The following is a 144,179-nucleotide window of genomic DNA, read 5'->3' as shown; positions in this document are numbered from 1 at the left end:
TTTGCCACCTTATCTAAAACAAATGCATTATGTGGCAGGTTACTGACTTACCGGGCCTAATACTTCACTTCTCTTTTCATTTTAGATGTCCCTGATAGGAAAAGCTATTAGGGAAACTCACTGGAAAACAATGTGTCACATTTTGTACTGAACCACTTTAGGAAAAGGTACTTACTGTACCTTCCTGAAGTACATGGTAATGATCTGAAAGAGTCCCTGAAAGATTGGTTTAGGCTTGGCCTTATCTCAAAGAAGACAAATAAGGAAGATCATTTATGCACTCTGTGTCATAAGGATGATTTTACTCTTTGATAGCTCATGAGAGCCCTCAAGAACCATCTGGAAGGATCTTTAATACATAAATCTCATCTAGTCATGTCTTGAAAACAGTGACCTTCAAAACAGTGAGTCAGCCAGTGATGGAAGCAATGAAGAAACACATTTAACAAAATTTCTGCCTTTGCTTTTGTGTCAGTGCTTCAAGAGGATGAAAAGCAATAGTGGTCACCCAAGACACAACTTCCAAGTAGCAAATGTGATTTGCAAAATACATCCACGTGGTTTTCAAGTGCAAAGCTTGGGACAGCTTCCCCACAAGATGGGGAAATGTGCATCTGTGTGTCTGTGTATGTTTAAAGGTGGCAATGTGCATGCCAGTCACCTTGGTGCTTTGTATCGAGTTGTCCTTTTGTGGTTTTTTTTTAAACAAAATTAACATTCTGCCATGTGGGCTGTGGTTTTCTTGTGCTGTATGTGCCTGAAGTTGGTCATCAGGGCTGCCTTGAGGAAAAGTTTATGGCTCACCTGAGATATTTGTGTATGTATCAATGTATAATAATGTAATCCACTACTAGTCCAGCTACTCAGACCTGCAAAAGTGTTGTCAAATAGAGGAAAGAGATGTCTCTGCTTGGCCAGACTTCTCAGATTTGAAGAGATCATTGTGCGAGGCCGTATGCCATACTGCCATGAGTCTGACTCACTGTAGGTTTGCGCTGGCTGGGCCAGTCCCTCAGAGAGCTCAGTTTGATGCCATGCTGGTCTCCTTCTCCTTTCTCCAGATGGGAAGTCTCTTCTGTGCTCTGTCTCCATGGATTTGGGCCTTTGCACTTTTACTTCCTACAGAAGCTCAGAGTAACCCACTCAGCCTGCAGCAGACTTCCTCAGCCACAAGAAGAATGTGCCATCCTCTAAGCAAAGCATAAAAATTACCACAGGGACAAGAGTGTAATTCATATGAAGTTAGTTTTCTCCTTTTCTGCCACAGTTAAAGCATTTATCTCAACTTTCCTTAATTTTCTGTTCTCTGGAGCTTACATGTGCTCCCACATGAAAAATAAATTAGATCCTCCAATTTTCTCACCTGAATAGCTTTGATGCATCTTCTTTGATGTACTGTCTCATGGGGAAGAGGTGTGGCCTACTGAGGTTCCAGGCATGAGTGTGGTATTTGGTTATTTCTAGGAGAAATGTGGATCAAATAGTGATACGGTATAAGACTTACTCTTCAGGGTGCAATGGTTCAGGAGGAACTTGTGCAGTCTGCCTTAGTCAGCGGGAAAAATCACTGATAGCAGATGTTTTGTGTAGGCAGCTGTTGCATCCCAGGTTTGGGTCCAGATTAGGGGTTCTGATATATGTTAGTTAGCCGGTGCTGTGTACCCCTGTGCACCCCCCATGTTCCCCCCCGCCGCGGTATTCCGCTCCGGGTTACTTACCATTGGAGCATCACCCTGCCAGTCCTGTAACCACTCCTCTGTCCACTCTGGAGAGTTTGGTGTCTGTTACTCTGCTCCTGCAACCCCATTCGCCCCGGAGCCCGGTGTCCACCCCTGTCGCGTCCCCCTTGGCTACCCCGGTCTACGTCACTCCCCCATAGCCTGCCCCCATTGGGCGAGGGGACCTTCCGCCTCCCTCAGCCCGCCCCCTATAAAACCCCATGCCTTCCTTTGTTCAGGGCCATTTTCGTCCACATGGTGCTGGGAATGAGTTGCGCTTCTCCGTTGCAGCTCTATGCAACAATAAAAGCTCTCCAGCCAACCACGTGGATGGAGTGGACATTCCTTCGACTCTTTGCCCCTCGTGCGTGGCAGCAGAAGCGGCCAGCCCACCCCGGTGCACGGAATGCAGAAGCGCCCAGGAATAGCGGCACCCCGGTCCTGCCGAGAAGCAACGCCTTTGCTGGGCCCTCCAGAGCTGCCTGGGACCAGGGGAAAACAAAGCAAAGCCGCAGGCAGCACAAGCTGGGAGCAAGATCTGATACCATTTACACTAGCCATTGCACAAACACTAATCTCCAGGTTTTAATACCAATTTATTTTATGCAAAAGCTGTTAAGATATTGTGTAGTGTTTTCAGGATGCTTATTTGCAGAGATTACTAGTGACCTAGGCAAATCTTCCCATTCTGTGCAATATAACCCCTGGTGATTAGGACTTTTAAAAATGAACAAGAAATCATGGTTAATATAATGAAAAATTACATTAAAATTAGAACAGGTTGCTGTAAAATGGGTTAGCTAGTCATACACATTTATAATCACTAAGAGGATTTATGTTAAATGACATGAGGATTTAATTCTGTAAATTTGAAATAATTCCATTCCTCTTTCCCAAAACAGAAACCCATTCTCTAGTCGAAGATGAATGATGCTACATGTTTTTTACAACGATGGCTCTTAAAAGCAATCTGAGGTCCTGTTTCCAGTGACTGTGTGGTAGTGAGGTTAAGTGACATGATGTGTGACCCACTAAATGGAAACTTAGATGACTAGTGACAGACAAAAGGCCAGAAAAGTACTACCTGGATAAGCTAATCATAACCCATTAACACAGGCCGATTAAAAGCCATCCAAATGATGGGAAATAAGGCTGAGTTTAACTAGTAACCAGAGAAATATGAAGAATTTGTAGGTGGGAGACAGGAGTGAGATGCACGCAAGTCCCTATCTCCAAAGAAATTAATGGAAGTTCAGAACACAGAAGACTTGTGCTGGAAGGACAGTCAGAAGTAGCAAAAGATAGGGAAACTGGCAAAAAGAATGGGTAGAGGTAGGATGAAACTGAAGAAAGAAGCAATGCTGCTCTGGGTTGCATGAACATGAGGAAATTGTCAGGGAACAATTGATGACTTTGTAGAAATTAAGTAATTTTAGAAATTGAGAAATTTTCCACTATAGAATTGAGTTAATTTGGATTTTTCAAAATGAATCGGTACCCAGCAGCCTGTGGTTTTGTGTCTTGCAAAGCCTGAGCAACTAGTCATATTTGTTGCTACCCAGAAACCTGAGGGTTTTGCTGGTAAGGATTTCCTCCTTTGTACTGAAGACCATTGTGTTTGCTTCTGAAAAGTAGAAGAGAAGATCATGTTTTAGTGGGCACTCATTCATTGTTCCCTGGTGAAAGGCTCTCAGTCTTTGCAAGTTGCCAGAGAACATCTTGAGACTAGAACTTCCACAGGCAAATCCTTGAAGGTTTGGCAGAAAGCCATCTTTCTCATGGGTGGCTGAAAAAATCCTATATATCATGTAGCAGACTGTTCCACTGTCCAAACTTACAGGCAGGTTTTCTCTAATATTCACAGAAAGGTACCATTGTCTGGACCAGGAGATTTACTCTGGGAAAAAATGGAGCTCAGTGTGTTTTTCTCAATGATCAAAATGTTTCCTTTTTTTGATGTGTTTTATAAGACCTTCATCTGACAAATTTGGCTCTAAACAGAGATAATGATCTGTAGACACCACAGCATGGAAGATAGGCAGAGTGGTGTTGACAGTAAGGATGCTGTCCTCTGAAAGGGGTGTGTCTACTTCTCATAATGGCTCCTGGAGCAAGTACCACTGTGGTGCTGCTCATCTGAGGACAATGGGAGGTGGCTTAGACACTGCAAGCCTGCAGAGTGACAGTGCTGCTTCTGCATACACTCCTATGAGACTTCAGGTTGTTCAGCTCTTCATTGTGTTGCTGATTTCTCACAGTTTTAAATACTGGACTCTCAATTCTTTAAATAGGTGAAGGGGCTCAGAAGCTCAGCAGAAGCAGCTGCAGTATTATAGGACGTGGCTGCTTGTGCTTGGCTGTTTGTGTGTCCTGGTATATGGGTGTGGGCTTTGCTTGAAGCTCACAGTTGAACTGTGTTTTACAGTATGAAGAATACTTTTTAAGACAGTAAAAAAATTAGAAGAGGCCATAAAAGAGTTTTGATTTGGTGTGTTAATTTTACTGCAGATATTTAAGTGTTATGTACATGAGAAGGTGATAAAAAAAACTTAGAGCTTGGGCAGTTAAATCAGCAAAGATCCTGAGCCTCTGTTGCTAGGAGTGCCCACTCCTCTCAGCTGTGCATAGCGCCACAGAGACTTTAGGATGGTGAAGACATGCTGTGTTTGTTTTGGAACCATGCTCAGGTGGGTGCATGTGACTGAAAACTGTATCCTTTGGGCTGTGAAGTCAATGGGGTTGCTCCTAACCTGTGAGTGACAGGGTCATAGACTGCATACTGAGAAATGGAAGGCTGCTTGGGTCTCTGGAGAAACCCCAAGGATGCTGCAAACTTAAAGGCTATAATCTAAAGAGAGAGACGAGGACAGGGCCTTGTGATGCAGTCTGAGGAGGAATAATTAATATAAAATAAGGTATTTTTACAAAGAAATTCCCAAATGGAAAAGTCCCTTGCATTGTCCTAAAAAAAAAAAAAAAAAAAAAAAAAAAAAAAAAAAAAAAAAAAAAAATTGAAATAGATAGCTTTTTGCAGTGTCAATTAAATGGAAGACCCATCTGATAAGCTCTGTGTGGAGAATAGTAGGGAGGTTGCAGGGATTGTGACAAGCTGCCTCTCCTATTTCCTTCTAGTGATAATTTAAAACAGTATTGCTTCTGTACTACTGAGAAAGCTCTTTGATGAAGCCTACTAGGAAGGCAGCTTTAAGAACTTTGGGGAAAACAAGAAACTCTCTTAGTGAGCAAGCTCTTTCACACGGCAGAAAGTTCTGCTACTTCCCGTGGTTTGGCAGGCTCTGTCACTTGGCAAGTTGTCACCAGCGTGCGGTGAGCAGGGCAGCAGAGGCTCCTCTGTGCCAGCTACTGTAAGGAGATACTTGGGTTTCTGCACCAGCTGACACAGGGTTCAATGCAAGTTATTTTTCTGAAGGAAGACTTTTTGCACCCGTTCACTCACTGGAGGCAGAATGTACAGTTCATGTCTTTCTCTTTGACCTCTGCTTAAGGACTTTCCTGCTGCTCTCTGTACTTAGGTAGGTGCTTTCATGAGTACAAAATGCATATTAATGACTTCTGGTCAATTTCTTCCCACTTTATTGGCATGGTTGTTAGAGCATTTTATGCTATTTTACTCAGATAAGAATGAACTCAACTTTTCAAACTTTTCCTTACATCTACTGTCTTTATTGTGACATTGCTTTGATTTAATTTTTAGAATCTCCCTTTGACACTTCCCATGGCCCTCCCTGGGAATTTTTGAAAGCATATTTTAAAAAGAGAAGAGTGAAGTCTTTTGTTTCAGTCACATTACCCTGACTGTAACAGCAGCATTTGGCCCAGTCACTAAGCAGAGCATACAATTCCATGTCCTTTTGAGTTGTCATGGTCCAGCACAGCCTGGTCCAGCAGGAAGAGCACAGGACTTTTGCTGCTCTGCCATCCATTCTTTCAGGATTCAAAAATGTCTCCATGCAGGTCTAGCACATGGATATAACATAGGCTGGATAAGACGTGGGGAGATTTTCTGGCAGATGGGAGATCAGCATTCGGGATCTGCTCCTTTGTGCTTTTGATAGTCCTGCATGATCTGCATCCAGAGTGCTTTGTTCCTGTTTGGTTTTGCTTTGCACTGCTCTAGGATGTCAGAACATTCAATTATTTCTTCCCCTTCTTTTTTCACACCAGCTTTCACTGTGTCCCACATAACAGAGACCTCCTTCCTTGTGTCTTGAAAAGAAAATTTTCTTTCCTGAAGTCCTGATCTTCTCTTCTGATGATAAAAGCAAATCTCCCACCACCTTCAAAAGGTTGTCATTACCTGGCATGATATCTGTAAGCTGTTGTTGCTGACTATATCCTCTATTCCTAGCAAGTGCTTTCCTGACACAGTGTTTGTTCCTGCCACTCATGCAATGATAGTTTAATGCAAAGTCTAGTAGGTTTTGCAGACATAAGCAGGCTTTATGGGTGAATTAGCTGAAGAGAAATTAATGATTTAGAATGTAAATTACAGCAAAAAATCTACAATGGCTTTTTCCACACTGTTGGATCTGCTGGTTTCATAGCACTGGAGGTAAGAACCAAAGGAGTCAATTATTCTGAAAATGTTCTGTGAAGCATAAAATGTGACCATTGGATTTTAAATCCATTGGTGCATAAATACCTAAAAAATACCTTGGACAATTCAACATCTCTTTATAAGTACCAGTAAGTGAAAAATCACAAAGCATCTTTTTCAGTGCTTTGAACAGATTTGTTGTTAGGAGTCTGCGTATGTGTGCATAAGGGTAGTATTAATACTATGAACTAAGCAGAATCAAGAAGAACTATCTGGTCATAATGATACTACATATGAGCAAATGAAGAAGGGTAAAATCAATATATTAGATTATCACTGAGGCATTTGTAGATCATGTCCTGTTAAAAGCCCAGGCCATTTGACAGAACATGAAACTTAAGCCTCAGAATGAATGTGAGCAGTTCTGCCTGTAGAGATGTAACTACACATTGCAATTGATCTGCTGTGAATAGAGAGGATAAATGATTTTCCAGGCAAATGTTTCACAGACCTGTGTGTGAATGCTGCATGAAAAAAAAATTTCCATAGTTGTCCTTGTTTTTCTACAAAATAGAATTATCAGTAATATCAAGGGTTTGGAGGCCTAATTTTGGAGCAGTCTTTACTGTTATAATTTGTGCCAGCTGTTTTCAAGGTCCAAGAAAGTACTGGAACAAAGTATGGAAATAAAAAAATTAGGATATAATAATTTTCAGCCTCCAGAACTTGCATATCTGTCTGATTTCAGAGTCATAAACTTCTAAAATGTATTTTGACTCTTTACAGGAAAAAAGTTCACTGTCATCTCATTCTTGGACAACTTCCAAGGGGGAAAATGCTAATTACTTGCAATACTTGAATATACTGAGTTTTTATTAAGGGCTGCAGTTGCAGCAACCTCCATGCTCAAATGAGTTCTGCATTTAGCAGCCTCCCTGAGGTGCTGTCTGACCTCTCCTGAAAGCTGCCATACTGACATTAGTTAGTGAAAGAACAATTACAACAAAATTTTCCTCATTCAATGACTATTCAGTGAGAGGCCATTCAACTGAGCTGCATGTGCCCCTTTGCTGGCTGACCTCTCCAGTTAGTATCACCTCGATTCATATTTATCATGGTTTTGTAGTGATCACACAGGAGGTGGAAATCAGACAGAGAGAGGAGAAAGGATTTCCCACACCTCAGCTTGTAGCTCAGGGCACATACAGGGATCGAAGCAGCACTGCAACTCTGGAACATGACAGGGTATAGCAGCACCTGTGTTGACAGGCCAGGCCTAGGAGAAAACATGACAAGTTGTAGCCAAATCAGAGAATGAAAGGAATCAGGCCAGAAAAATATCATGGGCTCCTTTTAGTCTGTTCCAGATAACTTGGGAAGCTCGGCTGGGCTGGGGGGCAGAATTATACCCAGGAAAGAGCTTTGCTGAGCTCGTGCTGTGCAAGTGGCAACACATCTCTTCTCAAAATCTCTCACAGCTTATGGTAAACGAACATGAAGACTAACACTCCACAATCCCTTCTTACTACTTCTTCCTTTCCAGGGTTCTCAACAACATGACCTTGGTCCAGCCCTGGCCCTTGTTTCTGATGCTGCCAGAGAAGCTTCAAGGCAGCTCTGCAGCAAAAAACACACAGCTGTACCTGCAGCACTGGTTCTCCCAGGTGTGGGATGGGGAACATTTGTGCTCTTGAAAGGGGAAAAAAAAAATGAAATATGTCTCTGGTGTTCAGAGACTCTCTATTCACATAACTGGTCAGAGGAGATGTGTTGGAGTCCAGGACATTCCTCTGGCTGCCCTGGCTGTCTCAAGACCCTGGCAGGGGGCTCGGAGACCTTGGCAAGAAGTCAAAAACACTTGTGGCTTTGCTTTTAGCCCGTGGGAGAGGTTGCCAACTCTACATGAGGAATTACAAGCCAAAAGCGTTTGAGTAGTGTAATAGGTGAATTAACACAGGGTGGAAAAGTAGAATTTTGAGATTTTTAGCATGGGGTTCAGGGGGTACAAGATGGAGGAATTTGGGCATGTCCTAGCCTTCTTCTCCTTCGTCTTGTCCTCCATGTCTTGGTGTGATGGTGACACTTTTCTATCAGTTTAAGGTAGAGACTCACTGTCTAACATAGATGATAGGTATTGGCACGGAATTGTAAACACACTACACATAGTTTTGAGTATATAATGTGGGAGCCACCCAAGGCAGAGGCAGACTGCTATGGCTTCTTTACAAGACGTACCTCAGCAGGTCAGAGAAAGAATGTTATAGATAAGGAAAAATAAACAACCTTGAAAACTCAATCTTAGGCATTCCAGGCCTCCTCTTTGGCTGCACAGACTACGATCTTGGGGTCAGCCCAGCATTGAGACCCCGAGAGAGATGGAGGTATCTTCACAGTTCCTAGGCCATTTAGTTAAAGAGAAAGCTTAAATGTGCCTATTATTGTAAGTATTTTGTGTTGCTGGAGTTTTTATATTGCCCTATTTTCTGCAATTCAGCCCCACTGGCATTAGGACAGCAGGTTCAATCAAAGTCTGTAGCTGAAGAGATGGCTGCATCCAGGAGAGCTGAACTCTATTTGCTTTCAAACTTTTTGGAAATACCCTGTATTGCACTGCGGTGTGAAACAGCTCTGCCACTGCCAACAAATACAACCCACCCACTAAACTGGGATAAAAATAAGCCAAATCAAAACAGCACTAAATAAGCTAAATCAGAACACTGGATCCTATTTAGGCAGTAGTCTCAGGCAGGCAGGTTTATTCCTGTTCTCACTCTTGGGAACATTGGCAGTAATTTTAGGAAGATGGCTTTCCAACTTACCTAGACTTAAGGTGTGACTTCATTGTTTCTGTCAGAGTAAAGCCTTCCCTGGAATCCAACAAAAAGTTGGTTCCTTCTGGCCAGTAGCCAGATTAAAGTGTATTTAATGGAGCTTCTGTACTGAATTGCAGATAAGACAATGCTCACTAATAACCAAGAAGAAAAGGAAATGAGAAAGAGACTGCAGTCTGGGTTGTTTGCTTTTTTTGACAGAAATGTCCTGGATACAAATTAGGTTCCTGCTTAAATAATTTACAAGTAACTTTCTTTTACTTGCCCTTGGGTGAGAATTGCATGCCCTGCGACACACTGTGGACTGGTATCATCACAACTCGCTTTGTCATCTACAAATATGTGTGGTCCCTTTTCATCAGATTATGTCCAAGCCTAATGCTCAGTAAGCCTCAGGAGGGTTTCTCTACCTCTGATGCTTTACCATCCTCTTTCTTTTCTACCTTTTTTTTACAGTAGTTCAAGATACAGAAATATCTGCCTTGGTCTGATTCTCAGTAGTTTCTGCACTGATACCAGTGAAACAATATAATTATATGACATATATATAAAAAATATATTATATATGTGATATATGTATATATGCATATATGAAATATATATAGTTATGTAGTAATATAGATATATAGGGATATAGATATATAGGTACATTGATATGTAGATATATGATGGTCTCCAGCAGCATCTCCTCTCGTGAGAATTATATTATGGTGACACCTCATTGTTTTTTTGTTTTTTTTTTTTTAATTTCCTGCTCACTGCTGAGCAGGATATGGTAATGTATAACTAGGATGTGGGCGAAGTGGTTCAGAAGAGGTGGAAAAAGAAAACAGATAGAACATCTGCAGGGCAGAAATTGCTGTTGTTAATTTTGAGGTTTTTTGGTAATTAGGGCATTACATTTCTTTGATTCTGGCTACAAAAGCCACAGAGTTAGATTACATTAAAAGGTTTCACACCATGTGAAAAGCTGAAACTCGGAAAGTTTCTGGGCATCAGGTCAACCATATGGCCACATGCTGGGAGAGAACAAAATGCTCTACATCTTTCCTACTTCTGAGTCTGTGGCAAACATTAGACAACATGTAATTTGATTAGGGAAGCAAGCTTCATGCTACTGCAGCACACAGACAAAACCATACCAAATCAAACCACTACCCATTTTCACACTCAGTTTTTGCCTCCTGAAAAAGCCAGCTGTGTATCCCTGAGGGCAGCAATGTTAAAAGGAAGGAATTTTCATCATTCATCAGGTTTCATCTCTTCAGAATCTAGTTGGTCAGGTCTATTTTTCCCCCAGGTCCTTCCCAGCCCTGGAGGAGAGGCTGGCCTATGAATGTGTGGGGTTTATATGGTGTGCTTTGGGATTGACAAAAAAAGCTCATTAACCCTGTTGTAATCTATAAATCCCATGCAGCTCCACAGAAAAGAACAAAGCTGTTGACCCTCCTGGACTGATGTCTTTGGCAGACAGGCAGGGCAGTCAACACCAAGCCTGCTTGGGGTTTTTGTCTCTTACTGTTGTCTCTAACAATCCAATCAGACAAACATTCTCATTAACTACTGCTAAAAGAAAAAACAGGAGTCAAGCCTGATATGGCGAGCAGCCAATGTAGTTTGTAAAGAAGCAGCTCATTTGGAAGATGAAAACTTTTCCAGCAGTATTTTTTTTTCCTCAGGGGGGAATACTTGAAGACATTCACACTTAATTGATGTTCACTTTTTCTAAAAAGGCAGCAGGACAAGATAAAACCATGTTTTATTAGTTATTTTCTTTTTCTCTCTGGTGTCTGTGTCCCTCATCATCAGGAGACTGGCGCAGAGGTTTCCAGGGCTGAGTATCTGTCTAAATCTTCCTTTTTTTTCCTCTTCACTCTGGGTAACGATCTGGGAAACAGATCTTGAACTTAAATTATTGTTATTTTATATATGTTACTTGGTCTCTGTGTGCATCTAATCTAAGTACCTCTATGACTAAGTTAAATGAAAAATAATTTTTCTCATAAAATACAACTCCTCACTTGCTTTTCTAACTAATTCCTTGCCTGCAGTAAAGTGCAGCAGCTGGGAAATAATCAGCTTCAAAAGGCAGACATCTATCACTTGTACTAAAAAGGGGACCCATTAGCTGTGAGCAGCAGGGCGCTATAGCTGTGGAGATCAGGCAAGACAGAGACACAAGATCAAACACAAAGCTGGAATACAACGCTCTGCAATCAGAAATGTGGTCGTGGTTGTGAGAGTTGTGAAGCAGACCTGTTGAGTTCAGTGAAGAGGCCTTTCCTGAACTTGATGGAAACAAGATCTAGACAACATGAACAAGAAGCAAGCACTAGTAGTACAATGGTTAAAATCAGCTTTAAAACTGATGAAATCAAATTTTCCTCTGAAATATTTGCTCCTTGATGACAGGATTGTGAGGTTTGGTGGCCTCACCATGGCAGAGGGGAGCAGCTGTGTGCTCTGCAGTAGCACCATTGGCCCTGCTCCTGCGCAGGCAGCACCCATGGATGCCTTGCCCTGGGGCACGGGCAGCACGGGCAACCACAGGGCTGGCACTGCACGACTGGCTGCATCACAACCCCAGCTTGAAAGGCACTCCAGACACCTGGCTGCACAGCTCCTCTACTCCTACCTCATTTCAAGTACCAATATTTATGAAGAGCAGATGGAGACAGAACTACGTCCATGGAGAAATTGCCTCTGAGTATGGATACAGACTTTTCCTTCATCTCATCACTGCAGGAGTTTGGGAAGGGGATGGTGCTGATGCCAGGCAAGCCAGGGCTTGAGGCAGAATGATAGGTTAAGCCTATGCTTCTCGTAGGGTGCAGTGCACAGTACAGGCGCACAAAGCCATAGGCATTTATTGTTTGTGCATAAGGACTCGCATCTGAATTGAAGAAATTATCCTCTGATTTCAATAGTATATTGCCAATATTGCCCTTCCAAAGAATGTTTATGTTCTACTGGGACTTTGCCAAGACATGCTTTAAGCTCCATTCCAGACCTCTGCTTTGTTAGGTTGGTGTCTATATGCACAAGTTATTTTAGTATTTAGAACTTAAATGTACTTCTCTTTGAAAGGCATATATGTACTGAGGTGCTGCAGCTCATCACTGTTGGTTGGGAGAGTCTCCCTAGTTTAGATGAAACACCTTTCTGCTTTTTTTCATTCATTTGGCGTTTCTCAGCTCCAGGCTGGGAAATTTTTTTTTCAAATCCAAATATGAAACCTCAACTTTGCAGTTAGAAGGTAAAAGTCAGCCAGCTGGATCATTTAACATTTAGTTTTGTTGGTGGAAGAGTAGTTGCTGGATAGCCCTCTGGGATGCATTGGGTATAGACAAAGGTGAAACCAGTATCTGGAAGATGGTATTAATGATAGGAGGTGCCTAGCAAAGGAAACTGGAGAAGGGCTGGTACAAAGTCATAATAGGAGATATGGACAAAACTTTGTGGTCTTTTGCTCTTAGAAATATGGATGGGAAATGTCATAATGTCTGGTTTGGAATGCAAATGAAAGTAGGCAAAGATAGTGCTTATGAGTCTGTAATTGCCTTACCTTATGGCTGTTAGGTTTTAATAAAACTCTAACCTTACAGGTGTTGTGGTTTAACCCCAGCCAAAATTCTTTTACTGTGAAAGACATTAACCTTACTCCAGCCAAAACCAGTACAAGTGCGCTGTGCTTCATATTACCAGACCTTATTTTTGTTGCTCCAGCTATGATCCTTTCAGTCTAGGACTCACTATTTTTCTATTTGCTGCAATGCCATTTTTCTTATTCACAAACTATGTGAATATTTTCTATGCTTTCTCTGTTTTCTTTGCTTACATATTTTAGGTTCTTCTGAAATGAAGAAAAGCTTGACATGCTTGAAAACTACTCCTGCTGCGGATGGCCATACAGACTAAGCATATAGTTGTGGCACTTTCTGCTCTGTGTCTCTTATATCACACAGGTCTCCTCCATCCCAAAGCACGCATGAGGCATTTGTCAGTGCTATTGGAACCTGCTGCATTCTACCCCAGAGGTGACTGCTTGTGACTGCCATTTTTCCTATAGGGGCAAAATTATGTGAGTTTATTCGACTGGATATTTTTTCCTGCATTCATTTCTATCTCCTGTGCCATGTGCCTGATGTGACTAGAAGTAGATGAGAGGAATTACTTTACAATTATACAGCATGTTGTAAAAGAAATGCATATATCATACTTTTGAGGAGCTTGCTCTCTTACGTTACACTGTGCTATGTATTGTAAATACATAACTTGGTTTTGACCTTATTAATAGCTTAGTTTTGGGTTCAGACAAATCAAATCCTTCTTAAAACAAAATCAAATCCTTATCTGCAAAAACAATGCATAAATTATTAAATATTTGGGTTTCCAACTGTCTTTCTAAATGCACTGAATATTTCAACTGTCTTGTCACATTATTGCAATTGCCTTTTGTTGGACTCAGCAGAATGTAGCTGGTCCAAACTTAGAGCAGCTTAATATTAAAACAACTTTGTGCCAACACTGTGATTTGCTGACTTTATGAATTATTAAGGCATCTAGGTGCAGGAATATATTTCAGAGACAGCTTTGCAAGCCTTTGCCATTAGCAATATTATGACAAAATAATCTGGGAGCCTTGGTACTTTGAGGAACATAACCTGCTTGGAGAACCCAAATGTGTCCACTAGCTGAACTGCAGTGAAGCCCTGAAAGACATACAGGAATGGGGTATGGAAATGATGTGAGATTTCCAGATTTGTGCACCAATACTTGCAGTGTGGTAATGGAGGGTAGTTCATGAGACCTGGAGGTGACAGGTTCACCCAAACCTTCTTCTCTGCCCAGCTGCTCCACAGGACTAAGGGGAGCTGAGAGCCTCCAGACCCTGACAAGATGAGAGGGTGCTCCCAAAGTGTGGAGATATGCAAGATAAGGAAGGAGACAAGAGCATCCAGGGAAAGGGACACAGAAAGCATCTCACCAGTTGGGGGTCACGGGGCTTCCAGCACTTCTGAGGTGGTACAAGGTCTTCTGATATTTAAACTGTGGTTTGCAGCAGAATGTGTGTGCAAGAACATGTCATTGGCAGCATCCAAGCAGGAGAAAGATTTCTCAACAGAGCACAGCTGTTCTGAGGAGATTTGGATTTAAATCAGCACAGAGCACCTCATGCCAGGCAGCAACCTGCTGCTGGCTTGGCAGCAGTTTTGCTTTGCAGTGTCTCCCAAGCCAATTTTCAGCCACCAGGGACCTGTGCCAGATGTTGTAAATGCCAAAAGAGACCCAGCAGCACATCTTCATCTGGGCTGTGGCCAAGCCTTCCTGTAGATTAAAACCGTTTTGTCTGTTAAGGTGTATGAAGGGAATTACAAACACCTAAGCAAAAACTGATACAGATCCTAAAAGACTCTGAGGTGGAAAATATTAAATGCTCTATTTTCTGTTTCATATTTTGAAACATGGTTCCATTAGTATACTGATTAAATACTATATTAGATATTCATGCCAATATTAAAATTTTCATTTTAGCTAGATTAGCTATGGAAGCTCTTTAATTTCTATATTTAGTATCTCTTCCCTGTCACACAGCCCAGAAGGGATTGTAGATGTGATGTGCAAGTTGAATTTCCATCCTGCTCTCTTACAATGGGCTATGTTTTGGAATGGTGCATGTAGTCAAGAAATAAATGCAATGTAAAGGAAATAGATTTTTTCCCTTTTATATTTAAAAAAAATGCAGTTAGATGAGATTTGAATAAAAGAGGCTGAATACCAGAAGCCTTGGAAAAGGATATGACAGTGAGAGTGTCAGTTCACTGCAGGGCTAGGAAAATGGAGGAGGGAGTGCAAGTGAGAGATGATATGCAATCAGACAAAAAGTCCCCCAGAAAACAGAAAGCCAGTCAGATCCAGAGACCATATTTTTTACTTTGGAGAGAAACATCTCAGTTTAAGTACTAGCAAGACAGTTATGAAAATGCCTCTGAATTTGTAGTGCAGCAGGTTTGCTCTTTGTGGTAAGAGATACTTGTGCCTTTTTGTAATAAGATTATTTAGTATATTCTTATTGTTTCTGTTTTCCTCAGAGGTAATACTGGAAAACACTTCACTACTCAGCTGTCCAAGCAAATGCTCTACTTGTACTGTGTCCAGAAGACAACTACTGGCTCAGTGTAGATCATCACTAATGTTAACAGGTATATTTGGTGGCTAACAGTAATAGGTAAGGTTTCTGGGTCTATTATAATTTTCTCTATGACTTGAACTAAAGCCTGTTGAAGTCACTGAGGTCCTATGATATCAGTAGAAGTAAAAACTACAGGTTGGTTAACCTCCCCTTGATTCCTGGGACGATGATAGAACAGATAGCTCTGGAAACCATTTTCAAGCGCATGAAGAACAAGAAAATCATCAGGAGTGTTCAGAATGGATTCAGCAAGGGAGTATTTACACATTGAAGCACAGGATTCACTATTCTTTCTGAATATATCTGAATAGGAAACAGATTTTTCCTGTGAAAGTGCCAGAGCACTACCAGAGGTTGCTCAGAAAGGTTGTGGAGTTTCTATTCTTGGAGATACTGGAGAGCCAACTGAATGTGATCCTGAGCTCCTGGCTATAGGTGGCCCTGTTTGAGCAGAGGCTCTGGGCAAGATGACCTCAAAAGGCCCCTCCCAGTCCTAACCATGCTGTCACTCTGTAAACCATGGTACAATCCATCATAGGCAAAAGCCAGCATGTCAGCATCTCAATGTATTTATTTTTAAAATAAACACATTACCCACTTTGTGAGTTGTTGTGAGATTAGGAGTACCAAGATGCTGACAATCTATTCTGTGAGCTATTAGCATTAAACCAAAATGTCAGTGTGAGATTAAGCCCTGTTGACTTTTACATGATTATGCTTCTGTTCCTTTTGGGTCATCTTTGACAAGTGTTAGGTAGTGTCTAGAACTTTCTGGGAATGGACATAGTGGTTGTCTGATAGGTGTAGTTCTTCTGAGTGAATTGCCTCATAAATGTGCTCATGTGTGGCTGGCTCTGACAGTCTCCTCTGATCTTACACTCTTCTGTGATCTCCCTGAAGAGGGGGAGGAGGGCTCTTGTACCCTTCTTTCCCAATGCATTCATATATCAGGTCAACATCCTCTACTGAAAAAGGTGACATGCCCCTTCTAGAAAACATATCCACAGATGTGATGGCCAGACAGAACGACCTAGGGGACAGATATCTTTGAGAATCCAGTATTTCGGCATTATTCCATAAGATAGGAGGAAGTGGTAGGTAGTCAGCCTTCAAAAATGAGTCAGAGATCAGGAAATGGCTATCAGGAACTGGACACTACATACATACTACACTACATACTACAATATGTCTGGGGACTCACTGCTGACCTGACATTTGCTGATGCTCTGATTCACTGGCCCATTATTTCAGACATAGAGAAACTGCATGCATGGAGACATCAGAAGCATTTGAGGGATTTATGGTCAGAACTTAAGGTTTTCTGTAAGTCAGTAGGGTCTCTGTCTCTAAATCTTTCATCTGGCTTTAAAATTCAATCATGAAAGCTGTAAATGACAAGGGTAAAAGGAATTAGACTCTTGGCAATTGTATTAGAAGGCCTGCAACTGTGCCACTAAGAGGGAAAAACTACATAGATTGTCTGGATGTTTCTCCTCTGTTTGTTTTTGGATTATTTTCATTAATTCAATTTCTCTTCAACCAAAGTATGTGCAGAAGTTGTTCTTGAACACAGATAACACAGCTATGCTTCCTGAGCATGGATACATCCAATGTGATCGCAATGACCTTTTAATCACAATTTAACTGAACAAGCTTCATAAAAAGATAAGTAATAATAAAACTTTAAGTCCATTTGAAATATAGGTAATACTGAATTATTGCAAAATGTTTAACAGAAGCCTTCCTTTTGTAGTCCTTGGAAATCAACAATTTTCACTATATTGCAAGAACTATTATTTAGACACTGGGAATAGACTAACCTCTATTGAATAATTACTCAAATCTTGAGTACATAAAAAAAAAAATTGAAACTGCAGAGAGGCAGAAAATGAGTCACATACCTTTAAGGATTCTATGTCAGGTTTCTAGGGAAATGAACTCTCTTCATAAGGAGATTTCATGTGTTGTTTAATAAAAAAATGCAATAAAGACCTGCAATGCAAGTCATGTGATAGAAAATAGATTGGTAATATCAAACTTGTCTAACAACTGGAGCAGGGTAAGGGTTTAATAGCCAACTTGTGACGAGGGCTGAAAGTGACCATCAAAGACATTCTAGGAAGCAGGGGAGGAAAGAGCAGGGAGGACTGATGGCTTACAGTTTGGTACAATTAACTGTTAAATGAACCTAATGTAATCCTTTTATCTCCCCATGGAATTTTTTATGCCCATCTGTGAGCTTCAAACTGAGATAGGAAATTATTTCAAAAATAAGCTATAATTTAGTGAGGAATTTTTGTGTTGTTAGCAATTTGTGGAACTTTGTATTGTAGAAGAGATCATATAATAATTTTTGAATCTGTGATTTTGATTGAAGTTTAGGATAAGAGTTTTAAAAATATAAATAAAGTCTCCTTTTTCTTGGATCCTGCAGAAAAGTTTTTCTGGTATGATCACCTGACATAAGTTTTGCCATGAAGGTAAAAGACAAAGATGAATTTTTTAAAAGAACTTTTCTATTGAGAGTTTGAATGGCTTTCAGATATTAGATGAGAAGATAGGAAATTTCAAGTAAAATTTTGGAAGCTGTGATAATGCCTGACTGTATCTCATATGTTAATGGGAGAGATCTTCTGTCAATTTTCTTCTGTATAAGAAAATCAAAGCCTAAAGGAAAACATTTCTGGGCTTTACACACTCCTTATAGGCTAAAATATCTTGAGATATTCCACTTAAAAATTTAAACATTTTTCTGACACTTCAAGACTTTTCTAGTACCATTCATACTATATTTACTATAAAGAAACAGTTGATAAATGAAATAGGTAACCCCAAAGTTAACTTGAAAGAAAGTTGAGTTAGGATGAATTTTGCTTGTAGAATCATTATATTTAGAATTGAGTCTTTTACCACAATGATGGTCATTCTCCTTATTGATTTTTTTAAGAGCAAGGCTTAATGGTTGACTCACATGTACAGTAAAATCTTCAGCACCATAACAAAGGAATGATGCTTCATTGATCATATGAGACTGGTTGCTAGGAACTTCTTAGACCATCTTAACTATAGATCATGATGTTCACAGTGAAGGTAAATTAATCTTGAGCAGTTCAAAATTCAGTAGTGTTCACATGTGGAAAATTATTCAAGCATTAGAGGTTTACTTTAGAGTCTGTCTTCCAGGAATTTGCTTATCTTAAGAGGAAAAGCTCTTGGCATAAATATCTTGAAAAAACAGGAAGAATGCTGCCAATGTCCCAGCATGTTCATCATTGCAGGAGAGCTTGAGGTCTTGTGTTCTGCAGGAGGAGCATAGCCAGAGTTTTCTAATGCCCTTGGTTTTATTTTCAAACCACAGCCTCTATTACACCTCCCACATTTATGCTCCTTGCCTCCCAATAGCCCATTCCATATATAATCCCCTCACTTCCTTTAGATGTCTCTCACACCCTCCTTGTATCCTTCTCCCATGGTTATGGTGTATCCAGTTACTGACTGTGTCTGTAGGGTTAGATTTTGTAGATCAGTAAGTTCTTGGTGTTCATGTTGCAGCCTTCACATCTGCCTCTTCCAAATATAATGAATTAGAGCTGCCTAATATCCTTGGATCTATGAAATCTCCCTATGCCTATTTTCTGCATGATGTAGAGGTTTTCAAAAGCACAAGGTAATTTAGGAACATTGTCTCTTTGTGGGAAACTATACACAAAAAGTCCAAACTTTTATGAGATGGAAATATTGGTTAGGAGGATTATTTTATTTCATCTTTATGCATGTTTATTGCACTGAAAGCAAGTTGTATGGATGCAATTAGAACAATAAAAACATTGCCCATACAATTTCTTTGAATGAGAAACAGTACTGACCCAAGGAATTTTTTGGCAATATTTTTTATTTAGTTGGAGAGCCTACCTATCTCTAAACTTGCAACGGTTACTTGCTTTCAGTATTTTTAGATAAATCTTTGTTCCTGATTTTGGTGTCACTTTGTGCCTCTGTGAAAACATCAAAGATTAGTAGCTGTGGCATCTATGTTTCATTTTCAAGATCAAACATTTCACTGAGATAAGCCTTATATTATATGTAATGATAAGTTTGCAGCAGCAGCACCTCTCACACAGGTGTGGGGGATTTATAAGTAACAAATTACTGGGGAGGTGCTGGGGCAGGAGAAAGGGAGATGGCCATGAAAATCACAGTCATAGAATGGTTTGGATTGGAAGACACCTTAAAGCTTATCTAATTCCAACCCCCTTGTCATGGACAGGTACACCTTTCACTTGACTGGGTTGCTCAGAGCTCCATCCAACCAAAACACTGCCAGGGACTGGGCCATCCACAGCTTCTCTGGGTAACCTGTGCCAGGGCCTCATCACCCTCAGAGTGAAGAATTTCTTTCCTAATATCTAATCTAAACCTTCTTCTCTTCAGTTTGAAGGCCATTTTCCCTTATCCAGAGCACTGGTTTCAGATAGCTGTCACTGCTATCACTGTGACATGCTGTCACTGCATGCTCTTGTAAAAAGTTCTGCTCCATCTTGCTTGTAGGTTACCCCTTCAGGTACTGGAAGGCAGCAATTAAGTCCCTCCAAACCATTCTTTTCTCCAGGCTGAATAATCCCAATGAGCCTTTCCTCATAGGAGAGATGGTCCATCACTCTAATCAGCTTGATGGCCTCCTCTGGACTCACTCCAACAGCCTGATGTCAAAAAAGCCAAGCTGCAGTTCTTGTACCTGTCAATTCCCTGCTTTCAAAAATGTCTTTAATATCAGCATTTTATCAAGATTTTGGCAGAGATTCCCTACTCATTACCATCTGTCTTGTAAGGTTAAGTTCATACTGTACAACTATGATTATAAGAAAAAGTGATCTTTTTTTAACATCTTCCATGAAAAACTTAAGATTTCATTTAGATTATGTATAAGTATGCACTCTGTATAAAATTTTTTAAAGAATTTTTGCAGTGTCAGTAATTTAAACTGATAGCAAAGGGGTTATTCACTGCTGTCCTGATTAAAGCCCCAGAGGTGTGGAACTTCGTCCCTTTTGTAGGAGGACTTGAAATACCAAAGGTCAAGGGCCCCCAAATCAGAAAGCAGGCCTAAATATTGCTTTTCTTGTTTTCTATCACAGTTTATTTAAGACATTCTTCTTGTGACTAGGAGGAACCACATATGCTTTTAGTCTTGAACCTGGTGGTGGGCAAAAATCCTTGTGTTTATTTACTCTCTTTGCTAACATGTTTGAACAATGCCTGGTGGGTGTCCTCCATTGCACTGTTCATCAAGAGCTACCGGCTCGACTGGGCAGCTAAGTTTCCTTGAAAAAAGAGAAACTGTCCAGACCAGACCATCCGTCTTCCTCCATTTTGCACAGTACCTCTTCACAGGGACTAAATGAATGGCTAAGAAGTCTAATGGAAAACTGTAAAAGCTATTAGATTGCAAGCCAATATCTGATAACAAGAGCAGCAATAGATTATTTATCGTCTGTCGGTTTCAGACTATGTTTGTGGTATTGTCTTGGCACTGATCTTAGCATGCAGTTGCAAAATGTATTATCAAAGACCCCACTGTTTAAACATTCATTACAGGAAAATGAAAGCTTTCATCAATTAATGTGAACCTTGGCCACTGCATATCTTTGGAAAGAGCCTTGAACAGCCCCAAACCAACTCCTTTCTGGAGAAAGGGGCCTGGACAGTAGCAGGCAAACAGATTTGCATTAGCTGGAGAATGAGAGTTCTGAGTATAACACAATCCTCTGACTGCACTTGTGCCATGTCTCTTGGACCTGTGTCCTTTCCAGGTTTTCTGCTCTGATGGATAAAAACACATCTCAATTCTGAACATAGAATCAGGTAACCTGCTGAAAATTTTTATCAGGAGATTATGACCTCTTGTGTATTTCTATAAAAACAGCATGAGACAACTGAATATTTTAGAGGTATGACTCTTCTAAAAACTCTTCAGTCCACAAACATTTTCCAATTATTCTATTTAAAGCCACTAAAAATTCTCACTCTCTCTGGATAACGTTGATTTATTTTCAGCAAATCCAACTCTAGCTCCCATATCTGAGAATTCACACACTAATTTAATTTACACTTATTAGTTTACACTAATTTGTCTCTTTCAGTAGAGGTGGTTAGTGAGAAAGAATTTTGTCTCTGATTAAATTAAGTACAGTGAGTTTTTCAAGTTATTTTCATAAAGGTTTGTAACATTCATTATTGCATATTTTTGCAGTATCTTAAACAATTTTTAGTTATCCCACCCAATAACTAAATTTGATGGGCAGCTCCCTGACAAAATGAGAGGTATCATAGTCCAAAGAGATACAACAGTGTATTTGGGTTTGATATCTCTTTGCTGTGTTACAGTAAATATTATTTATTGTAGGCCATAATAGTAGGATTTCTCCTGTCCCCTAGTCCCTGAGTTCAGTAGGCTCATTACCATTTCTGTCATCCTATCAGAAATTATGAGCTGCTTGTGGTTTAATTTTCATCAGAGAAAGCACACAAAAACAGAGTTAAAAATATTTTCCGCTATAAAACATGACCCCTAATAGGAGTCCTATGAAATTAAGAAAAATTGTAGCTGTTTAGCTCTAACTTTCTAGGAAGGTGCCAGAAGGTGCTTGTGTGGTGCCCTTTCACACAAGCTTGCAGTGAAAGATGGAAGCAGTGAAACACGAAAACAGCTAGAAAAGTAGCTTTCATTTTTATTTAAGTAAATACTTGATATTTTGACATATTGCTGAATTTGCTTAACTTGTCAATGTTCTGAGAGGGCAGGAGTGGCACAGAGACGCCCTTCCCCTGTATCCTGATGTCAGGCTGAGCTTGACAGCTTCTGCACTCAGACCCCACCACCTGCTGGCTTAAAGCCATTTCTGCAGCAGCAAAACTGGACAGATGGCAGCATTGCCTGACCAGCAGCCTGAATACAGTGATGACTTCATGAGGTGAGGTTAAAAGGAGCTTTATGAGTGAGTCTTGTATGATATTACTGGTCCTAATGAGAGAAAAGCTCTGCACAGCTTCAGTAGGCTAGAGATGGGGAAAATGTGTGACATTTGTAAAGTTACTGCAGAACAGAGATTGTTGTTGAAATGTAGTTCATATGTTAAAATTCAGTTCAACTGCTTGTGAAGAATGACCAAATCTTTCCATAAAACTCTACAGAATGAAAAAATCCAAGAAGAGCATTGTGTGATCCTTATGTCTCAGAGCGTTTTATCTCCATCGATTAACTACAAGGATAATGAATACTCCATTGCTTAAAGACTTTTTTGATACTTTTACCCTACATAAGCATGGTTTTAGAATCCTCAAACATGTATCAGGGATTCTGTCCTCCAGAGAGCATCCATAATGTTCTGCTACACTTTTTCCAGTCATGCAATAGTTTGCATGACTTGATATAAGCTGTATTGGAGCTTCAGCTGATATGAAGGATAGTCATACAGCAACTTTTTGTATTAAGCTTATGGAGCTTGGAGCCAGCTGTACAAGTCTTTTGGGAGCTCTGCTCTGGGAAGCTTCAAGTGCAGTCAGGGCTGCCAAGCCTCAGCATTTCACTGCAAGTTGACAATATCTATTGCTTTTCATGAAGCTTTTGTCTCCTTGCATAAAGATACATTCAGATGTTGACCATCACAGGAGAGTGCCGGCATCCATGCCTATGGAGCAAAGGGTTTAGGGGCAGGGGTGGCTCCAACTTGACAAGCACTGACAAGGCAGACTGACAGGACTTTGAGTGCCTTGGAAGAACACTTACTTCTAGGCCATGAAAAGACTGTTAGTTCAGATGCAGCACTAGTCAGAATGTCTGTGTTCAGTTTTGAGTCACTATGTGCAAACCTGACTTAAGGAGCTAATAAACAGGATCCTGTCAGGACTCAATGAAGTTTAATAATTAAAAATACAGACTTTTTTTTTTTTTTTTTTTTTAACAGCTTGGCTGGCTCTGATTTAATTCAGGTGCACAAGCATTTAATTTACCCTTGGGTTAGAGGAGTAGTGGATTTCTTGAATGGAGCTTTATTTTGTACCTATTTTCTTGTCTGCAAATCTGCAGTTTATCAAACTATTTCTGCTATCAGTGGAAAAATCTGAAATTTTCCAAGGAACTTAATTATATTGGAGTTCAATGGATGATGAACCTGAATCTCTATGAATCCTCTGTGAAAAGAGGGCCAGTTTTGCAAAGATATTCCAGCATAAAGGATACCTGGCATAAAAGGGAGATGTTTTGATACCTACCAATCAGTGTATACCCTTATTTTAATAAAAGTCCTATTTAACTATTAAACCAATATATAAATTGGCATAAACTGGCAGAAAATTCCTGGTTAGAAGGGAAGAGGTAGGGCCATAACTTGGGCAGGCCTTTCCTGTACCTCCACACTGTCCAGGTGCAGAGTGACCTGAGAAGTTTGTTCAGGTGCAGCTGTTCCCTTTAGTCTTGTGCTTTACAACACTGGAGTGGTAATGCTTGCATGTGAATATTTTATATATATTATTTAACAGATGTCTGCTGCAAATCTTATTTTTTTATACAATTCTCATTTTTGCAGAGGTACTGAGAGAAACAGTAGTTAATTTTTTTTTTTAATTACTTCTTAGTACCATAAATGGACTTCATGCTGTGGCTATAATGTTTTCCATCTGCTAACTACATCAATAATAAGCAACAAACTCCTCACAAACATGGGAAAAAAACCCCAAAACTCTGCTCATTTACCCACTTCTCTATTGTTGATACACAGCCAAATGCAGTCCTTATTTTTAAGTCAATGGAGCAACTACATGGATCAATTTATGCATGTTGAACAAATTACACAAACCAATCTTTTCGTTTGTTTCCACATGCATAAATGGTGTAAGGAGTCATGGAGCAACATAACATATGCTTCTGTATCCTCTTTTTTTTATTAAGTCCTTCAGCTGAGCGGGGAAACTATTCTTTTACAAGACTAAAATGTAATGTAGCTAATATATTCATAATGGATTCTTATGATCCACTCTTTTTCCCCAATGACTCATTTTCAGAGCTTAATTCAATAGTCCAAAAGCTGAAAAATGTAATTCAGAGCAGCTTCCTGGTCTAAAATATTGATTCACTAGTTCAGTTTATAGCTTTTTGTTGCAGACTTTCCTGGTAAGTAGAACAGAAACTAACTGAATATCCCAATTCTTTCACTGAAATCATCAGGGAAGGGTTTGATCACAACTCCAATAAGCCTCAAATATATTTTAAAACTGGAATGTATGCTTAAATATCTTCCCAGAGCAAAGAGGCTTTTCTAACCTTGTACCAAAACCAGAAGGGTTTGTCTAGAAACAAATTACGATTACACACCTTAACTAAAATGTATTTAAGTCTTTGATGTGGTTTTATAATTAGGCAAACAGAAGCCAAGAATTTGTCTTACACATTTAAAAGAAGCAGTAACAAGAAATGCAATGAATATAAGAAAAAAGTGACCATGAGAACACCAGACTTCCTGTTTGTTTATTTTCTCCAGAAATGCTCAGCCATGAGTGCCCATGAACTATATGTGCAAATTTCAGAATTTTGTTCTAATAATTGGGCCTTGTTAAATCTCAGCCAAAAAAAATTACAATTTAGTCTGTTTAAAATGCAATCATGAATTATATTTCCAGACTTTTGTTATAAAAAATTTGTTGGTGTTTGATAGTTGTGGATTTAAAATTTAGAGTTTCCTTTTAGCAAAACTAATGCTTGTGACTTTTCATCTCTAGGTGAAACTACATACTGTTCACCTTTCAGAACTTGAATGCTGCTGGCAAGTGAAACTCCTGGGGCTCTGTTTCTCACCAAACCCAGAATCCGGACCCAGTTCTGCCACCTCATTCACTTGAGCATTTCAGTGACTTTGGTAGAATTGGAACATATTCAAGCACGTCTTGCAACCCTAAGATAAACATTACTTTCCTTTTTATAGCCAAAAGACCAAGTCTCTGAGAGACCAGAAGATTCAGGCAGTAGTATCCAAAGTCTACCTGTCCCCTTCTCTGCTCAGCCTCCCAGTGTCTGAAATTTTGAAATTGAAATCCCTTCAATGCCTGAAGGACTTCTTCTGAGCACATTGGAAGTTCTTGGTTCCTGCTGCTGCATGGATCATCTTGCAGCTGAAGACTAAGCCTGTCAAGATTCACAAACCTCATTCTGATTCCTCACTTAGCCTTTTTAAAGGACCATTTATCACATGTGCCCAGAGACTTGCTGCATTGGCCTTCATGTAAAATGGAAGTTCTTCTGACCAGAGCAATGGATGAGGCAAGATCTTTGTGTTCTTCACGGCTTGAATCAGGAGGTTTGACCTCAATTTCCCCTTGAGCCTGGCAGATTTGCTCTAACCATCAGGACACAGGTTCCATTGATTTGAAGGAAAAGCTGGGGAAAATTACCTGGGTCTCCACATGAAGTCATGGTGCTAGCAAAAAAAAAAAATAAGATGTAGAGTGATGTAGGACTACAGCCAAATGTTTTGGGATCTTTGGGAATGGGCATCCAGACTCTAAATCCTACCTGTGCAATTTTGATAACTAAGTCTCTAATTTCCAGTTGATTTCCCTGAACTTTAGTTTTAGTTTCTCTCACAATTCTTGCTTGACATACAAAAACTTACTGTGATACAAGGTGGGCATGTCTGTGGAGAATATTCTCACTCCTCTCTTTGACTGCAGTTGCTTCCGTCCAGTAATATTTTCCCCCTTGTCAAATATGTTACACCAGAGGTGCTACCACCATTGCTGATGGGCTTGACCTTGGACAGTGGCAGATTTACCTTGGAGCTGTCTGGAACTGGCTCTGTCAGATACAGGGGAAGCTTTTCTCCTGAAAAGCAGACTACTAGGTGTCTAGAATACTTTCTGGAGCTATATGAGATTTAGCATTGTCAGGTAAAAATGAGAATAGGAGCTATCTCTTCTGTAGCCTGTAACTCATCTGAGCAGTAGTCATTTGGCATTGAAAGAGGGGTGCATCCTGATCCCAGGAGCTATGTTGGAGGCACAGAAAAGACCTATAGCACAGTGTGGTGGTGAAAGCTTAATGTGGGCAAGGTTTTAAGAGACATTCTTTTGCACTGGCATCACCTTTTCAGGCTATTTTCAGCAACTCGTTTTCTTTACTGTTCATTATGGTTTCTAGTTCCAAGCCATTTATTCCCACTGGCATTTGTTTGGGAACTGAACGGGGACCTGAGGAGGCAGCTCTCTGCAGAGGTGATGCTGTGAGACTGATGCCGACTCACATTACAGATCTTAAATTTCTTGTTTAGAATAAGACCTTGATTCTGGAAAAGAAAAGCTAAAAATACCCCGGAGGGTCTTTCCCTTAAGTCTCTCTTTCTAGTGGAGACTGATCCCTTCCTTCCATGTGGGTGCAGGAAGCCTCCTCCATCCCCTAGCTGATGGCACAGGGCATTTCTTGAGGGGATTTCAGCAGTGTAGACACTTCAAATGCAATTCAGAAATCATATAAATTTAATAATTGATATATTAATTGATAAATTCGTTATTTTAATTATAAAAGATACAAACCCGGAACTTAACAGGGGAAGGATGGTGATCCTCTGAGTTTTTTCCCTGAGAGGCAGAGGCTCAAGCAAAAGGCTTGAGAATAGCACCATCTCCTGGAAACACTTCATATGGCTTGGCTTTTCTAAGATGTCTGAATGCACTTTTTTCCTGAAACTACTATAATTTAACTGGTACTGTAGTTAAAGTATTCCCTATCACTACCAAAGTGTTGCTTCAGCAATAACTCAACATCACCCATGCACGTTTTTTCATGCATCCCATGTTAACTGTGAATGAAATATGTCCCAAGCATAGGGATGTTTTTTCAGTGTAAAAGTTGTGGGTACACCATGTTCACCACAGGACGTGTCACCATGCCTCTGAAGGCCAGCTGGAATAGTAGCCTGCAACCCAAACGAAACTAATTTTACATTTTCTCTGAAGCCTTCATCTGAAACCTGATTTTTCTTAGAGGTAACAAAGAAAATAAAAGAAAATCAAAAATCTATTATTTTTGCAAGGCAAGATTTTATAGCAGGGGGCTGTAAGGATGACTTACATGAGATGCTGCCAGAAGCTTCTCCTGTATCTGACAGAGCCAGTTCCAGACAGCTCCAAGGTAAATCTGCCACTGTCCAAGGTCAAGCCCATCAGCAATGGTGGTAGCACCTCTGGTGTAACATATTTGACAAGGGGGAAAATATTACTGGACGGAAGCAACTGCAGTCAAAGAGAGGAGTGAGAATATTCTCCACAAACATGCCCACCTTGTATCACAGTAAGTTTTTTCTTAAGAACAGCACTTGAACACTTATCTCTGTTGAACACATGCAAGTAGATAGCAACTTGATAGTCACATGATTTAGATTAAGCCTTTGACAAAATTTGCCACACCAGTGAGTTATCACATATAAATTATCAATTAAACACACACAAACCCCTTGAAAATTAGCTGAAAACCAGTTAATTATTAAACCTGAGTGGAAAATTGGATAATGAAATGAGAAAGGTTATATTTGGCATCATGTAGAATTTCAATATAAATATAAATATGTAGATATGCCTAAACTATTCTTGTCAAGTGTTGCATTTTGCCTTTTATATTTATACCACATTAATTGAGGGCTAGCTAAATGCACATTTTGGTCACTGCTAGAGTGATTTTCCTAGTCACAAAATGATTTTGCAGTATTATTTTGCAGTTACATTAATGTTTTAATTTAACGTTTTTTCCCATGCTCTAATTTAAACACCTGTCCTTATACTATCCACTAGTGTTTTTAATGCTTGAGACATGACTAATTTCTTTTCTCTCCAGATGAAACCTAGCCTGAAGATGAAGCATCTGACTACAGTGACAGGACAAGATGCTCTGCTTTCTTAGCTTTAACTTACCAACCAAGCTATGTTTCAAGAATTAAGTCACACAGATCTCCATGTGGGCTTTGCTTCACCTTAAAATAGTACCTTGAAAAAAACAGATTATCCTTCTGTATCTTAAGGTCTATCACAAAATACTGTCAGCTCTTTACTTCTTTTACAAGTGAGATTGTGCAATTCCCAGTGTAACTTCTTCTCCCCGTAAGTCATTATGGGAAACCATAGTTATTTTAAGTGTGTACCAACTCACTTATAATCTCAGCTGATACTCATACCTAGCTTTCAAGTCTGTTCTTTGATGCTGCATCTTCCTTTGTTTTTCATCTCAGTCTATGACTCTCAGCCTGACCTTTCACAGAAGACTTTTATGTGCGTTCCACTCCCTTGCATTTCTTCCACAAAATGTTACATTACTGAAGACAAACAAGGGACTAGCAACAAAACTTGCTTTCATTTTCATTCAGGGACAGAAGAAGCAGTTTGGTTTAACACTCCAATCAGTGTCACCTTTTTTTTTTTTTTTTCCCTCCCCATTTCCAGTCTAAACTATCTGTCTTTGTTAAATCTGGTAAAAACCAAACCCAGGGTCAATCTGATTTCAACTAATGCTTTATGCTTTTACTGCTGTCAGTGTGTTATGCTTGCTTCAGCTAATAAACCACGGCTTACAGAATTAAGAATAGATTGCCTAAAAAAGCAACACCCTTCATGTTCCACTGGTGATGGAATACAATCTTACATTTCACAATATACAAACACATAGAGAATTGAACATGGACTTCAGGCAGAATAAGAGAATAGAGCTCAGATTTGCTGTAGGTGAAGCAAAAACATTTTGAAGGAATCAGATCTAATTGCTATACCCAACCCCAAAATTTTCTAGAAATAATTGCCCTTTCTTAGGTGGCTAGATGTATAGTTACTAAGTAAATAAATATTTTTTTATTAAAAGCAAGAGAGTAATTGCAGTGGCTCACTGGCTGCAGAGCAGAGCAGAGCCATTTTTAAGTAGGAGAAAGTGACCGTGTGACTTTTGCCCTGCACCCAGATGACAAAATGGTCCCCCTGACAGTGTCGTTTTGCATGTCTTCCTGTGATGCATTTGTTATTCTCCTGCTCAAGCATCCTCATGGCAGTGTGTCCATGTCAATCTTAGAGAGACCTGAAATGGGGGCACTAATCCCATCAATATACATCAAGGTATTCAGAGAGATAACAAGCACTATAATGTGTTGCCTTTTATTGGTAACTTCTTCCATGATTTTCCATTAGCAACCACTCAGGCTGTCTTTTTACAGTTACAGGTCTTTCAATGTGAGTGATGGTGCTTGGAGTACAGTGCAGTACAGTAGAAATTCCTAGAAGACAAGCAAGCAGAAGAGTGTGATTAGCAATTATGTTAAGCTGTCTGGCTTCCGTTACAAGGTATGTATGACTGGCTTGCTCTGAAATAGGAGAAGCTGTTGGAAAAGCAGAACGAAGGTTGCAGCTACTTCCTTCTTGAATGCACTTAGCAAGTTTATCTAAGGAAACTGAGTAAGACATAGACAAGACCTTTCCATGAGCTCCCTCCTGCCTTGAGATAATGGAGTGAGGTGGAAGGTGATTGCTTTTCAGACCAGTGCAAAAAATTATCCCCTCTCCATCAAATGGCAAATAGTCCAGCTTGTCTCTTGGGTAGTGAAAGGCAGGCCCAGAGGAAAGCACTATAAAACACATATCCAGGTACAGTGGTGAAGCTGGTGGTGTAAATGCAGAACAGTGCTTTCTTCAGACTCTGAAGCCACAAGGCTGACAAGTGAGAAACATGAGTTCAACAGACCTCCACCCAGAACCTCTACTTGGGATATGAAGAAGCAATGAGTAGAAGAACTGTGAAAAAACAATTTCCTCCTTTCTGTGTCACTTTTAATTTCTCTCTCCCTCCCTACACAATTCTCTATATACAGTGTAAAGTGACCTATACAAACCTGGAGGGCTTTCACAATTCATTGTTGTTTTATTTTGGTATTGGTACTGATGACCATAATGGACCAGTGTTGCCTTTTCAAGACATTAACAATTTCAGCTGTCAGACTGGTCAGATTTACATTCCATGCTCCTTCCCCTCTGCCAGCCAAACTGCTTTAGTGAAGGTCATTGCAGGAGTCAGCTGGGAGGTGCAGAACTCAGTCTCTGGCTAGTGGGCACAGTGTGAGCTCCAGCACAAAGGTGAACAATGTTGGATTGGTTTGCTCTTCTTAAGATGAGAGGGACTAGTAAGCTGTGCCTCAGGAATTTCTCCTGCTGCCATATAACATTATCACACTACAGGCATTGCTGAATCCTGAAAATCTGGGAATTTCTTGGGAGCAGAGCTAAGGAGATGGAATGATCAGCAAAATACTGAAACCAACAAAATCTATATACAGGTATTATGTCAGATTTATTCATATGTATTTGAAAGCCTAGGTTTAGATCTCAATTTGTAGTGTTGAGAACACAGTACATTTAATCATAAATAAATGTGAATCATAAATAAAGTGTCAATATATATGATATGGACCTACTTAAAAAGATCATATTTGGTCATGGAATTAAGAAAGGGCAGTATTTTGTATTAATATTTACCTTTCACTTTTTGAGGATTAATTTTGGTCTACATTGAACTTTCCAAACTAAATTTAAGCTTATGACAAAATTTATCACTTATCAGGTTATAGAGATCTGATTTGTAATATACTTTAATTAATAAAATTGTGATTATCTTCTTGAATAAGTCTCTTTAGACAGCCGACCTTGACTTTAAGATGTGCTCTAGATGCAGCGTTAATAAAATTGTTACTTTATTACATGTGATTTTTGTGTTTTATGCCTGAATTAATAGTAAATTCTGCGCAGTACCTCAGAAAACTAAGATGTCCTAAGAAAAGCAGAAGTAAAGTTCAACTTTTTTTTGACAACCTTTACAAAAGCTTTTTAGATGTCTCTGGATCTTCCCTAGGAAGGAAGGAAAAAAAAAAAAAAAGCAAGCTGGGATTTTTTTTTTTTTCTTGTCCACTCCAATACCAATCTGGATGGCTGATTTTGCCTATTTAAATTCTGGCCCACAATTTCAGCAGGACAGGACAGGAGACACTTCTTGTCCTAAACAGCTGCTTGTGTTCTCAGTGGCTTAATCCTCCAACTCCAGCAGCACCAGGAGGATATTGGGCATCCCATTGTGTATCAGTGCCCATTAAACAGGAATACAATACCAGAGCACTCTGCAGTCTATTTATTATAGTACACAAGGGGTGTTGTAAGAGAAGATATTTTCACTGGGACTAATGAGCAGAGTTTTAATTGCAGTGGAACTAGGACAACAACTTTTCAATTGCAGCATAACTGATTGAGGTAAAATGAGGGTATTCTCCTCAGGTCATCCTGGGCCTTTTGAAATTATTGTCAATGTAGCTACCAGTACTTGGTAACTGTACCATGGAATTGTTTACTCAGTTCAACCTGTGGCAATTCTTTTTTTTATTTCAAATACAGCTTAACAAGTATATACTAATGCAAAATTTCTAGTAATTTGTTTATCCTTTCTGTAATTTCAGAAATGCATATAATGAGGAATTATTTTTCCCCATTAAATATTTTGTATTTGGCATATTGTTCTTTTAATTTGAAACAAGAAGCCAAAATATCTCTCTCCAATTTGAGCCTGAGGTGAGATTTTTTTTATTATAAACAAAATAAAAACTCTTTGCAATGCAATTATATTCATATGACATCAAAACCTAGTAATGGAGAGGGTGTATCAGGTAGTCCAACAGAGGGAGAGCCACTGCAGCTCCACACTGCCAGGCCCTTCCAGGACTACACACTCATATACATATGATACTCACATGCTCAGATATTCATATACAGTACACACACATATATAAACATATGCACATAGCTGGCCACGTTGATGGAGTCAGACACAAAAATGCACCACTCACACAAACTGCACCAATGGCCTTGTACTGCTGCCTTCGCTGGTTCATCAGGATGAAGGTCAATCTGTATGTTTAAAAAAATACAGATTGCTCCAGTAACTGAAACCCTCTCTAAACAGTAAACTGGATCCTTAGTTTACATGGTTACTGACACCTCTGCACACATGCTCCCAGTGCCTGCAGCCTTTCTCATGCGCATAGCCCACTATGGCTCCCCAAGTAATTGTCACCTGGATCCTCTTTTCTCCAGCTGTCTCAGACACACACACACAGAGATAGAAACAGGTCTTTCAGTTGACCCCAGCCTGTACTTTCTGGCCTGGCACCCCCAATGCCTCCAGTAGCCAGCTTGCACACCTGCACCCATGCCAGTCCCTGGTACTGTGAATTGAAAGCACTCCTGTGACATGTGGGTCCCTGCTCCATCCTGATGAGCTGGAGAAGGGAACAGTGCAAGGCCATTGGTGCAGCTGGCACTCAGACATCCATGCCCACATGTGCATGCAGGATAGACGGTCCTTCATACAGGAAATTGCTTAGGAATGGATTTTAGTGGGAAGACAGCACCACCTGAGTGTGGTGACCAGGCACATGGCATGGCCAGAGAAGCAAGCAGAGCAGCAATGAACATGTTTAAATGTTACAATCTCTTTTATGCTCTTATTCTTCTATTTCCCATACTTGTTCCTCCCCAAAATATCTTGATCTCTTGCTTTCTCCCCTAACCAACCTTAATTAAGTATTAAATAATCCCCAAATGCTCTTCCCAGTACCTTTATCATGGTTTATAATTTAACTACTGCAGGCAGATGATCCTGACATGACTGCTCACTCACATGCCACCCTTCTCCTCCACTCCTTCTGATGCAGGAGAATCAGAATGGTACAGGTGAGAAAACTTAGGGATATAAGTAAAGACAATTTAGTAGGAAAAGCAAGAGCTGTGTGTACAAAAAAAGCAAAACAAGAAACCGTTACTTTTCTACCTGGATAATGTAGCTGTCATTCTGTCATTTATATAAAGAGTATAAAATCAAAAATGAGAACAAATATAGCTCCTGGTCCTGCAGGAACATATACAAGTACTAAACTTCTTAACATGCAGAATGCTGAACAAGCAGAATGTTAAACACTACCTACAAGTATAGGTAGTAATCCTATACTTGCTTCTAGTAATCAAGAAAGAAGTTGGGTGTTTTGATTTGTTTTGTTTTGTTTTGTTATAAAGGTTGACTACACAACATGTATGACTAAAGATTATCTTTCTTTTAAGGAATAATCTTTAATTCCTTTGTCTGTAGAATTCCTTTGTCTGTAGACAAGGAATTAAAGATTATTATTATAAGGGCTCCTGATCACAATTGTTTCAAAGAAGAGCAGTTCTTGCAGATCACTCTTCTCAGAGATTTGAAATGTTTTCTTTGGCAGGTGTTGAGACCTGCCTTTTCCCAGGTGAGGAGGTTCAATTCAAACTCTTAAGTGTTTATCCTTTAAAAATAGAGACCTGAATTAAGGTTATGAGTACTGTAACATTTTAAGGTAATACATGGTCAGAGTCACTCAGTGAACAGTTTCATTTTATTCTACATTTACATTTGCTCATCCTCCTGATTTTGCAGATGAAAATCTCAGAAAATGTGTTTGGAAATGTTGAAGGATGTGCATAATTTGAAGAGAATGGAACATGAAAGTACATTTGAGAGTGGAGTTCAACTGTCGCCTTTAAGACTAGATCACTGAGCCCATAGCTCCTACCTATCTGTGAAGACTGCTTCTCAGGAAACTCCACAGGACACCTGACACTGAAGTATCCCTCTTCTCACAAAGAATGCTAGTTGATAGTGACTGCAAGAACCAAGACTTGAAATTTTTACATATTCCCTTCAGAAACACACAGCAGAAGCTGTGTCTTCTGACATGGACGTTACTTCTGGAGTGTGAGTATAGGCACAGCCACACAGCAGTGAGAGCCAATGTCACCATTGTCCAGTGCATCAGGATGAACAGGCACACCCTCTGCAGCAACGGGGAAATCAATGTATAGAAACATGGTGCACAGGGAGAGCTGCAAGAGTATTTTAAAAGCAATTTTTGCTGTGAATTTGGAGAATAAAACACTAGAATTTTTTTCCTGATAAAGTAGGTAAGGTCACTGAAGTGCTAAGAAGTAAGCAAATTTGTGTTTTGTAGTAATAAATATACATAGTTAACCTGAGGGTGAAACAAAGAGTTTGCTGTTTTCCATCTCTTATATTAAAAGTATGCTCAGTTAGAGCAATCATTTTTATTCTTTCCTGCATTGCAGACTTCTACATCACAATGCCTACTTCTGTATGATAAAATCAAGTAAAACAACAGCAACTTGCCTTTTATTTATTTATACTTCAATATTCTTTTAAAAATTTTCACAACCCACACACAGACTTATTCATGTTAAAAATCACCATATTAGATGAGTGAAAAGATGAGGTAGTGAGACATTTTTATCTTCAAAAACACAATGTAAGCCACATTCCTGTCACATGCACAACCATTTATGTTCTTCTGGTTCTGCTGAAGCTACAGGATAAATCCTGGATTCAGGGTTACCATTTGACTGCAGTAATCTGTGTGTGGTATTTTAGGGCAAAGGCCATCCTTCATTTTTTCTTCTCTACCATAAAATGTTAATCCTGTAATAAGCGAATCTTATCTATGACCAGAAGATAGTTTCTATTTAAAGAATTGACAATTCTGTTTAAAGTCTCATGATAGGGAAGGAAGTAATAGGGGTTTATGACAGAAGCATGAGGCAACAGGGATACAACAGTGACCAGTCTGACAAGGAGTGGCCAAGCCTATGAGTTGTCTGTCTCTACCCATCTTCTATCAGGTGTTTGCAGCTATCACAAACAAAAAATGCATTAAGAAAGGATTTGAAGAGAGTCATGGAGAACTGCTTTGGTATTTACGAAAAAATCACGTAAGTTTAAGGAAAGTGTGTGTATTTCTGCAGAAGTTAGGGTAACAGCACAGTGTTTCATGTTTTTGTTTTTTTTTTCTTTTTTTTTTTTTGATGAAAAGGGTAACTCCCTTACAATCACCTTATTCAAACCTGGGTAAAGGTAGTGTCCTGGGGTGACTTTATGATGCATCCCCATTTGTCTGTTTAGCCCAGAAATAAGTTTTGCACCTTTAAGACTGCTTCTGAGAGTGAAGAGGGGGAGAGAAGAAGCACAGAGTTTGTTATCAGAATCTGCACTTGCTCCTCTGCATCCTTCTCCTGGACTGTGTTGTCTGCAGACAGACGGGCAGTGGGACAGAGCTCTCCTCTGCTTTTTAGTTAGTTTTTAGCTAGCTGAAGCAGAGAAGTTCCCTAGACTGTGGTTTCTCTTTTTTCTTAAATGTGTTTAAACCTGCTTTGGACTGAACACCCAGAAGAGCAGCAGCAGCTCACACCTGTGGCCCTCTGGGCCCAGCCTGGGCTGTGGCATTTCCAGCACGAGACTGAGTGACTCGAGGTGCAGCCCATGAAAAAGTCTTTCTGAGTTTGTCATCTCTTCAGAGCAGCCAGAGGTTTTATTGTTTAATATTGTTCATTTTTTGTGATAGTGAATGCTTAGCCTGTTCTACATTGTAATGCCTACTTTTTCCACTTTTCTCCAAAGAAATATTTTCCCAAACCATCTGGGGAAAGGGTCACTTAAATTTGCTTTCCAGAATAGCCCCTTTAAAATTTGCCCTAAACGAAGACAGGTAGTTTTCGTCGTAGGCCCCCAGCCAGGTAATAATTAGCATTGACTCCATGATTACAGAAGGCTGATCAACTGCTTTATTATATCATCCTATACTATATTATACTATACTTATTAAGAAACTCAGTAACCCTTCCAGCCAGTCTGATACAGCTTTGACCTAATTGGTCAATTAATCCAAACACCATCCACTGTCCAATTAAGAAATCACCCTTTGATAAACAAATCTCCATGACACATTCCACATGTACACAACAGGAGGTGCAACAAGTGGAGATAAGAATTGTTTCTCATTCCTTTCTCTGATCCTCTCACAGCCTTCCCCAGGAAAATGCCTGGGAAAGTCTGTGCCTGCTCTCTGTAGCCAGAGAGCTGCTGCCACAGCTAGTTTCATAGGGAGTTACTATAGATTATTTAAGCCCACATGAAGAATTGTTTCAGACCAGCTTGGTCCTGTCTTGGTCACAGAATATTCTGAGTTGGAAGGTGCCCACAAGAATCATTGAGTCCAGGTCTTAAATGAATGGCCCATACAGGGATTGAACCTTGGTGTTATTAACACCCTGCTCTAACCTTCTGAGCTAATCTGAATTTGTCACTACATATTGAGAAAAGTTGACCTTGCTTACTTTAATGCTTTCTGCTCTTCACCATTTAAATAATGTATTGCAAATTAGATCCAAGTTTTTCAGCTTACTTTAATTTTTCCATTTTGTATCTTTTCCCTCATTCTTCCCATGTGTGCCCTGTTAAGGGCGTCTCTAACTCCCAAGGACTGTGACTACTGAACGACTTGTTGACTTTCTCCTGCACAGAGCAGATGGAACTGCTGCTGTATTTCACACTAGGAAAGCTGTGAGGGGCCCTAAGTCTTGCAGCCAGAAGGAACAGTAAGTCATGGGGCCAGCAAGAAGGCAGGGACCACAAGGCTAGGTTTCAAATTAGGTGCATAATAAGACCTTTGTACCGGGAGAGCGGGGGCGTAGGACATATAAATCCTGCAGAAGTCAGGCTGCTGATTGCAGGCAGTCCTAATTGGATAATGTGGAGGATGAAGAAAAAATACTGAACCTACATGTTTGAGTAAAGGAATTTGATCAGTCTTAGAATGATAAATATGTTTTCAAGGCTTTGTGAAGTGTCTTCTCTTGGATAACTCTATGATGGAGCTCCGCTAGAGACATGCTACACTGACAATTCCACGTGGCATCTTTCAAAACAGTCACACGTGTTTGCATTATTAATGCCTTCTTGCTATGAATAAAAGAGCTGACCTGATTAAAGGCCTGCACACCCTATGCACATTAATGTGTGGCAGCCACACCTCTGAATGCAACATCAACATGGTGCAAGAGGGAGTCTCTGTTGGTAATTTACAATGCAGTTCCACTTGTGTGAAGTCAGAAGACCACCAAATGTATGAAGTGACTCCTCAACACAAGGTAAGGAAGAGCTGTCCAGATTTTATTCTCATCTCCCCAGTTTTTTACAGGAGAAAGCTTTCTATTTGGCTCATTTAGAGAACCTTTCATTGACCTATAAATGCCCATTCTGTACTTGGGAAATAAGAAGCTTTTGTCAAAAAATGGAAGATGCAGACAAAAGTTTATGAAATAAATCAAAAATGCTCCAAAAATTTCACCTCCTGGTAAAACTTGTTATGATCACTCAAAAATGTTCTCATACTCGAAGGCAGAATATGGCGTCTTTGATAGAATAGGGGCTAGGCAAAATAAGGTCAGACTGGGAAAGCAAATCTCCTACAGTACATGGAGGGAAAAGGGATATTTCAGGCTATGAAACTGGTAAATGAAAAGTGTTAACTGAGGAACTATTATTTCTATTGCATGTGTTGGATAATGAAACTTCCAAAGAGACGTAAAAATCCTTTCATGTATGAAATAAGCTGACCAGAAAGGGATGTTTCTAGCCTTACTACGGCAATGTAAGAAGACAGAGACAAACTTTGTAGAGTGATAGTGATTCTATTGAGTTTGTGTGGCAAGGATTTGTTAGCAGGATGTTGCTCCTTTGAGAAGCTAACAAAAGCGTCCCTCATGTCCAGCTGAGGCAGTTCTAGCTGGCTCCAAGATGCACCTATCAATGGCCAAAGCTGAGCTAAACATCAGTGGTGTTTAGCTGTTATGACAGTGCCTCTGTGATAATGCTTCACATGCTGGAGGTGAGATTCCCCTATGATGAAGACAATAGTGAGGCAGTCCATGGAGGTCCCAGGCAGAGCACATGTAGACTAGCAGCCTGTGGAGAACCCTAGAACAGAACATGCTGAAGCAGTTCGTGAAGAACCGCAGTTCATGGGAAGGACTGACAGTGGAGAAATTTGTGGAGGACTGTGGATGCCAGCCTGGTCAGGGAGAGAGAAACAGCAATCGTTTCTCACAGTGGCTTGTGAGAATTTTTAGGGAGTTGTAGGAATGTGATAACTTGTTAGTCTAAACAATCTGCAGGTGGTGTTTTTCCACCTTGCTTTTCTGTTCCTCTCAAGGATGGTGTGTGAGAAAGATGTTTTTATTAACTAACCAGTCAAATAGAATGTGTTGTGTCAGTCTATCTAAGCCAAAGTTTCCCTTCCATTAAAGCCTTCTTTTCTTCCTTTTTTAAAATGTGTCCTCGTCTGTTCTTGTGTCATTCTTGGTGCAAGGGTGACAGAGGACTCTTCTCCCAAGTGTGGGACTCCACATTGGAGCAAAGGAAGAGTGGGAGAAGGAAGGAGCAGCAGAGACAATGCATGATTGACTGCAACTCTCATTCCACATTCCCCTGTGAGACTCTGGGAGAGAGGGTAGAGAAATTGGGAGTGAAGTTGAGCTTTGGAAGAAGGGATGGGAAGGGGAAAGGTGTTTTTAAGATTTATTTTTAAGTTTTAAGATTTATTCTTATTTCCTGTTATGACCTTTGATTTGCTTGGCAATCAACTAAATACCCCAATTTGAGCCTGTTTGTCCTTTGACAGTGATTGGTGAGTGATCCCTCCCTGTCCTTATCTCATCCCAGGAGTCTTTCATTATATTCTCTTTTCCCTGAACAGATAAGAAGGAGGAGTAGTAGAGAGGCTTGGTGAGAGTGTGACAGCAGCCAAGATCAATCCACCACAATGGAAGATACAGACTTTTGCTAATAGATCACATGGATGGAAATATATCACCAATAAAGATGAGGAGGGAACATCACTCCTTTTGGAATGAGCACATCTGTGCGGAGGATGCCAAGGCTGCATTTGCTCTTGCTGTGGAGGATGGTGGGTCAGGTTAAGGAAGAGAAAGGAGGGTAACTGGACCTGACATAGCTGCTTAATGTGCTCTCAAAGAACTTGTTAGTAGAAGGAAGTAGCAGATGCATGCTTCTTTCCTTAAATCTTTCTTTACACAAAATTTATTAATATCCCTAGGATTGCCATTTTCTGAGGATGAAAGGAAAGAAATACAAGTAGTCAGTAGCTATGATTTTGCATGCTTTCTATGCTTGTTTTGTTATGCTTAGGTCTGTTATGTAAATCTTGCCAAGAGCAGGATTGTCCTTTTCCTACATGGGTTAGGCACTCCTGAATCATTAGCAATAAATGACTTGGCTGCCAAATCCTGCTAGCCCTGCCTGTGCCCTTCAGAAGGAGTACAGACATCAGAGCCACCCAACAATATCTGCCAACAATTCTTGCCTGACCCAGTATTTTCCATGCTAAATTCTTGATTTTCTCTATTGAGAAGTCTCATTATGTTATGTCTATTAATTAATATATTTCTATGACTTTTTTTGTTGTTGTTTGTTTGTTTAGGGATTTTTTTTTTTTAGAGGGGGGTTGTTTGTTTGTTTGGCTTGGGTTTGGTTTTGGTTTTTGTGAGGGTAGTGAGACACTGGACCAGATTTCCTAGGGAAGTTATTGATGCCCCATCTTCAAAATGCTCAAGGTCAAGGCAGACAGCTCTGGTCAATCGGTGGAAGATGTCCCAGCTCAGAGCAGAGACAGTTGAACTAGATAATCTTTAAAGCTCTTTTCCAACCCAAAAATTTCTATGTTTCTGTGTTTCCAAGCAGCTGTAACACTTGAATGAATGTTTGGAGTACAAATGACAGGAGTTATGCTGAATGCATGTTAGATGCATGTCTTGTAGCTATATTGGCATGCTTGTATTGAGCATGCTGCACAGTGTGCTTGTCATTTAGCATACACTATTCATGACTATGGCATAATTAGAACTTGCTACCTTTCTTTGTAGTTGCTTTTACTGGAAAAACCTTAAATCTGGAAGTCTCCCTAGGCAAACTGCAGGTATGTTTGTCACTAGAGATTTAAAAAAAATTAGCCTAGAAAAAGCATCTGACAGTGAGATGTGCTAGACAATTTACTGGGGTTTCTTCCAGTCTGACATTTCTTGGAAGGTATCAATTGTGCTAAGATACCAAAGACAGAAGATGTGAAAATACAGGGTAAGATGTCAGACCTTCCATGTCTACATTTTCTCTTTAATGCAAAGGTTTGACAAACTATTTAGTTGTGGGAGCATAACCTTCTTCTATATACTACCGTGAATGTCATGGTGTATGGTCTTCTAGGTAAAAATTACTGTGGGAATCCAAAATGTTGAAAGAGATCCAATATCTCCTTGTGGCAGATGAGAATGCGTGTGTGCGTATGTGTGTGTGTGTGTGATCTACAGCACATATATTCAGAGGATCATCCTATCATCACGTACTGTAATCTATAAGGTCTCCCACTACACTTAATGTTACTGGTGTGGGTACTTGTACTAGTAAGGTTGAACATGCTTCTAAAAATTTACAGCATAAGCATGACAGAAGAGAATATACAAACCCACAGTCAGATTAATATGATTACGAGAAAAAGCATTAGTCTTAAACAAGAATCTTTTGTTAAGATCTCTGTAACTCTCACAACAGTAGAAAATAAATATTTATTTGTGGGGTCTTCATGGAGATTCTTACAGTTATAGGAGGTGGTATGATAGAAATGGTAATAGTTTAAAAACAAATTTACATGCAAAACTGTTTCTAAGCAATACTGGAGATGACCTGCAAAGGCAGCAATTTATTGGAGGATTTCTGCATGAATTAATTTTCTGCCTTTTATTTCCTCTCCTAAAAGATTTTATGAGAGGATTTTAATAGCATGTCCATATCCCAAACAAATTAGAAGGTAAATACTTTTATTAAATTACATTGTGTATGTCCAAGTCTCCTTATCTCCTTTAAAATGCCTAGTAAATGACCATGGCCAAAAAGTTTTTCACCAAAAAAGGCCAAAAGTTCTTGGTTCTTCCACAAAACTGTTAGCAACAATGTAGGTAGAAAATTACCACCAATTTTTAGGTCCTTCCATTAATTTGTTGTGAAAGCAAAAAATACAGGAAGCAGAGGTACTTATTTTAGGAATTCTCTGCTAGGTTTAGTTCATAATCTTACTCCTTTAAGATATCTTATTTTGCATACTATATATTGCAGAACAATTTTCACTACATAACACTGCACTAAAAAAAGTTTTCCTTTGAAATGCAAGTGTAAAATATAATCAGTATTACTCTAACTAGGAGAAAAAAATAGGATAGCATAAACATTGACCCTTTTTCTCTAGCCAAGAGAATTTTGTCAAAGCTTGTAATAAAAGGAGTTTTAAGATGACCACTCATTCAAAAAAATTTCTGTTGATGTTTCATCCCAGCCCCTGACTTGTAATCTGTTTTGGCAAAGTTACATTATTTTAGTGTGATGGGTTCACCATGCCTGGATGCCAGGTGCCCACCAAAGCTGCTCTGTGTCTCCCCTTCTCGTCTGGACAGGGGAGAAAAAGTATAACAAAAAGCCTTCTGAGTCAACATAAGGGTAGGGAGAGATCACTCACCTATTACTGCTATGGGCCAAACAGATTCAAGTTGGGGGAAATTAATTAAATTTATTACCAATCTGTCAGAGTAGGATAATGAGAAATAACCTTGAATCTTAGAAGCACTTTGGCCACAGCGCATTCCTTCTTTCCAGACTCAGCTTCACTCCTGATTTTCTCTACCTCCTCCACTGAAGCTGCACAGGGTGACAGGGAATGGGGGTTGTGGCCAGTTCACCATATGCTGTCTCTACTGCTGTGTCCTCAGGGGAAGGACTCCTCACATGTTTCCCTGCTCCAGCATGGGGTCCCTGTTAAGAAAAACACTCCTCCCTATTCTCCAATATAAGCTCTTCCCATGGAGCGCAGTCCTTCAGGAGCAGACTGCCCCAGGCTGTGTTGTCCCTAGGATCACAAGTCCTGGCAGAAAACTTGTTCCAGCATAAGCTAGTCTCTCCACAGGTCTTGGCAGAAGTCCACAGGTCATGGCAGAAGCTTCAACATGGGTTTCCCATGGGGTCACAGACCTTTGGGCATTCACCTGCTCCAGTGTGAGTGACATCCACCACAGGCTTAAAGTGGATCTCATGTTCCACCACAGGCTGCAGTGGCATGGCCCCTGTAGGTCTTCACCATGGGTGGCAGTGGAACATCTGCTCTGGTGCTGTGGCACTTCCTCCACCTCCTTCTTCATGGTCTTCAGTGTCTGCAGAATTGTTTCTCACAGAATCACAGAATATGCTGAGTTGGAAGGGGCACTCAAGGACTGTGGAGTCCAACTCCTGGCTCTGCACAGGACCATCCCCAAGAGTCACACCATGTACCTGAGAGCATTGTCCAAATGCTTCTTGAACTCTGTCAGTTTTATGCTATGATCACTACCCTGGGGAGCCTCTTCCAGTGACCAGCGAACCCTGGGTGAAGAACCTGTTTCTAATATCCAACCTAAACTTCCCCTGACACAACTCCAGGCCATTCCCTTGGGTCCTGCCACTCTTCACCACAGAGAAGAAAGCTGTGCCTGCCCCTCCTCTTCCCCTCATGAGGAAGTTGGTAACTGCAATGAGGTCTCACTTCAGTCTCTTCTTCTCCAGGCTGAAAAGACCAAGTGATGTCAGGTGTTACTTATAAGGCTTCCCCTAAAGGCCCTTCACCATCTTAGTTGTCCTCCTTTGGATGCCGTCTAATAGTTTTAGTCTTCTCTCACTTGTTTTCACTCCTCTTTTGGGCTGGAGGTGCGCAGGTTATTTTCTCCCTTCTCAAATATATGACCCCAGAGGTGCTACCGTAATTCCTGATGGATTCAGCATTGGCCAGTGGCAGGTCCAGTTTGAAGCCATCTGGCATGGGCTCTGTCAGACACAGGGGAAGTTTCTGTCAGCTTCTCAGAGAGCTCACTCCTGCAGTTTCCTCATGACCAAAACCTTGCTACACCAGCCCAATACATTTGGACATGCATGTAACCATTATAAATACTCTGAATACCTGCTCCTCTGGTCCCTGGCATTACAGAGCTGTCTTTGGCAAATAACACTGAGAAGCCCTTGAAATAACTGCTGCCATTGGGCAGTGACCCCAGTTTGTGCCAGCCTCCTTTGTCCAATGCATATTATCACAGATGTGCACCTGCTACTTCCCATTCTCAGAACAAAGCATCATAGCTATAAAACAAGGGTACATTTTACATCCAGAGTCAAGGGCAAGTGCTGTCTTCTCACAAACTCCTTTGTTTGATTTTGGTGTTCTTCAGCTTCCTGATATACAGGTCTTCCTGGGAATACTTAAGTATTGTGGCCAGTGGTGGTCAGAACTGGGGAACAGGGATTAATGTTTCTGTTTGGAAAACAGGCTTCTGCCAGTAACTGAATTCAATCAGCACCCCAATTTGGTAACAGGAGGAGTGGCAAGGCCTCGGGCTGGTCCATGGTGACAGTTGTTGGAAATGGGGAAGCAATCCCTACTGCCCAGGTCCATGAGGTCACCTTTCTTGCAAAGGGGGTATTTCACCCCTTTGTGGTGAGCTACCCAGCACTAGGAGACATTGCGTGGCCGTGCTCCTTCCTCCTTGCTAGTACCACAGATCTCTGAGGCTGCTCCAGACTCTCCCTGTATGCCAGGGCCACAGGACAGGTGCCGCTAACCCAAGGCTGGTGAGTGATAGCGTGGGTACCAGGTCTGCCCATAAGGCTGACCACGGCACAGGTAGCAGGGGCGCCTGCCGTGGTGGCGGAGCGGTGGCGCGGGTACCACACCCGCCGCGGACGGGGTGGGGGTGATGCGGGGTCCCCGCAGCCGTCATGGCGGGCGGCGCGGGGCGAGCGGCGGCGGCTCGAGGCGTATCAGCGGGACTGCGTCAGCGGCGAGGGGCGGGGAGGCCGCCGGGGGAGATGATATCAGGCGCCGGGCAGCAGGACCGGGCGAAGCCGGAGGTGAGCGGGGGTGTGCCGTGAACGCTGTTAGGGAGCCTGCCCGCCTCCTTCTCCATTTACCCCCGCGCCGCCGCGGCAGGCTGCCCGGCCGGCTGAGGTGAGGCGGGGCGGGGTGTCGCGGGTAACCTGCCGAGGCGTCCCGCATCTCCGGAGCCTAGCCTAGCCGGGCCCGGCCGGGCAGGACGCGGGGAGCGCTCGGCGGCCGCCCGGGGGCGCGGGGCGCGCAGCCCGGCGGGAGGCGAGTGGGCGGGCTGGGCTGGCCGGGCTGGCCGCTGCCCCGCGGCCCCTCGTCCGCCGCGGGCGCCAGGTGTCCGTCCGCATCCCCGCCCGCGTCGCAGCCGCCGCCCCCCGGGCACCGCTCTCCCGCCCCGGGGCAGTGCCCGACCCCGCCGCCCGCCGCTGCCACCGCGGTGCGGGCAGGGCCGCGCCGAGCTTGCGGGCGGTGGGCGGAGGCGGCTCGGCCGGGCGGTGGGAACGGCCCGGCTCCCCCGCGGCGGGGGCGGCCCGGCCGAGCTCGATCCCCCGAGCTTCCCCCGGCCTTGGAGGAGCTTGCGGCACGCCGAATTCCGTGTGAGTTCTGGCCCAGGCCACACTCCGTGTTGGCCAGGACCAGCCATCTTTTGTGGGGTCTTCTATTGTAGCGTTGAAATTTATGTGTTATAACCAAACGCACGTGTAAGAGCCATTTATACATCTATACACCTCTACGTATGTATGAAAACAGTAATTGCAATGCTACAGTTGCTATTTCCCACAAAGATGGCTGTGCGTACGTGTGCAAATACATGTGGACACACGCAGCTGCACACGCACACACACTCTTCTGTTTTCCTACGTGTGATGTGTAAGTCTTTTGCAATTTTATTTTGAGGTAGGGTTGGTTCATTCCCCTTAAAACACAGGGAAGCATCTTGCCTAAGATATCCATTAATCTAGCACTACTATTCTGCTTATGAGTGTTAAATGCAGCCTGAGAAAGTGGATTGCACTGAGAGCTAGAGCAAAAGGTTTTACTAGCATTAATGGAAAACAAAATCCATTAACTCACCAATTTAATACATGTATTAATGCTCTATTTAGAGGAAACGATGAAAGAATTATCTTTAAGCTTTTCTGAGCTGTGGTGTTTTCAGTTATTAATAATCAGAAATTTAGAAACTTAACCCTTGGTGTGGTGACACTGTTCAGCTGATACTTGCTTGTTTTTGTGTACATGCATGCAGGAGGAGGGAACTCTTTTCTTGTTCTGCATAACTGCATTTACTCATCTTATGCATTGGGCTGCACCCAATTGCAACCATTGGTCATAGCCTAGTATAGAGCCCACCAGTTTGTATGGGGAATAAGTATTGTGTCAGAGTGATCATTATATTAAAATCAGTGCTTCCTCACTGGAGGACCTATAAAAGATTGCTGCAGATTAGAGTGATGGTGTTTTTCTTCCTCCATCAGACTCTATAGGAACTGAGTGCATCTTCTCTCTGTTTCCTCAACCACACTGGTACCTCTCTTGTTTAATTGACCTCCGCTTGATTTAGGTACCAAAGAACTTCTTGCTTTTTCTCTTGGTGGCTAGTGAAAAAAACATGTCATCACCTGTTTCATAGTGGAAAAATGTTAGGGAAGAGAGTGGTTTATAAAATTAATGTTCAAATTCAAGTATAATTAATGTCAGCGAGCATCTCAATTTCAACACTGTTTTTTTTTAGCTGTTAATATAGGGAGGTTTTTAAGTCCTTTCCTTGTTTCTCCTTCTCCAGTCTGATGTTTGTTATCATTTTCTTTATGTGGAATCAAATGTTTTACAGTGTCTTTCTTTCCTGTTGTGCAAGATGAGTAATTAAGATGGGATTCTACTGTACTTTTACAGTATCTCTCTAGCAATGTGTGATCCAGAACTCTTTTTGGAGTGTTACATAACTAGACACTTTACAAAGGGGTATTACTCTGCAAAATGAAATGGAAAATATGCTTAATTTCTTCAGTATGCACATCAAGGTAGATAGTATCTCTTTGATTTAATAATCAAAAGTGTGGAGGTTTATGTGTGTGTGCAGGTTTTTTTCTTTTTTAATATCTGTTAGTGTTGTAAAGATAATACCATTCAAAATTATCTTCAAGCTCTTCTTATCCACACATCATATAAGCACAATTTGTTTTAAATAGTTGTACTTGCATATCTACTCCAGTGCAGAATCTTTGCCAGTGAAAGAGAGAGGAAGTTCACTTTTGTACTAAGGCTAACAATTATTAATGTTTGGTTTTTTTTCTCCATCTTTGATACAAAATCACTAAATGACAAACATGGAATTTGATGGTGCTGTAGAAATTCATCAGAGTAGAGGAGCCCATCAATTGCTTTACGTTCTTAGATATGATAAGACTTGATATCAATCTCTATTTTCTACCAATCAATGACTATCAAGTAGTGATGATCATTTAAAGCTGTTACCAATTATATTTCTAAACTGCAAGTACAAATGTAGCATTAGGGCTGAAGTAATATCTACTTAGGCTTATTTTCACATTGGCATTCCTTAAATATTTTTCCATCCAAGATACTAGCTTCTTGTTTTCTCTCAGATAAATACTTTACTCAATGCTAAATGCTCAAAGTTGTAACTTATTAATCACATTGTATCAACTATACATTCCAGAAAGCCGCAGTCATCCTTTTGTCTGTGAATGTTTGGGGCAGCAGTGGTAGAGGTGTGCACTTCCCTTTGAACTGCTTTTTTTGTCAATGAATGTCTCTCAGGTAATCATTTTGTAACCTGCTGAAAAACAAAAAACCCTTTTTCTCACAATAGAAATGGATTATAAAAAATAAATAATTTAATCAGAATTCAACCCTCCTCTGAAATTTACACTTCCAGGTGTTGCAGCATGGATTAAACAAGTCTGAGTGGAAAAGCCTGCTCTAATGTGTTTCTTCTACTACGTTGTTTTAAACATAACCAAAATGGCATATGCAGTGTAGCTATTCTCTCATACTCTTGCAGTTTTGTCTGCTGTGCTGAATTTTTTTTCCTGAACAATGGGATGTGACAGCATATATTTATTTAATCATTAAAAATTTAGTTGGTGTTCTCTAGTGAGTCTGATATTTTGGAGAAGCTTTTAAATACTTGCTAAAATATGTAAAAGAATCCTGTCCCAAAGAGTCATGAGCTTTCAAATCTTTACTAAAATCTCAATAAACTTAGTGAGAATTGTCAGGACTAACATATTTGTTGCTTTGCTTTTAAAGTAAACTGGAAAGCCTACTACTCTTTTAAATGATAAGTCTATAAGTTCTACATGATTCCTTGAATTGAAAATCTAGGAAAATCCATTTCTCTGAATTGTGTACTGAACTGAGTGTTGTACAGCTATTCAAAGTAATAGTTTTGATTTTTTTTTTTTCAAATCTGAGTTCTTTGTCTTGTACTTTTTTTTGGTGTACATTAACATTTTATGTCAGAATACTATAGAACAAGGCACCTCCATATTCACAGGGCCAGCATCTCTTGCTGCTGCTTATGATTAGAAATTGTTTATGGACCAGGATGAATTGAATTCACTGTTATCCTTTCTTCTAGGCCTCATCAAAACATGTAAAATAAAGGTGGTTAAATAGGTTTCTTTAAATCTGTGGATTATTGAAGAGAAAGAATAATCAGTAAAGGTGTGGTCTCTGTCGAATCAGTAGCCCCTGAGGCAGTGCTAGAAGAATACACCCAGTTCAGAAGTTCTGGTGTGGCAGTGGCTGTGAGCCTGCAGCTGCACCAGCCACTCCACAGCACGGAGAATTGGTGAACTTCGAATGGTATGAAATGCTGTCTTCACCCTAACTGGCTTCATGCTTCTAAAACACCTGGTGTAAAAATGTAAAGTGTGCTTAAGTTAGCAAGTGTGTTGCTGGAAGACCAGTCTTTTATCTAGCTCTTTTGCAGCTGGCAAATTCTACAAATAGAAATGTTTTCTAGGTTGAATAATACTTCTCACAGCTGTTGTAGAGTTAGCCAGCAATAACCATAACTGGGAAATTTGAATAAATTGTGAGTTGATAATGATAAAATTGTGGGGAATTTTAACAATAGCAATGTAAATGTTACCTACAGTGCAGAACAGGCAACTTTATAGGATTTTAAACTGTTGGAATAATTTATTTCTTTTGATACCTCAACACTGGGAGTTTATGTTGTCAACATTTAGTCTGAAGCTGCAGAAAGGAGTTTTTTTGAAGGAGCAGGAGGTAATGAGCTGATTCCTGGCAACTCAGTCTTAAGCTGAGCACTGATTTAAGGTTAGTATAATGAGTCAGCAGTGCTAATACTTTTTTATACTAATACTAGCACTTCTTGTTGTTGGGGGTTTTTTGTTTGTTGGTTTGGGGTTTTTGTTTGTTTGTTTGCTTTTTAACAAAGTACAGTGAGGTGGTATGTTCAGAAGTATGAGTAGCTTACTTATGTTGTCCAAACCCACCACTAACAATCAAGCAATGTCTGCATTTCCAAAGAAGACAAGTAATTGAAACTTTTAAAGCAGTTTGTTCATAAGTTTGTTTTTTCAAAAATTCAAGTACACCTGTAACAGGATAGCCTAAGTACTAGAAGATGTAGCTTAAAAGTTCAAATCTTACAAACATGTATTACAGTGAGAAGCAGGGGAAGTGCAGTGGTGCTGACAGAAGCTTGTGAGTTCTTGGAATGTCAGGATGATTGCTGATGGAGACGACGACAGATGACACCAGGGAGGAGGTGGTGTATGAATTCCTTTCTGCTATTAGAGACATTCTTGCTAAAATTTGCAGACATAGTTCTTGAGTCCCGTAGTAACATGTTTAGTGATACTTTGTGGATTCACATTAATGGATGGGGTTTTATAATGTGGCTGTCATGGGCTGAACAAAACTAGCAGTGGCTATACCCAGACAATTGTGGGAAACAAAAATTAACCATCCACAAGTATAAGACTACTGAAATAAAAGGCAAACACAGAGCTGCTCAGGAATCAATCTGCTAAGGATTTTGTTAAATATTTGTTTGGATGACAAGGAAGTATGAACACTGGGGAGAAGAAGTTCATTTTGGGAAAGAGAGACATGTCAGTTGATTCAGTCAGTCAGAACAGATTCTTGATTCTGATTCTGGGCAATGAAATATTCTTTTTGATGTTTTATTCTTCCTTTGTTATGGAAGCAGGGTTTCTACACAAACAAATACCAGAACTTCCTAATTTTTTTTTCCTACTAGCTGGAGCAGCTTACAAGATGCCTGTCTCTTTCCTAGCTTTTTAATTGCATTGATATGAGGCTTGTATATTATTTTGTTGTTTGCTTATTTTTCAGAGGATAGGGTTTACTTCTAGTTTTCTAGTTTTAGTCCATATGTGCCTTTTTTCCATTCTTCTGAAGATGGGATGAGGAAGATAAACATAGTTGCTGCTGACCACAATTGACAGAGCTAGAGACAAACAGAGGTAGTCAGTTTTTGTGGCCTTTATAAAGCTGAGGAAGTAATGGCACTGTTTTGCGTGGACATATGGGGCTGCTTATTACTGTTTTTGTGAGAATGATCTCTGTCACCTGGGATGGTAACTTGTAATATCTCTTCCTAACATGACTGGGCTCAGTCTGGGACTCAGTAATGACTCCTTATACCGTCTATGGCCCAAGCATGTTGTCTAAAATCCTGTGAGTAATGTTTTTGATGTGTGTAATAATCTTCACATACGACTTTCACCTTACCTTTCCTTTGAGAAAGGCAAGGTAAAATTCTTTCTAATTATCTGTGTCTCTAATTCTTTTGGAGTGTTCCCACACTATTTTGGTAGGTCCACGAACTATTTTGTGAGTGTGCCTGTGAAGTTAATAATCTTGTTGTAGTTCATCATTTGTTTGCAAAGAAGCTGAAAGAACTTGCTACAGTCAGACACTGAGCATGAGTAGAACGTAAAATTCAGAATTTGCTCATATTAAACACTGTTTTTTTAGCCATCTGACATCTTCTGAAGATAATTGTAGTATCTTCAAGATACTGGAGCTGGATCAAGAATTTGGAGATAGCTGCCTATTCCTTTCTGGGAAAAATAACTATTTTTAATCTATGATGAGGTTTAAATTCTCACTGCTGCAAATGTATTATATTTACTGTCTTACTGCCTTCAGAATTCTGATCCTCAGGTAGTTGTAAAAGGCCCATAGGGCTGTACAATGAGAGTCTGAACTTCTCAATTCTGTGTGCTTGTTGGTTTGCAAGGAAGTTTTATGGTTGACTGACAGAGATCTCTTGTTGCAGCCTTGTTTATTTGCAGTCCTGTGTCCAGGAATATCTCATGTTAATTCCTATTCCCCTTTTTGCATTTTCATTTGAATCACCCACAAAACCAAGGCAGTTGCTGCTTTCTTAGTTGTATGCTGTTTTCTTAGTTGTAAGTCTCCTGCTGCAAATGACATTAAAAAGCAGGCAAAACCAGCAAAACCACCCACAGATAACTTAAACAAGAAAAAAAAGATTTCTTACTGCTTAACTGTTGAATTTTCCTACAGCTTGTCTGCTGAAAGCCAGACTTCATGTGGCATAATTTCAGACAACTGTTTTAGTAATTCCTTGGGTATGGAGACTCTGATTGCAAAGATGAATCACCTGCTCCTCATTGTTAGTAGCCGTAGACACCATCACTTGCATTTCCATGTGGAATATTCTCAAAACAGCCAGAGTTGCTGTTCTTTGGCTGATGAGAAGTAACTCATTAGACTTTGCTAACACATATCTGTGATTGCTAATCTAATCTGTGCAGCTTTGACGTCCGCCCCAGTTGTGGGGACAGGGGATAGGACAGTGCAGCCAAGTATTTTAAAAATAGATGCAAATGCGTACATAGGGTTACTGCAACTCCAATCCCACTGTGGTGTTAGATTAGTTATGTTAGGCTTGATAGTCTGCCAGCTGTCTACCCAGATTTGGTGGGTTTTGCTGTACGTTTCATTTATTTTCTAAGTGCGGTAAAAAAAGAGCCTTCTTTTTTGTCCTTATCCTTATCCGAAATCACTAGATGTGTTTATGAAATGACCCTTGCAAACCAATGGAGTAATGTTAGAGGAGGATATGAAGGTTTGAAAAAGGAAGAAGTTGCCAAGAACTGTGGGTGCCAAGTGGGAGTAAGAGATGATCTACTGATATTAAGCTGAAATTAAGCTTCAGAATATTGCCTTGGTAGATGCCTGGAGTAGCAGGAGGAAAACCTATGGAAGTTATAGGAGACCATCAATGACGAGGGTAGTGTGGCTGTGTATGTTTCAGGTGGCCCATCAGCCACCTGTGAAGAGAGGCTGTGGGGGCTCTAAGTGCTGAGTGCTCTAAGAAGGTCATTAAGGTCTTTAGGAGCAGATGGTGTAAGGCCTAAATTGAAGAAGCAAAATTGGAGGGTATTGAGAGTGGAGCTGGAGAACTGCACAGGAACAGCTTCAAACTACTAAGGCATGGAAAGGAGAAAGAGTAGTGACTAGAGATAAAAGGTGGGTCATTGAGGGTATCTCTATGGAGTTTGGTGTTATTTTCCTAGCCCTTAAACAGTTTTGTCATGTAGTGAAGGGAAGTTAGAGGAAAGTGAGAAATTAGAAAGAAGAGTGAGTGCTGAGCAGTGGAAAGATCAGATATATGTCAGAGAGAGGCAGATTCATGAAGTAATAATACCTAGTTATATCTTTCCATCTTATACATGTTAATTATTTTCAAAACTAGGTATTTCAAACAATACCTAGCTGTATCTTTCCATCTTATACATGTTAATTATTTTCAAACACAACTAGAATGGTTTTCATTTTATGTATGGATAATCACCTTGAATTGGAGTAGTTGAAAGGGGAGACATGAAAGGTTTCTTTAAGAAAAACTAGTTTTCCAAATTTATTAATTGTGTTTATTTTGATCAGTCTCAAACACAGAATTTTAATTTAGCATATGTCTGACACATTTTCATTGTAGGAAACACTTGTGCACATTAACTTCCAAAATTCCCTACTGAAGGAAGTATTCTTCAAAAAACCAGACGATAATCTCATTAAAATGTGAGACTGTAGAAAAATGTAAATAACAGGTTAGTAGTTTGTATACACAAGAACTTAGTTGTTGATTAAATAAGCTATCTAATATAATATCTAATTTAAATCACTTGAGTAAAATGCCATTGGTGTTACACAGGTGGCTAATTAGGCATATGAGTAAGAATCTTACCTGCCTAAGGTGGGTTTGAGAGAGAAGTTGCATGTCTTCTTGTAATACTATGCTGTCACCTTTAATTAAAGAAATCAGATGCAAGATTTTTTTTTATTTTTTTTTTTTTTTTTTTTTTTTTTTTTAATTAATGTGGAGGACTCTTTCTGTCTTTGTTCGTGTTTCGTCTGATAAGAGAGTGCTCAAACCCAGCATTTAGAACTTCTGACTGTAATTCTTGCTGGGGAATTGAATCCTCTGCATAGATTTCATAATTCTGTGCTATATATGTAAGTTACATTGTGTGGCTAATTGATGAATGGAAAGGATTTGCTGGATTTGTTTGTATATTTGCATTCAAACCAACAGCTTTGATTTGTGTGTCTGATAGAAAACCAGAGTTGCATAAGCTACTTCAAGGAGATTATGGGTAATGTGGCTGGCATATTAATCCAGAGATCTTGGTTGATGTTGACAGCAATTTCTAGACACTGCCATGTGTTTCCTTATGAACTTTCAATTTGTGATTTTGCAGGGTATGAATAGATATTTTTTGGGGTTTGTTACTATAAACAAAACCAAACCAACCAACCAAAAAAATCTTTTTTTGCCTTTTAAGGATTCAAAAAAAAAAAAAAAGAAAAAAAAGAAACCAGTGCAAATCTATCTGAGCTGTCAAGAACTTGTATTTATTAGCCTATATTCTCAAAAAATGTGAACAAAAGCTATACTGCAGGGAAATATGCCTTAGTGCTAATATGCCTTAGTGGATCAGGGTTTGAAGACTTGTTGTCCAACCCCCAAATTTGTGATTTAAACCCCAAGAAAACCTACCTCTAAATAAGTAGATATTTGAGTGAGAAAGACTTGAGTTGTCTATTCAATGTGGCAGATCAGTGTGTTATTGTTGCTGCTTCAAGCTGGTACAGTTTTCAAGAAATCCTAATATACACTTTATTGTTTAAAATTTTAACACCTCTTTCCTAAAATGTGTTCCTCTTCCTACAGCCAATGTATGTAAAATTACAGATTAAAATTAATGGAGTTTTAAGAGATGGGGATGTTTATAAAGCTCAAAAGCTTTGTTGCAATAGTGGTTTAAATAGGTAATTATGGGACAGGTTTTCTCTATGTATTTCAATTATGTTGACTCATGATAAAGCAAATATGTACTCTCTTAAACATATTTAAATGACTAATTATCTTTGCACAGATTTAAAATTTACTTATTTTTATAATAGAATATTATGAACTTTTAAACTTAAGTATTTCAGACTCTATAGAAATAAAAAAATTACTTTGAAAACAACTTATCTCTGTTTAAGGTATTTGCTGTTGAATAAAGAGGAAACAAAATGAAAATGCTGTGTGTCTGTAACAGCTGGTAGTAAAAGCAAAGAAACATGTAATTTTTCTGTTAATAGAATAATTGGTAAGAGAGTTTAACAATTCTAGTGACAGATGTGATGATTCTGTTTTGTAGTTGAAACCAGAAGACTGAAAAGACTACTTTTTAAAAATTTTAAGTTTTCTTACAACCTTTATGTAGTTTCAGAGCTTTCACCAGACCAGCAACTGGATGCTGCAAGGTGGGAAACAAGCACAGCAAAATTGAAATTATGCTCCTGCTGCTCTGATCAAGGTCGTTGCTGCTTTGGTGCATCATCAGTCTGGGCCTGGAGCCTTGCCTGGGACTTCTGCAGTCCTGGCTTGACTTTCACTGGAACTGGTGTATGTGTGGACATATATGTTTAGTTGTTTTTTATATCTCTTCTCATGATGTGAACCCAGGTGTAGCTCACAGCTAGTCTGGGAGATGGTGGTAGGATCACAGATTATATTTTTAAAACAGAACTGTGTTTAAGGTGTGTGATGTTTCATAGGAAATGCACAGCAGTCCTTGAGGGATTTGGTCATCCAGTACTTCTGCACTCATTGAAATCGATCAAAGCTTGGGTCAGGCATTACTGCAGTTTACTTTTTGTCTGAGTAGGCTGGTGCTTCATCACAGAACTGGACTTGTATTTGTATCCTGCAGGCTGGGTCTAAGTTGATTTTCCTGGTTTAGCAGAAATGTTTTGCAGGTCATGGCTTGAGCACTCTGGCACCTGTTCTCTAAACTGCAAATCATTATTTAAAAAAAAAACCCAAACTACTACTTAAATTATAATTATTTATTATTAAAAACAAATTTAAATCTGAAGATTGTTCACCTGCATGATTATTTGTCCCAGTTGTTATCTTATCTTGAAAAGGCTTTGGATAATTTTTTGTGATTTCATTTTTTTTCTACGATTTTATGTTTTTAAGGAGGAGGAGTTGTTCAGGTCAGCTGTGCAGTGTAAGTAACTGTAAATTTCCAATACTTGTCAAGTTTTGATGCAATGTTCAAGTATCTCATGGTCTCAGTTAAGTATTTCTCACACTGGTCCATCTGAGGTAATGATTGTTTGTGTTTTGTAGAGACGTTCAGGCAGATCACATAACGTGTCTGTGTTCACATGAAGTCTGTGCTACATTGAGAAATTTCTGTAAATCCTTATCTGTTAGCCTAACCAGTTAGACTCCACTTCCCCTGAGATAAAGGCACCCAAACCCAGTTTTAAGCTGTATTTTAGCTCTCTGACATACCGTAAGAAATAACATAGCTTTTGGATTATTATCCTTCTGCAATTTTGTGTCATTCCTTATTGAGAAACTACAGGGGGATGAATAGATCTCTTGATTCCTGTTCAAATCCACATGTAAGCTGGAAGCTGTGTGTACTGGACATCTCTCTTTCATGCACTCTGAGATGAAATAGGAGTTGTAGATATAATTTATAATTAAACCAATTTCCAATATTGCTCACTTATTCCATGGTTTTTCTTAACCTTAGTGCTAATAGTAATAAAGATTTTGTGAATAAAGAAGTGCCTGTATTGCACAAGAATGTGTTCACTCATCCTTTTACATGTGGTTTTTGTTGGCATTCCATGAATTGATCTGTTACCCTCTGGTGCTGTAGCTGTTCCCAAAAAAGGACATGCCTTTTCTCGTGTAATAGCTTGCATAATGCTGACAAGGGAGAAAGTACTACGATTCCACATTAAAGCAAATATTATTCATGTGAGTTTATGACACAAAGCAATTGATTTTATTTTGTGAAATGATATGTTTTTGAAGAGTGTAAGATTTATTTTCTTTCACTTGAAAAATGAAATGCTTAAGTTGCCTCATTTTAAAAATGAAATTTATTTTCTTCCCTCCCCTTCAAAAACACCCTTCTAATATGCTTTTATGTACAAATGTACATAAAAGCATATTATGTACTCATGATGAGTTTGGTTCCTTACGGCTACACTGCATGTGCTCAGTCAGCCTGACTTTGTGCTAACCAATTGGAATGGTACCCCACGAGCAGAGCGTGGTCATGCAATGTGTGACAAAGATTTGACCTGACAGTTTTACAGTTGTGCAGTGCATAGAGGTTTAGAGCAATAAAAAGGGGCATGAAGAACTGCATGGTAGAGACCTGTGCTGTTCCTGCTGTCTCTGCAGCAAAAATGTGTTAATGCTGTAGTTAAAAAACCTGTAAAGCGGTTTTCTCCAGCCTTTTTCTCTCTTGTTTTACATGAGACTGTCTAGATATGGATCCATCTGTATTTTTACTTTGTTTAAAATACTGTCAAACCAACTGTGTTTTAATGAGGGACTAAAATTAATTCATTACTGTGGGAAAACATTTCATTTGTCTTTGGTAGTTTATTTTGCATTTCAAATTTGAGATGCTTGCATTTTGTATTGTGATCTACTTCCTTGTGCTCTGCTGTAAATTGGCATGGAACATTCCTCTTTCATCACTTGTTTAATGCTTTTATTATAACTTGTTAATTTTGTGAACAGTTACTGATTTCTTCAGGGATATAGTGAACTTAAATGTGAACTATTTCTGACCTCTTCAGCACAGAGACAAAATGCATCACACAAGTGTATGAGAGCTTGTGGCTTTGCATGTCTAATCTGCTGCTTGGTAAAAAAGATTAATGTTTATTTAGAAGGTGTGCTGAGTAGATTTTTCTTAGTTTAGTCTTGAAAATTTCTCTGTATTGCTTTCTTTTGCATAACATGTTCTCTGTAAATGCTGTGAAAGGAAAAGTCAAAAGTGACTAGTGGGAGTTGAGAGCAAATAAAATCTAAGTGTGCCATGAGAAATTAGGTAGCCCAAATAGCAAACAGAAAAGAGGTCTGTGAGTGATTTTGAGGGTAATTTAATGAATGCAGTAACTAGCCTTTTTTGCTTTTAAGCAAAGATATGGTTGCTGATTTTATTTTCATAGTGGTGTGGAACTCAGATAACCTATTGGATTTCTTATTGCATGTTTTCTGCTTTGGTCTTTCATTATTTTATACAAAAAAAAATGTCAGGAATTATTACCTAGAGGCTTAAAGTTATAGCTTGTGGCTTGTTTGTCTGTTTGTCATGCAATAATGAAAACTCAGCTCATTTTTTTGTTAATAGCAGAGTTATCTAAGCACTTAGGTATTTGTTTAATAATAGAGGGCAGTTACCCTTTCTGCCAGCATACAGAAAATTAAATTTTGTGTTTTTCACATACCTGTATTCCTTTACAGCTGAATTTATCTTGCCTGTTGTAGTTAACATGGTGGCAAAGCCTCGTGTTTTTGTAAAAGTAGCATCATGTGATCTTATACTTCTTTTTGCTTTGTCTTGCAACATGCTTATCAGGATAGTCTGTGCAGTATTGCTGGTGTGTTTGAGAACTGTAATATGTGCAGGCAAGCCGTGTCTGCTAGAGATAAGGAGGCTGGTGGTGGATGAATTTCACTCCTGACAGCAGCTCCTCTGTCTGCTGTGCATTGCTGCTACATTCAAAAGCATGCACACCTCACCTTTGGCTCTGGAAATCAGTTTGCTTGCAAACAGGAGGAGCCAAAGGAGTTGATAGCAATGGCAAGGGCAGCCCTGAAATGTGGGAAGAAACAGGTGGAGAATTAAGAGATGCAGCTAAGTATCTGATAGGATCATTGAGAAATAGTAGAAGGAATGTGAGAGACTGGAGAGGAAGGCAGGAGAAAATGCAAATAACAATTGAGGAGAAGGAATTACCTGCATTTGAAAGGAAATGGCTCTGAGGAATGCATGTGTATATCTGAACAATGGCATTCATGGAAAACATTAGTGTTTTCATAAGCAGCAGTGTTAAAGGCAGCAGTTGTAGATGCCAATGAAGTCATATCCAAATTCCATTTTAACAGGGAAAAAAATCTCTTCTGTAGAAGGAGCAGTCTCTTCTCTCCAATCAACTTAGTAGTAGCATATTATTGCTGTTTAAAAACCTTCAAAATGTAAACTTTTAATTTCTACTGATTGAGTCAGAATAAGATGTTGTTTTGCCCTTGATTTACCTGTGTCAGTAGAACAATGAATGGTGGATTAAATAGAGGGGACTGAAGGTAAAGAGCAAAAAAAAAAAAAATCATTGCACACTAAGATTTAAAATAAGTCTGAAAAATATGCCTCCATAGTGAAGACTAGGAATCATAAAACTTGTATAAAAACTTCGGTGTTCAGAAACTTGTATGATGGGCTCATGAGAGCTGAGAAAGAAAGTAAGATCCCTGTGTTCCTCCAGAACACCAGAGCAGGTTCTCATGAACTTGTATTTATTCCTGCTTCTGAGAGATTGAGTCACATCTTTAAAGCAGCTGAGGGGTATATTTCTGTGTATAGTTTTATAGAGCTGGAAGAGCATTACCTGAAGACTACTGGCTCCTGGATTCCAGGAGCTCTTGCTCATTTTAATTTCACACTGCTTTGACAAGGAAAATTTGAATCTAAGAGCTTTTGAGGAGTTATTGCCACTATGGTTTGGCTTCAGTGTTACAGTCTTGTCTTGTGACCTCCTTAAAGTGTCTCTCTTTAGTCTGCTGTGGGCGCTTGTTTTTAATGAGCTTGTGTAAGTTTCTGTTCACAGCTGAAATGCCTTTGGAAACAACCATCTGTTAAGAAACCTAACTGTCCAGTTGATGAGAAAAATCCTGAGCAATGTTTTGGTTTCTTCAGAGATGGATTTAAATGCAAAGTCTCAAATTAACTCCATATTGTTATCATCTGCGTGGTTTACTTTTTTTTTTACCATCTAGTTATAACGTGACTGGTGACATCAAAAACATCATCTTGAAGGGAGATAGAACTAAGTCTGCCACCTCAAAGCAGCATGTACTTGTGCAGCAAACGTGGGCCTTGTGTGCTGGAAATCTGCCACAACTGAGGTCTAGGGGGATCTGTAAGCTAATCTCATTCTTTTCTGCTTATGAGTACAGATTTTATTCTTTTACAGACTGGGTGTTATTGGTCACCATCCTAATTAATTGTAAATGCTGGAACCTTTCTATTTTCTGTTATGGATATAGAGTCAACAGCAGAGTGTGGGTGTTCAACAGTCTTATTTACATCTGCATTGTATGTCTCAAAGTACCTACATTAATAATGTTTCTTTATTTCTCAAGAGCATGTCATTCCCTGTGGATATATTGAACAATTGCAGTCATGAGGACTTGGAGAACTCAGCAGAGGACTACCTCTTTGATCTTCGGTGGGGGAATCCAAACTCTCCTGAATTCTTTTCTCTGCCAGACTGCCGCAAGGTAAAAACCAGCAAATACTGAAGTACTGGTGTTCTTAATATCCTTATAGATTTAAGATTTCCAGTCCTATTTAATTTCAGAACTGTTTTATCAAAGCTTTCATATTTTTCCAAATTCAGAATTTGTGTTAAACTCTACTTTTTTAATTCTGTAACTGGGTTTAAATATGGGTTTCAGTTATGGTGTGCTGCTTCTAGCCAATGGATCTGTGTATATTATGCAATTTTTAAAAACCTAAAAAACCCTAACCTGACTATAACCTTAAATTTTCAACTGATGAATCAAACCTCATGCATTCTAAAAAACCTATCATCACTAAGGGGTTCATGATTTACTTGAGCTAACTGGCTCTTTTTTAATCTCAGTCCTTCAGTGTTCTTATGTTTGGGTTCAAGTTTTGATTAATAAGCTTCACTAATTTCAAAATTGGTTCTTTTTTCTTTATCTGAAATATTCTATGCTATTACTGATCTCTAGTAGAGAATACCTGTGACACTTTTATGCCTTAAAAACTTATCTCTTGTGTGATGAGTTGGTCAGTGTTGGTTCTGTCCAGATGAATGCTTGTGTTAGAAATAGTACCAATAAATCCAGCAGTGTATAGCTTTAATGAAAAGTAAGTGAGCTGAGAGGATTTTCTGTGGGATCTAAAGGTCAGTGCAATGGATTCCTTGGCAGAATCAGTGTCTTGACTACTTTCCTGCATTTATGCAAGTGCTGTATGCCTAAATGATTGCTTGTATTAACATCCTCATTTGTGCAATGGCATGTCATAATCTTCTTAAATTTGTTAAGCAAGTCTGTCTACCACTTCAATTCATGTCTGTCAAGTTTTTTATACATTAATTTAATAATGGAAGCATGTGAATTTAAATATCAAAATGCATTTCCACAAATTTACTTGATTCCCTAAAAGAAGATTATTTGACCCTTCCCATATCTTTTTCTGAGGAGGAATATCAAGTAGACAACTTCAGAATTTCTAATGTGTGTAACTTCAGGGAACAAAACCCTTTTGAATTTCCCTTCCCACTGTAGCACATTAGAACTTCCTAACAGACAGTTTTGCTGTGCAAGCTTGTTTCAGCGCTTGACCAACTGCCTCATTCTTCTGTTGGCTTTGACAGCTTGCGCAAGACTGTTGAAGAGAACATAATGCTGGCTCCTTGCACACCTTACTTCAGTTGCGCACACAAATGCAAGCTGTCGGCAGAAGAGAGCTGTACAAATTACTGTAGCTAAATCTGCCAGAGCTTAAGCGTCAGAGCTCTTTAGATGTAGTTTGTCTCCAGGAAGATGTGTCTAAAGAAAGGACTGAAAGAAAGGCTTGTCTTTTACAGCTAGCTGTTAAGGATTTGATTTTTAATGTTCTTCTTGTTTACCTTGATAAACATTCTCTATATTTTACTACTACTACTACAGTAGCAAGAGTCTACTGAATTATTGAACATTCTTCTTGCAGGTTCCTATTACCTTGACATCTGTGGGCTTCGTTCCTCTTTATGGTGAAGAGCAGACACACAAAGTTCTTGCACTGTTTGCACCATGGGATTCACTTACAGGTTTAATTTTAAGTTTTATCTCTGTATTGCCTTTTTTTTCTTTTATTGTGGAAAATGCATGTAACCAGGCCCTTGCTCATTTCATGCTACTGTACCCCGTAACTTTTCCATTGTGCCTTTGTTCTTCCTTGTCTTTTTGTTCACATAGTGTTATTTTTTGTTGTGTATTTATATACACAAGTACTAGAACTTCTCACTCTAATCAGATCAGAACTGGACCCATTGAATTCAAAAGATAAGTAGCAAAATAATGTGATGCTTGTCTGGACCATAGTACAATATGTATCTCTTGATCTCTTTATGTATGCTTCACCTCTCCAAAAGGTATTTATTGAACATTCTTAGAATCCATTAATTTGCACATGAATTTAAATGCTCTTTATTAATAGTGATTGATCAGCATTGTGTGTAAATTTGTCTTTAGCTTGAAGTCCTAGCATAGCTCTGGTTGAGAAGACAGTTTTTGTGGGTTTTCTCCTCCCATTCTTCCTCCCTTCTTCCTCCCCTTCCAGTTCTCCACATTTCCTTCTTCCATTTAATGCCATGTATATGATTGCCAAATATGCCACAAATGCCTATATATCATACTCTTCCTAACTGCTGCTTAAATGGCTATCAGCCTTTTTACATTCATCTAACTCTCTAAAACTTGCACAGTTTCAATATTAATATCTATTAGCTCCCCAATAATAAAATACATGTATGAGTGAGACTTATCTTGACAGGCAGTTTTTAGTGGAAGGAGATGTTAGAGCACAGGGTTAAAGGATAGTGCTTATGTCTGAAAAATAGTTCCTGTATACCATACCACAAAAAAAAACCCTCAATCACAAACAAACAAACAGTCCCCCCCCGCCCTCCAGTGTTTATTAGTCTCAGTTATCAAAAAAGGTTTTGGACTAGGGAGCATTTATATGGGTAGTGTGTACAGTGTCCTGTTGGTTGTGCTAGGGTAGTAGGATCTACATTAATATAGTGCCATCTACAAGATGCCTAATATGATTACCACATTATTATTCCTGAGTATTTACCAACTTTAATTAATATGGTTCTTTTGGAATGGTAAGAATCACTAACTTTTTATTTCCCTTGTTTCTTTCAAGCTGTAGCCCTGTATCTTGCTGACCAGTGGTGGTCAATTGATGACATTGTGAGAACATCTGTCCCTGCTAGACAGGGGCTTCATCAGGTAAAGCGCTCCAACATTTGCCTAGCAATTAATCCTATACTCCAAAATAATGGCAAATAGATAGTGTGCAAGATACTACATGTTTTAATTTAATTTGGTAATGAGAGGGCTGTTGCAAGGGAATAGAGGAATAGGTACAAGAGGGAAAGGAACCTCAGCATGAAGATAGTCATGAACAAGAATGACCTTTGTACACCAGCTTCATATGTAGACAACTTAGATGTTAGCCGTGTTATCATTTTTTTTCTTTGTTCTTCAGAATATTGTGATCTGGTTGTGTTGAAACACCTTGGTAGAATAGTGCATTGTACCATAGCAGTACCTATTGATCTTATCAAGAAACCAGTAAACCAAAAATACTGTCAGGAATGTGTTGACAGAAGCAAGTTGGAGTTGGTGGCTTGCAGTGGCAATACATGAGGTCTGGAAAAGTAAGTTGCCTGGTATAGGCTTTATTGCCCATCGTTAACCTTTGTTACCATTATTTAACCCTGTGTAGCAAAACTGGAAATCTGTGTTTTTCCAGGGGTGTAATTTATATCTGCTCATGGAATCTGGGCATTTGTCTTTGATTTTTGCAATTTTTAAAATTTTCTCTTGAGAGTTTGGCATATAGCTTGGCTTTCTACATAATTCTTAATGGTAGGAAAATCAGGAAAGCCAAATCTTTTACAAGGGAGGTAGCTGAGACTAAGGATTGGAATAGATCATGGTTTCTCTTTCTTTCACAATAAGTAGAATAGTGGTGAACTCAAATTTCATATATGAAAGTAACCCTGTAGGATAGATAAAAGGATATTTAATTCCTTATTACATGCCACAGAAACGGTTGTAACAAGTTTTTTCACTGCATCATGTCCTGTTGCCTGCCACTCCATCAGGAGTGATTGAGTGTGCCAAGTCCTGCCAACCTGAAGCTCATCGTTTCTTCTTTGTAAGAATTCAGTTACCTGTTAGCCTGGGAATTCTGAGGCTGATGTACTGCTCTTGTGCTTGGTGAATGTTTAAGTACAAGTATAGGTTTGAGTTAGATCATAATATTTTCACTCCACTACCCTTTTCCCAGATTTTACACATTGGATTGGGGGTGACATTGGTTGTGATTCATCCTTAACCTATTGCAACAGTTTCTGAGCATCTTCTTGCCTTATAACAAACCTCAGAGAGTCACCCTGCTTTAGCACTGACAGCCTTCCCTTGAAATCTCTCTGCAGCTGTGTTAAATAAGGTCTGTCATGCATGGGTATTAACTAATCTGACCAATCCTCTGAAATGTTTTTTCTGTGTTCCCTTAGGTGAAGTCTGTTGGAGAGAGAGTTGTTCTCTATGTTCTAAATCGAATTATCTATCGAACACAAGAAATGGAAAGAAATGAGATCCCATTTCTCTGTCATGGTAGCAGCCATTATGCTAAGATCATGTGGAAAAAAGGAGAGGCTATTGGGTTCTATTCTGTTAAACCTACAGGTAGAACTTTTGAGGATTGTGGGATTTGGGAAGTAAAGGGGAGGAGATAGCTTATTTGAAGAATATTGTATTAGTAGGCTTTATAAGCCTTGCAGGCCTAATTGAGTTGATGTTTTCCTGTAGTCATAAGAGATCAGATGGCTGTGAAAATCTCTAGCTGAAATAAATACATGCTTTAGCAATATAAGCTCTTAGATTACTTCATAATTACAAAATGTATTTAAAACTGTGAGAAATTTGATATACCCGACAACATTTTTTTTCTTCTCTAGAACAATTGTTGGACTTGGATTGGACTTGGTTGTCTTGAGTTAGCAAAAATGGAAGGCTTTTCTTTCAAAAAATTTTCAAAATTTCACCCATGTTTGAGTGTGTGTTGTACTCTCCAAATGAGTAGCCTATTTGGAAAGGACCACTCCATAGACAGATATTTTGAGGAGTGGTGGAGCTCTTTAGGCATCCCAAAGGGTACCCAAGTAATGTAACCTCTCTGCTCAAATTTGCCTTGCTTGAAAAATGAAAATAATAATAGAATCACAGAATTATTTTGGTGGGAATAGACCATTAAAGACCATCTAGTTTCAACCCCCCTACCATGGGCAGAGACACCTTCCACTCGACTAGGACCCCATTCAACATGGTATGAACATGGGATGGGACACTCACAGCTTCATATTTTGAACATCCCCTTTCAGGGATGTAGCATTCACACCTTCTTTGAGCAACATGTCCCAGAGCCTCACCACCCTCACAGTAAAAGGTTTCTTCCTAATATCCAATCTAAATCTATCCTCCTGTGGTTTAAGGCCTCTGCCCCTTATCCTATCACTTAATGACCTTTTAAAAAGTCCCTCTCCAACTTTCTTGTAGGCTCCTTTCAAATGCTGAAAGGCCACAATTAGGTCACCCCAGAGCCTTCTCTTCTCCAGGCTGAACAGGCCTCAGCTTTCCTCATGTGAGCAGTGCTCCAGCCCTCTGATTAATTTCGTGGCCCAAAAATAAGTATGTTCATGGGTTGGAAACAATACAGACTAGCTGGATTGTACATCTTTGTTTCTCACTGGCCTTGTTAGAGAAGAGGGCAACTCTTTGCCATAGTTCACAGATTCACTGAACAGCTTGAAAACGGATTGGCTGTTAATGGGCTGTCTTAATGCCATTGTAAAGCCATAGTTTTCTCACTGCTGAGTTCATAGCTATTCTTGGAATCCTCTGATGCTGAAGGACTTATGTGTTGTCACCATCTGTTTCATGTTTGTTTAAGATAATATATTGTTTATGGGAGAATTTCAATGTAAAATGTCCTAGCATTTTTTTTGTGTCTTCATTTTAAAAATTGGAATCATTGTTTCAGTCTTTAAGCAAGAACTGAATTATTTTTCAAATTTGTCCTGAGAAGTCATGTAATCAGCATAAAAGTGTATTTAAATAATTTTGTTTTCTCTTATTCCCTCCTCCATCTTTCAGCTCCATTTTTACTAGTTTTCATATAGAAGTGTAGAGTGAAATTTCAAAGTGAGCCTTTCCTCTTTGTCTTGTCTATTCTTTTCTGGTGCTACAGACTTTTTCTGTTACATTATTATATTAATGTATCTTGGAAACCTTATGAAGTTTGCTTTAAAAAGTTAATTACTAATACAAATGATTTATTTTTAATAAATTTATAAATTATTTTTATAACTTACTATTATATAGTTTGGAATTTTTATAACTTAGAAAAGTCTTTATTTACATATGCTGAAATCCATGCTGCAGCATGTCAGTCAGCATGCAGTTATGTCATCCATACTCATGGATATTTTTTCCCTCTGATTATTTCAGGAAGTGTTTGTAGCTCTCTTCTTCATCAGAAGTATAAGTTGCCAGTGCTAGACACAATGTTTGTTAGAAAGAAACATCGTGGGAAAGACTCTGGGTTAATCATGTTGGAAGACTTTGTGGATTCCTTTACTGAAGAGCCTCTTGGCCTACGATATCCACTATCATCTGTCATGTATACAGGCAAGCTCTTTAATTTTTTCTTCTAATTGTCTTTGTGGTTTCTTTTCATGTCTGAATGAGTGTTGTCATTCAACCTCCATGTTTGTGGCCTCATCCTCATGTTCTACATTAAATTTTCTGCACTTTGGTGGAGGCTAAAAATCCTGATTTGTCTAAGATGAAATAGTTCCTGATTCAATTTTTAATCCTCTATGTAAAAGCTCTGTTGGCTTTCTGCCGCTGTGAAGTTTACCACTGTCCCGTTTCCCCCACCAAGCCTGTAGCATGGGCTAAGGTTTTTTTGTGTAGGATCTAATTTGCCTTGTGGGTCTATTTGCCTTGTAGCACCTTTTCCTTGCTCACACCTAAACCCCATGAGGTTGTTTAATTCATGCTTTCTCTGAACTTCTGGTGAAGAGGACATACTAGGCTCTGCTTTAACTTGCATATCAGAAGGCACATTTCTAAAATACAAAGAAGGCACATATGGTTCTTCCATTAGCAGCCTAAGAGGACTATGTCATGCAGGAAATTACATGGATTCTGGAAACTATGTTCTTGCGACTGTGTTCAGACAAGAAGCACATTTCTTTTGCCCTGCTTCTCAAGGCATGTTCCTTCTTAGGCCTTCTGCCAGGGCCCCTTCTATGAACATTTTTATCTGGCCTTCTTAACCAGTAGAAATATTCTGCTTTTCCAAGCATCACAGTTTGTCGCTGGATCTGATAAGACCTGCTTTGTTAGGCTTCAATGAGGAAAATTACTTGAGCAGAATTTAATGACTAATTCATTTTTGTAGTCAAGAAATGACACAGTGGGGATCTTGTGCTCTGAAATTGTGTATCAGTAGTGAACCAGGTGAAAAATGGTAGCTTTTTCTAGCAAAGACCAAAGAATAGTATCAAAGCATGCATGCCTCTTCACCTGTATGTTTGATACAGGTATAGAGAGAAAAGAGATGGAAGGACAGCAGCGCAGAAAATATTCTGGAAGTGAATAGTGATTAACCATTCAATGGTAACATGTTAACACTCTCAGAGAATTCTTGTCACAGGTGCCTACTAAAGTGTGAGGTGACAAAAAGCACTCAATTACAGCCTCTGCCTAAGAACCCTTCTGTCCTGAGTTGAGTTTGTCATTGGCAGGAACAGTAACTAGTGAAGTTGCAAAAATCTCAAGTGGCTACTAGGAAAAGAAGAAAATACCATTCATCTTTTTTTGCAATTCAAGATAATAATGGGAAGTATTTAAACCTATATTAAGAAAGGGTTAATTAAGAAAGATGTGTAGAGTAAAGCAAAGTTTATTTCAGACTATACTATTTTGTTAAACAGTTCTTTCTGTTTTTTTTTTTTTTGGTATATGATGGTAGATTGCAAAATAATTTGATTTCAGATAAACTTTAAAAACTGAGGTATAGCTGAGTATGTAGTATCTATAATATAGTGTTTTTCTTGTGTTTGCTCAGCTTGTAAGCAGTACCTTGAGAAGTACCCTGGGGATAAAAACCTTTTGTGGCAAGTGGAGGGAGGAGGAGATTGGTTCCAGAGAAAGTCTATTATGTTTATAGTGCAAATGGAAAATCTCAAAATTGCAGGTAAGGATGCTTTGTTTTGCTGTTTTCTGACACTTTGTAAAAGTTGAACAAATACTGTACAAGAGTGACTTCTGTGAACACTGTGTAGAAACTAGCAGAAAGATTTCTATTTGTCCTGAGATCTTTGAGATCATATTTGGAATGGTGTCATATTTTAACCTCAGCTGGCAGGTAAGTACTATGCAGCTGCTTGTTCACCCTCTTCTCCCCCAGTGAGATGGGAAGGAGAGTCTGAAAAAAAAAAAAGTAAAACCTCTGGGTTGAGATAAGAACAGTTTAATAATTAAAAATAAGATAAAATATAATAATGAAAAGGGAGACAAAATCAGATAAATAAAACCCAAGAGCGAGAAGTGGTGCACAGTGCAATTGCTCACTACCAGCTGATAAGATGCTGAGGCAATCGTCAAGCAGCCCCTTCTAGCCAACTGTCCCCAGTTCATATATTGAACATGATGTTCTGTGATGGAATATCCCTGTGGCCAGTTCAGGTCAGCTGTTCTAGCTATGGTCCCTCCCATCCTCCTGTGCACCTGCTCACTGGCAAAGCATGGGAAACTGAAAAGTCCTTCACAAAGAGTAAACACTACTCAGCAGCAATGAAAATAGTGTGGTATCAATATTATTCTCCTACTGACTTCAAAATGCAGCACTGTGCCAGCTACTAGGAGAAAATTAATTCTATCCCTTCTGAAAATGGGATGATATCCACTCCTTATTTTCTATATCTTTTATGTCATATCCAGGTTCTGTTCTTTGCAGTACACCATTACATGTCCTGTCTTCTGACACATATGCACACATCACACACATATATCATTGCTTTAGTCTATGGGCCATCCCTCTAAAATGTCTATTGAGTTCCTTTAGTTCATGACTTTGAGCTCCATCTGTTGTAATAGTCTTTCAGGGCAGAAAAGATTTTGCATCAAGTTGGGTTGTTGGATTGTTGCATGCTGGAGTCAGTTCTGCTTCTGTCACCACTGCACTTGTTTGATTTCACAAAGTTAATTCTTCATTGGTCTGGGTGATTTTTACTGTAATACCTTTGATATGGCAATTGAATGGGAATCAGGTTCTGATCCCCAAATTCAAAATGGTGAAAAGAAGTGCTGTGAGGTACCCAGTTCAGTGATAGGCATATAACCATGACAGAGACAGTAAAAAGTGTTATATGGCTATTAAGATCATGCAATTAAATTTATTGGCTACTCAAACCCAAAATCTAATCCCCGTAAGGAATGCAATGGACTTTCCCATCTTCCTGTATTACCTGCTAAGTAGGAAGTGCTTGAGCAAACTCTATTCCACGAATTATTTTGCCTTTTCATGAAGCAGGAATAACCCAGACTGTTTCTCTCTGCATGTTTATGCACACTAAAGGAAATTTATCCCTTTCTACAATGTGTGGAAGTTTGGATTCTGCTGTGTCAGACTGACTGTCAGATTCCCTAGTGTTTACTTAACAGGTGGCTTCTGTTAAATGTGTGTCCCAATGTTTGAATGCTGCAGGATAAATGGGTAACAGCCTGTTGTATCATTTCATTTTTCTGGAGGCTGTTGCATGACAGACAATGTAATATTCCCACTCAATGCCATGGACTTTGCCCCACTTGTCTGTGATGCTGTTCAGGAAATTAATCCCACTCCCTCATTCTGGAACTTCTGGGACACACTGTCATCTTCTTAAGGTTTTCTTCTTAAAGCCCACTGTTTCTGATGGTGGCATGGGGTTCAGGCTATATTCTCTCCTCTTTAGGTGTTGCTTCCACCATTATGAGCACACGACATTTTTCCCTGGAGTTCTGGGGGAGTGTGATATAGTCTATCTGCCCAGTCTGTCCATATTTCTATTTCAGTTGTCATTCTCCATAGTAGAGAGGCTTTAACCACTTGACCTGTTTAATTGCAGTGAATGTTTCACATTCATGGATAATCTGTGCAATTGTGTCCATGGTTGAGTCCACCCCTGGATCGTGTGTCCACATATAATTAATCATCCTTGATTGTCTAAGGTGTCATGGGTGCACCAAGGTAGAAATAATTTTCCCTTCTGTTGACAATTCTGATCCACCTGAGTCGCTTCAATCTTAGCAGCCTGATGCACTTTCTGGTTGTTCTGATGTTCCTCTGTGGCCCATTTCTTGGGTGATCAGTTTCTGTGTAAGGTACTTTCACAACCAGGTCCTCCACCTAGACAGCAGGATCTTGTCACAATGTGGCAGCTCAGATTGATCTTACCTTTTTGCTGCCAGTTACTCTGCTTCTTTCACTGCAACCACCCCACAGAGCATTTGCCACTACAGAAGTCAGTATAGAACTAAAATATTGGTCATTTTTCTCATTCAGCAATGTCTAAAGCCAGCTGGATTGGCTTCACTTCTGCAAATTCACTTGATTCACCTTCTCCTTCAGCAACTTGTTGTAGGAGACTCGATCTCTGATCCTTTCCAACAATGTGACAGAACAATCAGTATATAAGGCACATTTCTTCTCATTTTCTGGTAATTAATTACACAGTGAGTCCTCTTCAGTATGGGTCACCTCATCCAGTGATATTCCAAAATCTTTTCATGCCAGTCCTTGATCACTTTCAAGATTCCTGGACAACCTAGTTGGTGCAGTATTTCTGCTGGTGCACCATTGTGGTAGTGACTGGCACCTGTTATTCTTCAACAGCTCCACAACAGAAGGGTCATCTGAGAGAAAATGCCAGGGAGACAGATGCTTAATTTCCTCTGTCTCCAAGGCAGCTGTGGTGAAAGCGCAATGCTACCCTTTTGGGTTCCTGAAATATCCTCTTCTGAAACGATCTGTGCCAAAGATGCACAGAGTCTCTAGGCCAGTCACAGTGACGTACTTTTGCCACTCATTCCCAGTCAGGCTAGTTTCAGCCTCCGTTATAGTCAGCTGTTGGGACCTCCCTGCCACTCCAGAACTACAAATGGGTTATTGCCCTCTATAGCATGATGGCATTATGGCACTAATGTCTATTAGAGCCTTATGCTCTTGTGGGTTTGACATTCTAGGCTACTGGATCCTCACATTCCAGTGAACTTAACTAATCATCTTCTGCCATTGACAGGAGGCAGGGCCCTCTAGTACTGGATATAGAATTCTCCACCCACTTCTTGTGAAAAAGGATTAAAATTCTTTACCACAGAATCAGGAGTAAGATTAGCCATTCCATTCTGTCTGGGGAATTGCTGACTGGAGCAGCAGTTTTCCTGGAAGAATCCACATTTGTAATTGTTTTTCCTTGCAGTTCATGCCTCTAGGGTGGAGGTGGATTTTCCATCTCATTTTTTCATATCCTTTCCGTGGTCCCACAGAACTTTAAGAACCATGGTGTGTATCCTTTATCCTCTTTTTTGAGCAAAAGAATACTCTCTTAATAGCTGTGATACTTGTCTGTACAGATGGGGAGTAGAACCTGTCTTCCTTTTGTTTCTGTAACTCCTGGAGCAGTTTTTCATACTTCTTGAACAGATTTTTTCACAACTGAGAGGCAAGTCCTTAGGTGGGAAGAGAGATTTTCTTTGTATTCCCAGAGTTAGCAAACCACTTCATCCACCGTGGGTACTTCTTCATCTCTCTAGGTCATTAATGCCAATGCACACATGATGATGGTGTGCTACATATACAAATATCTACAATGTGGACTATGTGCATTGGGCTTTGTCTAGATATGTACGTGACTGCACATTCTTTGGCTCATGACAAATCATCTCTAGCAAAGCTAGCTCCTTCAGGTACTAGACACCTCTCTGTCCATGATGGTCCACTTGCCTGGGTGACATGGAATGTCTTCCTTGAAGGCCTTTCCTTCACACTTGACAAGCAACTAAGTGCCACACATCTACTTGTCCCCTGCCTTAGTGGGGTGGGGAAGATAATCTGAAGAAAATGTAAAACCTCTAGACTGAGACAGGAACAGTTTAATAATTGAATTAAACAGAAGCATAATATAACAATAATCATGATGAGAAGGGAGACAACAAAACCAGAAAAATGAAACCCAAGAGAGAGAACTGATACACAATGCAGCTGCAGTGATTAGCCCCTCCCAGTTTATGCACTGGGCTTGACAATGTGGTATGGAATATTTCTTTGGTCAGTTCTCCTGGCTGTGTCTTGTCCCCAGCTTCTTGTGCACCTGCTCACTCAGCATAAGAAAGTGAAAAGTCCTTGAATTAGGGTAACCCCCATTCAGCACAATTAAAACATCAATGTGTTATCTCACACTAAATTCAAGACAGAGCACTGTATGAGCTATTAGGAAGAAAAGTAACTCTGAAATCCCTGAAAGCAGGACAACGGTTCTTATATAAAGGTACTAATTTTCTCTTGCTCTGTTTGCTCTTTTAAATCTTCACAGCAGAAACCTCAAAGAAGGAAAATAAGAGTTTGCAAGCAGAGGACAATTTTTGTCAGTCTGCAGAATCTGAAGCAGGTGGACCAAGGACTGAGGTAGAAACACAACTAAGTGTGGGTACACAGTCTGTTACCTCTTTTTTTTTTTTTTTGGAGTGTATTGTTACTGGAAAAACAGTTATGAGAAATTATTTTTGCCTATATCATTGTAACTGAATTTGCCATAATGTATATAAAAGATAAATAGCTTTGTTACTTTCTGTGTGGATGTAATGCTAATGTCTAAGGTGGGTTGGTGTCCAAGGTGGGTTGGTGGGTGTTTTTTTTTTTGGTTTGTTTTTTTTTTTTTTTTTTTTTTTTTTTTTTTTGTTTGGTTTTGCTTTGTTTGGTTTTTGGTTTTGGCTTTTTTGTTGAGTTTTTTTTGGGCAGGTGGATTTTCCCCATGCATGTAGAGAGTCTGTGCCACAGCTGTCAGGGTCTGCAATTTGAGCCATTTACCCAGCAGATTACATAAAGGAGAGTATTTCAACTGTCTCTGAGATTAAACTGTTTAGAGAGTTTTTAGAAGTACATATCCATGTCACAGTTCAATACAATTTCTGATGTTAAGTTTGCATGGAGAGTTAGACATTGTCCGTACAAAAAGACTGCAGCTTTCTTTGCATGTATTTGATACAGCAACCAGATTACAGCTGCTCATGGACATGTGGTCATGAATATGTTTGGGATATTAAATATTATGAAGCTCTTCCTTTATTTTATTTGTGTTCTGAAACCACACAGAATGTGCTTGACAATAATTCATAGCTCCAAATACCATCAGCATGGATTTTGCATGCTTTAAGGACTGTCTGTGTTATTTATAAAACCATGCTTTCATAGAAGTCAGTGCTTTAATTAAAAATGGGAAATAATGGCTAAATCAATATTCTCAGATATTAATATTTAAACTTTAGATTTGGAATTTAAGTCAAGTTTTCTCAATTGAGAAAACGAGTATTTCCCAAAGCAAAATTGACAGAAAAGTAGTGATGTTTTTAATCTCTAAATGACTGGAAGCAATAACTGTTAGTTGTCTTTCATTTTGTAACAGTGTCTCTAGCCTCATCTCTGAGTTTTAGATAGATTGCAATAATGATCATATCAGCAAAATTATCTAAAAACTTACACATTTTGGTTATAGATCTATATGGATATACCTGGAGAAAATGGAAGACTGATAGTTGTTCTTTTGATTTTTGTTGCTGTGAATTAAGAAGTCAAGCCCTGCCTCTTGCCCTTTTCCAGAGGAAAAGACTGTAGATACCAAAGTGCTCCAACTCCTCATAGCTTGGTAAAACAGCTGGCAGCTCTAAAATTGGCATCTGCACTATCTATAAGCAGTTCTACAATGGTTTGAAAATTGTTGGACCACCTAAGAAAATAAAATGCCCCACCTTCTCCCAAACCATGAAAAAACATCTGCAAACTTTAACTTTCACCTTTCACTTAGTGCTCCCCATTTTGTGCATTTTGATTCTAGAATAATTTGTTGTTAGTTTACAAATTCTTATGTATTTAGTACTTACTTGAAACTACTTCAAATAGCAGAATGTAGACATGGCCACTTTTTGCTAGCCTTCTTCCACAGTATTGGAAGTGAGACTGGAAAAGTGGACCAGGATGCTGGTAATTGCTGTTCCAGATTATTACTAGCAGCTAAGAAAAAATAATGTACATAATTTTATTTTAATGTGTACGCACTTTATTGTACTCACTTTATTGTATTAAGTGCTGAATCCTCAGCTAACTTGCAGAAAATAATTAAGGTATTGGGATGGTGTGGAGAAGCAGGAGACAAAAAAAGCTCTAGGGAGAGGGAGCTAAGCAGCCTATTGTGCTGACTGTGCATGTAAGCTGCATAACTGATGAATTGCTAAGTTCTGCCTTTTCTAATTTTTTACATGGGTTGCCATATTCTTTTGGATGTCATGATAAAAATAAAACTATAGAACAGGATACAAGTATAAAAATAAGGCTTTGCAATAAAATTTTGCCAACCACTGCAGTGTAGTCCCTTGGGTTTATACAGAAAGGGGAAACAAACAGAAAGAGGCTCCTATAATTGGAGCCTCCTATAATATTATAACAAGTGTGGACACTTGTTATAAGCAGAACTGTTAGGAAAACATCTTGGTAGTATTGTTTATAGTGACAGTTCACTTTCAAATCTTGTCTTCTACATTAAGGCCAGAAGTAAAAAACAGAAAAACTAGTCATCCATGACATAAAGATAACTTTTAAAAAATATTAAATTTGTTGAGACAGAAGACTTAGCTACAAATTAAGAAGTATTTAGCCATTGTTTTATAGGATCTTTACTATGAAATAGTGCTTTAGAAAGGTGTAACCATAGGTAGGATGACGAAGGTATTTTAGTAAATTCAGAAAATTTTAGAATAACATTAGCTTTGCTTTTGTTCTACAGGCTGACTCTCAAAAAGGTAAAGAATCAACAGATGTCCATGCAAGCACATCTGAAGGTAAAAATAACCTTGATTATCAGCATTGCAATTGCTCTAGATAGAAGTTTTGCAGGCTATTTTACAGCTTTCCATTTTACTTCATTCATCTGTAAAATGGATATAAAAACATGCTTTCCTCTAAGGTGCTGAGATTCAACTCATATATGTTTTAGAGGAATTCACATAAAATTGTTGAGTCTTGGTAAAGATACTATCCAGAAAAAAAGTATCACAATGAAATGCTGTTTTAGTGACACTCAATTTCTTTCATGAACTATTTTGTGTGGGGAGGTCATATGTAGATCTTAGACTGAATTTGTTCACTTGAAATTTTTTTGTGTTATTCTCCTAAGACCCTAATGCAACTCATGTTTCCATCTGGACACGAAGCAGTCATTTAAAACGTCAAAGGCTAAATAAAAATAGACAGGAACCTGGACTTGAAACTCTCCAACGAGATGAGGAAAATGCTCTTCAAATGTCCAAAAGCAGGTACCAGGAGCCCATTTTTACTGATTTCTTACTTTGTTGCTTGGGCAGCCATGAACTACATTAGTGTCTCAGGGTGTGCAACTGGTATTTCTTCTCCTTTCTCTCTACTTGCTTTATTTTAAAATTACTAAAAGTAAAGTCTAATGCAAGCCAGGAAGAGAGAAAAGTGAGACATCATTTGAAGAGTGATTGCACCAAAACTTAGTACCTATGAAAGCTCAGTAGATACTAGAAATAATAGGAAAAGAGTGAAGGCTGAGAGTGTCCTGTTTTAACTGAATCTGTACAATGGTAAAAATATTTGTATTCACCGCACAGTTTCTTGAAATAATATATCTGGACTTATATCCGTAATACTCTATGTGGTCTTTGAGGAGGTATCCCTTCCCCATTTCTTAGTACAGTTGATATATTGCAGTAAAATATAGTCTGACTGTTCAGCTGGGCAGCTGGTTGCTGCTTGTCAGCTAATAACAAGTGTTATAGGGAGCTATGTCTTCAAAGGAAAGCCCTTTGCTCAGATAGTGTTTTAAACCATCATATCTGATCTAACACCCTGAAAAGAACCCAAAACTGTTTCCAGTTTAAATTATGTTAACCTGTGTAACAACCGTCAGATGTGGATGTGAAGAGTAGTATGACTTGTGTGCCATAACAGTGCTGACAGGACAGGGCTTGGAGTAATAATTTGTACTGGCTTTCCATTCAGAATATCTATTTTAAGTAAATAAATAGCTCCTTCCTTCCTCATAGACACACTGTGCCCACCCCACCCTGCTCCTTGTGTATGTCTCCCTCTCATTCTCTTCCAAAGTAACCCACTTCAACCCCTAAAACCTCTTCTGACAAACTGAAGATAACTTGATTATTTTCTAGGAAATCACTCAAGCTTGTGACATGAGGCTTCTTAGTTGTGAGGATTTTCTTTATGCAGTTGAGACCTTCCACTAGGTAGTGCCTAATTTTTGTGTTTAAATTGCTCTGTGGAATTACAAATATTGTATTGCTGTGCTGCACTGTCAGTGCACTACCCTAAGCTGGTTCAAACAGGTCAAGTGGCACACTTGTTACTGCCACTGCTTAAGAAATGCTGTTACTTCTAATAATGTTCGTATGTGAGAGGACTAACATGCTACTGAATGTCAAATTTTGGGCCTTGCAAAATTAAGGCAATGAGGTGCTGCTGTTACACAAGATGTGTTACATGGTGTTTTTAAGCAGAGCTAAGAGGAATTCTAAAATGAAGGCATCAGGACAGCATATGAGCTTGGTATTTTCTTTCCATGCACACCAACAAATGAAATAGGTCTTCTGTTGTGCACTTTCCTATGGAATCCTACTTTCATCTCAAGACTGGCATGTAGGATGAAACCTTCCAGTACTGCCTTTACTATGAGATCACAAAGTAGACTCCTGTGAATGTATTGCATGCACTTTTTTCTTTGCTTGTATGTAATAGTTCTAGTTCATCTAAACTTTATAATCTCAAAAATGAGAACTGAATATTTGAGCTACTGTTACTGCCCTGCAGTAGTGGGACAGTGCGTCAGCACTTCATCTTTAGATATTTGCTAATGTAACCTCTAGCTTATGGCAATTTATTCACCCATGATGTGTTTATTGCCTTGAGTTATTTTCCAGTCATGGTCTTTGTAATATCTGTATTTTCAGTGATTATACAAATACAGTTGTTTTCATAATTCCATAATTTGAAACTGTTTCTACAGTGGGGATGGGGGGAAAAAGAAGTTGATGTTTTTCTTAACCCTTTGTAGCTTTCAAATATGTAATGCATCACTACTTTCTAAATTTAAAATAACAAACTTAGAGAAATTTCAGATTTCTTTCCCGTAAAATGGAAGTGAGACAGATATAATTTTATAATTGCCGAAGTAGTTTTCCTAGTTGTTATTATTTTTTTTCCTAATGAGGAGTTAGCCATTTTTAGATGCATTTAGTTTTTTTGATTTGTATTTCATATGGCCAGCATGCACTACATAATTGTCATGAAAGAATTTCCCTGCTGAGATCACCAAAATTCTGTATTAATCTAAAAGATACATCTTAATACATGCTACAGGCCGGAACTTCTTGCCCACAAATCTGAAAGCTCTGAAGATTTAGTAGAAGTGCCTAAGGTGGATACTGTTGAGAAGGATGAGGAAATAATTGATGAAAATGAGGACCAGTCTCTATTAGAAGCGGAAATGCATGTATCACCCTCTGAGAAACAAAGTGAGACGGAGGTGAGCTGGAGGGGATAGCAATAGCAGCTAAGTTTGGAATACAGCTACAGTTTCTGTTAAATATGGTCCTTGCTACTGTGCTTCATGTGATTCTCAGCTCTTTTATTTTTTGCGCCAGTACTTCATTAAGAAGTGTATCTGAGAAGTTAAGGCTAGTACATAATTAGTTTCAGGGAATACTGTGTGTATTTTGAACAATGGCGTTTATAGGATCTTCAGTAAGATGACTTTCTAGCTTGTCTACCATCCCAATTTTCTTAATTGATTTCTCCTAATAAGAAATTCCAGACAACTGGGAAAAGGTCAAGATCTGACCCAGTATCTCTAATTTTTAAAAAAAGTTTTTTGAAGACATCAGTACCTGGTATGCTTCAGTGACTTCTATTTGCTCTTTTTACTTCTCTACTTAAAACTTCCCTGTTGGATTTAAACATCAACTTTAAATGCAGCTTTTAGCTTCACCTTGTTAACAACTTGAATTTAAATTTCTGAATATTCTTTGTGCCTAGCAATGCCCTCAGGGTTTTATGTTCTTACTGTTGGATGAGAAAGTGAACCTTACACATGTTGGGTTCAAGGAATGACTGCAGGAGGCATGAGAGATGCATTAAAAACCTCTTGTCTTGGCTCCTGACTGTAAGCTATTGTCATATATTTAGTGCAGGTGACAACAACAAACTAATACTCTGGCTAAGTTACCTAATCTGCATTAAGTTCTGCCTTCTTAGCACACAATTCTAGATATCTGAGCAATCTGCTTCTCACATTAAGCTGCAAATTTAGATCCCATGTACATCCATTAGTGCTGGGGAACAATAGCTGGGCATAATTTTGACTTACAAATATAATTTATTTTTTCTTTTTAGGAAATTCCATCAGAACCTCTTAATGGTGAGGTAGCAGAAGAAACTGGTAAGATCTCACTCATGGCTGAAGGGGAGATGGTAAATGAAGTTCCAAGTGGCGAATCAAAATTGCTGTCTGAGAATCAAGGGAAAGAACCTGTAATGCCGTTTGTTCCATTGACCCTTGATGCTCCAGCAAAACCCCCAGAAGACACTGAGTCAGAGAAGGTGAGGGAACTGAAACAAAATGTGAAGTTATTTTACTTCAAAGTGTATTTATCTTGGAGGGATTTTTTCATTTGTTAAGTAACAGAAAGTAGCCCCTAACATTGTATGAAATTATTGGGAGAAGCAATTATTAGGCCAGATGATGTAAATCCATAAGGAGACTACACTAATATTTAACTAATTAACTAGTGCTAAAATGCCTTTGCTTTCAGAACACAGGTTTTACTGTTTTCTTATTTATAGTGCAAAAGCAGATTATTGTATGCTAGCAAAACAATAATTGTATTTGTCTAAAATATTTTTTTACCTTGGGATTAATATCAGAGTGCTTTTTCTGTACCTCAAATTACTCAACTCTTTTGAACAATTTGAGAATCAGAGCAACTCTGGATATGAAATGCAGGTTCACAAAATAGACTTGTGCTAGAAGAAGGACTGTTTTGTCAGGTTATGTGTGTAGAATTAAAAACCTGCTGAATGCCAAATTATCCTCTGAGGTCAATAGCTAAGGGCAGTAGTTGTTCAGTGTATTTTACCTTCAACTAATTGCCCTTTTGATTGTTTTTGTCCACCCATAGGTTTTAAATGAAAATGATTCGGAAATGTTGACTGAAGAAGTTACATCAGTAGAGAAGGGGGGTGCTGAAGAACAGCAAGAATCTGAAAAGGCCAGCACTGAAAATGCAGCTGCTTCTGCATCAAAGGAAGAGCCTTCTGACAATGGCCTGCCCAACTCTGTGGTAACTGAAGCAGCAGAAGAATCTGTTTCTGAAAACCTCCCTTCCTCACTAGAAGATCAAAATGAGGAAGCAGGGCACAACTCGCAGGAGGCCCCTGCTGCCTTAAGTCAGAGCTCCTTGGTAACAGTTGAACTTCAAGGTGTTTCTTTTCAGCAGCCTTCTGGACAGGAAGCACAGAAGAACCAGTTGGAAGAGCCCTCAGAAGAGTCTACAGAGCAGACAGATCATTACACGCAGACAGTGGCAGAGCGGGCTGCTGACAGCAGCTCTGAGGAAGCAGAAATTGAGGTACCCATTGTAGATCGGAGAAACTTGCGAAGAAAGGCTAAAGGGTACAAAGGTCCACCCAAGAAAAAAGGAAAGCCAGCTTAAAAACCAAATAGTGATAATTGATCTATTTATAACAAGGCTATTTTGTGTAAAACATTAAGGTGTAACTGCACCATATCTGGCACAGGACACACATGCTTAAAATTCTGGGTTGGATTTCCTCTTGGGTTCATCACCTTTCCTCAAGTTTTGATTTGTTTAGTTTTTAAATTTAATCACCAGAAATTGAACTTCTTCATAGTATGAAAGTAAATAGCCAGTCTCCTCCCTTCATAAAGGGTACATGATGAATAAATATAGTTGTGCTATCAAAGGGAATAGTTTCTCTATTTGAGGTGGTAGTCATGGAACAAAAATGCAGTGTGAAATCCTGACCCTGTCAAGGTCCCTTAAATTGCTGTAGACTTCCTTATCACTGGACATCACTCGAGTTAATTTTTTAAAAATAACTTTGTGTCCTCTACTGTGGAGAAAAGCAGAACAAGAAAAATCCTTCATTGTTTCTTGTTCCCTTTCCACAGACTAAGAGATTAAAAGAATGTAAGATTTTTCATTCTAGGTCTCAAAATATACAAGAAGGTGTAGCTCAGTAGATCAATGCAACATGAGCAGCACTTGTCTTTCATGAGAATCATTTGAAACAGCTGAGTCAGTAGAATGCAGTGCAGTGTCCACCACAGCACTTCCTGATAATGGATTTCTTGAGCAAAGATTAAGAGATGCCTACAAAGCAAACTATTTGTGGCTTCCAAAGAAAGCATTTTGGTAAGCCCAAGTTTTTCCAGAGTATATGGAATGAAGCCACTGTATGGAATCATTTGAACTGCCTTCCTAACTACTTGCATGTGTTGAGTGGATAACTGCTTCCTTGTTGCATTACAGGAAAAGGATATGACAACTCTTGATCTTGTTTTGGTCTGAATGGAAGTGGTTCTTTGTGTTTTCCAAATACTTGGCTGGTGCTGTGGGGTAACTACTAAAATGTTGTGTCTTCCCAGGTGTGTGACTCCTGTGAGCACTGACATTTCAGGTGGTGGTGATATTCATTAGTGTATTAGTGGGTATTTCAGAAGTTTGCCAAACTTCTATGCCTTTAGGAGTTAGTGGGTGATACCTTGCAAATACTTCTGATTCCCACTTTTTTTTTTCTAATTTGAGTGTAATTTCTGGGATGATAGCTTCCCAGTTGATGACTTTTCTTAAAAGCAGCAACCAAAATTCACTGTATGCCAACAGGATACAGTCTGGAATAAACCCAGACTTTTCATGCTCATTTCCCTTCTGAGGTTCTCTTGGCAAACTGTGTATTTAACTTGTCGCACATACCTAAGTTAGCCTTAGTTTGCTGTGTGTTTCTTTCCAATAAATGCAGATCCTTTTGTAATGGGCTAAAAACTCAGAAATAAAAGAACAATCATTCTGAGAACAGAAAATTACACCACCTTTTGTCCTGCATATGCCTTTTCCAAAATGTGTGAACTAGTCTTTGCAGTGTCTCAAAAACAGAGGTGCAAGGTTCACTTGAATAGTTGCAATGCTGTCTTAACTTTTATCCCTTTATGAAGTTAATGTAAGAATCTGTTTTTGGATTTTTATGCTTATGAAGTTTATTTATAAGATGTTTTAACTATATAAGATACATTCATACTATTTTTTTTTCAGGTGATGAGGCACCATGCTCTTTTTTAATCTGTTAAGAGCAACTTAGAGAAGAAAAAGGCAGTTTTAAAGAAGTGCATGTTACCTTAACTTTAGATTCAGGGTGTGCGAGATTACTGAGTTAATTTTGGGTTTCTTGAACTATTGCATGTAGCTACAGTACCTTATCAATGTAAATACAGATACTCCTTATGAGCCCCATGACTGATAAATATTCAAGATCTTTCCTGATTGTGTGTAAACATATTCAAGTGAACCATAAGCATTTCTAAAACTCATGAAGCTTTTTATATAAAGCACATAAGACAAAACTTCTGTTATTTTCTGTATGGTTTCTCTTTTACTGCTGAGATTAATTGTTTTTAAAAAAGAAGTGGCTAGAAAACACATCTATTGTATTGCTAAGAATTGGGGATTTTTGAGGACTGGTGGCCTAAAATAGAGTGGTTGTATACAGTATACTGCAACTCACCTTCCATTTTTAGGGCAAGCTTTACTGAAGATTCATCTTCTGAGTCCTTCAATTGATACAAATGTATCCACTTTGAAAAAGTTAGGGATTTGTTAACTTATGAGCCCCAGTAATTTCAGTTACTTCTAGGTGGATTTTTGATATGTATGTTTATTCCTTATATTTCCAGTGAAGTTGGAAAACTGTTCATGAGAAGGTAATTTCATTCACCTGGCTTTTACTTTTCATGGCTAAGTTGGAATGATTTCAATTAGTATTTTTCTTTTGAGACATTTGCAGAGTAAATATATAAATATTATGAGATTATGATATTAGGATAGTTTTGGTTTCTACTGAGAACAATAAAATCTCTGATCTCATTTCAGTGAGTCAGTTTTAAATACTGAACTTAAAGTCACATGTTAAAAGTATACAGTTGAGTAGATATCTTTATAAATCTGGGGTGCCTGGGATAATAGCTGATAAGCAGACTTTTTCAAACAGAATGTGGGCAGTTGTGGTGCAATTAGCAACTCCAATAACCAGTACAGTCATGAAAAATGGGACACTGTTCTAACAGTGATCACAGCAGTACGTTGAACCAAAGGACACATTTTATTTCTACAACAACTTTTTTGGCATCAATCTTTCTCCAGTAAATGCAGAGTAGCAAAATCAAAATACTGACTTTAAGTAATAGTTTTTATTGCTGTACTGATTGTCCCACAGGAACAGTAGTTCAATACCTTATTAATTCTGTTACACTTATGTAAGGGAATGTGTTTGACAACTATATTGACTGGAGTGCTTTACCTTGGGGACTATTAACTATCTTATAAACATCAAACTCTTAAACAATTTTAAAGATCCTATTGCACCAGCAATGAAAGATTAAAAGATCAACTTTATACAAGTTTGTACCAAATGTTATTACAACATGCTGTGGAACTATGTGTGTACAGTGAAAGCAGGCAGTATTATTTTTGAGCTTTATTTAGTCTAGGAATAGAGTTTAAAGAACATTAATTTGTGACTTCAGCCTTGCACTTAAATGGTAAATGGTTTTGTACTTGAATCCAATATTTGTTCAAAGGTCTGTCTTGTACTGCTTCTCCCATATTCTCTCTTGGTCTATTTTAATTTAATGCAGAGTTCTTGTTTGCTGTTCTCCTTTTCATAGTCCTTCGCATGAAAGTGTATACATCTTATTTTAAAAGCGCTTTAACTTATTTCAAATTATGTCTGACCTTGCTGCTTTTTTGTACCATTTCTTTTGTAAATGTCAGTAATCAAATTGATAATTTACAATGTCATAGACACTATTAGCAACAAATTGGCCTAAGTTCAGCTTCCTTGCTTCTAAGTGACTGTTCTAAACTATTACTATGGGGATACACTTTAAATTTATTTCCACAAATGTGGTGTTAGATGTTTTCTAAACTAGTGATACCCTGTTTATAAATCTTATAAAAGATGTATTGCTATTGCATAGTATTGTACCTTAGTCTTGTTACTGTGTTAATTTTTCCTTTTTTTCAGCACTGTCTTGGCTACTTTTGAAATGTTTTGAAGTAGTAATAAACTTTTATTTTGTGATTATTTTTTGCTTTGTTTTTAATATTTGAGTCCTTTTCTGCTACAAAGGAAAGTGTTAAAGTGGTTCAATGCACTGGCAGAGTCATTTTACAACCTGTCTTCTACAAAGGAATTTTTAAAAAATCAAAAATTATTAATTAAAAACCCTTGTATCAATTAAAATAATTTTATTTACCTTATGCATCAAATCTTATTTTAAAAAAACAGCAGAATAGGCTCTTCTGAGCATTACGGCATGCATTCTGCTGTTTATATCAGTTCTGCAACATGATGTAAACTTAGGAGTTATTAACTAGTAGTTAATACATATAGTAGTTTGCCATAGATAAGCCAACTAGAAATGCTGTAACACACTCCCCTACAGAGTCGTACATTAAAATGTCTTAAGTGCAGTTGTGATATTCAGCCAACAAGTTATGTATTTATAGCACTAAATATAGTAAAACTTTTCAAGACAGATGTTGAATTGCTTTATGTTGTTAATGTCCAACAAAGACTAAAGCAACAAGAACTTTGTTTTATAAGAAAAGCAAAGCGGAGGTTTACATATTCTGACAAAATGCCCTCTCTCCAAGCAAGTAACTTACTGGTTTGTTACCCTCTCTTACTTTCAAATGACTTGTCACTAACACAAAGTAAAACTTGTAAGTTACTAAATCTAGACTGGGGCAATGTGTTAAACTAATAAAATCGATATAACAGATTATGGTTACAGTTACTGTGTCTCTATACAATTGTGTCTGTACACCATCCTATAAGAGAAGTTACAAAGATTGTACAAAAGCAGCTAGCTTGACTTCCTGCCACAGTTCCAGATCTGAAACATGACTGGAGAAGCATTTGTGATAGAAGAGCTGGAGCTGCAATTGTTGTTCTTGGAGAAGAGAAAGCTCAGAAGGGTCTTAACCTTGTGTACGCACACCTGTACTGTACAGGGGACTGAATGTCATGAGTGGTTTAGTTTGCTTAATGAATCACTGTAAAAGGTATTAGCAAAAGCAGGTTTAATATAAATTTGCAAATCATTACTTTAAAAAGTTTGATGGCAAGATTCACTTTATTACTTACTAGAGAGATGAAGCATACAAAGGAAAACTGAGTTAGAATCAATCTGAATTTATTCACAGAGATAGAGAATGCAAAAAGGTTAGGGATACTTTCTGCTGAGTCATGATGTTAAAAAAGAACCCCCTTACTTTTGTAGAAGCATAGAAGATAAGGTTTTTTGGTAATTACGCACTAAACAAGAGCAGGACATGGACTGAGATGAGGACATACAAAGGTAGGGCAGCACTTTTCCAGGACAAACATTCTGCTTCTGGAAATAAACAACATAGTACAGAGCAGACACAGGAATGGGGTTGAGGTATCCCCTTCACTCCATGAAGCTCAGGACCTGGACACCCCATCAGCTGGACCTTCCCTCTCCCTTCCCTTCCCTCTCCCTCTCCTTCTCCCCTCCCTCTCCCTCATCTTTCTTCCTTTTCACCCTAACCTTTATCCAAACTCCACTGGTGTGTCTAGGAGATCAGGGACTAACATACCAATTTCCATGCTAAGTATGGAATTTTGAGGATCCTCTGCCTTTTTTCATTCTGTTCAACCACAAGCACATATGAATTTTGGATGCTTCCTTCTCCCTACAGATGGGATGCCACAGCTTTCCAAACTCATGCTATGATTGAGTCCAGTCTTAGTTCTGGACTTTGTCAGTGGTTTATCTGTAAAGGACTTTGCAACACTCAATCATTGACTAGTTTAACATTTATGAAGAGATTCAGTAGTATTTACTCAATAATATAATTATAGATCTGAGATGATAACACTTATACTGTACTTGCTACAGTGTGTTTACATCAACTCACAGATATGTGCATATGTACAAAGATAAAGATACCTACTAAAGTTCCCCTTAAGTTCAATATATAAGAAATACTCATATTGACTGCCTTTGCATTTCTGAAGGAGTGAGGGCTGAGCCTTAAGCAGTGTGGTGAGCTATCAGTTCAGGTCCCATCATCAGCTTTTGGCAAGGGTCCTCTGAGTATTGCACACTCTTGAGTTGGTCAGCTGTGGGAGTGTCCCCTCAGAGGAGTCTGCTGTGGCTCAGGAGGGTTAAAAGGGCCTCACTTAAGAACATTGTTTATAGGATTGCAAGTTGATTGACTTAAGACATCAGTTAATCATCATCCTGGCTGTAAGTAATTATTGGAATTCTTCAAAAGTCCAGTAATAATAATACCACTACACTGGTTATGGTTCCTGTTTATGGAGTGTTTCTGGTAAGCTCAAGGGTAGTTTAACTGTGCAGGAATCATGAATCAAGGCAAAAACCTAATGGGATGTGTGGAGGAGGCAGAGGCCATGTATCACTGCAGGATATAAAGATGGATTAAGACTCAGTGATGCCCAGTAGGGGAAAAACTGGAACATAGGAAATTCTATTTAAACAAAAACCAATTTAAACTAGAAGTGGTCAAATGCTGGATCAGGTTGCTCAGAGAGGTGGTAGAATCTCCCCACCAGGATATACTCAAATCTGCTGTAGGTGACTACTGCCTGTATAAACTGGAGGAAATTTATTAGGATTTGACTTGCAACTTGCGCTAAAAACTCTTGGGCTAGAATTGAAGTACTATTTAAGAGTAAGAATATAAAGTGGTGAGTGTGGATATTGATAGTGATAAAATATTTCTGTTTACCACTAAATCCATGACTGGAAGATTACCAATTCAGTTGCAACATTACTGAAAGCTTCCAGTTTAGAAGCAGAATTAGATTTTTTTATTTCAAGAATGCAAGCTACCTATATATTGATCAGCAAAACCTTGTGACCTGTAGCTTCTCTTCAGTATTTCTTAAAGCCACTAAAATTGCTACAAATAGTTGTAGTATCAAGACTGACCATTTTCAAAGTTCACATCTTTAAGCCCTTTTAAATTCATACATTTTAACTTCTGAAACTGTTCTCTTGCTTGAAACTAAGGTGCAACACTCTCCTAGATTCATTCATTCCATTAATGCAGTCATGGAAACAAAGGGGAGAAAGGCATGAGGTAAGGGGGCAGGTGAAGAGTAGCTGCCCTTCTGGTTATCTTTCACCCTGCTTTGTGGTGGTGCATCCCCTGCTCCTTTTCCAGGCAGTGCTGTGATCTGACAAATGCTTGCTGGGCTTCAGCCGTGACTGTACAGCACCCGGGCTCAGCTCCTCTTGGGCTCAACAGAAAAACTGCCTGCTCCCAGAAACAGCTGATAACAAGCTCCTGTTCATAATGAACAAACTTGGAAACTGTTTCTCTTGCCTGATTGCCCTAACATCCTTGATCTAACACTTTCAAAGAAAATGGATGACCCAAACTGTGGCTAGGATGAAACATTGTTATGACTAAAGCTCACTCTCTCGGGGCCCCTAAACAGAGGTCAAAAATAAGACCTCCTGAACTGCAGCAGGCTGCAACTAACAACTTCTGAGCAGAGCTTCTCAGAGCCAGATAACCCTTGTTTGCTATATACACAGGATTGCTGAAAGACGATACCTTCTCGAAGCCCAACCCTTCAGCTGCTGAGGAGATCAAAAGCATCCAGAGTGAGCATTTCACTACCTTTGAGGGGAATGTTTCACAGGTACCTTGCACTTTGTGTGCACGCATATGCTACAGAAAATTTAGGAGAAATTTTGCTTTCTTAGACGTTTAAGTATCTTAGGTATCTAACTAAGTTAGGCCTGTAAGTTAAAGACATAAGCTAAATGTTGTCAAGTGTTTCCCATATGGGAAATACACTGTATTTACCATATGGGAAATTTCCCCTATGGGAAGGCGACCTGAATTAGGTACAACATACCTAAGCAAGGAAACTGCTCTTGTAAACAACCAAGAAGGTTTAGATCAAATCCATACCACATGAGCAAATAAAAATTAAATCTCTTTATTTGGACAATGTTCAGCTGAGCAAACACAAAAATGTGAGCAGTTGTTTCTGACTGAAGTTCCTCATCGGCTTGTGGGGTCACTGTTCTGGAAAGGCTGAAGGTTCCAAAGATTTTGTAAATTTGGGTAAAGTCCATTTGTTTCGTAGGTGCCCACATCCAACACTTAGTATCCAATTTAAACAAGTAGAATTGCATTAATACAGCCATCATTTTCTGGGTTGTTAGTTACTTGGGCGTATTTCCCTAGAGAGAAAAGGGAATTACATGTGTACAAAAGCTGGAAGTAGTTAATATAGATTAGATCTTTCTATGTTTGCAAATTCAATCAGCAAGTCTCTAAAGTACAGGGACTCAAATGCATTTTGAAATCTAAATCTACCTTCTACTGAGCAGTAAACTTATGTTCTCAAAACATTATATTCAAGCTCTTTTTTTATAAATGGATCATTTAGAGTTCTGAGATTAAAAAAAAATCGTAGGTTTCCTACTGTCTGTTAAATGAAGTCAGTCTGATGTTATGAAGATCACAGAATATGCTGAGTTGGAAGGGATCCATCAGGATCATCAGGTCCAACTTCTAGCGCTGCACAGGACACCCCCAAGAATCACACCATGTGCCTAAAAGCATTATTCAAATGCCTCTTGAACTCTGTCAGGCTTGGTGCTGTGATCACTTCCCTGGGGAGCCACAGCTTAGGTGAAGAACCTAAACCTCCCCTAACTCAGCTTAGTGCTGATACCTCAAGTCCTGTCACTGGTCATGAGAGTGAAGAGATCAGCACCTGCCCCTCATCTTCCCCTTGTGAGGATGCTGAAGACCACAGTGAGGGCTCCCCTCAGTCTCCTCTGCTCCAGACTGAATAAACCAAATAACCTCAGCCTCTCCTCAAACAGCTTCCCCTCCAGACCCTGCATCATCTTTGTTGCCCTCCTTTGGACACTCTCCCAATAGTTTTGTATCTCTCTTATTCTGTGGCACCCAGAACTGCCTCCAGCACTCAAGGTGAGGCCGTGCCAGGGCAGAGCAGGAGAATCCCCTCCCTTGCCTGGCTGATGCTGTTCCTGATGCTCCCCCAGGATATGGGTGGCCCTCCTGGCTGCCAGGGCACTGCTGACTCATGTTCAACTTGCCATCAACCAGGGCCTCCAGATTCCTTTCCCCCATTCCATACATACAACCATGGCTGCCCCATCCCAGGTGCAGAATCTGTTGATGAGGCTCATACACAGAACTTCCACTGCAAATATAATTCAATTGTTCATGGTTCACATGGTTACAGACCTGTGGCACTGCTCAATATGACATACAAGCAAGCAAGCTGAGTCTTTGTTCTGAACTTCATCTAATTTGATTTTGCAAGTGTGAATGAAAAGCCTAAGATTAACACTTAAATCTTGTATTTTCAGAGTTGCTATTAGTTGCTTCTGCTACAGCCCAAACCTAACTTTTAACAATGGATCAATTATGATAGAGGATGAGGTCTTGACAATACACAATGCAACAAAGAATAAAAACTTTAAAAAGTAGTTCTGCAGTATAACTAGTTAAACTTACTTACCCCAGATAACTTTGCCCCCTTGTGTCACAAGGCCAAGCTCACTCACGTTCACCTCAATGACAGTACCCTTCGTAATTACTCCCAGCTGTGTATACAAAGGAGATGATGGATTCTTTTTTACACCAAGGATAGGTAGGCAAAAAGTAGCTTTGAGTTCAGGGTGTGTCACATGTGCCTTCTTGAAACGCAAGCCCTGTTGCATAAAGAGCGTTAGAATGAGTTAATACTTGCTTTAAACTCTCACAACTGATCTAGTTAAATACTTTGGGAATTATGTCCTCATCTTTATATGTTTAGAGAGACTAGGAAGAATTAAACAACTTAGAATACAGAATGCCATCTGCCTATTGTAGATTGCCAGACTTATTTTAAAATCTGATTAATGAAAAGATAAAGCTTTCCATGTATGTTTTCAGAATGTCAAGTTTTAGTAGTAGCCCAACAATAATACTTGTTACCTTGGACAATTTCTATTCCATGAAGAAGTATGGCAAAATATGAAATACCCATCTCCTATAGCACTTTTTATCTAGTGACCTGCACTTCAGAGGGTACATTTTATACCATAAATTTTTCTGTATCAAAAAAATCTTTCCAAGGCTGCTGTGTAAGACCATCAAACCAGTAGTGAAGTACAATTCAATGGGCAGCCTGCACAGTGATTGTTGATTCCTGTAAGGGAACAGGAATGGCTATTTATATTAAAAAAACACTATCTCACTGAATCCAGCTTTTCTGCCTGTGTGTTGCCAGGCTGATAGAGCCCAGGCACTGCTTCTGCAGCTGTGTAAGTAAAGGTTGGGCTGGAGGCACAGCTTTTCCCTTCACAGTCACAACTGTGCTTCAAGCTTATTTAAGCTAAAAGGAGGGAATTCCAAAGTCCTAGAACAGAGTGAGCTTCTGCAGTTCAGAGAATCATAGCAGCTTGAAAAAGACACCTCCATCTTTAAAATATATGGAAAGAACTTTTGATAAAGACTTTCCCCTGCTAATTTGAGAGCTTGTAGCTTTAACTTACTGGCATCTTCTGAGTTACAGGAATAAAAGCAAGTATTTCAACACAGACTGGGACTGTAGAGGCATCTCCCCACCCTCCATGCTATTAGAGGTTTATGTTTTTGCAAAGAAACTAACAGGAATGTTCTACGTGAGTAACGATCAAGTGCGTTATCATACAAGAAAGTTTCTTTAACACAGAAAATCAAAGCAGTAAATCAAAAGAATTATTACTTAAATGATCTTTAAGGCTCTAAAACATTACCATTGGTCGAATGAATCGCTCATACTTAGGAGGCTTCCTAGTAAAGCCATCTCCAACAAAACAAACTTTTGTAACCATCCTCTTCCATGCCTTCTTCTTTCTCTTTCCTGTACGAATCACCTTTAAAACTTCTGTTTCTCCTTGTGCACGAACCTTTGGCACAGGAACCTCCCACTTCCCCTGAAAGGAGAGTAAAACAAAACAAACAAAAAAAAAAACGGTCAATATTCTTACCTGTCACATTTTAAATGAAAGGAGAAAAACCAAAGCATAAAGTCAAATTTCTGGAAAGCAAAGGGGTAGACCATAGTTGTTATGCAATTCATAGCCACTTATTTTAATTTAGCACTTAAAAGTTCCTAAAATCAAGATACTGCATATGCTCACATTGTTCTAAACTGTTCAGTTACTCAAGGTTTCCTGTTTTACTTAGTTTTTACTTGAAGACTGCTAGGTAACCTGAGCATCAACAATATAAGGTGGTCATTGTTACATGTAATTTTAGGTATCCGAATGTTGATACATTTACTTACAGCTTTTTCTTTTCTTTTTTGTTTGATCATGTTAGAGAGGACCTTGGCCCGGGACTGGCCCTCTCTGTCCAGCAGATATGCTGGTACAGCTCCTTTGGGTGTTTTTTCATCACTCTTCTGCTTTGTATTTCTCTTCTCATGCATTTTAATGCTGCAAAGAAAGAAAACCAATATTAACAGCACAAGAAAAAAGACTTGGTTTTAGATATACCATTTTAACTTAGTCTGTGCCTGCTCAAAGTTTTCTTTAAGAGGTATTTGTGAAGTAATATATTTATATTTAAGGAATAATATTAAGTAATTTTCAAGGTAAATGACTAACTTCACTTAATCTTGTCACTTCCTACCAGGACAGGAACACAGGAAAGACATGCACCTCTTTAAGGAATTTCTGTGTGACCTAAAGCAAACAGCCAAGCACTTCAAGAGATGGTAGCCTTCCTCTCTGCTGACAAAAAATATCATTCTATTCCTCTTCTGAGATTTGATAACAATGCTTACATATGTGAGGAATGTGTGTTTGTAACAGGGACCAAGTTTTGTTAATTTTGAGGTCATTTACTGAAGGAAAGGAAAGACCCACAAACTAATAATAGGTTAATAAACCCATTATCTTTAAAAGTAGCAGAGGAAAACAGCTATCTGCACTTTGAAACCAGCAAAAACTACATGGTGAATAGGTATGAAGTTCATTAGCAATCAGTAAGACTTTTAATGATGCCTAGGCAACAAGACAATTCTTGAGCTATGCAAAAAGCTGGAGCTATGAAGAAAGAAGTAGTTACTTTTTAATAGAGTATGTGAATGAAGCACATTTTATGCAAATTTAGCAGAATAAGCTAACTGCAAAAGCTAACCACTGGCTACTTGAGCAGACAATCTTACAGAGCATGTGCGGGAATCAGGGGTGAAAAGTTCAAGCCCACCACCAGGAGGCTGGCGACCACCTCCTGCTGAAACCACACATGTGCTACAAGGGCTTACATAATCATGTAATTTGAAAATATGCTGCAACATGAAGGCTAGGAAAATATAATTTTCACAACTGCACATTAAGTAAAAAAAGTAAAAAAGCTAGTGCTGTGCAAAGAATGGACAAGTGAGTTTGTGCTGCAGCTATCCCCCTCACTCCCAGCATCTAATAACCAAATACTTGCTCTATAGGCCTTATACTATGGAGTACTGTTTTCTTGCCTAGTTTTAAGGCATCATTAACAGCTTTGATTTCAAGTTCTGGATAACAGATAAAATCTACAAAAAAATGCTTTTATTGTTGATGCTCAACACTGCTGTTAATCCCTGAAGACAGGCCTCACCTTCTCCTTAAATACTTTGTCTACGACTGTATAATTTCTATTAACTATTAAAAAATACTGCCTTTTGCTACACTAACACAGCAGCTGATATAAAAGCTCCAAGGAATTGCATTCACATTTTTTGTCATGATTACATTACTCACGGTTACTGCTCATCAACACTTGTCTCAGGAAGTACTTCTAGCAGTGAAATTGTTAACATTCATTTAAAAGAGAAGGACTCTGAAATGTGTTTGCTGTGGCAAAGTCGCCTTCCTTCTACAGTCTGATCACTATTTAAAACCATAACATGTGACTCAAGCAATAGTGAACTTTTTGTAACAATATCAACGTCTCATCTCATCCTTCAAGCGTCAAGATGACGGAACGGTATCAGAGAGGAGGCGGACACTCACGTCTTTTTCATCTGTATCTTCTCGGCATGCCGCTGCTTATGGTACAGCTTCGCCTTCAGCCCGATCATCTTCTTGGCCTTACGGGACCGCTCGTGCGCCTCTCGGCCCTCCTTCTTCCTCCGCTTCTCGTGGTAGTCCAGCCGGTAGCCATAGCGCTTGCGGTGGAGCTCGATGTGCTCGTTCTGCGGCTGCGGACACAAAGGCAGCGCGGTCAGCGGGCACGGGCGCCCGCGGGGCGGGGACGGCTCCTCCGCCACACGCGGGCAGGCGACGGCCCGACGGCGGCATCCTCACTGCGGGGCCCACCCGGCCTCCCGCAGCCTCCCCGTCCCTCCCCTGCACCGCCGTTTGCAACCCGCCGCCCCGACCCTGCGTCCCGTGCCCCCGGCTGCCGTATCCCACAGCACCGGCTCCCACCATGTCGGCAGTCCCGCGGCCTCCTCCGCGGCGGAAAGGGCGGGCCTTTTGAGAAGCGGCCCCCAATGGAAACTCTTCCGCGCGCCTCTTTGGTTCCTGCCGGCGGAGAGGCGGTGGTCTGCGCCCCCCGAGGGCTTCGCGCCGGGCTCGACGAGGTTAGAGAGAGGGCGAGAAATAGAGCAGAAGAGGCCCAAGAGGCGCTTTTTGATGCCTGGTCTGTAAGGTTGTGGCGGGAGAGCGGAACGCGGGAGGGAGGTGAGGTAGCGGGGGAAGGGAGAAGCAGGTTGCCTTCCGGCGGCTGTGCTGCCAGGGGCAGGTCCCGCGCCGTTCCGGGCTGGGCCGAGTGGGAGGTCCGGGAGCAGAAGGTGACCGGGAGCCGGCGCACGAAACGCCCCAGGGCTTCGGAACGCGGCGAGGAAGGCGGTGTCGCTTTGCGGAGAGCCACCGGGGATCGGCTTCTGGCGGGACTCGGCTGGGCGCGGCTTGGGGACTCCGTCCACGTGAAGGCACCGCGCCCTTCCCGCTCCCCGAGTCAGCAAACTGCGCCGGCACCATCAGGAGACGTGTGCGGCTCGCAAGATGAAGGAGTGGAGGTGACCGTGTGCGCTGAGCCGCTTGCTCTTTATTGTGAAAGTACTACGAAGCAGAAAGTCACGGGAATTGGCCAGTGATGTCTCCTCAAATAACCGGCAGCCATCTAGGAATGCTTTTGACGCTGCTGCTTTTGATGCTTGGGCTATTTGTTGCACTGTTTTTTGGCTGTGCTTAAAAGGTCACAGTACTTAATATTTTCTATTGTTTCTGACCCAAATAGGTACTTTGCCCTGCCATCCTTCCTTCTTCAAGATTAGAAAAGCTATTTGCACTTTGCTCACCAGTAATCGATGCTCTGGAGCTTAACTGAGAGTGAGTGTAAACTCTTAATTTTCATTATTCTGCTTTAATGTTTCCTGGGGAAATATAGTATTTTCATGAAAAATATATTTAGTGTTTGTGGGTGTGCATTTATGCTGCGTTTTTAAGGCTTAATAATATTATTGTTACAGATCGGACACTGACTTAACTTGCAAAGCAATAACCTGAAAAATATTAACCTAATTTCCCATGAAAAAGAATAAAGTTTTGTGATTGAAACAAAGGAACATGGTTAGTCTATTTCCTGTCATAAACATTTTGTTTACTTACCTTGCCAGGGAACAGCTTTAGAGATGGGAGGCAGAATGTTGAGAATTATGGGAAAATTTTCAGTGAATGCATTGAAGTCATCAAGTTTGTGCAATAAGGTAAGCTTTCCCCCAGTTTTCATACTTCCTCTGTGAGCATGGGAAACACTTGTGTTATTCTGAGTAAGCTTTGTTTAACTGGGGTGTTGGTTTTTGTTTGGGTTTTTTTGGTCTTTAACGGTTGGCCTCTGAATAATGCATACTTTCATGTTGGAATGGGACTTCAGAATTGGGAATTGAATTTGTAAATTTTGTGTAAATTTTTTTACTGCTTAACTCTTATCATTGTTAAATTATTTACACAAGTAATTAGATGTATTTAAAAATTTTTGGCTATTGAAAAATATCTTGATGCTGCCATAAATTTTTACTGAATATCCCAAATATTATTTGGATCAACTTTAAACCTTAGTGTGGACATCAACTTCGAACATCTGCTTTTAAATAATTGGTGTTTTGACCTTATATAAATACCTAGCAACAGTATCTGTTCTTGTAGATTTTTTTTTTAGTTTATTTTTCTACTGCTGCCAAAAAATGTGGCTACAAAGTATCTAGTCATGACAATAAACATTCTAGATGATTCTTCTTTCTTTCAAGTACATGTATTTCAGAAATACAAAAATGAGAGTCATGGGTGTGACACAGCGAAACTGCAGTCTGAGAAACTACAGTTCTCCACCAGGTATATGTTTAGGTCGTTTTCTTTATAGTAAGGATTAATTTAAAAGTGAATTAAAAAAAATTCTTTCTATTTCTGTACACTTTCTGTTTTATTGTGTATTCTTTTGGTCATTCTTTATAGAATTTAATGCATGAAACATAAATAGAGCACTTAGATTGCTCAAGGACTGAAGAGTTTGGTGTTGGTGCTGTTTTCTCAGTAAATTCACAGTATAAAACCTTTAGAAAACAATAATAAGGAAAGGTACATATTATAAGAAGTCAGATCAGTTGTGAAGAGTGCTGGAACCCCTCATTAAGGGCTCCTGTAAGATGCTGCTTTCATGTGTCTCTGATGAGACAGATGATCTGTAGGTGGTGAAGGAATGTTAGCTTAAATAGTGTTGAATTCTGTGTGAGCTATCAAAGATGAATTATACTATTTTTTTTTCCTGAAATACAATTTCAATAGCTTGAATAACTGAATTTGGGTTAGTTTCATAAAAAAATTACCTTGACAACTTATTTTCCAGCTAAACTGTGTGAGAAAGAATGTATCTTGCAAGAAAATATCTTTTAGAACTTCCCAGTCCCATATTTTCTCAACACAGGTCAGCTTGCCTTTTTAACCTGAGAATTATGCTGTAAAGCTTTAATGCTTAAAGGAGAAATAACTTTTCAAATTTATTATCTAATCATCAGTTCAGATGAATATCAGCATTACAGTTTTCTTGAACTGAGGTATGCTTCTGCAGAGTAAGATGATGATACTTTCCTGTGTTGCCTTTTTTCTGTTGTTTCTGAATTACAGCTGTTTTCTCAAGTGTTTCTCTTTATTTGAGGTGGGGATAGATTTATTTAAAATTAAGTACATATCTTTAAAAATTTGAGGTGGTAGAGATTACAGATTATCATGACTTCTGGCTCTTCTTTTTTAGGAGTTTTCTTAAATATATTTCTATATTGGGTCTGTCTGAAAAGTTGTTTCTTTTTTTTTTTTTTTTCAGGAGATGTTAAATCTCTGCATTCTGTCATTAATCCTCATATATCCAGGTACATCAAGCTAGTTTATTGTTGGGATGTAACTTCAGTCAGAAGAGTTGATGTGATAAAGAATTGTAGGTTGTTGCCATGCTTGTCTGATGTGCATGTTTAATATAAAGTTAGTACTTGTTTACCTTTCCCCTTGTGACATTTCGATAGAGAGTGCTTGCTGGCAGCACAGAGGTCCTGTGTTGTCCGTTGCTTGCACCATTATAACCAAAACCAGGCTGTTAGCAAAGCTCGAAATCCATGGTATTGCCAGGAGGTGAAGAAGGGGGAAGGATGGCTTGGCAACTAGGCTGCTACAGTGGGCAGGGCTGTGTGCTTTGCTTTCATGGCAGGCTTGATGAGGGCAAGGCTAAAATTAGGGGCTAAGCTGCTAAAGAAGTGCCTTAGTGATGAAGTTCCCTTGGAAGAATGCTGAGAGTAGGGTGTAGCTGAGGGTGAGGTCAAGCCAGCATTAATGGTGAACATGGGGGCTGATCACAAGCCTGTGCTGTGCAAAGCAAGCAAAGCAGTTCTGGAAGCTACTGGTGAGGTACTTCAGGAAGGAAGAATAGGCTGAACCGGATCAAGGTCAATTTCATGAGAACTTGGGTGTGCTGTATTTGGGGCATAAAGGGTATATATGGAGTAAGTTGTTTAGAGCACTAGGTGTCAGGGATTGGGATGGACAAGAGAGGGGAGGGACTGTTTCTGTTTGTCAGGAGGGCAGATGGGTGAGCATGATCCCAAGAAGGGGCTTTCCGTGAAGTGGAACTTGGAAACCTGTTGCAACACTGTTCAGTACTATTGATTTGAAGAAAATCCACCATATCAATACTGATATTCTTCAGTATTAGAATGTACACCATATCAGATATGCAGCAGAGAAACAATGCTATTTGGTGTGCTGTTCTTGGGGAATATTAACTATGCAAATAAGAATTATCACAGGCTTAAGAAACTACTGCACTAACTGCAATGTTTTCACTTTATGTAGAATCCGAAACATTGGCATTATGGCCCACATTGATGCAGGCAAAACTACGACAACAGAGAGAATGCTGTATTATTCTGGATATATAAGAACACTTGGAGGTTAGAAATGCTTTTTGTATTTCAGTAGGTTTAAGAAATTTAATAGTGTACAATTACATGCAGTACAGTTGCTGGTGGAACACCTCATGTAGGAGGCAGTTGTTCCAAAGTTGTGCTGCAGTTTAATTGTATTTTAATGCATGTTCCTTTTTGCACTAAGGCAGTTTTGCTTTCAGATATCATAGGTTGATATTTTTCTTTTACTTTCAGCATGTTATGTTTTGTTTAACATTTAATTAGAGAATCTCCTTATTTTACTGGTTGTTAATTGGCCATACTGCTAAAGCAGTTTTTTGAGTTCTCTTTTGACCTGTGAGGAGAGCAGAGTAAGAAAAAGTATTTCTTTTGAAAGCCATGATTCAGAAAAACTTCTTTGCTACAGCAAGTTTAATAGAATTCTTCAAGATTGAAATGGTCACAGCAGCCTCTGTTTGTGTTTCGTTTTGACATTTTAAACTTTATACTCTTTTCAACTGTATATGACTGATAGAAGATATTCGGCTTGTGAAGCAGTTCAACTTGGATCCTGCTAATTTAAAAATGTCAACTGCTTCTCTTGTTATTAAAAAGTAAGCAAAGCCCAACCTATTACTTGGTGGTTTGTTTGTACTTTACTTTTGATTTAATTACCTTTTGATTACCAAATTTCAAAATGTCAGTCACATTTCATAAAGTGAGTTCAGCCAGGTTTTTTAGAGTTGTAGTTTGTTCATGATTTTGGGTTTTGTTTAGTTTTTAAGATGCTCATGAGGGATTAAGAACAACAAAAAGGTTGTTGGAATTACTTGTCTTGGATTACTTGGAATCACTTGCAGGGCATTTATTCCTAGGAAAGGGAGCCTGGGTAAATAACCTGGCCTTGTAATGTTTTCAAAAAGGCTAATTTTCATAGCTTACACATATATATATGTAAAAGGACTATTTCCAACTCTCTCTTGACATCTGTATTCAAAAACAATTTCAGATTTTGAATTGTTAACCTACCGAATCCTGCTTTCTGTTTGCAGATGTTGATGATGGAGACACAGTGACAGATTTTATGGCACAAGAGCGAGAACGTGGTATTACCATTCAGTCTGCTGCTGTTACGTTTGACTGGAAGGACTACAGAATCAATCTGATTGACACCCCAGGTACTGTTCTTTAGTTGCATTCATATTATTAAGGGAGAGAGGGTGAGGTGGAGTGTCACAGACTGTCTTTGTCTTAAATATGGTGCAAAATTTAATTGGCTTAATTGCATCAATAAAAATGCCTATACTAAACTCTGTTCAGTTTTGGATAATTATTGCTTGCTGATTCCAAATCTGGCTTATATAAAGTGAGCTCAGATGTTTCCACATTAAATTGTTCTCAGTTCTAGGATTGCATTATAATAATCTTGTTTAGTTCAAAGACTGATAGGTGTATTTCACTGCAAGTAAAGTTATTTTGACTTTATTTGAAAGAAAAAAAATACTGTTTAAATGTATTATGACCTATTGATGGTGCCTGTTTGAATTATGATGGTATAAAAGGAAGATTGTTTTTTAGGCCATGTGGACTTTACAGTGGAAGTTGAGCGTTGTTTAAGAGTCCTGGATGGAGCAGTAGCGGTATTTGATGCTTCAGCTGGTGTTGAGGTAAAATCAACTCATAGATTTTTTTTTTTTTTTGTGTGTGTGTGTGTGTGTGTGCAGTCTGTTATGGTAAAGGGGAGAGATTTTCTCAAACCCTTTGTGTTTGATTAATCTTTTAGTTCCCCAGGAAAGATTAAATCTTTGTGCCCAATTCAGTCTGTCATTGTTCCATTATGGGGACCCAGGGACTCTTCACTGAACAGTCCACTGGATCAGAGCGTGGCTCAACTACCTTGTTCAGGGTCATATGCAAACAGAAAGACATCCTCCTAAGGGGTCCTTAATTGATCTGTTGGTGCCTCAGGAAAGATCCAGGGAGACATGCCAACAGGTTAAGAGAGACCCTGGGCTTTCACAATGCAGTATGGTGATAGCAACTGTTAGCACCCTTAAAGGACTCAGACTTAAGAGTTTATGGAATAGCACTCCTCATTAATGTAATTGAAAACTGTGACAGGTTAAGGTTTGAAGACTTCTGGTGATAGCATTTGGCTGCAAAAGTGTCTTCAAAGCAATATGCTAACCAGCTCTAATCCCTAACCAAAGGTAGCTTGAGGTAGTCATTCAGCATGGGTAGAGTACAGTACTTACCCAGTAGGTGTCGCTGTGGGAATGAAGACACATTCAGCCTGTTGTCTTATCCCAGAAGTTCCCAGGAACTTCTCCCCATTTTTAATTTACTTTAATACTATTTTTGTGTTTAGGTGGAGCTTCTTTGACTGTAGTCATCCATCCTATTCAGAGGGTGGTGGTCGTGCCTTCTAGCTGGGTAATATCAGTGTTACCTAGGGTCACCTTTAAGATGGAGGTGTATGTCTGCGATGTTGCCACGGTTCCTGGTTCAACAGCAAGAAATCTTACTTTTTTCTCCCTTGGTTGACAGCTGCTGTGTGGCTTACCAGCTACAAGGTACCACTGAGTTCCCCCTCTTCCAAGGATTTAAACAGAACCTGGACACAGTGTCATCACTCTGCTTAGCATGTATTGTGTGTGGGAAGTCGGGCATGCTGACCACATCCTATCTGGGGAATATCAACTGCACCTCATCCTGTAGTTTCCACAATTACAAATTCTGTTAGAGGGTGAATGTGCCTTCCCAGTTTTCTCTGATTTTATCTTCAGTCACTCAGTTATTTTCCCACAGCGTTTAATGACTTTAATCAGGCTGAAATAATGTACAGATTTTTCTCTGTATTATCTCTCTCAATGCTTTTATAAAAATTCAGCTTCAGGAAGCTGAGCATTTAATTTTAAATCCTGTACTGCACAGGGATTTCTATGGTAATAAGCAGCAAGTAAGTGTGATTACCATTATAAGTTTGGGATGGTTTTGTTGTTTTGTTGCTGTCTTTTACAAATGTTGATTGAGGTGAATACTTCTGACTAGCTGCACACATTGAATGAAATTAATATAGGCCAGTTTCTCATTTTCACATTTCATGTAGAAAATAGATATTTTTCAGGCAGGTTTTCTCCCTCCCCAGTGGCCTTCTTAACAGAGTGCAGAAAAGGTGGAGGCAAGCTAGAACTAGACTTTTTATAGCGTGAGATATTTCAGTAGTTCAATCCTGTAGAAAAGTTACATATGAAATCCCTCTTGAATGGGACATACATTTTTCCTGGATGAGCGATGAGAGAAGTCTTAATCACTGTAAGTCACATTACTTAACTTGCTACTGGAAAGCATTTAGGTGCCATTAAATATGAACCTGAACTGAGTAATAGCCTCCACTCTCAAAAACAAAACAATTAGATCTGCTTGTTTTTTTTCTAAAACTCTGTAGCAAATTATTGCATTATTCCATGTAGTGGTAAGAGACTATTACTGAATCTGAACTTACTTTTTCTATATACCTGCTTTAATTTTCAAATAAAAATACATATGATAAATGGCTCATCAGTGCACAAATTACTGTTAAAACCACAGTAGTTTTTAGTGTTGTATGTGTAGCCACAGAAATGCTTGCCTGTGAGTGCCTAAGTAATTTGGCAATAAAGCATAAAGTCACTACATTACAGAGTTTTCCCTATATATGCTCCCCACAGTGCTTAGTTTCTCTTCACATTCCCTTGCCGCTATGCCTGCATGCCCTTAGTGCAGAAAAGGAAATGACAACAGCTGAGAGACAAGATAAGACAAAGCTGCTTGTGGAGTTGATCTGTGATGCCAAATATGGGATTGTCGCAATACACAGCACAGTTCCCTTTTCTGTTCTGAACTCAGACCGTCAGTGGTGTTGGGGAGCATATAGTTCAGCTGTTGACACTAATGTTTCCATTTTGTCTTTTGCTTTAGGCACAAACTCTGACGGTCTGGAGACAAGCGGACAAACACCAGATACCACGAATTTGCTTTTTAAACAAGATGGACAAAAACAGGGCAAGGTATTCAGGCAGTTATTTTAATCATTGCTAAAAAGCTTATAAGAGAATGTCTAGAATTTTCTGTTAAGCATAGAGCAACCCAATAACGTTAATACTTATGTTAATACTATATACTTCCTCGGTTATGCAAATACATATTTTTGTATAATTCTAGGAGTAATTTTCGCAGTAAATAGGGAATGGTGAGCCTATCATACTAATATCATAAAGTTTTGTTTAACTTAGTATCTGTTCTTTTTCTGTAGTTTTACATATGCTGTTGAGAGCATCAAACAAAAGTTGAAGACAAAACCTTTACTGTTACAGGTAAGCTTTAGAAATTAAATACTTGTTTCCTTTCTCTTGAATGGAACTCCGTTCATAATTTTTTTGCATCTGTCTAAAGTCTCGGTTCAATTTGCAGTTGCCTATTGGGGAAGCCAAGACCTTCAGAGGATTGGTTGATGTTGTGACTAAGGAGCAAATAATTTGGAAATCTACTTCTGATGTGGATGATGGAAAAAATTTTGAGCGAAAGCTGCTGCTGGAGACTGATGATCCAAACCTGTTCCAAGAAGTCCAGGATGCAAGAAATACCTTAATAGAACAAGTAAAGTTTTAAAGTAAATACATAATATATTTAAAACCATTACCCAGAGCGGTAGGAAAAATAGGCTGAAAGGGACCTCTGGAGGTGTCTGGTTAAGTGATTTGCTTAAAGCAGGGCTGACTTCAGCATTAGGTTGACTTGTTCAGGTTTGTTCAGTGGAGTTTTCAAGTCAAAGGATGATGATTCTCTGTAGGCAGCTTGTCCCAGTGCTTGACCATAATTTCTTTATGTTCAGTGGGATTTTACTGTGGTGCAAGGTGGGACAGCCATGCTGGTGCTTTCCTTCTGTACCTCTGAGGAGAATCTGGTTCTGTTTTCTCTGAAGCAGGGCCACTAGCACTATTTCAAATAGTAAGAGACAGTATTTGCATCCTCCTTTAGCTTCTCCAAGCCAGACAAACTCATCTCTCTGGGCCTCCAGCTGTGTTCCAGCCCCATTAGTGGTTTTCCAATGGCATTCCTATGATTTATCAGTCCCTTTTGTGCTGGGGAAGCTAAAAGCAGACGGTGTTTGTACTGTCTTAGATGCCAAAATATATTTGGTGAATTCACATGAAACATGACAGATGTGACTTGAAACCTGCAGGGTATCCATGCTCCTCTGAAGTGACAGCTAGAAGCTGGATGGGATGTTGCAGCCTGGTCAAAATGGCACTAAGTGTTGTGTTAGAAGCAGCTCAATCCAGTCATAAATCAATCCTTTTTGTTGGAAGGGCAGCCTTCCACACAACTTTGAATAACATTGTGCAAGTGCATAAACAGATGATGGTAGCTTTCAGTTTCCTTTGAAATTGGAGACATCTGTTTTATATTGCTCTGAATTCAGTAAAACATATACACAATCTGTTTTCCAAACGTAGTAGGTTTTAAATGGCAGTGGTAATACCCAGCCTTTTATCTCTAAGAAATATGTTGTCAGATAGAAAGGTTTGTAAGAACAGTGTTGGTTTTTTTCCCCTTTGTTTTCTGGGCCCTTCCTGAAGGAGGAAGGGGTGGACTAGTAGTGTGATAATTGAGATAACCTTGTGTTTGTAAAGTTTTTTTCAAAATGCTTTCTATGCTGTTAATATTCCTTATCAGAAACCCTGTAAAATGTAGCATTTTGAATACTGGCCCTTTTACACACTTCACTTTCACTTAATTAAATGAACTATTTCCTTTATCTCTCATGTTTTAACTATTAATTTGATTAGACTTCTAATTGTTTATCAAGGCTTTATTTCAGAATTTGGCCAATTGGTGTTGTAGACAATAGAGAGGGCAAAATGCTTTCCTGTGCCTGGGTGTTCTGAGCCTGTGACAGTGCAGGGATGTATGTTAGACGTTTAAGGAGTTAAGTTACGTGCCAAGCTAACTGGTACAATTTGAAAACAGACATGCTCTTGGACCTACAAACCCCTGACATGAAGAAGGCCAAAATGCCATGATGCTTGTCTGTTTTTTCCAGCTCAGTATCTGTTGGCTTGTAAAGGTTGCTTGCTGCTTACTTCAGGCTTCCTCGTGTTTGCAGGACCGAAGTACATCAGTTAAACCCTTCATGGCTGTCGCTGTATGGCTGAAGGTTTTTTTCCATTTCATGGAGAAGTACAAGCATTCTCTCTCCCACTGATGTTTTGCTTGACAGCAGCTTTATAAGTGTTTTTTTCCCTGTCAATTTCTTGAAGCCTTCATTTCCATAATTTTATATGATCTGAGTTTATAATTGCTTATGTCTTTAAAGGCTTTGTTGCTGCTCTGTTTAGCTATATATTCTAAGTAAGTAAGATATGTAACTTTTCTGTGAAACTCCTGTATGCCAAATGATAAGGAACTATTCTGTTGAAGGTTGCAGATCTGGATGATGAATTTGCTGAACTGGTTCTAGGAGAAAATAGCGAAAATTTTGACTTAATACCAGCTGACAAGGTATTTTTTACATTTACAAGTGTTTACTAGCTCTTATTGCAAGGGTTTGGCAATATGACACATGCCAATTATGATTTTGCAGATTTTTCAATAAAATGAGATCACACCATCTTATGCAGTAAATTATCAGTACTGTAGATTTAGAACAATATATTCAGAGTTAGTAGGAATTTTATAAAGATATGCTATGATTCTTAGGCATCTAGCCATAATTTTAAAAGTTGGGTACATTTATTCAGGAAGGTGGGGTTTTCTTTTTTTGAAAGACTGCTACAAAAGAGTTTAGGGAAAGGTGAATGGAACTTTCAGGTAGACTCAGTGCAGTTCGTGACTGAGCTGCTGATTCTCACTAACAAAAATAGCATCTCAGCTACTTTGAAATGGTTGGATCTTTAGACACTGCATGTTGAAAGCAACATACTGAATTCAAAGGACTGTTGTAACAAGAACAGCAGCAGATTTGTATGAAATGTTTAGCAATCTTAAAACCAGTGTCTTCTGTTTTAGCATCTAAATGTTTGGGGTTATGGTTTGGAGCTTGCTAAAAGCAGTGAAAGGATTTTGGATGAGTGATGTTGTATTTACAAACATGCTTTTTGGAGATTGGTTAGCAGTATCTAATAGCTGGAGTGTAACTAAATTGTAGATGATGTATTAACAGAAAATAATTATTTTTTTGCAGTTGCAGTCTGCTATCCGCAGAATCACACTAGCTCAGAAGGCTGTCCCTGTCCTCTGTGGCAGTGCACTGAAGAACAAAGGGGTGCAGCCATTACTGGATGCTATTACTCTGTACTTGCCTGCACCTAATGAGCGTTCGTATGAGTTTCTGTAAGTACAGGTAGAAAAGGATATTCAGAAAAAAAGAATGAAAAATAAGTAGGAAAACACAAAAGGATAAAATGAAATATATTAACAAAGCATTCATATTTTTAAAATATATTTACCCTCTTTAGGTATTAAATAATAGTAGAGATGTGTGGTCAGAAAAATACACTTGAGTACTGAACCTGCTTTGGTCAGTTCTACTGGAATTGGATGCATTTATCTCCAGCTGTCAAACTTGGACTTTGGAGTTCTTAAGTCTTTTTTTAATCTGAGGACCTTGTCATTTTACAAAAATGTGATCTAGGAATCCTGTTTAGTATTGTCTGAATCACATAACGTCTTACATGTCCTATTGGAGGTGGAACTGCTTAGATTATTATTTTTTGGTACAAATTATGGTTTTTGAAAATCTGCCTCCATTAACATTGCTGTAAGAAGCATATCACCTCTTAAATGACAATTTAGGTAAATGTGAATATGAGTGGATTAATCCTACAAGTATGCTTTTTGTTGTGCTTTTTATTTTGCAGGCAGTGGTACAAGGATGACCTATGTGCCTTGGCATTCAAAGTTCTTCATGATAAATGTCGTGGACCGCTAGTTTTTGTTCGTGTTTACTCAGGTTCATTGAAACCTCAGTCAGCTGTATATAATATTAACAAAAGTTGCACGTGAGTAAGATAGAGGTGTGGTTCAATGTAGTATTGGAATGTCTGTTCAAGTCCTGAGTAACAGAGAATTTAATTTTCAGGGAGAGAATGAGCCGTCTGCTCCTGCCTTTTGCTGATCAACAAATTGAAATACCATCACTAATGCCTGGCAACATTGCTCTGACTGTTGGGTTAAAACAGGTAATGAAAAATACGGATACTGTAAAGGAGCTTGTTTCACTAGTGTGCTTTCTACTTCTATGATACTGTATCTCTGATGTGTTCTTGATTATGGTGACATATGTAAACTTGCTTTATTTGAAGGACGATTAAGTGTACTTCCTCCTAAAATTAAATACCACAGTCTACAAATACCAGTAATTGACCTGGAAACTGCAGTGCTGATTGGAAAGGACTGAAAACTGAAGGTGTATTTTGTTAGGGTTGGGCTCATATTAATACTGTAACTCTTAAAATACAGCGTAATGTCACCAAGAGACCTCCTGTGGGGAAGGGGAATGATGGTCTGAATCAGTTACCCAAAAGCAACAGTTTCAAGTTCAAATAAATGTGTTTTGTGCTTGCTTCTATTAGTTTAATAATTTCTTACTGTCTGAATAGGCTGCATGAATGTCATTTACAGAGGTTTTCTAAAATGTTCTCAGCTTTGGCATACATTTTGAGTTTGGGGTTGGTTTTTATTTCACATCACTTCCTGTGTTGATCTGTAGAGTGCCACTGGAGATACCATAGTGTCATCAAAGGCTTCAGCTGTCACTGCGGCACGCCGGGCTGGAAGGGATGCTGGGGAAAAGAAGAGGTCTGTGAGTGGTGTAGACAGTCTTCTGCTGGCAGGTGTTGAGATCCCTGAGCCTGTCTTCTTCTGTACCATTGAACCGCCTTCAATGGCCAAACAACAAGGTACAATGCAGCCACCTAATTGGATGAGTGAGTTGCATAAACTTAACAGCCAGTGATTTAGTATGGTTCTTTCTGGTGTTTTTTATACTGAGGGTATACTTCAAATCATGATTGTCCATATCCTTTGCTGTTATTACTGTATCAAGCAGTAGTGGTACTACTACTTTTCTAGATTTTGTGTCTAGAGAAGTAGTAGTTCTTCATTTAAAAACAGAAGAATGGAGGTACTTCTGAGTTTTGCTGCAGTTACAGTGGTGGGCTGCATGTAGTGTCCCGAGTACAAATAACCTTGAAATGTGGGGTTTTTTTCAGCTGGTACTCTGTTTTACTCTATAAAGTCTTTATATATTAAGAATTATCTGTGTCTAGTTAGGGTTCATCCTTGCATCCTTACAGTCCTGTAAACCTTACTGTCTTTTCCAACAGTATGTGTACCAGATGGCGTGGTAATATTACTCTTTCTGGAAATACCCTTTAAATTCTGTATCTTTGTTCTTACAAAGCTGAGCTTGTTTGGTGGTGAAGAGGAGGAGGATAAGTACCAGTGTACTGTGAGAGAATGCAATAAGGTAGAAAACAGATTTGGAGCAACATGTCTGCAGGCTGAGCCACTGGGTTATAAGGTGTTACTGATTTTGTGGTGTTTGGATATTTTAGTTTGCTTTTGTTTGTTTGCTTTTGTTGCTTTTTTTCCCCAAAGACTGTCAGGTATGATGAATGCAGTCTTGGCTCTTGGTTATCATTCTGCTGCTTTCCTCAGCAATTAAGATAATGGGGAATCAGAAAAAAACCCAAAACCCTGTATAAAAAACGATGTACATTTTCATTTGGACCATTTCACATCAAACTCATCTTGAAGTACTTAAGTAAATCATGTAACAGTTGACGTTTTTCTTATCAGTTATTTACTAGCTTCATTAATAATTTGTAGGTTCCAGTCTGTCTTCATAGAAACACAAAATATCACTCTGAAAATAGTATGTATAATAATTAGTAGCACAGTTAATTTTTGGGATAAAATCAGAAGTTGCTGGTTACTTGCAATTTGACCTGACGTTTTTTGCCAAAATCTATGCTGCTCTAGGATTCTTTTGCTTGTTTTGAGGAAGGTGATATTTAGGCACTTATTCTTACCTTCAAATTACTGAATTTGCTTCAGATAAAATGTTTGGTATTTCTGTACAGACTTGGATAATGCACTGAGCTGCCTTCAGCGTGAAGATCCAAGTTTAAAAGTAAAGCCAGATCCTGACACAGGACAAGTAAGATGAATCTTCTATTGCTCATCTTATAACATTATTTTAGAACATCAAGACCACACTTTTGTTAGTTCTTTTGCATATTGAGATTTTCTTTAATAAAAAGGACTCTCTGAATGTTCCTATGATACATGTATGAAACTAAAATGGAGTCTTGGGCACTTGTGCTTTACAGAACAGAGGAAGTCATCCCATACTCTGCATGTTTTTGACAATTCTGTATTTAAAAAGGTTTGAATCACATAGTCTTTAAGGTTAGGTAAAATTATCTTTTGTATGATGAGCACAGTACTGGTAACAATACTCTCACTTAAATGGCTTTTATGTTAGATGGTTTAGAGCAATGTCTGCGGTCCTTAGAATTTTAAGTATTATGACTGTTAGAAGTATTTTTAAGAGACAGTTTGAAGCATGCAAGTCATTGCTTAAAGAATTTATATTAAAACCTGAGTTTTGCATGTTTTTCCACTTCTCTCTTAATCATCTTGTCACCAGACTATCCTCTGTGGCATGGGAGAATTACACATAGAAATTATTCATGACCGAATCAAACGTGAATATGGAATTGAGACTTATTTGGGACCTCTTCAAATAGCATACCGAGAAACCATCTTAAATGCTGCCCAAGCTACAGGTAAAATGAGTGAATACAAAAAAACATCTTGTTTCTGGTTTTGCAGTTTGTTTTACTTTAAACGATATATGAGTAGCTTTCAGATTAATTTTATGTATTTTTTTCCTCCCCTGCAGATATATTGGACAAAACAGTAGGTGATAAACGACACTGTGTAACTGCAGAGATAGAGGTGAGACCCGCATCAGGAGAAGGAGCAACAACAAAACCCATCATCAGCTATGCTGAGAATGTCAGTGAAGTACTGCCCAAAGAACTCCAAGGAGCTATAGAAAACGGAATCACAAATTCATGCATTCAAGGTAAAGGAAATGTTATGTCAGCTATATGGGTCTAACATTTTTTAAGAAGCAATTTTCTGGAAGGAAAAACTGTTGCTTGAAAAAAAGATAGTATATAACTTGCAAAAAAGATAGTATATATATGTACAATTGATGTATATGTAAGGTACAAAGGAAAATTACAAAAGCTACAAAAATTTCAACTACAAAAACTGCCAAACACCTTTTTCTTTATGCCTGAAAGGGAAGTCAGCATGCCTTTGGTTTGCTTTTAAGATTGTTGTCTTCTCAGTCACTCAACAGTGAGCTTGGAGTTCTTTTGGTTTATTTTTTAATGTGGTATAAGAGATAAGGCATTTACTTCACGACATCATGTAAACCATAGTGATATAACAGAAACAGTTTCACAGGCCAGCATGTATTACATTTCTATTACTGTTACTAATGCATATTTTTGATTTTCAAATATGCTAAATCCATGAGTTTTCAGTAAAAAGCTTTATCTAATTGGAAAGTCTGTTTTCTAAAGGATTAAAGTGCCCTTGAATAAATATAAAGTGTCCTTGACTTCTAATTAAAAATAGGAAGTCTTAAGTAACTTGTGGGCAAAAAACTGCCTTACAGTAAAATCAACAGGTTGTGGATTAACAAAGGAGAATTTAAGAACCAGCATGAAGGAATTTTTTCTAATTTGTTCAGAGGAATTCAAAAGCATCTCCTGTCTTTGGCTGTGGAATGTCTTAACCATGTGCTTTCTTTATGCTTCTTGAAGAAACTTCAGAACTGTACTGTCTCCATCCTAAAATTGATGCTATTAAGTGCTTTAAAAAATAAAAATACCTGGCCATGTTTTCTGTTAAAAAAAAATTATGTTTCTTTTCTCAGATGTCGTTCAGACCTCATATCTAGTTTAATACAATTGGGGCTGGTTTGAGAGTCTTGGGTTGGAGGTAATCTACCTAGGACACTAGTTTATCCTTTATGGAACTGCATTACCCCTGGAGTTTTGGTTATGTGTTAGTATCAGGCACTGCTGTGATTGTATTGTGTTCAAAAGGAAAATATAGAAAATATTCTGGCTTCTGGTTAAACAAAAGATTTCCCTACTTTTTCAAATGATGTTTTGTTCTAGAGACTAGTTTCAGATAATATAACGTATTTAAAAATAACTTTTTGGTAATGGTTGTCTGGATGAGTATATTCAGGAGCTTCCGGTTCTGAAAATTATCTGTGCTTTTGATAGACAGTAAGAAAGTATGAGTCTGCATTCCATTCTCTTTTGGTAAAGTTAGGTAATGACAAAACCTCTAAATGAGGAACATGACCAGTAGCTACACCCCTGGGGAGAGGACAGGAAAGGAAAGAGCAAAGAGGAAAGTGAGAAATTTCAAGTTAATTCTGAGAAATTTTTGCATGTGTCTTAATATTCTGAAAACAAATGAGCTTGTTTTTTTTTTTTTTCCCTTTTATCTTTTCTTCATGGCCCTACCCAGGACCTCTGCTTGGATTCCCAGTTCAAGATATAGATGTGACAGTGCAATCACTGACAGTGCACCCAGACACCTCGCACACAATGATATCAGCCTGTGTTTCTCGTTGCGTGCAAAAGGTGAAACTGTAAGCTGCTGTAAACATGGTAGCATGATCTACTGCTGGGAAAATATATGTATATCAATATCTGGTCATTGTTCCTCTTTGCATGCCCTCATAATGCCCTTGCTGGGGAATTTACACCTTTTGCAAGTAGAGTTTGAGTCAGCTTCAGTGATACAAGTCAATTTTATTTTAAAAGGCCCATAGGAGTACATCAGCGTAACTTCCTTCCTTTCCATGTAGGCTTTGAAAAAAGCTGGTATACAAATACTGGAGCCCCTAATGAACTTAGAAATCACAGTAAGTGAAGATCATCTCAGTGCAGCACTTGCTGATCTTGCACAGCGGAGAGGTAATATTCAGGAAATCCAGTCTCGTCAAGATAACAGAGTTGTAGTCGCTGCTGTACCACTAGCAGAAATGATGGTATGTGATTACCTTACCAATGATAAAACTGATCTTTTTCATATGCTTTAAGATATTTGGCTTTAGTTTAATTTTCCTTTAGAATGTATTTTTAAAATTGTATTTTAATTATTGAAGGTCAGAAGGAAGTGTCCACAAATTGAGTAGCTTTTTTATGCCAAATTCAGATTGCTAAACCAGCATGTATTCAGCTGTAAGCTAGAGAACTAGTAAATACTACTAAAATAGGTTTTATGGAGAACAGTTTTTTAAAAATATTATTATTGACTCATGCATGTGTTGCAATTCTAATGCGGTAATATTGGAAAGTTAACTTACTACTACACTGCAGTATACTTCTGACATTCTTTTTTTCTCTCTCTGTGGTCTAAGCAGCTTCTTATGCTAACTTACCTTCCTCTTATCCTAACTTGAGTGATGTGTATTCTCCATTTTGTCCAGGGCTACTCAACAGTTTTGCGTTCTCTAACATCGGGTTCAGCAACCTTCACATTGGAGCTTGCCAGTTATCAAGCCCTGAGCAGTCAAGAGCAAAGTGCACTTCTTCAGAGGAGGATGGGGCTGGTGTGATCTTTACTCTCTAGGAACAGTGTTTTCTATCCTCCTGTCAAATATTTTTGTATGTACGCCAGTGTGTTTGTCTGGGATCAACTGGTGATGGCAAATAATGAGTTAACAGCTGTATGAAAAGACTGCTTTTAACTGCCCAGGGAGGAAAGTTCAAGAGACTGCTCTGCTGGCATAACCTCGTGATTGCAAAGCAGGGATGCAACCACAAGTTGTTGCTTTGCAAATTTTATCTTGAGGACATGAGGTAATGAGAAGTGATGCAAATCATCTTCACAGAAATGAGCACTAAGTCCACCTTAATGTGCCACTGGGACTGTTTTCCTAATCTAGTAAATAAAGTTTGTGGAAGTTTTTTTAATCACTGAAATAACTTTACAGTTTTGGCACTCTGTATCTTGATTTGTTTTCAGCTGTACAAAAAGATATGGTTAATAAGCACTTTACATTGTACAACTTACAAGTATTACTTCTACTGGTAGAAATCCTTTATGAGCTAGAGTTCAGGACTGGGTGTAATTTCTACCTGAGCTTACCAAGTAAATTAAATGAATACTTCTGCAATCAGGTAAGATATGTGCAAAAAAAAAAACCAAGAAAGGCAGTTTTTCCAGGACTAATTCCTACCTACCACCCTGCAGTATGTTGAGAACGGGTTTGTTTGTTTACCTTTTGAAATTAGTTAATTAAGCTGTAATGGTTCTGATTTGCTATAGGTTGCAATTATCTGGTTACCTAGAAAAAGTTCAAGTGATACTTTGAAATAAAAAAGATAGTTTGCTCTGAATTTAAATGTCTTAGCTTTATATTCTTCAGCCTTAGAGTGTACGGAATTAGTAACTCTATGGCATCAAGTTTAATGATTTCACTGTGAAGAATCCCTACTTTTGAAAGGCTGAAAATGGTAATTTTTACTCCAACAAGGCTGTCAAATAATTTTATTTTAAAAGTGAAAATTTTAAGTCTTGATTCAGATACGAAACCACACATACGTATTCGTACCCCTGAGGCACTTCAGGCTGTTGACAAGAAGTCTTTGCAGCAGTTATGGCCCTCTTGCTTCATGGGCACAGTATCCAACGAACACCGGTTCGGCTGCTATGCCACGGCTGTTAAAATAAAGCAGAATGGGTATGACTACAATCAAGCAACTAGCTGCTTGTGTAGGCAGGAAGAGAGATACTGGCAATCTATTTTAATAACTATATAAACAAAACTACTCCCAAGAAACAACATATGGCCTATTTAGGGAGTAAAAAAAGGGCCCTATTCTACTTTTGATTGTACATTTGCTTTGAACCTCTGCTTCAATCAGAGGCATCAAGCTATTAGCAGACATGTTGACAGGCTTAAATTTAGGGGCTAGTTCTTCTGATGTTCCACAAAATCTATTGCTTTTATTGAAAAAAAGTCCTAAGGCAAATACAAATCAACTAACATTCACACATTTTTCCCTCTGCCAACCTCAATGTTTCCTTCATATGCAGCTCTAATTCCATAATTTTAATTATTTTGGGGGGAGGAATCAGTTCCTTTCAGCTTACACTATCATAAATTATTCTGTTCTCATGTGGCATTAAAAACAAACCAACCCCTGTGGGTTGTGATAGTGCAGTAAGATACTATAAAAAACATGTTTCGGAATTAAAATAGTTGTAAACAATATTCTATATCTCAAATATTTAAGATATAGATACTACTGCTACTAATGTTTAGTAGTGCAGTGGAAGAAACTGAATAATAGCTCAGTTTAACAACTGCTGACTCTAAGCAAGACATACTCTTAGGAAAGACAAGGCTTGGTGTCTAGGTCTCTGGAATATATGCCCATCTTATTGTTTCCTTCCTCCCATCACCACTTTTCTGCAATCTGGGTTGCTGTATCCTATAAGAAGTTGAGTTTGGATGTGCATAGTACCTACTGCATTCACAGTACTATTTCAAGAGCAGTGGCCTCAATCTTCAATAGGCAGAGTTATTGTTCTCCCAGTGACCAGGATCTAGCTGTTACAACATGCTACCTACCCATTCCCCTTGCTCCCTGGTAACCAGCTGCAGAGCAAGCCAGAGCTCTTTGTTCTCTTGGAAAAGTCCCTACAACTGCCACAGTCTGTGAATATGCGATGAATAAAAACATTAGTAGGAACATAGTTCTTGTATACAAGCTAAGACTACAGCAGCCTGATACTAAGTCAACTCTTTGAGGAAGCCCTATATACATGAAACACAACAACTGTAGCTCCATGGAATTTTCATTTCATCAATAGAAAGGGAATGGTTTCTCTAGTGTCAAAGCCTGTATAAAAAGAAGCATTTTCAGGACAACATATCTTTTTACTAAGTTAATTACTTCTAACAGGAATTGTTCATCCTAAGTCAGCAAAGATTACTTAGACTACTTTCTGTTGCTAAATATGTGCAACAAGTACAAGGAGTAGTCCTTAGTCTGCCCCTGCATTCTGCATCTCTCATGCCAGCATTACAAGAGCAGCTGCTGCTATCTGGACCAGCTCCCTTTACAGCAATGCAAGTACCAGTGTTAAGGAAGAAGATGCAGATGCAGCAGTGGAGTCAACCAGGTCCAGGAACAGCATAGCTTAGTTCACTGTAAAACCCTAACCCTAGTGGTACAGCCACTGTACACTTAACTGCTCAGTTGTAGCAATGTTCTCCTGAGCTCCACTAAGAGATGCACCAACCTGCTAAGTAATAGGACATAGATTTTGAAATCCCTTTAATACTGTTTTTAACATGTATTTGTCAACTCTCAACGTATCTATTTTTCTCATGACTGAGGGAGATAGCACAACAGCACAACTTACATACAGCTTTTTTCCTAATATGATTATTTTAAGATAGTTTGAAATAACCCAGCCAAGTCAAAACTTTCAAGTCCTTCAGTCACTCTTGATTAAAGAGTGAAGCAAGCTAAACATATACTGTATACTCTAAACTAAAGTGCTGTGCCCAGTTCTGGGCCCCTCAGTTTAGGAAGGACATTGAGATGCTTAAGTACGTCCAGAGGAGGGGAACAAAGCTGGTGAGGAGCTTGGAACACAAGTGCTATGAAGAATGACTGAGGGAGCTGGGGCTGTTTAGGCTGGAGGAAAGGAGACTCAGATGTGACCTTATTAATCTCTATGACTTCCTGAAAAGTGGTTGTAGTCAGGTGGGGGTTGGTCTCTTTCTCCAGGCAGCAACTGACAGAACCAGAGGACAGTCTCAAGCTGCACCAAGGGAAATACAGGTTGGATATTAGGAGGAAGTTTTTTACAGAAAGAGTGATAAAGTATGGAATGGCCTGCCCAGGGAGGTGGTGGAATCACCATCCCCGGATGTGTTTAAGAAAAGAATGGGTATGGCACTCAGTGCCATGGTTTAGCTGAGGTGTTACGGCTGGGTTGGACCTGATGATCTTTTAAGGTCTCTTCCAACCTAGTGATTCTGTGAATCCTGTGATTCCAACAGAAAATTATGCTAAGACGTCTTCATTAATATGAGCAGAGAGCTTGAGTTTCAAGTGCTGACTGTAACTGCTGTTGTATCCTGTTCTTTAAAGAAATTATTTGTATCTACCTTGAACTACTACCACACAGAGTGGACATTTTCAATGAGTTGTCATAAACTTCTGTAGAGAAATAAAATGGTATGTTTCATACTTGCTGCAATTCAACTATTCAGCTCTCTGACTGTATACTTCAAAAGTGGAGTCAAACTTTGACTTAAAACCTAGAAATCACTCATATCTGCAACTGTGAATGTAAAAAAAACAACATTAGCAATAAATAACTAGTAACTTGTCCAGGTACCTTTTAGGAAAGAACTGGGAGAAGAATGTGTTCTGACTACTATAAACAAAGTCAGTACATAAATGAATTAAAATTTGTCATGGACTGCTTATCCACCCCTTTCAGCCCCTAAAGTAAGGCAATACCTGAAAGAATAGCTTGCCAAGCTTGTCATGCAAACAGCTCCAATTGATTACCTGCTGCAGGTCTTTAATTATTATTTATAATAAATAAGTAACACCACCTTTTTTCTTTTAGAAGTCTGCTCTTCCTTCTGTTAGTGTACTGCTCTCACATACCCTTTAATATAAGTTTTGTCTGAAATAAGTCAATCATGGTGTTCATTTTTCCTTTACAGGAAAGAGAAACACAGCAGAGTCCTAGTATTTCACTGAAAAAAGTGAGTTCTGAAAATTTGAGTTGCAAAACTGTCCAGAACTCCTGTCTTAATGTATCTATCTTCCTCTTCTGTGGATACAAAACCAAATGGGATTGCATTTACAATCAGGTTAAACTGCTAGCTCTCTTCCCTTCATCTCCAGATCAGCAGTTTATGCCTGTACCTTTATTCCATTGGTTATAAAACCTGAGAACCAAGATACATTGTAGGTACTAAATCTTACCGGAGCATGCGGCATCGATGATTAGTTAGCCTTTTGTAGGCATCCTGCAAGTTGGTCACATTGCTGCTGCTCCAGAGTCTTTCCCCAACAGCACTTGCTCGAGGCCTGTAAAGGTATATGAAGTTTTAGAGTAGGTGTGGTCTATAACCAAGAATGCATAATTTCTTTTTTTAATACCAGGTCTAATATAATACTTCAATACCCAGCAGCATTACTTTTCATAGCTGCTTAGGTTCAAAGCAGTGCAAAAAGCACTGTTAGCACTAGCATACAGTCCTGTGGGACTAATTAATGCTTCTTATAACTGGCTTTTTAAACTCTAATGATAAAGCAGTCCATACCATAATCTTGGTGTCAGATTAGTTGCATCCACGAATTCCCCCCACAGGCAAGCTTCTCCACCTATTAAAAGTTTCTTCTGTTCTTCAGATCCTGAATTCAAACCAGAAAATCAGCATTCTTCTCTGTCCAGAAGATGGGCATATATCAACAATTAGATAGGACTGATGTTCAGTTGTTTTCATATAAATACCTGAGCATTAACTTATATTTTGGTAGTCTTGTTACTGGATGGGAGAACCACCAAGCCATTTGCCCAGAGAAGCTATTTCTCTGCTCTGTCAGAAAGGATTTTACTTTTTATGCTCTGAAGAGATTCCTCAGCTTTTTGACATTCCTCAGAGATTAAAAACCTGATGGAAACTGTTCACTCTATCACATACAGAACATTCCTTAAAAAAACTACTTAGTCAGGTATTCTCCTTAATGAGCTCTAGAGTCAGAGCTCCCTCGCACAAAATGAAAAGCCCCATGGAAAGCATAAGATGTTTGTATCAACTTTAGATACAGGGAGAGAACATGTCTTTTTCTAGACCAGTTTAACAATCAAGAAGCTTGGTAACATAAATTCAGTGTCTGTCTATGAACAGCCATTTTGCAAAACTCTGCTCCTAAAGCATCTACTCACCTAGTCCAGCATTCTATCTTATGCAAACGCCAGTATCAGATGCTTGAGGAAGGTAATACCTTTCCCTGTGAGAAGTGCAATGTTCGTTTTTTAAAAAGTTTTTCAGAAGTTCTAGCTGACCATAATTCCTTGGATGATACTATAATCACAGTAATGGACTGGCCACTCTGAACAGCCCTATTCTTTCCGTTTACACTGTACTATAAACCAGGGAGTTTCATGCACAGAACATGCATACAAAAAAGGTAACAAACCAGGGAAGTTAAGTGGTTCAACACTGTAGTATTTCTTCCAGTCTTGCCCATAACTAATGTAATCTAAGTACCACGGTGCTGACAGGACAGCAGTGAACCCAGCTCCTGTGACCCTGCTCAGTTCAGGAGCGTAGTTATTTGCCATCCACACTTGAACTACAGTGTCTGGTTTCAGCTAAAGGAGGAAAAGACAAAAGACAAAATAAACAAACTAACCAACTTAACCCAAAATTACTAATGGCAATCCTAATTGCTGTTATCAAGGAAAAGAATAATAAATTTCCAAACTCTCTATTTTGTTTTGAAGAGGAACATTTTGGGAACTACCTTTTGTCATCCCTCCCCCTCTACCCACCCCGCCCCAGTGTAAAGCTGATTAGCTTTTTGCTGGTTTTAAACTCAGCTAGAGTGAAGCCTAGGTTATACTATAGACAGTTAATGCTTTAAGAGGATTCCTACATTGCACCATGTATCTGACTAGCTCTTAAATGCTGAGCATTTGATGTAACTAGACCAGACACATAGTTACATGAAACAAACAAAAAAAAATGCATAGTAACTTCTCCACCCTTTACTCTGATGTTTTAAAGCTATTATTTTAACTGTGCTCACCTTTAAAAAGCACTTCAATGCTGGCGTTCCTGTTTCACCTATTACATAGTCAACAAATGATAATTTCAAGGGATTGAAATTACCCACAGTTGGAGAGACTTGCTAATGTCAGCAGACTTTGCTTTAACTCTTAAAGAGACAAAGCCAGATCTACATAATAGTCTGCTCTGAAAGCCTCACACAATATTGTGGGGTGTTATGCAAGAGTACTTTACTAATTTTCCCATCTTACTTGTGCTTTGTGATCAAACACTTCTTGCCAGACCATTTGTCCTTTGTTGTAGGAGGAAACAATGTCCAAAATGCTAGAATTTAGAAATAAGATCAGGTTTGTGAACTGAGATAAGTACAAACATTTGAAGTAGCAACATTTTCTACCCCCAGCATATCAGACCTTTCCCACCACTGCATAGGGGACCAAGAAAAAGCAGGTTGTTCTGGTTTCGGAACCATGCTTACAGAGCATGTTCTACCATGTAGAATAATGGACACATGCATTAACACAAACCAGCAATTCATACAGGGTGACTAAGTCTGTGTTATTTAAGGAGAGGAAGAAATGTCTGCAAAAACTTCTTCCCCACTCCTGTGCTGACACTACTGAAGATACTTAGTTTATGATACCCAATACATTCACAGTGTGTGTAAAATTAGCTTATATATCCATGCTATGCCCAACATTTTAAAGCCATGAACTTCAGACTTGGTATTTTAAAATAAAGTAGATAGTTCCAAATATGTGGCAATTTTTCAAAACAATGTAGATACTAAGTCAGCTTCTATATCTGTACACCAATGCCACCCTCAAATAATGGCTGTGAAAAACTGAGCAAGAATGAAAAAATCAACATACTTCTGAACATAGTAAGATTCCAGTTTAGCATAGTCAATGCCAAAACCTTGCTTCTTCATGAACTCTTTCACCTCAGGGTTAGATTTCCTTAAATAATAACAAGAAAACAAGTTTAAAAAAAGATTATTTTTGTTGTGCTTTAAACCAGATTTCCCAATCATTTCTACCTAGGCACAGCACACTAACTGATGCCTTAGCATGCCACAGCATGGAACACATTGCAGAGCAGAAGCAGCAGGTTAACATGACTTAGATATTTTGAAAGAGTTTCATCCTGATTTGAAAGAAAGCCAACAGACCTAATACTCTGGTAAATCTGATGAAGTCCCTGTTCTGAAGCAGTCTCTGGCAGGCTACCTCCTAAGAGCTTTGGGGTTCCTAGCATCTCAGCCACTTTGTGCCAAGGTTATCAGCAGTCTGAGAACTCAACAATTTTGTGTTTCTACCACAAAAAGCAAACCAACATTTCTGTGCTACAGCATCTGCCAGAAGTTTTCCTTCTCTATAAAAATTAAATCATATCCTGAGTGTTTGGATTTGATCTTTAAAGAGAATGTAGAACTACTAACTAGATCAATTTGAATACTCATCAAAATACTCCAAATCCTTTATTATTAGTTAGTCTCTCCAGAAGAGAGACTCCAAAATATTCAACATCCACAACTGAATTAAGAAGACTATTAATACCTGCTGTACTTCTAATACAAACACACATGAATCTGGTAATTCTTACTGTTACCAGATTTTCTGGTAGGCAGAACTCAATGTAAAAATCTAATTTAACCCAAACCATTTAAATGTTAATTTTCTTATCTACTATTTTCTAACATACTAGTCCTCTGTCCCGCCAGGGCAATTTTTATAAAGAAATCCTTCATAATACCCGAATACTTATGAAACTACAAGTCAAAGCAAAATTCTGCACATCAGTTGGTTTTTGACGATCACAAATGATCTGCCTGTAAATTGTTACAGAGGTAGAAGTGGACATCTTTTGGTTATGCAGTGAAAACTGTCTTATGCAACTGAGTTCCATAATTGATGCAGGTGGTCAGGTTTAAGAGGTATTTGTTCCTTGAATTGTCACCATACCAACAACTGAAGTCCACTTCATCTCCTCCCAAATGAATGAATTCATCTGGAAATACACCGCTGATCTCCTTAAAGAACTTAGTCATGAAGTCATAAGTTGTATTCCAAACAGGATTTACGGGTCCAAAGGACCCAGTTGGCTGTCCTCCATTGTAACAAGGAGTGAGAAGATCTTTTTGACCTAATAAAAACAATTAATAGATGATACTCAGTTTCATGTTGCTATGCTAACTTTGCTAGCAGGAAGAAGCAGTTAGCCATATTAAAAAGGTAAATATTCATGACCTAAGTGCTCACCTATTTTAAATATAATCAAATGGAAACAGGATGAAATAAGACAACTTGTAAAAGGTTGAAGAATCCTCTAACTGGCAATCAGGACTCTGACTTTCAGATCTATTATTTAACACACGCTAATATATGTAACATGTCACGATACCTGGAAAACAGCATTTAGATAACTACTTGAACGAAAGAAAAAGCTTTAATGAATATCAGAAGGAAGCCAGTTAGAAGAAAGCCAAACATTATTAGTATGCTTCAGAGACTTCTTTTCTCTTTTTATTACTCTGGGGTTTTAACACCTAAGTCAGTGTGACGTACATAGCTCAAGGTAGAATGGTGTCTAAAGCAGAATGTATCTGTACCCTTGCACACTCATCTAGCATAGAACATGTCAAATGAACATGTTGTTCATTCATTTTATTTCCTGTAACCTGTAAAGGTCATGACATCACTTAATGTCTCTTCCTTACCTCTTATCAAGGACCCTCCAAAGCACTTTATTGGCTACTTCTTAAAAAATTAATTTGTTTGCTACTACTTACCATGATTTCTTAACAATTAATACTTTCTTGGGCATACCTTTTCCCCAAGACTGCGTGTGTCCTGGCGTATCAAACTCCGGGATAACTCTGATGCCTCTTAACCGGGCATACTCAATCACCAGACGGACATCAGTAGGAGTATAGATGAGATTAGAGGAGTATGCCCCCTGTAAAATACTCACATTTAGAGACAACACACTATACCAGCAGATGACAAAATCTGGACGGAAGTATTTTAACTTAGACTGGAGAGCAGTTTTACAAGTTGGCTGTGGTTTATCAACTGCACAGACATAACTTTTGACTTAACTTGTGGAGAGGAAAAAAAAACCCCACCAAAACAATAAACTCACAACACTGAGACTGATCGCCTTAAGGAGACCTTCCTTTTCTCCTTAGCTTGCAGTTACTGAAAAACACAGAAAAGCTAGTTTATTTTCTTGCAGAATTTGGAATGATATGGTTTTCAATTCTTCTGTACATGAGGCAAGTTATTTTTGCCCATTAGCACTGAAACATAGGGCACTCACTACATAAAATACAAGACTAATGGAAAAATTCTGCCAAGTCAGAAAGAACTTCCATCATCTCTGCTTCTTGGTTTTGTGTGTGACTAATTTAGCAGCACTTAGTGACACTTAATTTGAGTGTAATTCCACTCCCACTCAGCCAACAAATGTGACAATGACCCAGATTACTACAGTTTGGTGAAAAAGATGCTTGCCAAAGATGCTCATGATAAATAGCACCTTAAGCTTCTGCTTATCTGAAAATGGTTTCCACAGCTGAGTTATTCAAAAAAGGAAACAGTAGACAAGGAGCCTTTCAAAGAGAAGCTTGTTGAGACAAAGACCATCTCCCTCTGTCTAGCTGTCAGATGACAGAACTCTACTAGAGTTTACTTTTACTACAAAAAATAATCTGACAGCACTATACAACATCTACAATTTTTGAACTATAAAATTCTTCATAGCATCTGCTCTAGCACTGCTGACATAATTTTCATGAGGGTCAGATTCTAGCAAGCATTTTAAAACAGAATCACAAATCTTGTACTTAGGCTTAGTCTACTTAACTACTCTTAACTACATTTGATTTGGCTCCTACTCTACCATGACTGAGCAAGAACCTCATCGTGACTCTCACTAATGTAACAAAGCCTACTATGTATCTAGAAATAAAGAGACACATTCCACTGTATTTGCTTCAGGAGACAACCTTGCACTTTTGGATCTCTTACAGACAGACATTTGGATCTCTTACAGATGTCTTACAGACATCTCTTACAGTGTGTTTTGTAAGGATAATATTACTATTGCAGTGGTGCTATGAGCTGGCAGAAAAATCTCTTACATTTGTTTGAGTGGCAGAAGTCAACCAGTTAAAGAAACCCATCAATAGAAATCCAAGCAGTGTTCACTACTTATTTGCATACCATTAGTGTTCAAAGGCCTGCAAACACTGAGGATAATTCAGAAAATCTGTATGGAAGAGTAAAGGTGGTCGTTTACCATGTATCCAAAAGAAGACTTAAAAATGGTCCACACAGAAACTCAGGCAGGATCCTAAATATGGACTTGCTGGTTACTGGTCCCATGGTACTGTTTCACAATCAGCCAAAGCAGATGTACTCAAGCATTGGTTAACTCTGCATGTTATTTTCATTAAATATGTGCCAGAATTCTGCCCTTCTACCCTGCTCCAATGATGTCCACTCACCTTATCACTTAATTCAGGGAAATAAATGCTCTGGTAAGGGAAGGACTGATCATCTACTATATGCCAGTGGAGAACATTGAATTTATTAAAAGCCATGGCATCCTGTAACAAATAATGCAACAGAGTCCAGTTAAACATTTCATTCTCATAGAAAATCTATGCAAAAAAACTGGCCATGTCCCAGCATATCCCAGATGCCTAGAGCAACAGCTAAAAAAGAAAAAAACCTCAACCAAACCACTCAAAAAAATCAACCAAAATCCACCAATTCCCCCACCAACAAACCAAAAAAGCATTCTATGTTTCACTGAATCCTAGAAGCACATGCCTCTACTGCTCCACCCCTCTGCGATCTATTTTCATCACTGCTGTCAACAAACTCTTCATTTGACCCCCATTCTACCAGCCTGTGTAGGATGAACTGCTATGAACACTTATGAATTTCTTCCACTTCAGAACATGTACCCTGAGATTAGTTCAGATGCTTGCAGCATGGTGCTACTAATGCCAAGGTGACAGGTTTGACCCCCATATGGACCATTCACTTAAAAGTTGGACTTGATGATTCTTCTGGGTCCCTTCCAACACATGGTGGATGGTTCTGTGGGTAATTCTCTATGCACCATCAACTATTTCAGCTTACAGAAAAGCATATACTTTTATAACTAATACCTTGGACTTGAAAACAGAGCAGCATGAGAGTTTCCTACTACATAATACATCCCTTCTCAATAGTGACTTCTGCAGAATCCATTTCAAATGCATACAAAATAAACTAAGCATTTTCCTGTGAAAGACAGTGTTTCTTTTATGTTTTCATTCATAACAGTGTCAGCACTTCCCTTTTTTTGAAAGGTCATCTTGAAGATGATCAAGATCAATGTTAACATACTTATTTTAGAATTATGACTCCAGTTGGACAGTTACACATATACCTTGAGTTATGCTGGCTTGTAAGTCACTAGAAGGGTATGCTGTGAGCAGACCAATTAAGCATTTACATCATTCATAATTGACTGTAACACAGCTGCTCCCAATCCCTTGCCACAATACAATTGTTTCCCCCACCCATTCCTCCCATTATTTTTTCACCTAGGTGTATTTAAAGAGGTGATAAAATCTCTTCAGGAACTCCCACCAAATACAAAGGAAGGTTTGTATCTTGTCCATTCCCCAGATTTATTTCATCTGTTTCATTACACTGCAGAAGTTTTAATTGCTATGTTTTCATGCATTTCTAACCAATACCATCCTTCTACATAGAAAATTACATCTCTGGACCTTCAATTCACCTACTCCTTCCTCAAGAACAATTCCGTTCCTGGAAATACACGGCAGTAGTTGAATACAAACAAGAAATGTACTAGAACTGCTGCCCTAAGTATCTAATCACCGAACATCGGAGAAGAGATTACTGATGCTTTTTATTAGTCTGGATTCAAGCAGGTACAGAAGTAAGAAGAAAAGCATACTTGTTCTTAAACCAGCAAACATCATGAAATGTAGCTCTGATAATGTATTAGAGACAGACATGCAATTTAAGAAAAGAAAGCAGAATAGCAGCAGCTACAGAAACACATAGTTAGAAATGCAAGTCTCTTTGGACATCTAGACAAGACAAAAAATATTGACACAAATATTTGAGACTTTGAAGCACCCTCTGTTGCAAACGTAACACTACACAAGCATTACTTGCTGAACAGGCATTGACCTTGAATGTGAAATCAAATGGTAAATACCTAAAGGACAAGTTCTGAGCATAGTTCAAGGATGACCTCAGAAATGAAAAACCATTTTTATCTGTACTCTTTCTGCCTATCCTATGCCTATTTTTCAAAGTTCTGCAACATGGAGGGGAAATTGAGTATCATTTCATCTTGGAGAAGCAAGACAGAGAAAAGATGGGAAACTGCCTGTTCCTCCACTTCAACCAACAAAATAATCCCTCCTACAAGCACTTAAAAAAAACCGGGGAGTGCAAAACATTAAAAACCCCAGCTTTGGCTGCTAAGCTTATACAAATACATCACCTTTCCATCAGGGCTGGAGCACATTAATTCTTAATGTGCTTGCTTAAGCTTTTTGGAGGAAGTTTTGTTTGGTTTTATTGGTTAGTCTGGGCTTATCATTCAGTAGCTTCCCATGAACATTTTGAATTTTCTCCCTTGCTCTCTAATACTTAAATTACTGGTTTGCACTTAGCAGCCTAAGGAAGGACTACCTAAGCCTGCTGCCGGACTACCAAAGCCTGCTCCAAAAAATTGGAATTCTCCTCAAATCACTGGCACTGAAGCTATGAATTTGCAATGTATCCCTTGTATTGCTTGATGACAGTCAGATGTCTCAAAACATGCCTCCAAGAAGTAATGCATAAGCTGGTTTAGGCATCAGAAAATACAGAGAATCCGAGGTACCACAAACACCAGTTCCCATTAGAGATTCAATAATCATTGTGTCTGCCCACTTGATTCCTCTCCAGTCTATGTTCAGACCTTTGCTTAGCAAAGTTCACTCCGTTCTTTTAAAGTCAGACAGAGGAGATGGGTTCTTCTTTCATACCATCTCAAGTTGCTACCTACTTCAGGGGCCAAAACACAACAAAAAGCCTTCATTATTAATGATATAAAATTGCCTACTTACCAGGTTTGTAAGAATAGATTTCAAAGGTAAATAATGCCTTGAAGTATCTAATAAGACTCCTCTATGAGCAAATCTTGGGAAGTCATTGATTTCAGATTCATTGACAAGAAACTATGAGAACAAAATTTAAAAATTAGAATTTTATTTTAATTTTATATTCATCATTTCAAACAGGAAATACTTTTTCTTTTTCAGAAAATGATTCTTGGAAATTATGTAACAAACTGAAATATTGCTGAATGAAACTGGTAGATCTGCTCTGTCTAGAAAAACACCCATTACCAGGACAGTGGATTTAGTTAATAGCCATACTTACGCTTCCATAGTCATCTTCATGAACCAACTGGCTGAAGGTTTCCAAACCTGGAAAAATATCCAAGAAAGGGATCTCAATTACCCCCTGATGCTTGACCTTAAAATTTTAGTTACAAACAGCACCACAACTATTTACAGGCATTCATGTAGCTAGAAAGAATGCTTTGTAGCTGAGTTTCTCTCTTTAGCACAGTTCCCTTAACTGCTCAAGCACCACCATTTAAAAAATTCTGGAGAGAGCCATTCAAATTTTCTATTATGCAGATATTGAATACTTGTACTACCACTCAGCTGTAGCAGATTAATCCCCAAACACTAAGAAAGTTACTGAGAGTAAGGTGGGAATCCCTGGTCTTGTACATCTATTCCTGTAATTTCTGGAACTGGTGAAGTTTCTAATTCAGCATAAACAGAAAAATCTATTTATAGGTAACTAATATATAGACTTAACATTCCAGTAAGAACAGCAGACTGAAATGTTAGAATTATTATTCTTTGTGATGTGTTCAGTATGTCGACTTCATAGGTGCAGTCAGAAAAGAATCTGTTCACACTGTAGTTTAGAAAGCTTTTTGCTTGGACAGGCTTATTTCAGGCTCAGCAAGCATGTACTCACAGTGTGCCACTGGATCTGAGATGCTGAGCACGTGGACCAAGGGTCTAACTGCTACACATGTGAGTATCCTTCTTGCCTGACTAAGTTTGCTTCCAGTAAAGTACTGGAAGAGGGCAAGTCTCAGTGGTCAGCTTGTTCTTGGTCTGTCATGAAGCCCTAAACAAATAGCTCAATGTGAAAAGCATCAGCTTACCTCTTAAAGCACCCCATACCTCAGAAGCTTTCAGTATAGCCACAGGCTCAGTTACAGTTAAATGGTCTAAAGAAAAGAAAAGAAAAAAAAACGCTTGCTCATCATAAAAACGATGAATTGCAAGGACAATGCCAAAAGGATTAAAAAGATTCTTCAAGTGCCACATCTCCCTTTGTGTATTAAATTCCAACCAATCCTGCTTTTAATGGTGACAGCGTGCAATTATTTTTCATCTGTGTTTTCCTATATAAAGCAAACTACTGTTCAGAGTCAACAGCTCATCAAAAAGAAGATAAAAGTAAGGTACTTAGTAAGGGCAATGCTAAAATATTGTACATGAGCCAAAATTCCAGCAAAGTTTAACCCAATTGTCTTAAAACATAACATGTTATATTTTTGCATTTAAGACATATATGATAAAGGTTGGGTGGCTAAGCCAAACTTTTCATGATTAGGAAAAGTTTACTTCTCCTTTTATCTTCCTTTTATATAGTTTATGGTTATATATTTTTTTAGAGATATAAGTTGTCATATAATATTGTCAGGTACTTACTATTAAGGTCTTATTACAAAAAAAAATTACTAATCAAAATACAGAATCACAGAATATGCTGAGCTGGAAGGGATGCATCAGGATCATCAAGTCCAACTTCTTGCTATGCACAGGACACCCCCAAGAATCACACCACGTGCCTAAAAGCATTATTCAAATGCCTCTTGAACTCTGTCAGGCTTGGTGCTGTGATCACTTCCCTGGGGAGCCTGTTCCACTGCTCAGCCACAGCCTAGGTGAAGAACCTTTTCCCTGATACCAACCTAAACCTCCCCTTAACTCAGCTTAGTGCTGATACCTCAAGTCCTGTCACTGGTCATGAGAGTGAAGAGATCAGGACCTGCCCCTCATCTTCCCCTTGTGAGGATGCTGAAGACCACAGTGAGGGCTCCCCTCAGTCTCCTTCGAGCTGAACAGAACAAGTGACCTCAGCTGCTCCTCATAATTGGTCCTCTAAAAGCCCCTCACCATCCTCATGGTCCTCTTTTGGACACTCTCCAATAGTTTTATATCTCACTTTTACTGTGGCACCCAGAAGTGCCCCCAGCACTCAAGGTGAGGCTGCCCCAGGGCAGAGAAGAGCAGGAGAATCCCCTCCCTTGCCCAGCTGGTGATACTGTTCCTGATGCACCTACAGGATGCCAGGTCACCCTCTTGACCTGAGCACCAGTGTGGGGGCAGTAAGGTGAAGTATGGTAAGTAAAATGAAGAATGGTACCTGAAGGAATCCATAACAATCCTCCCCTAAGTTGAGCACTGGAGTACAGTACAAAGTTCTAGTGAAAAAAAAAGCTAAAATAATTTTGGTTTTGAATTTAATGTGATTCAGTAATTTTTAGAGTAGAAACAAATATATTTTAAGTATTTTTTTAAATTACATACATATATATATGCATAAAAATATACTACATCTATAAATTTGTATTATTATTCAAACAACAAAGCAATAATGCACATCTGAAACAGCAGAGAAGAAAATCAAAAGGTTGAATTACTGTACAATGACTTACATGATCTGTGTCAGCATGAAAGAATGGTTGGCTACAATTTACACAGTTCAAACATTTATCTAAACTACCACAGAAAAGCCATTTAGTGACATGAAGAAAGTATCTCAAGCATTCATGTTAACCTAAGAACTGATTACACATACTGGGTGTTTGGAGTAAGAAAGAAAATTTAGAAGACTACTGCAATCTCCACAGGTAAACTGTAGGGAAAAGGTGATAAATTGTCAAGGATTTATTTCCAGCACAGCAGGTTTGTTTGGGTTTTGTTTTATTTTTTTTTTTTTTCTGAACAGGTATCATACCTTAAATGAACTTGGAAAATTTTATAATAAGCTACTTGAAATATTTTACACAAACAGTTAAGAACTCAGCAAGCAGGAGGGCAGATAACCTGTACTTTGATTACATATCCAATACTCTTGCCACAGAATAGTCACTGACTGGTCCATACTATCTTTATTAACGAGCCAGACCATTCAAACCAGCAAGTCACCAGTAACAGCATTTTTCAAAATCTGTACCCTTAAAAACATAGCCCATTAAAAACCAGAAAAATTAAAACTTGCTGAAGCCTGGAATGCTCAGCTTATTACATGAAGAAAACATGTTATTTGTAACAGAAAACTTATTTCTTAATGCAGAAGGAAAAGACTACCTGCTCTAAAGAATGCAACCTAAAAATCACATGGTCTGACAGATTCCTTGACATAAGACAAGAACCAGCTTTGATTAAAATCTTAAGTTCACAAACAAGCTCAAAGTTCAAATAATAATAAAGCAGCACAATAACCTGACTGGCAGAACAATGTCAAGAGCATTAGCATTTTTGCTGCTATATTTCATTTGCTTTGAAATGTATTATAAGCTTGTATATAAAAACCAAACTCTTTGGCTATATACCCCAAAAAGGATTGAGTAAATTTAATATCAGTACATTCTGTCACAAGTCAGGTGTAATTAATCCTGCTTCAGATGTATGACTTGAGATTAAAAGGATCTTTCTTCTAAGGATCTGTATCCTAGATACCAAATAACAGAAGATTATCCCAAAACAGGTCTAGATTAACTTAATATGTTGATTTTTGTATTAACCTGCCCAGACAAAAAGCAATATTATTTCTCAGTCTTATTTCTGTTAAGGAAATTCTCTGGTGATTAGTACTTTAATACTTAAGAGTACTTCTCCACTCTGGACTTCAGTCACAGAACTAAAGAAGCATAGAAAAATAAGTCCAATGTAAACATCATGTTTTTAAATCCTTTCTTGTATCTACAGATAGAAAGGAAGTAGATTTATAGGACTGCAAGATGAATAACAAGTTCAACGAACACTTTCTGGTTTTCCTGGAAAAGCAGGAAATGCCATGTACATATCTCAGTGTAAGTAGCTTCAATTTAAATGCAGTCATTTCTTAGGAGATGGTAAGCAGCGACAGCCTTCACTCAATAAATACCCTGTAATGAAAGGGATCATCTCCTGACTATGCACAGATCTCATCAAACATAACTGGCTACTGCACACTCTGATTCCTAATGCTAGCTGCTAGAAAAGATACTAGCAGGTAAGTGATCTGTATGATAGCTGAACCGCAAAAATCATAGGCGGCATGTGACGAGATTCATGATTCACTGCAGCTGAGATTTCCCAAAGTGCCAAGAACAAGAATTATCTTCTGGTCGCCACTGCTTTGAAATGTTTTTGTGGGCCTCCGAGAGCCCTTGCTTTCCAGTTCCTTAAAAAAACCACGCAAAAACCTGCTGACTTCTACACCGGACACGTGATAGGAAAACAAGGGCGTAACGGTGCTGCCTAAGCCGGGGAAGGAGGAGCAGCCGAGCGGGTACTCACAGGCCTCGCTGGAGGTGAGGTGCGGGTGCCTGTCACAGCCAGGGTCCCCCGCCTCGATCACCACCTGCAGCTGGAACAGCTCGGGCTCCGCTCGGGCAGCCAGCGGCCTGCGGCTCCACATCCGCCGCCGGGAATGCCCGAACATGTACTCATAGTACCTGCCGGGGAAGCAGAGGCGCCGGCGGGGCCCTGAGGCGGCTGCTTCCGTCCCCGGGCCGCCGCTGCAGCACCCCGGTCCCGCCGCCGCTCACCTGCGGAAGGCGTCCTGCAGCAGCCCGCAGCCCGGCCCCGCCGAGGAGCCGGCGCCATGCACCAGCTGGAAGCGGCTGGGCGCTAGCTGCAGCTGGCGAGGGTACGTGCGGACCCACTGCGGCAGCGGCCACAGCGAGTCCTCGGGGACGGCGTCTGCCGCCAGCTCCCAGCCGGACGGCTCCGGCTCGGCCTCGGTCCGCGGGGCGCCGTGTCGGAGACTGGTGCTCACCAGCACGGCGGGGATCACGACGAGCCCCAGGAGCGCTCCAGCCAGTCCCATGGCTCTGCCCATAGTGAGGCAGCTGCCTCAGCCCGCCCGTTCCACTCAGGGGGCAGCCCGACTCCGCCTCCGGCGCCACGGGGTTGGTAGGGCGGGCTCGGGAGCCTCAGTGCCCGCCCGCGGTACCGCCCGTCCTGCGGCCCCTCGGCGGAGTGCGGCAGGGGAAGGGAGCCGATGGGCTCTGCTGGAGTGAGTACGTCCTTCATGCTCCCCTAAGGGGTTCTCTCACGTAAAAAAACCATTAACTATTAGCGTTCAAAGGGGAGCCACGAGGATGGTTAAGGGTCTGGATGAAAAGATGTATGAAGAACGGCTGAGGTCGCTTGGTCGGTTCAGCCTGGAGGAGACTGACGGGAGACCCCATTGTGGTTTTCAACATCCTCGTGAGGGGAAACAGAGGAGCAGGGCCCTGTCTCTTCACTCGGGTAACTAGTGACAGGATTTGAGGTAACAGTATGCAGCAGAGTTATGAGAAGTTCACATTATTATCAGCAAAAGGTTCTTCACACAGAGGGTGGCTGAGCAGTGGAACAGGCTCCCCAGGGAAGTGGTCATAGCACCAGCCTGACAGATTTCAAGAGGCATTTGAACAATACTTTCAGGCACGTGGTGTGATTCATGGGACTATCCTGTTCAGAGCTATGAGTTGGACTTCAATGATCCTGATGGGTCCCTTCCAGCTCAGCATATTCTGTGACTTTCCATCAGCTTCAGCCAGCACCATGAGGTCCTGCACATGGCATTGCTTTACAGAATAAGAGAGTGTGGTAGGGCCAGCTTAATTTCTGTATGGAAAGGGTGTGATGCAGGCCACACTTTTATGATGCAAAGATTCTGCATTTTTTGTACTGCTACAAAACAATTTCAGTCTCAGCAGAAACTACTTTTTCACAGGCTTTCTGCAGAATGTGTTACAAGCTGTATGGTGAATAAGCAGGAGTCTGAGTTGCAGTGAAGTATTTTAGCCTTTAACCAAACAAACACAGTGTTTTGGCCAATCTCAGTGCAAACTTGGGGAAGTTGTTCTGTTGGTGAAGAAGGCAAATCAAGCATTTCAAGACTTGAAGTCACAGTGGGGAGGAATTCAGGCTTCATGCCACTTCTCACTGAATGCTTAATGCAAACACTGAAGTGTCATCGTTGTTGCTTTGGCTGATACACCAGTTAAACCCAAAGCAATTATGAGGGGAGCTGACACCTGCAGTCTGCTACTGCAGAGTAACTGAGGAGCTGGTCAGCCATCTTCAAGGGGATGGATCACAAAACATGCTAGTTTTGCCATTTGCTGTCCCCAACCATGCAAGTGGAGTGCAAAGGCTTAATGGAAAGTGTTTGATGCAGGCTATCCATAGCAGAATGTTATTTAATCTTGAAATGCTATAAGAAAAAGAAATTCTTTATTAGGTGATTTTGAGAGGCACAACAGGACATGACACCTGCAAGCCTCCTGCCCCTGCTTACCAGGAGACACATGGAAATGACAGTGCTGTCTTTTCTGGTGCTCTCAAAGGCAATTGTAACAAACACTCTACTCTTCAAGCTGTGGCATAGGTTTCCAGCTGCCTGTTAAATATGCCTTATATATATTTCCTTTGCCTGGTGTGATTGTCTCCTCAACTGTGTTGATTCAACTGTTCCTGCTGCCTAGCTCTGTTCGTCTTTTTAGACATACTTAGAAATTATGGGTTATTTCATAGTTTTCTTTGACATATCTTGATCAGTAAGCTCTCAGGGAAGGAGAGGGTAAGGATAATTAGCTGCAGTTGCAGGGGAGACTGTAAGATATTGAACTAAATCTTCTGATTACTGTAAAGTGTTAACCAGCCTGGCCACCACTGAGGTAATACTCAGACACACTGAGAATTTTTTCTTCAGTTGTTTTCAGTGATTGTATCTTCTGCAGAGCAAGTCTGTTTTATACCAATTAAGTGCACCTATTCAATAGTCATCTAATAAATATTCACCTAATAATTTATTATAATCACGCTTTAAAATACTTATTCTGTGCACAAAATAATAATTAAATGAATTTTGCTTTTTTCTTTGGGTAGATTTTTCTGATGACAAATAAAGAGATTGGGTAGTCTTTCCTTATGTAAGTCTATGAATATAGTTTCTTTCTTTTACTCACTGGTATACTGGACAAAATTGTAAAAACTTGGTATCTTGGCCTCTGGGATTTAACAATTGCTGGGTGGAGTACTCAGACATAAACATGCTATCCTCATTTTCTGAGCAAACCTTGCTGTAGTGTCTTTGGTTACCACAAACAATCTAAGTCTGCATCGGCATTTTCAGACACTTAGGTTTGAAGTGCTGTGATGTAACCCAGCTTTATGTTGCATCTTAGGACTGTTTCTAAGCTCACAGTAGAGGACAAACAGGACACATAGAATTGAAGAGTATTGGACTGCAGGCTGTAGGTGTTCTCTTCAGGTGCCAGGTGATTTCAGTGGGATTTCCACTGAGCACAGCAGAACTATGAAACTGCACAGCTAGGACTGTAATTGTTTCCAGCATTGTGGACAATCAGTGAAGACATCAGTATACTTTATGCCCTTAAAAGAAAAAAGAATTCCAGTATCAACTCAAAATCTTGAATGTGAAAATCCACCATACTTTATTCCTGTTCTGTAAGTTTGATGTTGTGCTTCTGAGAGGAATGGATTTTGATCTTTTTTTATTGTTGACGTTTTGCCTATATTGTAAACTATGTTAGAATGGAAATGTACTCTTATCTAGGCTTGTAAAGACTTACATGGTTTTATAGGTTATACATGCCCATTGAATGAGTACTAAAGTACTATTTTGCATTTTTGTGGAAAAATTGGAAAATGCAATCATGAGTTATTCTGATAATGAACTTTAATCCCCTGGTTCTACCAGAGATGTGTTTTCCATTCTACAAGGTAAAAGTTATGTGTCATTTAGTTGCAGACTAATCCTTTCTGAAAAGGGGAAAAAAATTGCTACAGTAAAAAAATCATGGTAAATGTAGCTGAGCTTGACTCCTACAACAGAATTGTACAGATTCCTTCAAACATATTCCTGTGTTAAAATAGGAATAAAAAAAATTAAAAAAAAAAAAAAGGCAAGCAGTATTGGACATTAGGAATCTTAAAAGTTCACCTTGTCAATCAAAATGGTGGAATTGGGCTGCACACCAGTAACTTTTACAAGATGAAAGTCTTCCATTTGTGTAGCTCAGTTCTTGCAGTTATTCTGTGGCTACAGCAGTCACTTCAAAGAGGTAGGAGATCTCTCAGCAGTGTTTCCTGGTGTTCCAAGAAGTGTCCCATATAGTTTCTGCTGTTGACTCCACTGAAGAAATGTACCATATAGTCTTTGTTGTTGATTTCTTATTTGAGAAATAACAAGGCAGCGTAGAGGAAACAGTGACTTACTACCACTGAGTAATATTTGGTGGCCACTGTAGTCCGGTCAACATATGGGAATGTTACTACCCAGTAGTCTAGGGTGTGAATTGAGACCTGACTGGGAATTGCACATCAGTGTTCTCACAAAGACATTTTTGGACTATGTTAAAAGTTCATCCATTAAATTTTAAAAGACATTCACCACTGATAGTGAAAAGTATGACTTCCCCATTATTTGGAAACTAGGTGATATTTTATTAGCTGCATGGCCAAGCTATGCTAAATTCTTAAGTTACCTGAAATTGACAGATCACAAGTAAGTGTTTTTTACCATGGTTGTAGTAAGTTCTGTTGTTCCACTATCTGAATAGTTGAACATATGACTAATACATATCTTTTGCAGATGGGACTGAATCTTTCCACGCAGCTAGGTACATAACATAGGGTACCTCAGATGAAGGTCTTGCCTACAAGGGGGTGTTGTGACTGAATAAAGTAGGATGATAATTTCATATTACATATAGCTGCTGACAATAATTTTGTATAGGGAAAGATTGTGAAGATTCTGCAGTTTGGAAATGAAATAAAATATTGGGGGCTGCAGTTTAGAAATGTAATAAACTTCTAGCAGGAAGTCACTTGCTGCACTGTAAGTTCCTAACCTAGCTTGCACACAGTTTTCTGTATAGTTATTGTATGTCCATATTTTTCCAAATATATGTTCTAATTACATCTAGAAGGCTGGAAACCCTGACAGCATGGAGATCCTGTGTGTGACCAGTGAGTGCTTCAATGATGGGTTTAGAACTGTCTGACTTTAAGTATGTTTGTTGACTGAAGAGGATTTCCAGATGGAAGATGATACATGAGCTGTCTGTGACCTACACGCTGGGAATGTTGGTATTGATGTTGACATACATAATTAGGGATAAGAACTAATGAAAACAGGATGTTTAAATGATGCAACTTCAAGGAAATTCACAGGCTGAAAATATTTCAAACAATAGCAAGGACAGTTTGTGAATGGATGCACATGCCAGATGCATGATTAGTGCAAGTAGGTGAACCAGCTAGAAAGCAAACTGTGGACAGAGTATATATAAAACACACACATCTTTTTTTGTAAAGGGAGTTGTGGTTTAGGCTGCCAGCCTCATGGTGTGCTACTGTCTGATTACTTTTACTATTTGTTATGTTGTTTGGATAGAAAGAAATCTGAATGATTCTAGTATTGGGTTTGATCTGTGGCTTCAAAGCCTAAGCACCTAGAAAGTGTGAAAAACATGCTGGGAGAAAGTGCTAATGTATGCCAGATGCAGAAAGGTTCTAGGCTACTGGGTGGCTATAAAACTCCTCATGGTCTTTTGTTGATTTGTCTTTTTTGTTTCACAGCTGTCTGGGAATTCTGTGTAAGTGAGGTCTAGAGCAGTGATGCCTCTGGGGTTGGGGATTTCAGACTTGTGAAGCCTCCTATTCTGATAGAGATATGCTGCTCACAAATAGATTGCTCTGGGGTCTTTGGTTTCATCAGCACTGGTTCTTTGGTCTGCAGCAATTGCAATGAGATATCAGAGGGAGAAAAAGGCCGAGTAAAGCCTTTTGTACAGTCTGTTTTGAGTAATGATTTGTGCCTGTTCATTAGCTGCTGATATCTCAAAGTGCTTTCGTCATCACTGCAGACACAGTTTGTCAAGTAGGACATAGTAGAGCTGTTGTGGATTAGAAGTGTGTGGAAAAATTCACAACACCAGAGACTTATGAAACAGAAAGGAAACAAAGGAGTGCAGTAACTTTATTCACTTCATAGAATTTTATATAAAGGGAGAGGCCATGGGCTATTCCCCTAGGATCTCTCAAATTGTTGGGGGACAGAGCCCCCTTTTTATCCCAAGTTCCTGGCCACATCACATTCTTCATTTCCCCATTGGCTGAGGTACTTGGAAGGTACAGACTACCTGAAATCTACTCTATGCCTCCCTCTAATATACACTTAGGTTTTTGGTTGTTTTTTTTTTTCTTTTATAACAGAACACTAGGAGTGTCCACACAATATCTGAGCTGCAGAGCCCTTGCAAGTTTTATATGTTGGAGATTTTTTTAATAATCAAAGAGGTCAAAGTCTATACAGAGAGGTTTTATTGATGGATTGATTGATTTATATCAAACTATTATAGGGAAAGACAGTATCTTTTCCTCCCTTCTGAAGCCACGTGTTCACCAGCAGGTGGTGCTATGCTCTCACTGCACCAGTGTCCTGGTGCATTCCTGAGGACTTCACCCTGAAAGTTTAACTACGGGCGTGATGGCAAGAGCAATTAGTTTCGTCTGTACATCTTGTTAGCTGATTACAAACCACCCCAGGATTCCATGTGCAGAGTTTTTTTGCTGAGTTTCTCCATGCTGTGCTTATACAGCAAAATAAATATTACTGCATTTTGTCGCTGAAGAAATCCATGCAAATCAGATGCGTACTTAACGACTATTAGTATTCTGTGTATTTGACATTCAAATATAGTGATTATAGATTACAGGAAAATAGGAAACCCAGTGTAAAGGGGTACAAGTCTGTCCTGTCTTTAGGGACATTTGAAGAACTTTCCAGTGGCAAAAAAAAAAAAAAAAAAAGTGAAATTAGCTATGTTTAGAGAGGCAAGAAATAAAATTGTTATTTCTCAGGATCTGAGCAGATCTTGTTTTGTTTCTGCCTCCTTCCTTGCTGTCACTGAAAATGTTAAACTTAGGATGAATTAAACTGTTGCAGCCTTGGAAAAGTTTTCATCCTTTTCTCCTAATTTTACTCTGAAAACTAATTCCCCACTAAACAAACAGAGTTTTCAAGTGGAGACCCATTGGTCTGCTGTGATGAAATATCCAGCTTATGGACAGTACAATTCAGTCAGAAAGGGTGACATGCCTGAAGGTACAACTTCAGAGAGACTTCAAGAAACTTAAGGATTGGACAAACAGAAAGCTCATTAATTTCAGTGCCCTGTGCATCAGAACAGGCTGGTTGGTAACTTCTTCAGTGTAGCACTGAAACAAGCTCTCTGGAGAGGCTGTGGTATTTCATCCATAGGGTGTTTGAGCTTGGCCAGGTAAGGCTGAAGCTGATCTCATCTGGTGTTGCTGTTAATCCATTTTGTGCAGAAGTCCTTTCCTGCTAGTACCTCTTCAACTGTGTCACTTTGGCTTGGTGCCAGCTGCAGTAGATCTATGTTACACAATATACTTAAATTAAGAATATGCACTGATTAACGTAGGAAATTTGCATGACATAAAAGTTTCTAGGAACAGTAACCTAATGATATTGTCTTCTATTCACCTTGGATACTAAGTGAGGTTCATCTGCTCTGTGTCACCTGGCCATGCTGTGCCTCTCTCTGCTGCAGCTGAACAGAGGGACCCTACAGCTTCACTGTTTTGTGCTGGGGTAGGTAGGGTTTACTAAAGCTGATCTGGACATGGAACCAAGCTATGGCTGCAGTTATGTTGTCCTGGAAGAGAAGTAAGTTTTGTAAGAGAGCAAAAGAGAAGAACAAAAAAGAGTGCATGTGTCACTCAGTGTTCTAGTGTTTCTATTGAGATAAAGTCCCATACATCAAGTTCTGGCTAAAGGGCAGTAAGATCACCTAGCAAGAAAAAGGTTAGTAAAAGGTATAAGGAAGAGGTGCTCCAAAATTAGGTGCTTGTGTAGCTTTCTGTTATAAAGGACTCTGTCCTACATGACCTTTGTCTCTAAACTGGGGAGATATGGATTAGATGGGTGAGTCACTTGGTCGATAAAGAATTGGCTGGATGGTCAGACTCAAAAGGTTGCAGCCTATGGTTCAATGTCCAAGTGCAGACCAGTGATGTGTGGAATTCCTCAGGGGTTAGTATTGTGACTGCCTGTTTAAAATATTTGTCAGCGACATGGACAGTGGGATTGAGTGCAATCTCAGCAAGGCTGTCCAGAACAACAAGCTGTGTGGTGCAGTTGATGTATTGCAGGGCAGGGATGCCATCCAGAGATACCTTGTTAGTCTTGAGAGCTGGGTCCATGTAAATCTTACGAAGTTCAACAAGGTCAAGTACAAGGTTCTACATCTCATAATCCCAAACACAAGTTACGGGGTGGGGGATGGGGGCAGAATGGTGTAAAGAATGGATTGATAATAGATTTGAGTCAAAAGACTTGGGGGTGCTGGTGGTTGAGAGGCTGGACATGACCCAGCCATGGGCATTCACAGCCCAGAAAGCCACACGTGCCCTGGGCTGCATCCAGAGCAGTGTGGGCAGCAGGGCCAGGGAGGGGATTCTGCCCCTCTGCTCTGCTCTGCTGAGACCCCACCTGAAGCACTGGGGCCTCTAACATAAAAAAGGCATGGCCTTGTTGGAGCTAGTCCAGATGAGGGCCACGGAGATGATGGACAAGGAAGGAACCTCTTCTTTGAAGACAAACTGAGAGAGTTGGAGTTGTTCAGCCTGGAAAAGAGAAGGCTCTTGGGAAACCTTAAACACCATCCAGTACATAAAGGGGGCTAACAAGAGATACAGAGAGGGACTTTTTATAAGGGCATGTAGTGATAGGACAGGAGGGAATAGCTCTAAGATGACAGAGGGTAAGTTTAGATTAGACATTAGAAATAAATCCTTCACTATAAGGATGCTGAGACACTAGAACAGGTTGCCTGGACAGTTGTGGATGCTGTATCCCTGGAAGTGTTCAAGGCCAGGTTGGATGAAGCTCTGGGCAACCTGGTCTAGTTGTAGGTGTCCCTGCCTGTGACAGAGAGGGTGGAACTAGATGATCTTTGAGGCTCCTTCCATCCCAAACTACTCTATCATCCTGTGATTTGGGATTTTTACATCCAAAAGGTCAGATAGTGTTGCTGACCAGTAGTGTGAACTAGTATATTGTCAAACTAGATCTGGTGTATTATTCACTACTGGCAACTTGTTACTGATTTTTTTTATTATTATTTTCATACAGTATTATGATCCCCAAGAGCAGCAAGCTGCATGCAGTCTTTTAAGAAGAAAATAATCCAACTCTTTTTTTTTTTTTTTCTTGCGGTGTCAAGTACGCTATTCTTGATGCAGATGGCATGGATGGGGGAGTATGGAGGAAGGAGATATAAATTATCCTCCTTAGGCTCATTCAATTTTTTATATGAACTTTGATTACAGAAGAGTCATGCTTTATGGAACAGTAAAGAAGCCAGTACATACAAACTCTTCCACTGGTCCTTATAAAATGAAACAAGAACATGTGTTAGGATTACAGCATGTATGCAAACAGGACCCAGAGTACATACAAGGCAGATGAATTTTCTAGACCAGAAAATCAAAGATATATGTATATCCCTTTTCCCTTGGACTTTATGAGAACTGTGAAAGGAATAGCCTATGTTTTAGACAGTAATATAGGTAACACTATATTAAAAAATCTCCAGAGAGGAACACTTTGAGGATACTGGTTTGTTCTTAACAACACTTGTTTTTCTCATGGACAATAGTGTTGTAGTGAGAGCTTGCAGATGCTTTCAATAAAAACTGATAGTAGAACACAGGTGAATGCATTTCTCTAAAGGGTGAGGATGAGGCCAGTTCTACCTGCCATATAATTTGCATCTGTTCTAATTTAGCTTGTGATTGTTCTATCTCTGACTTGGTTAGTGTGGTCTTGGCTAGCATGTTACATTTAGAAAGCAGTGTCTCCTTTGCAAACTGTTTGGAGACCTCCTAACATAAACAGTACTAGTAGTATTTATTATCTTTGTGTTCTTACCTTTGGAGAAAAAAAATTTTGAGCATAAATGTGTAAGTCTTGTGATATGTGTAACAAGCTGCTTGTTTTGAATTTTTTTTTGTTATTTATTTATGCCGCTGTAATCAGTCAATTTTAATTTCATTCTGTTGGATATATTATAGACATATTCTAAGTGACAGATTTGATCCCTAGAGGTGTCAGGATATTTAGCAGTGGAGATAGTCTGAGTAGTTTTTATTTTCAATAGCAGGAGTCATGCAGAGTCTCAAGATTGATTTAACCAGGCCTTCTTTGTGGGATCCAAAAAGGAATAATTAATTTATGTTTCCAACTCAGAAACCTTATAGGGAATGTACAGGTTATTTACCTTCCAGCATTGCACAAGTGCATTGTTTCTCTGTTCTTGCTGGTGTTTCATACACAGAATATTTCTGTGTACTCTGTCTTCCTTGAGCAATCCATTGTACAAGAAGTATCAGGTATGCTCTTGGTCCAGATTGTTTCTGTTTACAATAAAAGAACAAAGAGTTGTTAAAAGAAATGCAATGGCAATTAGGCTTATACATACAGTGAGAAATATTAATTACCTCCTTAGTCTTGTCACAGCCATCTGAATCATTATACACAAACTTTTTGACATGGAATGTAAGGAGTCTGCTGGCTTTGGTCTGAAACCACACTGAAAACCCATTCAGCTGGCTATTCACAGCAAGGCAAGTGAATCGCCAGCTTTGTGTTTACCAAAGATAATCTGTTGTGCTGTGGTACTCAGTCTTCTAAATGTCCTTGTCTTGTAGTTGGCAGTACACTAAGCCCCAAGTTTTCTGACTGGTTTAGGAGACCTGCTGAAATGCTAACCAATCAGAAAGTCATTGGAGCTGCCTTTAGAGAAGAAAAATGATGGCTGCAGCAGGACAGGTCTTAACTTGAGAAGAAGGGTAAATTATTGAACATCATCTTAGCTCAGCTTCTGAGGAATTATCAGTGATGGTGGATCAACTATCATATTTTTCATGGGCAGAATGATGAATGTTTTCCCATCTTTTGAGTACTGTCTGAAACCTTGGGACATTTTTGTAGTCTTTGTTGGGTTTCAGGAAAATACAAGTTACAGGGTCAGGGTATTCATAGGACTGAAATTAATTATACCCTCTCAGCCATTATGTATTTCAAAAAACTTGGGTTGTTTATGTTTTTAGTGGTTATAGTATAACCCTCTTTTAAATATTGGTGTTTAGTAAATTTGAAGAGAGGTAAACAAATTAATCATTAATTATGAAGTCAACCCTAGACTGTAGCCTCCAGGTTTCTCTGAGACCCTATTAGGTCTGCCTCCCTTCACCTGAAATGTCTGGTTGTTTTGTTTTTTTTTTAATGGCTGTGCTCCTGCTTAGCACTTACAAAAAAAAAAGAAGGCATGACATGAGAAGTATGTAATTTGAAACAGGACTCACAATGAATTGAGCAGAGGAACTTTCAGGTTTTCAGTGCCAGTATAGGAAATATTACAGGACAGAAAAGACCCTTGGGTTAATGTTACTTTTTTAGAAACAGAAGTTAGAAGATCATGTTATGATACCATTTTGAATAGGATTGTGAAGTATATTTGCTGTAGTGTATATTTGTGTAGTCATGCTAAGATTGTTGCTTTTTTGTTTGTTTGTTTTCAAGGATAAAATCAGATGTGTCACACTGATACATCAATTATTCTAAAAATGTGTGTTTTCACTTGGTAACCTTCACATCTCTATATATCTTGTATTTCATTAAACCAAACCCTGCATTTAATAAAATGTACTTTCATTACAAGGAAGCTAGTGGTTACTGCCCAACCCCTATGTTAGTAACTCCTTTTTAGTGGCATTCTTACAATTCTTCATTTCTACTTTGCTGTGCTTAAAGTCTTTTGTGTCCTGTCTCTTCAGACATCTTGGTGAAGCAACATTTTTATGACATAGTATCTGCTGCTTTTTCTTTATGCGCTCACCTACATGCCTTTTCATCCCCTTCTCTACCTCATACTTTAACTATTGCACTAGAAATCTGGCTTTTGTGAGGGACTCAAACAAGCTTTTCAGATGCTATATGGTTATTTGAGAACTGTCACTCTAATTTCAAATATATTTCATAATATATTTCTGTTCCTTAGAGATTAAAAAAAACCCCACGAACCAACAACTTCTCCCCAACCCAAGAAGAATCCCACAGCCCAATTCCAAATTAAAGGAATTAAAGGATATTAGTTTTCAATGTCTTCAGAATTTTTAGCTAACTGCTTGATATGTTGTTGGATATGGTTACAGTTACCAACAATTTTTGTACTAATAGTTTCCATTTAATTTTAATTAGTTGCTTGCTCTGTTTTTTGTAAATATTACCTACAATTATGTGCCATTTACTGCTGGACGAATAAGTAAGTGCATATTTAAAATGCAGTCAAGTGAAATCTTAGTCTGAAATAGAATTTTTAAGTGCATTTCTTTAAACATGATAGCACTGATGATTCGGTCGCATGATTTGCCATTAACTGTATCACAAACATTTCCTGTAGCTTAACTTGCTATCCCTGTCCCTTGCCCTCTTGAAATAAATGGACTTCCAACAACAGTTCTGACAATACTCTTGTCTACAAGTAATAAAACATATGGAAATTAGGCTAGATGGATAAAACAGTTCCATGTAATAATATGTATCTGGCATTCGTACAACCTTTGTATAATGCGTGTTTTTTATGGGCCAGATGTGGTATTTATGTGTTATGAGGAACAGAGGCATGTTCAGTCATGCTTTTTATTGCATTTAAATGCAAGGTATATTTTAATAACTCTCAAAGGGAATTGTATCCTATTGATTAGAAACTGTCAGTGTGTTAGACATAAACCTCAAAAAGCAAATGGATCTGTCAGAAAACTGCAGATGTAATTTAAGTTGACATTAAAGTGTATACTTATTGTGAGCTGGCTTCAAAAAAAAAGGAAAAAAAAAAAGCAACTAATAAATTTCTACTTATTCCTCCAGTGAAGGTGATCTATGAAGCCTTTGATCTAAGAGTTGTTTATTTCTTTTCTAGGACTGTGTTTTGTTAGATTTGCTGGTCTATGAAATTATTGTTCTTCAGCCTTTCACATTTTCTCATTAGGACAACAGCTTTGCATAAAAGCCACCTGGAAAGTCTCCATTTTTACAGTCTTGCATGACATTCGCAAATAATGTGAACTGAACTCCTATCAAGTGGAAAAGGGATTGCACTGAATCATGCACACTTTGCTTTTGCCATTGTTTCCAAACAACTCTGAAAAGCAGGTAACTGAGCTGTTCTCTCCTCTACACCTTTTCGTTCTCTAAGGTTTTACTATTTTCACCCTTAAATATCACTGCTTTTTCAAAATGGTACTTCGAACTGTGTTTCATTTACCATTGCCATTTCTGTTGAGCACATGGAGCTTTGTTTACATGGCATTCTGCATTTCCTATAATACTTAGTTCCATGCCTTTTTAACATGTTTATTATCTGTACAAGAGCTGTCAATGTCAATCTCTTACAATTTCTTTAGTTTTGTTTTCATTTTTCTTTTTACTACGCAAAATCTCCTCAAACAAATAAGTCCCCTACATGTGTATTTCCAAATATATTACAGGTTGTTTAAAAGCAAGTGCATTAAGGTCAGCATTGACAGGTACCAGAACCCCACTAGTGCATCCCTACTTCCATTAACTTTTATTGAAAGGGAGAAAAAGTCTGTAGGGATGCTGGTTTGGCAGCTATGAAATATGTTTTGTTTTTTTAAACTTTGTGAGAGGACTGCAACTATTGCAATAATTTGCTTAATTATCTTCTGCAGTAGTGAAGACAAGAAATCTCGAAATCATCCTTGAGTCTGACATGATTTCTAAACCTTCTATCCTCCTTACAGTTTGCTTGTGTGTCACTGACCTTTCCCAATCCCTACAGCACTGCCAGGCTTCTTCCTTGACTCAGCCCTCGCTCTACCGAAATTCTAATTAATTCTTGAACCATTTCCTCTCTCAGCTTCTTCAGCTCTTCTTTTTTAATAGTTCTTCTAAATCCCTATAATTTTAGGCTTCAGGAGACACAGAATTCTGAGCTTAGATTACTTTTTTCATGTATATTCTCCATCTATCCCTCCAGTCAGGCATCTTTGAATTCAGGTTCAACATTAAGCTTCTACTTTTTAGAATTCTTACTGGATTTGTATCTCATTTTCCACTTTTGAGTCTGTGATGAACAGAATGGCTATACACACTTCATTCAGTAACAAGATTGATGAAGGCAAAAGAAAACTATGGTGTAGAGAAAAAGGCCTGACATTCAAGTTCAAGACCCAGTGTTCCTGTCATTACAGTAGCAAATAAACTGTCACATATGGGTTTATTCATAGTCTAAAGCCCTGACAGAGAGGGATAGCATGTCTCAGCCTAATGTATAGTTCAGATATGAGGGACATGAAGTGGTTTCACCAGGAAAAAAATAATTCTAAGCCAAAATATTAGAATGCTCCTCAGTCCAAATTGGAACATTTTTTTTGAAATTTGTCCATCCCTGCAGACACTACCTGCTTTGACTCAATCTTTATTGGCCACTGATATCACCCCAATATTTAAGACATACAGTGCGCACCGCAAGAAACTAGTGTGGCTGAGCTCAAACACAAGAAAGGAGTGTATGAAAAGCAGAAGATGGGATATGCTACCAAGAACAGAAACACCATATAGGGATGCAAGGATGAAATTAGCAATACCAAAGTTTGGCTGCCATTGAAACATACAAGGCATGTGAAGTGCAACAAGAACGGCTTCTGCAGTTATATTGCAGCAAAAAGAATACCAGGGAAATCACAGAGCTGGTGGTGAATCAGGTAGGTGATCTACTAGTGAAGGGCATGAAAGACGCTACCTAATGCTTTACTTCTTTCAGTCTTTACTAGCAGGATCTCCTGCTAAGCCTTCCAGGTTCTGCCAGTTCTGTTTGATCTTCTCAGTGATCTGAATGCAGGAGATGAATGCACCATTATTATGTTGATGATACTGAACTGGGAGGTGCTTTTGACTCTCTTGAGGAATGAGAATCCTTGCAGAGGGATCTAAATAGAGCATTAGGCAATCATCAAAGGCATGAAATTCAGAAACAAATGCTAGGTTCTGTATCTGGGACAGGATAAGACTGGACACAAGCACAAATTAGAAAAGGAGCAGCAGGAGAGCAGTCCTGAGAGAGGGATGTGGGGTGCTGATTGGCAGCAGCTCGGTGTGAGTCAGCAGTGAGCCCTGACAGCCTGGCAGGCAAACAGTATCCCAGGATGCATCAAACACTGCACTGCCAGTCCAAGAGAGCTGATTATCACTATTCAGCATTAGTGCAGCTCTTCTTGAATGTTGAGTGCAGTTCTAGGCACTGTGATTTAAAAAACACAGAATCAGAGAAGAAGAATGTGGCCCTTCTTGAATGTGTCCCAAGGAGGGTAACAAAGCTGGTGAGAGTTCTGGGAGATGTCACTAAGGACTGTGGGCTTCTCTAGTTTGGAGAAAAGGAGGCTGAGGGGTGATCTCATTTGCTCTGCACAGGTTCCTGAGCACAGGAAGTGAGATGTCCATCTCTTCTTCCTGGAACCCAGTGATGGAATGTGTGGGAATGGTACAAAGCTGTGCCAGCAGAGGGTCAAACTGGACATTGGGAAGCCTTTCTTTACAGACAGGGCAATCAAACACTGGAACGAGCTTCCTGGAGAGATGGTCAATGCCCTGAGCCTGTCACAGTGGTTAAAATGCATTTGAACAATGCCCTTAATAACATACTTTCACTTCTGGTTGGCTTCAGTCAGGCAGTTGGACTGGATGATCCTTGTAGATCCCTTGCAACAAAACTAGGCTAATCTATAGTGTTCTGTTGTATACTATTGTAATAGCTCAGAGAAGGGTCAAGTTAGAATATATTTAAATGAGCTGGAGATACACAAACCAGTGGAATTTTGCAACCATGGAACAAGCAGAAACAAGTTCAACACGTGTAAAGGCCTGCACTTATGGCAGAAAAACCCCATGCACTGGTACAAACTGGGCACTGGCTGTCACAAGACCAGCTTTTCAGAAAAAGACTGGTGAACAGCAGGTTGAACCATGACCTCACAGCAATGATGGTGAACGGCATCCTGGGTGGTATAAGCAACACCACCAGTGGGTGAAGGGAAGTTAATATTCTCCATTCTTGAATATTTTTCAAGATTTATCTGGAAATTTTCAAAGGGTTGTAGGCACCTGATTTAACTGCAAAAATAGCCCTCCTTTGAGCAAGAGGTTAGACTAGAGACCTTAAAGACCTTTCCAGCCAATAATTTATGATTTTGCCATAATGGAGAAAATAATCTGATATACTTTAGTCATCATTGGAATCTCAGGTCTCAAAATTAACTTTAATTAATCACTTAATGGGTAAGCGCAAAGGAAATTTGATGGAATTTATGGAGTTTATATTTTAAGTGCTTTGTTTATAAGAAAGACTTTAGATTTGAAATATTTTAAACTTTCTATCTATTCATTAAATGAATAATTGATCCTTTAATATATGATCAAGCCTGTTATTGTGACTATTTAATTTATCATGATAGCATTTTAAAAGTGCAGTGTAGTCTCAAAGAAAATATGTCTAAACACTGATTCACAATCCAAAGAGCTAACTAAAAGGCTTTTGTAAGCAATATTGCTCAGTATACTTAGACCTGTTGAAAAGGATTTCAAGATTTATTGGGAAATATTTTGGAGAAAAGCATTTTTAAAGCAATAAAGAAAACCTTACAAAGTATCAAGTTTCAAAAAAAACCCCAAACAATACATTTAAATTGAACTGTGGATTTTAAGAGCTACAGAATGGTTCTGATTGCAGTTAAACAGTAATATTTTCTTTGTATAGACCCCAGTAACAGATGTTGCTTTTTTTTTTTTTTTTTGGCAATCTGTAAGTAATCTCTTTTGTTCAATGAGCTCTAAGGCTTGTGTATTGTGTTTGCAGTTTAATTTGTCAGAAGTGGTCATATCATGTTATTTATCTCCTGCTTCTTTTGGTCCTTAGTATTTGTATGACCTGGATGCTTTGTGTAAATGTTCCTCATAAGACTGCTATGAATAAGTGGTATCAAAACTGTACTGTACTAATATAAAATGTCTTTTATTATTTCTTTCACCT

At 39.1% G+C, this 144,179-nt stretch overlaps 4 protein-coding genes across 11 annotated transcripts; 2 read left to right on the top strand and 2 right to left on the bottom strand.

The window, feature by feature from the left end:
* Positions 1-58,935: 58,935 nt before the first annotated feature.
* On the top strand, positions 58,936-82,333 carry FAM169A (family with sequence similarity 169 member A). The gene is made up of 12 exons (XM_054004184.1): positions 58,936-59,070; positions 60,533-60,632; positions 61,736-61,821; positions 63,117-63,288; positions 65,110-65,289; positions 66,737-66,865; positions 71,244-71,353; positions 73,707-73,761; positions 74,097-74,235; positions 76,316-76,481; positions 77,348-77,554; positions 78,133-82,333. Exons 1-12 carry the CDS (start codon positions 58,936-58,938, stop codon positions 78,664-78,666), a joined length of 2,013 nt encoding a protein of 670 aa, XP_053860159.1. The 3' UTR covers positions 78,667-82,333.
* A 3,908-nt stretch (positions 82,334-86,241) lies between these two features.
* On the bottom strand, positions 86,242-91,833 carry NSA2 (NSA2 ribosome biogenesis factor). The gene is made up of 6 exons (XM_054004503.1): positions 91,743-91,833; positions 91,326-91,513; positions 89,615-89,765; positions 89,082-89,261; positions 87,821-88,013; positions 86,242-86,504 (listed from the first exon to the last, which is right to left on the bottom strand). Exons 1-6 carry the CDS (start codon positions 91,743-91,745, stop codon positions 86,437-86,439), a joined length of 783 nt encoding a protein of 260 aa, XP_053860478.1. The 5' UTR covers positions 91,746-91,833; the 3' UTR covers positions 86,242-86,436.
* Positions 91,834-91,979: 146 nt separating this feature from the next.
* Positions 91,980-110,196, top strand: GFM2 (GTP dependent ribosome recycling factor mitochondrial 2). Of its 4 annotated transcripts, none has more exons than XM_054004496.1 (22): positions 92,148-92,335; positions 92,557-92,648; positions 92,936-93,025; positions 93,580-93,650; positions 94,636-94,681; positions 95,655-95,752; positions 96,760-96,885; positions 97,286-97,374; positions 99,668-99,756; positions 100,002-100,062; positions 100,160-100,345; positions 102,170-102,250; positions 102,933-103,081; positions 103,609-103,749; positions 103,830-103,929; positions 104,460-104,649; positions 105,835-105,911; positions 106,404-106,542; positions 106,659-106,844; positions 108,317-108,432; positions 108,660-108,842; positions 109,284-110,196. In XM_054004496.1, the coding sequence occupies exons 4-22, from the start codon at positions 93,590-93,592 to the stop codon at positions 109,410-109,412; spliced, it is 2,247 nt and encodes a 748-aa protein (XP_053860471.1). In that variant the 5' UTR covers positions 92,148-92,335; positions 92,557-92,648; positions 92,936-93,025; positions 93,580-93,589; the 3' UTR covers positions 109,413-110,196. The 4 variants fall into 4 exon arrangements, with proteins under 4 accessions (XP_053860472.1, XP_053860471.1, XP_053860469.1 ...); XM_054004494.1 differs by having other exon boundaries at positions 93,566-93,650; XM_054004495.1 differs by lacking the exon at positions 102,170-102,250 and having other exon boundaries at positions 93,566-93,650.
* On the bottom strand, positions 104,464-127,952 carry HEXB (hexosaminidase subunit beta). Of its 5 annotated transcripts, none has more exons than XM_054004500.1 (15): positions 127,572-127,952; positions 127,321-127,478; positions 123,909-123,974; positions 123,101-123,147; positions 122,785-122,895; positions 120,145-120,246; positions 118,463-118,592; positions 117,599-117,779; positions 116,507-116,593; positions 115,886-115,958; positions 115,042-115,216; positions 114,162-114,252; positions 113,821-113,925; positions 110,412-110,518; positions 104,464-104,532 (listed from the first exon to the last, which is right to left on the bottom strand). In XM_054004500.1, the coding sequence occupies exons 1-14, from the start codon at positions 127,862-127,864 to the stop codon at positions 110,455-110,457; spliced, it is 1,683 nt and encodes a 560-aa protein (XP_053860475.1). In that variant the 5' UTR covers positions 127,865-127,952; the 3' UTR covers positions 104,464-104,532; positions 110,412-110,454. The 5 variants fall into 5 exon arrangements, 4 of the variants coding, with proteins under 4 accessions (XP_053860475.1, XP_053860474.1, XP_053860473.1 ...); XM_054004499.1 differs by lacking the exon at positions 104,464-104,532 and adding an exon at positions 108,739-108,827 and having other exon boundaries at positions 127,572-127,951; XR_008441560.1 differs by lacking the exon at positions 104,464-104,532 and adding an exon at positions 108,741-108,827 and having other exon boundaries at positions 110,402-110,518.
* Positions 127,953-144,179: the final 16,227 nt, after the last annotated feature.

This window comes from Vidua macroura, chromosome Z (assembly GCF_024509145.1).
Source record: "Vidua macroura isolate BioBank_ID:100142 chromosome Z, ASM2450914v1, whole genome shotgun sequence".
Classification (NCBI taxonomy): domain Eukaryota; kingdom Metazoa; phylum Chordata; class Aves; order Passeriformes; family Viduidae; genus Vidua; species Vidua macroura.
This window is presented reverse-complemented; position numbering and strand designations above follow the sequence as displayed.

Excerpts from the sequence above, each read along its gene's own strand:
- FAM169A (XM_054004184.1), top strand. The coding sequence starts at position 58,936 with ATGTCATTCCCTGTGGATATATTGAACAATTGCAGTCATGAGGACTTG. Across the intron at positions 59,071-60,532 it reads CTCTGCCAGACTGCCGCAAG|GTTCCTATTACCTTGACATC; the intron begins GTAAAAACCAGC and ends TTCTTCTTGCAG. Across the intron at positions 63,289-65,109 it reads CTATTCTGTTAAACCTACAG|GAAGTGTTTGTAGCTCTCTT; the intron begins GTAGAACTTTTG and ends TGATTATTTCAG.
- NSA2 (XM_054004503.1), bottom strand. Across the intron at positions 88,014-89,081 it reads AGCGATTCATTCGACCAATG|GGCTTGCGTTTCAAGAAGGC; the intron begins GTAATGTTTTAG and ends TTTATGCAACAG. Across the intron at positions 86,505-87,820 it reads AGGGGGCAAAGTTATCTGGG|GGAAATACGCCCAAGTAACT; the intron begins GTAAGTAAGTTT and ends TTTTCTCTCTAG.
- GFM2 (XM_054004494.1), top strand. The coding sequence starts at position 92,951 with ATGGGAGGCAGAATGTTGAGAATTATGGGAAAATTTTCAGTGAATGCA. Across the intron at positions 102,251-102,932 it reads ACTTAATACCAGCTGACAAG|TTGCAGTCTGCTATCCGCAG; the intron begins GTATTTTTTACA and ends ATTTTTTTGCAG. Across the intron at positions 105,912-106,403 it reads CAGATCCTGACACAGGACAA|ACTATCCTCTGTGGCATGGG; the intron begins GTAAGATGAATC and ends TCTTGTCACCAG.
- HEXB (XM_054004500.1), bottom strand. The coding sequence starts at position 127,864 with ATGGGCAGAGCCATGGGACTGGCTGGAGCGCTCCTGGGGCTCGTCGTG. Across the intron at positions 114,253-115,041 it reads TGAACCACTTAACTTCCCTG|GATCTGAAGAACAGAAGAAA; the intron begins GTTTGTTACCTT and ends GTTTGAATTCAG. Across the intron at positions 113,926-114,161 it reads AATCTGACACCAAGATTATG|GCCTCGAGCAAGTGCTGTTG; the intron begins GTATGGACTGCT and ends ATACCTTTACAG.